The 144,179-nt window shown below is 38.7% G+C and overlaps 1 protein-coding gene across 1 annotated transcript; it reads left to right on the top strand.

The window, feature by feature from the left end:
• The first annotated feature begins 44,853 nt into the window (after positions 1-44,853).
• On the top strand, positions 44,854-124,802 carry Gap43 (growth associated protein 43). Its single transcript, XM_051191495.1, has 3 exons — positions 44,854-45,022; positions 88,854-89,418; positions 124,128-124,802. Exons 1-3 carry the CDS (start codon positions 44,993-44,995, stop codon positions 124,211-124,213), a joined length of 681 nt encoding a protein of 226 aa, XP_051047452.1. The 5' UTR covers positions 44,854-44,992; the 3' UTR covers positions 124,214-124,802.
• Positions 124,803-144,179: the final 19,377 nt, after the last annotated feature.

Below are 144,179 nucleotides of genomic sequence, written 5' to 3'. Positions count from 1 at the left end.
ATCCAAAGAAATCTAAGAGCTGTCTAGTTATATTTTTATCCTTCATAATGTCTCAAATATTGTATGGTTTCCTTAACAGGTAATAGATAAGCATGAAAACAGATAGATCATTAACTTATTCAAAGTCACAGAGATCAAGGCCTTACTGAGAAATATATTTCTCAACTTACAACCATCTCTGGAGTCCTCCACTGTATTACAGACACTTCCCTTACTGTTGAAAAAGGCATCTTCCTAGCCAAACAACCTCATCATTCTTAAGTTCTTACTTATTTTGTTGTTGTTATTTTTGCTTTGTTCCACTTTTAATGATTCCATTTAATGGAGCCAGAATAATATTTTATCCCAAACTCACCTTTGCCATCTCAGATGTTTTTCTCAAACTGTACTTTATTTGTCCATGCATTTGAAATTACCATTATCTTTCTTCTAAATGCAGCAGTAACAAAAATTCTAGGTGAAATAATAGAAAGCTTCTCTGGCTTCAGCAGCTCTTGCTGCAGCCTGAAGTGGTACCTGGACACTGGAAGGGGGTACTCTTCTCCAGTACTGCAGGGATGGACAACCTACAGTGTGATTTCACCCACATGACTAGAAATTCATTTTCTTCACTTTTTATGCTACTCCTCCAACCTGGACAACACATGCAGAAAACACATCTCCTACCCACCTCTTACTCAGACCATTGCAAGACAATGGCCACACTGACCCCAGGCCCGTCAAGGGAAGATTATAGAGAAGATTGTTAGGAGTAGGTTTTGGTTTTTCCGCCTGATGCTGGCCTTGTCCCGCTGCCACGCCAGCCCCAATTAACACACAGAGACCCTGTATTAAATATAATTCTGTTGGCCAGTTACTTGTTTCTTATCAGCTAGCTCTGTCTTAAGTATAAACCCATTTCTATAAATGTAAGTACTTCCAAGTGTCTCATCTTACCGGAGCGGGCCCGGACCTCTGTTCTCCCCAGTCTCCCCATGCTGACTCCTCCTTGTCTCCTAGTCCCTCCTATCTTCCTTTCCTATTGGCCAACAGTGCTTTATTCATTAGCCAGTATGAAAAACATATTTACAGAATGACATCTCCCATCTGTAGATTGTCCTGGACCCACGGTGACTAGGAGATATGTCAGAGACTCACAGGAGACCTTGGGCTCCATCCCTGACCAGGTCTCATCTGGCCCTCACTACCATGATCACTGAGGTCAGCCCTTGGTGTGCTTGACACTATGAGTCAGGACACAGACTAACCTCTGACTAGTCATGTTCACATCCTGGAACCACAGTTGTCCTTGTTTCATCTTAGCATCTCTTCTGTCTATCTTAGTGTCATGCTGATAGGAGAACAAAAGGTACTGCGGTGTGTTTAAATTATATGATATAATTCATAGCATATCTACAAAATACAGCTGCGTTGAGTGAATAAATTTGAAGGAAAACAGGGCTTCCCAAGATACCCAGCAGCTAGACTGTCAAAACCAGTGGTATTCTTTCAGGCAAGAATATGTATAGAGTTCCCCTCTTCAGTCCCCTCCATTCCTCCCACCAGAGTCTCATTATTTTGCTTGCTTATTGATAATTTGTTGATTTATTTTGCTTCATTTTTTTGTTTTGTTTTGTTTTTGGGTCACTCTTGCTACACATGTCATGCTGACCTCAAATTCACTATGTAATCATAATGTTTGAAAGGTCAACTTCTCATAAAGTATAATCACCCTAGGAGATCATTTCAAGTGAATGATTACCTTTATGAGGTTGGTCAGTGAACTTCTCAGTGGATAATTGCCCTGACTGTTAATTGATATAGGAAGACTCATCACATTGTAGGTGACACCGTTCCCTAAACAGAATGTTCTGAACTATAGAGGAGAGAAGAAAGGTAAATGGAAGTGAGCAAGTAGTGTAGATGTATTCATTTCTTTTTCTTTTCTTTTTTTTTTTCTTTTGCATTGAAGTAAGTACAGATTTATTTTTTCTTCAAAAATGCCTCTTCAAAATGAAAAGATGTGGATTCCTTCCAGACTAATGTGGTTTGATCACGCCAGACTGCCTGAAACATAGTACAAGCTGATCCTACATTCAAAACAGCTGGACAAAACAGCCCTACAGACTACAGCCAGGATATCTGAATCTTCTTCGAATCCCCCATGACAGCGCCCCTTACCAGCAGGAAGTAGTTTGGAAAGAACAACGCCCAAATTCCCAAATATTGTGTATAAATGTTTGTTTTCATTTAATTGGACTTTGTTATATAAAATTAAATAAAATAATAAAAAAAAAGAAATCCCTGATCAAACACAGGGAGTGGGAGCTAAGATAATTTATCATAGTTTATGTAACTAAAGAAATTAAGATAAATATTTTGTTCAAGAGATTGGAGAGAAATGAATTAACCTTATGAAAATAAAATGTGTCCTGTTTAAAAGTAAAAAAAAAAAAAATGCCTCTTCAAAACTTATGGCCCTCTACATCAGTCATACACATGTGTGCTAATGTTCACTTTTGAGAGACAATTTGAAAGCTCAAGTGGATCAATGAATTTTATTTGTTCAAAGTTGCCTTTTGTATATATAATTTATTTTTTTTATTTTTATTTTACATATCGATACCAGTTCCCTCTCCCTCCCTCTCTCCTTCTTTCCCTCTCTCCCACCCTCTCATGCCCCACCACCACCTTCCGCTCCAACAAACCCCCCACTCCACATGTAGGCTGATGCCCTCCAGGAGGGGTCATCTAAATCTATAAAGTCATTTGGAATAGGGACTACGCCTTTTCTCCTGTCTCTAGGTTAAGGGAGTATTCCTCCATGGGGGATGTGCCCCCAAAGTCCTTGTGTGTACCAGGAATACATTCTGGTTCCACTGTTCAAGGTCCCTTAGAGTGCCCAGGCCTTCTAGCTGAGACCCATGTTCAGGGGGTCCGAGTCAATCCCATGCTGGATTCATTTTTTATAGATGTGATACTTTAAGACTCTGCCTTTGACTTCTCAATAATAATACACAGGAATTATAATCTAAAGTATACCTTCCTTCCTATGTGGAGTAGATGAAGTCCTGAGTGAATGTGTATTTTGACATAAGCATGGCCCTATCACACCCCTCCTCAATACCTCAGACCCATGGAATAGCAAAGCTTTTCCTGAGCCAGGCTTAGAAAATGGATGTTGACAGTATGTGCAATAAGTATCAACAACAACTTCCTCCTCCAGAATGACTGCAGCCTGAGACTGCTTCAAATACTTCTCCCTTGGGGGCTAGCTAACCTGTTTCCCTTTTTAGCTCTATATAATAAACAAGCCGAGTTTCCTGGTCACTTGCATCTCCGTCCTGGTGCAAGGGCCACATGATTCCAGCTTTACCTTACTTATATCTACTATTTCTTCATTCCCCAATGCCCTAGTCAAGTCAAGTACAAAGTTGTTCAGATTGTTGCACCTCCTCTAAATTGCTTTTGGTCTGGATATTTTATCATAGCAATAGAAATGAAATTAGGACAGAAAACTAGGCTAACTTTGAACTCATAAACTTCCTGCCTCTGCCTCCCAAGTGCTGAAATTACACTGAGATTGGACCTTGTTTTCTGATATGCTTAGAAAGGAGTTTACTTTTTTTTTCTAAAAATTCTGATACCAATAAAACTACAAATGTTCTTGAAACTACTAATTAATTAATAAATAAGAGTAATAATAATTTAACATTTACTATAAACTTCTATGGGCCCATGTCATACTAATTATTTAATGTGACTTTTCTTATTTGTTCATTTTTAAACTTCTTTGAAAGAGGCACCAATATTAACTTTATTTGATAGCTAAAGAAACTGAAGTTAAGAAAGTTCACACCTACTAAAGTCTATGGATCTAGCTTTCACTTGGTATGCTGTAGCAAAAATTTTCCATTTCTTCTCACAGGGAAAAAAGAAAAGCCAGCATCTGTGTATCCTCCAGAATTGAGAGGATGCTTGAATCAGACCCAAAGTGTTATTAACAAGTAAGTGTTTGCAGCACTCAGAGAAATAGGTGAAGTAGGAGTTCAGGACAATATGTTGTGCTCTTCAGGATTCTATTGTAAACCAGTCTCAAAAGTTGAGTTTATATTAACTGGGATATCTATGGGTAATTTTTTTCTGACGGCCTCTCTCCAAAGTTAGAATGCCTACCCTGGGTTTGACTTGTCTGTCTTTAAAACATTTTTCATGCTGTGGAATAAAGAAAGCAACTAAGACCTTAATGGTTTCCACTTGAAAAATGTTTTCATATAAAGATCAATATTGAAAATTGTAGAGATATGTGGCTGAAAGAAAAGGATTGATGATGAATGCACTTTCTTTTAGGATTTTTGAAATGTGTGTCTAGTATATGTAACACCTAAGGTCTTTGTTTTTGTTTTTTATATTTTCAAGTAGCCCTCTCAACACCAGCCTAATTTAGATGCCAACAGAAACATATAAGCTTCCTTTCTATGGGAGATGAATGGATTTAGATAACCACAGCTGGTTAAGAAGGACAATTGTCACTTTAAGTAGACAGATAAAATTTCATCTTGAGTATTTTTCAAAGAGGAAATAAGAACAGGAAGAATGTTTAAGGTTAAGACTCCAGAGAATATATGACCCCAAATTTCTGTGGATTCAGTCTGAAAAGTAAGTAAAGAAACTCCTCCATCTCCCATCTTCTGCTGTACCATCAACATATTCCAGCAACCCCCATGATTCCCCATGTTAGCACTATCTGGAAATGTAGAAGTTTCAGATTCTCAAGCCCTGCCCATAGGTTGATAAACTTCCATCATTCACATGCTTCAAACTCTTGTGTCATTGGGTAATCAGTGCACACAGAGACCTGAAGACTAGAAAAAAAATCTTGATTTGAAATATTATGAAGGTGATAGGTCTACCTGTCCTTGTTTCCTACTTGTTTCACATACACAGACACACACACACACACACACACACACACACACACACACACACACACACCTACCTTGCAGATAAAATGATAGTTTTTTTGTTTATTTAGTTTATTTTTATGAGAAAGAAGTTTATTTTAGCTCAATATCAGGTTATATTCCATTGTTTTGGGAAAGCCAAGGCTGAAGTTTCCAACATCTAGTCATATCATATCCACAGTCAACAACAGAGAAAGTAGTACATAGTTTCTCACTGCACTGATTGTATTCAGATCAATTCCTTTTCTCTGATGAAGTCCAGGAGCCCCTTTCACTTAGGGAATGGAGCCACCCACAGTGGGATGGGTTTTTCCACATACCCTATATAAAAATCAGCAGACCAACCCAATGTACACAGTCCATCAATGAACAAGTTATAGTTCTTAACTTCTTTATTACTAAAACACATACAAATGTGACAAAAGCTAGGGAAAGAAAAGCATATAAGGTGAAGCAAGCTGGGCAATACAGATTGAACATAGTCCCCACATATTCTTTAGAATTATCAAACATCTAGAATATCAAGCATCTCTGGTTTGCCAACTGGTTTCCAGTGTTGTGTAACAAATAGGGTTCATGATATAAACATAAAGAATCCATTTCTAAAAGTATCCATATAGTCTTTTACCTTAATTTTGAGTGCTTATCAAAAATAAGAGTCTCAGGGTGTATTCTATACAACAGAACTGTAACCCCTTAGTTAGAATACATTTGTATCTGGCTTTTAATAAGCTCCCTGGGTGATTTTTATGCACAATGAAATTTAAGATCTATTGCTCTGGACTGTAAGCTTTGCAAGAGAGGAATGGAAATATATTTGTCACTATAGCCCTGCCCATTTTAAGTACAATAGTGGCCATATGATAGCGGTTGAGTAAACAAAGGCATAAAGAGAAATTATTCTGCTTTAATCCCCTTTGCAGCATCTCTTCATAATCAAGGCCTTGGTGGCCTGTGTGCAGAATGAGTGAAGCCAGCCTTAAGCTATGCCTCCTGATGGGAAGGGAGCTTTTCTGTATCAGAAATGCCCCTTTCAAAATGATCCAGAAGGACTTTTAAGAAAAGCCCCTTGGGAGCTAATTAAGAAGCCAGAGGCAGACAGTTGGCTGAATTAGATCATTGGTAAATGACTGAATTCAAGGACAAATATCGCAGACCTGAACTAGCCATGAAAAACCCAAGGCCTTTGGCATTCTGATAGCAGAAATCAGATAAGAGATCATAGCCAGGAAACAAGCAACTAGAAGGGCTAAGGCAGCCATGTGTCTAGTGTATAGGAAGCATTAAGCTTCTAGAGGCAAATAGGAATATGAGTCTTTTGAAGCATGCTTGGCGGGATTGGAGGATAGGGGAGTAGTAGGGGGACATCAATGGAGCAGAACTGCATGAGCATTAAAGTGTAAAACTAAACCTAGTTGGTGACCTGGTTTTAAAAAGATTTTTACTGTTTGTGGGTTTCATCCATTGAAACAAACACCTGAGGCTTCCTCAGGGCAAGATGGAAATAGTCCTCCCTGAAGAGGTAATTGTCAGAAATTGTTTCTTATGATGATCATATAATTACGTTTTTGTTCTAATGTTCTTTGTTTAAGTCACATTGGAGTATAGCCCCTAGTGAATGTTGTTCTGGGCTGTTTTCCTACATCTTCCTCCATGTTTTAATAGACTAACTTTTAGACTAACCAGTTTAGCAAAAAACAAAAACAAAACAAGCAAACAAAAAAACCCACAACAAAACATGAGAGATGCTCTCAAGAATTAGTCGTGTGACTGCAGAAACTTTACAGGAGATGAGTTGTGCAGATGGCAGGGGACCTGTGACTGGGATGTGGCACCTATTGCTTCATCCACAGCCACACATGCCATTCTGGGATGCCAGCCAGAATGAGTGATGTAATTACTCTGAAATAAATGAGGAGGTCCCAGTCCCAGATCCACTGTCCTTCCCTTGAAAACTCAGGGATCATCCTTGACCTCAGTCCTCTTAAAACCCTCGATAGCATGAAAGAAACCCTAGAAAGTGACAGGGAATCCCCAGAACTCCTTTAAGAGGCAAACCCTCTGGCCCAGCCTTGTAGAAACCATAAAGATGACAGCCAAAGCCTGCCAAACAAAGCAGCAAATCCCTCTTAGAAGAAAGGCCAGTTAAAGAATTAAAAGGGAAATGGGGAAGCTTTGATCATGGAAAATACAGGCTATCTTCTGCTTTCTTTAATATGTTAATTATCTGTGTTGTTTTGTCTCAGCTTAAGTGCCCTCAGGAGTAGAAATACTAAGATGAGAGTGAGTCATTGGGAACCTATGTAACCCAGTGAAGATAACACTGCTGGATTTGTGCTCATTTCTCCCTTTCTGTTTATCCAGTGCTCAAAATGTTGGCTCCATCTTCTGAGGCAGGGGCTCTTAGGATCCACAGCTTTCCTAGAGCTGTGAGTTTGGGAGATAGGGATCAGAAGATGAGTTTGGAGAGCTTGCCACCAGCATCATCAGGGCCCTTGACCACCTAGGTCAGCTTCCTAATTCTCACTACTGTTTTAGATTACTTTACAAAGATTTCCTGCCAAATCATATACACTTTGTACATAGGAGAAAAGTGTGGGAGTGTTATGTGAGAGATGTTCAAAGGAAAATATCCATTTGTGACAACTTTTCTTTATCTTATGCTATTGATTATCAGTCATTGTTCTATCTGTTTTCCAAGAATTCTCTTATCCCATCTTCATAATGACCTTTTGTTGTAGGTCTTCCTTTGGGGCGTTACCTTTCTTTCGCATATGAGAAGATGACTAGTAATTAGTCAATTAAACTCCTAAGAGTGTAAACCCAGAAAGTTTCAGGGGCAGGACTTGCCCTAGGTTGTTAGAGACAGAGCTGGATATCCTAATGAATTAAAACACTTTACTATCTTTAAAATGTTACTTGTGAGTCATACAAAGATAAAATGCCCTTGTGTTTTGTATCATTAGATTTTCTGACTTAGAGAAATATCTTATACCTACTAAAATTTAGACACTTGAGAAAACATAAGAAAAGTCAGTATGCTCCTAATACTAACAGGTCCTTTTCAAGCTACACCACTTAGGGGTAGAAGATTCAGTGGTGATTTCTTTTCATCTATCATGTATCTATAAAGATTAAAATAATGGTTAGGATAAAATCATCCTTCAATTTCCATGATTAAAATAACTCCTGTGGTAGATTACTTACCTGGCATGAATAGGTTTAGTCTCTAATACTGCAAAATAGGAATTGAAAATAAAATATAGACTTTGATTCAATCTGTCTCCTCCTAAACTTTTATTACAGCCTAGTGAAAATGAAAGAATATATTGTCTAGATAGCAAAAGAATAAGTATATCAAATTTGTTCATAATATTATTCAACATTTTCCTTAAGTCATTTGAATGATTCTACATGAAGTCATAATGATATGAGCTTTGGGGCAAATTGCTTATTTTCTTGATTTTCAAAAAGAATATTTTTACATTTTGATGATTTTCTAAACTAGTGTCTGCCTTATAATCACTGTGAGCAATTAATGTAGAATTCTTTACTTTCCTTCCGCTTTACAGGAAGCTACCATTAAAAGTTTGGTGCATGTTAGATATAACTGGAGAAATGTTGCTGCATTTTATATTTGTGTTAAGATTTGGAATGTAATGTCTTCCCTCTGAACATTAGATTTGCCCAGCCTAGCCCTTAGACATATCAGAAGAAATACTGAGAAGCTCTTAAAAATTGTGTCTTAAACTATAATTGTAAGGTGTATTTTAAGTACCGTTCCTCATAGGAAAGGACTGAGACTTATTCTAGAGCTAATGCAGAGAAAACACAAGGTGAGTTTAGAACATACTGCTATAAGAGAAAACACAAGGTGAGTTTAGAACATACTGCTATGATTCAAAGTAAGGATGTAGCTGACAAAATGATTGAGACCACAGGACACAAAAGGGCTCGCTTGCCAACCATGTAACAACTTATGGTGAAAGTATTGTAGTGCTTTATTATAATTTGTTGAGTAAGGAGCCAACAGGTTCATTATTAATAATAAGGAAATATAAGAAAGGACATAAAATAGTAGAATCTTGCCCCCAAAGTGTATTGTATGAAAAAAAAAAAAAAAAAAAAAAAAAAAAAAAGGCCGAATTTAGAAATCATTGTTAAATGGTCATAATGATTGGGTAAGAATCATTATGCGATACTTTCATGGTTGATAGAAGTTTGGTGAGAAAATTTCTCTTGTTAATATGGAGGGAAAAACAGTAATCTCACAATGGATCAACTATGTAATCAGACATTTCCTGTCCTGACTGCCCAGTCCCAAATAACCATACTGTAGCTTGTGTTCATTGCAAATGCTCCACCAATGTCTCAGGCTTATTACAAACTAGCCCTTCCATTTTAAGTTAATACATATTCATAATTTACACTTTGCCATGTGGTGGTAAAGTACCTTTACTAAGTTGGTATGCTCATCTCCTATTCCCTCTGCATCTGCTGGCAATTCCTCTGACTCTGCCCTTTGTCCTCCCATCATTCTCTGTTTGGTTTTCCTGCCTAACTGTATCCTGTTCAACTATTGGCCAGTCAGCTTGTTTATTAAACCAATCACAGTAGCATATAGTCACACAGTGTAAAGGAATATCCCACAGCACAACTACATATATAGTGCTTCAACCAAGTGGCCAGAATTAATCACACCAATAATGCCACAGCCTGTCATTTGGTGTCTCCTGATAGAACCCATGTGGAAAGATCCATTTCTTCTCTACTATACCTAACAGGATTTTGTCAACTTCTGGGGATCCTGGATGAACATCAGGCTAACTCCTAACACTTTCTCTACACTGAAAATATCACCTTCAAGGAAGACAATCAATACTGTTCCAAGTTAAAGGACAAAAGAATGGTTTTGTAACTTAATGGAATATGTTATTCTGGATTGTGTCCCAATAGGAATGGGTAGAGGGTGCCACAATGGACATTAATGAGATAACTGGTAATGTTTGCTAATAAATCTTATAAAAGATAACAATACTGAATAATTTCATATTTAATTAAATAATAGCCTGATGTTTATGCATGAGTGTATTCTTGTTCTCAGGAAATATTGAAGCACTGGAAAGGAAGAGGCATGAATTTCACAAGCCATTTGTAAATGGCTTGGGATAGTTGTATGTCATATGGAGAAGCAGATAGGTATGTAAAATGTTAGTTGGCAATTTTGTATTTGGGAAGCACAGGATTTGTTTGTATTATTATTAGTCATGTTTTATAAATTTGAAATTGTATTAACATACATCTAAAATTTTATGTATCTATTGCTATTCTCACTGAAGGGGTGTGTGTGTGTCCCCATGTACACTTGTGTATGCCTGCTCCAATAGAAGTCAGAGGTTGACAGTAGGGGTGTTCCTTTAATATTCCCCCACTGCAGTTATTGAGACAGTGAGCCACTTTGCTGACTAGGAAGTTCCTGGAATCTACCTGTCTATTTACCCAGTGCAGAGATTACAAGCATGTATCTTAGCATATTGCGTTTTTTATTCTATATATGTGCTGTGGATCAAACAGCCATTTCCTCAGCCTTGAATATGTTTTATGTTTGGTTGTTTGGTTTGGTTTTTGGTTTTTCAAGACACTGTTTTTTCTGTGTAGTCCTGGCTGTCCTGAACTCACTCTGTAGACCAGGCTCGCCTTGAACTCTGCCTGTCTCTGCCGTCCAGGTGCTGGGATTAAAAGTGTGTACCATCAAACCTGATGCTGAATGTGTTTTTACTTGTTTGTTTCTTTGAGGTGCTAAAAATTGGCTTTGAAGATTGAGTCCATGGACCAAGTGATTTTTAGAGATCTCTTTACTGCCGAACTACATTCCCATCCCTTTTGATTGTAGTCTTTTTAAAACTTTATTCTTTATATGTATATACTATACAGAGATGTGTGCAACTGTGTGCACATGGAAGCCATGGAGTGTCAGTGTGCTACCAAGACTCATTCCCTTGAGACAAGTTCTTTCACTGGACTAGAGATAGGATGGCAGCCATCAGGCCTCAACCACCCTCTTGTATCTATCTTTCTACCATAGCACTAGGGCTACAGATGCACTTGGCCATGCCTGGATCTTTATTAGTGTTACAGTTCCTATACTCACACTTGTGCAGCAAGTATCCTTACCAACTGAGCAATCTCCTTGATCACTGAAAGTGTTTTTAAAAGCTATTTTTAGTGGGTCTTTTGTCAATACATCGTTAATAGAAGGCAAGTTGGGAATAGATCATTAATAAACACACTTAATTTATGAATTGATATTCAGCCCTGCCTTTCAGAAGACATTGTTTTTCTGAAATAGCATCTCAAGTAAGTTCAACTGACCTCAATTTCAGACCTGCTATAGAGACAAGGATGACCTTGACCTTCTGATTATCCCAGTTGTTGGCATTACAAGGTTACTAGGGCTTTGTGCATGCTAAGCAAGCCCTCTAGCAACTAAAGTATATTCTACCCCTCTTACAGAACATTGCTGTGTAAAGGAATCACTAGATGAAAAAAGAAAAACCATTTAGAAGGATTCTTTCACAGAGGACTTTGGAATCTTGCATGCTTGTTTTAATACCATGTTGTAGAATTAGAAGCCAAAATATCATCATTTGGAAATTCAAAGAATTTAAAGAGTAAACAGAACAGCTGAGTAGAATATGGTGTGGATGCTAGGGAAGATGGAGTGAGCTCCCTGCAGAGGCCTTTGATGACAAGCCAATTCGCTGAAAAGAAGAAACTGTGTGTGGATCTTGGAATGTTTTGTCTAAGGAAAGTTTCTAGATGGATTAAATTAAACATGCATCTACAGCAGTTAAGAGATCTATATTGGTTACAAGCAGAGGACAAGAGTTACAGGGACATGAGGAACTAGGGGACAGGAATAGAAGCTCAAAACATACTTTGATAAGAACGTCTTATCAAAGATAAAGTCTGCACATTATCTGCAGACTGGAAAAATATGTAAAAAGAATTACATATTTGTATTTTATTATAGCACATATTTATACTTCTTTGTCAATTACTTGTTTATATTCTTCCAAGTAGCCTACCTAGTTTGTATACTTCCTCCTAATGAATGAACCACTTAACTTTGCTTTCATGGTACAGTTCAGCATGGGCTTGTAGGTTCTCAGTTCAAGATCACTCTAATCATGATCCATGAAGTCATATAGAGACATTACCATTAGCTAAGAGAAAATTAGCACATTAATATGCAAATTTCAAATGGTATTCATTGGAATCCAATTTCATAAAAGATAGTTGCAGCTAATGTAATTGCCTTTCCCTATCAAGTTATTCTGTGGCTCTGAGATGTCAAATATATGTGACATGTCAACTCAAGATCATTTATTAGGATGTCTTAAAGGTATTGCAGAGGATTTCAAGGCATCATGGCAGTGTATGGTAACTAGCCCAAGTGGAGAGTGACAATGTTTGTGCTCTTTCAAAACATAGACTCTCATGGACCAGGTCATTAGCAGCTACTGCTGATGGACAAGATCCTCCATGCTCTGTTAGTGAACATCTCAAGGACACACTCTCTGTCAGTCTTGTAAGGCAAATGCTAACTTAGGAAGATTTCTTTTTCCACTCTCACTAGCCAGTGATTATTACTGGTATTCATAGAGACTATGAAGAAGCTAACTTTTTTGTTTTCAACAAGTGATTAAGTTGTAGAAATGTATTCACTTTCTACTGTCTTGGTAAAGTCAAACTTAAAATGTCTTGAGATAAGAATGCCAAGATAGACCTGGCAAGATGACTCTGTTGGTAAGAGTGCTTGGCCTACAAACCCACATTCGAAGAAGATAATCAACTCCTGACTCCCAAAATTTATCCACTGACCTCCTCATGTATGATATGACATGCATACACCCACACTCACACGTAACAAATGTGTGCGCACACCCACCAATGACATTTAAAATTCTTTTTATTAATTCTTTGTTAATTTCAGTGTATTTTGATCATGTTCACTCTCAACTTCTCTCCTTAACCCCTCTCAGGCATATCCCTCTCACTTCATGTCCTCTTTTCTTTTCCTTTTTGTTTTTTTTTTTTTTTTTTTTTTTTTTTTTTTTTTTTTTTTTTGTAATCCATTGATTCCAGTTTATGCTGCTGATATATTCCTGGGTTCAGGGACATTCACTGGAATATGGTCAGCCTAACATGATCCACACCCTGAAAGGAAACTGACTCTATATAAAATTGACTAATTATAATTAAAGGAGTCTCATCTCACCAGAAACATAACTGTGCATATATCCTCATGAACCTTCCCACTCATGCTAGAATACTGAGTGGTTTATGCTTGTGCACTTATTGAACAGTGCAGAGTTCCTAAAGACACTGTTTTGTTCCAGTCCTCCAGGCCTCTGACCATTACAATCTTCTATTTCATCTTTGTTGGTGGACCATAAACTTGGGGGAGTGGGTGATAAAGATATTCCAATTTTGACTTAGCATTTCACCAATGCTTAGTCTTCTCAGTGCCTTGGCCAGTTGTGAAATTCTTTATGAAACATTGCCCATTGCACCAAAATTATAACAACAGCAACAAACTTCTCAGATGGGATGTGAGAATGACACTATTCTGTGGTTATAGAGACTGAAATTTAGAAGGCAGTTATTTTGATACTATGTTTAGTTAGCCAATCAATAATAGTACATTGATCCCTGTAGCTTGTGAGTTCCATTGTTACATACTTTTTGGGCAGTTCCAAGAACATGTGTCCTTAAATCCAATAAAAAATTGGTTAGTTCAATACACTATTGTACCTATAGGCTTATCTGGCATTGTGATTGCAGTTCACAGAATTTGAAGCCAGGTAAGACTGATGGTAGCTTTTAAGCAGCCTAGATAGCACCCTCTGAAAGCTAGCTAGCAGAGATAAAGCTTTTTGGTCAGTACCATCTTGATTGTGCAATGTCCTGTGACCAATGTCTATTGTGTTTTCAGCAATCGGGTCTTGCCACCAAGTCCATGTAGGCAAACAATAGCAATAGTGATAAATTGTGTTGTTTTTAAGATCTTTAAGATATCTCTGACCAACAACTTGAGGGTCAATTAACCCATATCTGGTACTGGGATTTTTATTTGGCAACCCATGACTTCTGGGAAGATCATAATCCCATTTGTAAGGTGACTCCAGTTCAACTCTTTCATATGAATATATATGTAAATACATCTATGAATATGCATTATAAAATTGGTTTCCAAGTAGCTTTTTCAAATATTTTTGGTGTTTGTCATCAACCAACTGCCTCCTCTTCCCTACCCTCCCATCTCTTTCCCCATTAAACCCTGCTTTCCTCCTCCATGATAAGGAAATATAAAGAAGAATACCAAGATAATTGGTAGAATAATGAGGCTGACCTTGGCAGACAAACTCATTAGACCTGAATGAGAAAGCCCCAAACTATCAGCCCATATTAAATCCTAAGTGTATAGACATCATGTACTATCTCTTCCAGGAAAAACACAACTGAATAAAATTTTTCTCTTGTTCTCCTGTGGTCAACTGCACCTGAAAAGGGAATGTGTTCAGAGAAGCAGCTATCACACAGTCTGTATATGGTAGAGGGAGAGCGAGAAGTGAAGGCCAGGGAGCCATCTCTTCCTGCTGTGTGGCTCTAAACCTAACCCCTTTGTTAAGGGAATGCCGAAGACCTGGACAACACGCTTCCCCAAACACAGACACAAGAACTCACATTCCGCTCCATCTCAGGTTTCCTCTTTCTGGTGTCAGTAGGAAATCTCTCCTGGTCTGAGCTCTCAATGCAAAAGTGGAGTAGAAACAGTTCAGGACAAGCTTGGCCAATGAGGTCTCATTAATTATAGCTATGACACTTCATCCTTTACTAACTGAATTTCCTAAATGTAAAATTGAGGAAATCACTACATGCTTTGTATCTTATACCTGATGGGCTGGTTAGGAGACTCGTGATTAAGCACCATAAAATTATAGAAGGTTATTAATTGTGACTCACATTCATTAAGTACTTACGTGCCAGGTACTGTGCTGACAATTTACGTTCACTTAGCTCTGTTAACCAACCCTTCTGCAACCCTTACAGGTAGATACACAGGGTTATCCACATTTAAGTGAGAATGAAACTGAGATTTATAGCGATTATCTGCCTCAGTATTATTCCCAAGAGAGATTTCAGTCTGGATCAATCTTGTTGACCTACAGTTCCTGTCTGCTCAGTCTTCACCAGCTCTGCTATTGTAGGAGATGCTGAATAGGTGAGTGGCCTGATTCTACAGATGGGCTGCAAATCTAGATAATCTTCCCAGTGGTGCCTGCATGCAGTGAGTATGCATGTGGTTTAAACCAAGTGCTTTGCTAATAAAAGAGGAAATGCAGAGTCTTGGAGGGGAAAAAAGCATTTCTAAGGAGACTCAAAGGTCCCTCTGCCTCATGTATGCACAGGCACGTACACTTCAGCCTTGGGTGTTTAACCAAAGTAATTTGAAACTGATATTCACAGCTTGCTACAATGGCACTAATTAATCTGTTAGCTGACCAGGTAACAAGCTGAGGAACTGTTAGTTCAATTGCTCTCTTCCTGCCCAGGAGTCCATTGAGTCTGCCTTGCTTTGAATTCACTCACAAGGGTTTGCTGGAGCATCCAAGTCAAGAAACCAAGCTACTGTAGGACAAAAATTTGAGGCGGGACCAAAAGAAGTGGGGAGATGTCAACTGATGTTGGGAAGTGTGTGTGCATGTGAGGGTACGTGTTCATTTGCTACTATAACTACATAACTTCCTGGTAAAAACTTCATACTGAGAGGAAGGGGCACAATGACATTTACAAATAGAATCTGACCCCTAACCTCCACTGTGACAGGGCATGACCAAGCAGAAGCAAGGAGAAAAAGAGAGAAGATAATAGCTGGGGAGAAGCTTATTATTTGCTATTGGAGTAGACCTGTGTCAGCTTTGAAGGACTCTGGATGACACTAAGCTTTACACACACAGTGTTTCCTCCTTGTCACCTGTGACTTTGATTCCCCCTGAAAGATTCATCAAGAACTAGAAACCTGCTAAATTGTGTTCTGGACATTGAAGCTAGGTGGTCTCATCACTGTGCAAAGCTTGAGATACTCTGGGTTCTCTCCAACATCCCGGAATCCTCCTGATCATAGTCTGGAGCCCAGTGCCCAAACTATGCCAGTCACTCAACACCCAGCATCTTATTTATTCCTCAGAACACTCTTACATATGAAATATATGGTATTGCCCAGTTTTTAGAGAAATTTCAGAAGTTGCAGTGGGTCTTACACACCCATAGAAATGATGCTGAATCCGGACTCCACTGGTCCAGTGCCTGAAATGGGCACCTATTTTTAGTGCTGACAACTGGACTTCTACATATTGGGTCTGTCCCAAGGCTAGCAAAGGGGAGCTTTGGCTTTGTCTGCTTGAAGATGGGAGCTTCTCTGTATCTCTTGTGTGCTACACATGTGAAGAATGGTCATCACTACTTTCTTTCAGTTCCTTGGCCTTAGTCATCACCTCTCTGCATACCTTGCTTACCTTTCACTTTCCCTCTCAGTTGTTTGATTCTCTTGTCACCTGGCTAAGAAATTACTCCCCACATGTGTTAGGAACTTGGTCATCTAACTCTTCCCTGAAGATTTGTGTATTAAGAGAAAGTGGAATGAGATGCTGATAAAAATATGCCAATCCACTAAGAAGAACTATATTGCGGTAAATAAGGATCAGGATAAACAAATAGGCCGAATAGATGTTTATTCAGGGAGAAATAACTTACAACCTAGACAGATGAACACCAGGAAATTCAACCCGATCCTCTCCTGTCCGAGTCACGCCAGCAAGAGAGAGCGCCTTCCTCGCCCCCTCCGACCTCCTTCCTCAGGTCACCTCCGCCCATCGCTCCACCCCCCAATGGGCGTGGTCAGTGCTACAGAAGGACTACCTCACTACAGAACTAGATCACTGTGTTGTCTAAAGGGGGAGAAAATGACGTTTCAGGGGCCATAGGACCAGACCCTGTCACAGGCCAGTAAATGTAAGAATTCAAAAACATTCACACTAAGTTCAGAGGAAGAGGTGTGGAATTCTGGTTCTGTAGGAGACTGGCCCAAATATCTCTACATGGGGTCTAAAAAAAAAAAAAAAGGAATCCTCCTGAATCTGGAGAAACAAGCAACTTCTTGTATCACTGAGACTCAGGCCAGGTATGCTTTGTCCCAGGAAAGGTAGCAAATCAGAGACAGGGACTTGTGGGCAATGTTATCTCATGCTCAGGTATAACCTCTGTCTGGCACATGTCATCCAGTTCATGGTTGCTTCCAGAGATTCACAAGCTTGGGATCTGTGTAGTTTTCAAACAAACAGAACCTGTATTGTGAGCATCATAGTGATAAGGAAACATCCGTTTTTGCCTCCCATTTTGAGTGTAGAATTGCAGACTGCAACAGATCTGCAGAGAGGAGGGGGTGAACTAGAGAACATCACCATGGTAACGTCTTTTCCCAGCATCATTTTTTATTCCTCTGGACCAAGCCCATCTCTAAAGCAATCCTTTCTAGAGCTGTAGCCCTATGAAGAAAGGGCCATGCATTTGCAACCCCCTCATGTATCACACTCAAGTGATCTCTCCTCCCTCCTTCCTTTATGAGTTGCCATGGTCATGTGTCTCTTCACAGCAATAGAAACCCTATGACAAACAGCAATGTGGAAGTGTAAGCCAAATAAAATCATTCCTCCTCAACTTCTTTTTTGGTTGTAGTGTTTGACCTAGCAATAGAAACCCTAACAAAAACAGCAACTGAATTCCTATTCCTTGAATATACATTGGATTATAACTGCAGCTTATTCCTTACTAAAGTCAATGAAAAGGACAGAGTTACCCTACCTAGGGAGTCAACTTTCTCATCCTCAAACTTTTCTTATTTGTTTGCTTTTTGAGACAGGCTTTCTCTGTGTGGTCCTGCCTATTCCAGAACTTGCTTTGTAGGCCAGGCTGGTCTTGACCTCATAAAGATTTGCCTGCCTCTGCCTCCTAAGTGCTTGGATTAAAGATGTGAAGAGAACCACTAGTGCTCAGCTCATCCTACCCAGATCTTGTGTACTATATTTTCATGGTTAAGGTACTCAGCTTCTCAGCAACTGGACTCAACTAAGAAAACACCTCTGGGCAGGTCTGTGAGGATATTTCCTGGATGGATTGACTGAGCAGGGAAGATTCTTCCCCAGACTGAGCAACACCTATTGGTGGACATATAGAAAGACATCTGAGGAGAAAAACAGTTGCTTTTGCCTGTCCATCTTTTGGGGTTTGTTTTTGGGTTTTTCAAGAAAAGATCTCACTGTGTAGCTCTTCTAGATACTGTGTCAACCAGGCTGGCCTTGAAACCACAGAAATCTGCCTGCCTCTGCCTTGTTGCTCTTTGCTGATTAGTGCATGTACTCTGTTGCTGCTACTTCTGCTACAATTAGCATTAATGTTACCTGGATCTCACAACCCATTCTTTTTTCTTTAAAAATGATGTTGCTATTTTCTTTTTAATCATGTGCACATATGTGTCTGAGTATGGGTTTGTGCGCATAAGCACACTGCCTACAGAGTCCAGAAGAGGCCTTTAGGTCCCCTGGAGAGGAAGTTAGAGCTGGCTGTGAGCTGCCTAACATGGGTATTGGGAACTTTGAAAGGGTAGTAGATGCTCTTAACCCCTGGTCTGCCAACCCAGCCCCATGTCTTTCCTTTCAACAGGGTGGTTCTTGAACTTACACAGGGAAGCTAACGCAGTCACTTGTTTAAGTTGCAACAATCCTAAAATGGTGAGATTTGGATAAAAAATCATATGCAAGTTTTCTCTACTAGTCAAATACCTTTTCTGTAAGTTTTAAACTCTAAATTAAAAAAAAAAAAAGGAAAATATGCAGGTTTCTGTGTTCAGATCCCCAAAACACTGGAGCAGATAGTCTTAGGGAAGTGTTTCATGTACCTTTCATATATGTTATAACTGGATATAGTTTTCAAAAGCTTGTAGAAGACTTCAAAGCCATTGTCATAAAAGTGAAACTAGGATACAGAGATGCATAGTAAGGAGAAGGTGCAGTGGATGTCATGTGGCATAAGGTCTGTGTCTTAGTTAGGATTTCTATTGCTGTAAAGAGACATCATGTCCCTAGCAACTCTTACAAAGGAAAATGCTTAATTGTGTTGGGTCATTTACAGTTCCGAGGTTCAGTCCATTATCATCATGGAGGGACGTGGCAGCATGCAGACAGACATGGTGCTAGAGAAGGAGCTGAGAGTTTTTACATCTTAACTCACAGGTAACAGGAAGTAGCCTAAGACACTGGGTATGATTTGAGCATGTACGAGACCTCATAGCCCACCTCCACAGTGATACACTTCCTCCAACAAGGTTCTACTTACTCCAAAAAAAGCCACACCTCCTAATAGTGCCACTCCCTTTGGGATCCATTTTCTTTCAAACCACCACATTGTGTGGGGTGGGGGGTGGAAGCTAACTCACAGCCATCTAAGGTGGATAGTATGACAGGTGGATAAAACTCTGCTAAAGCTTCTCAATGAACTACCTCTCAGCTTGGCTTTTTCTACAGACTTGGAAAGGCCAATGCCATCTGGAAATAGTAAAACCTGGAGCTGTCAGGTGGAACTCTGAATATTTCTTCTTTTTACTTCAGGGATTCTCATTCATACAGATGACCTTAATTGTTGAAATCTTTGCCACAGCGTTAGGCCTGTGCTACTTTTTCCTGCAATCAGGTAGCTATTCACAAATAACTGATTTCACAAAATTATCAGAACAGGGAATAAGCAAAGCAGACTGTCATAAGCAGCCCATGTTTCGTGTGGGTAATTACTGAGGACTTCCTCTTCTCAGAATGTCAGTGTCACCAGAAGATTCTCCCTAGGAAAAAGGAACGGGAACAATGAAGATAATGAACAAGGAAATTAAAGTAGAAGGAAATCTCATAGACCCCAGGAGTTAGCTGCAGAAGGCCTGTCTACCAGTGCTAGGCACTTCAATTAAACAGAAGCTTACTGGTAGCACAAATGCCATTAAGTCCTGAACTAAGATATGTTTCCACAGATGGGTGTGTCTGTGCTGTCAAATGGCCAGTTGTAAACAAAACCAAGAAATAAATCATGATTATTCTGCTTATATCTTTCTTTTCCTTTGGGTCTTTGTTTTTTTGTTTTGTTTTGTTTTTGTTTGTTTGTTTGTTTTTCTCTATCTTATACTATGTATACATTTATTTATTTGTTTGTTTGCTTGTTTGTTTATTTATTGCCATATTCCATAGGCTAGCCCTCAAAGTAAAAAGACTTAAACTGTCATGGTGATAATTATGCAAGACTGGTGGACCATAAGGAGCCCACTTTCACATATTCAGCCCTTGAACAGTCCCTTCACATACAAATAGGAATGGACTAATGAAGGGTTAGCAAGCATGGCATGCTATCTGTTCACTGGGCTCATCTTGCTGAAGTTTTGCATTGGGAGTCTGTGACCATTCATATAAGATGATGGAATAATGAGAAGCTAGCAAGAGAACGACCTTTAGGACCCATCTTGGATGCCCAGATCTAGATAAGCTCCTAGCAGACTACCGCCAGTTTATAACCTCAGAAGTATATGCTCAGTAGAGCCAGAAAGTCCCCTCTAATAATCAAAAGCAAACAGACATGTAGTCCAATGGAATAGAATCAAAGACCCTGATATTAACCCATACACACATATGAACATCTGATTTTTTTTTTTTTACAAAGAAGTTAAAAATTATAAAATGGGAAAAAGAAAGCATCTTCAACTAATTGTGCTGGTATAACTAGATGTCAACATGTGGAAGAATGCAAAATGGTACCTAGAAATATGATGTTACTAAAACAAAAACCTATACTACGTGACATTAGATTAGGATACCACAGACACCTAAGGATGATTTTCTACTTAGGTTTCTTTGTGTATGTGTTGCTGGGAATGCAAGTCATCTGCTCACTGGGCAGGCACTGAACCACTGAGCTACATCTCCAAGCTCTTTAGCAATGGCGGAAATGGCATACTACCAAAGTCACCTGGGGAGACACAGAAGTTTGTTAGGGCAAGTGAGAGCCTTCCTGTGGTTTCCATGTGATAGACAGAGTGGGTCAGGTTAACCAGGACAGTGTCATCTAGGATTGGCCGGTATCAGTAGGATCAGAAACTGCTTACAAGTATCTAATACCTGCCCCTGGTGTGATTAGGGTGGTGAACACAGGTGAGAACTGCTGGCAAAAGTTTGTTGTGTAGAAGATAAGTGAAACCAGCATTTAGAGAGAAATATCACTTGTTACTAGGGCTGAGTGAGTGTTACAACAAAAGGGAAATATGGGAAGAAGAAAGCAAGGACAGAAGAGAAGGGCAATGGCTAGAGATGGGTATGAGGTGTCAGGAAGAGATTTGCTGGGAAGAATAGAATGAGGGAGTGAGAAGCAACTACTAGGTCTTCTGTGGAGTGGGTATGTGGTCACAGTGATCGAACTGTGTCATTTCTGGTAAGTAGCTGTGTTGTCCTGTTTTTCTCTTGCATATGATCAGGGTTGATATGCTGCAGTCAATGAAGGGAACAGTGCCACTTCATAAAACATTCATTCCCTCATGTCTGAGCCTCAGAACTCTGCCGGTGGTGTTGTTTTTAAGTGTGCAGTGTGTTTCATTAAAATGATTCTAAACTACCTTTAGCTAGTAACAGTCACATGGAATTTTTGGTCAGAGATGTAAGCAGAAACCACTGGTGGGAATTTTATGGAACGTCTTTTAAAAGGAGGACAGGCAGGTGGCTTTTCACTTGCTCTTGTCATTTCACATGTTCTCCTGTCTGGAACATGAATGTGATTTGTGTAATTACGGTGGTCATCCTGCAACAGCAAGGATGGAAGCTGTGTGCTGAGGGTGAGGGACAAAGCTAAAGCAAATGTAGGTTCGTATGAGAGCTTTCGGATGGTCATGTCAGCCTCTGGGGAGCTGCATATATCAAGAAAAACGAATCCTTTCTATATTTATACCATAATTTTGTGAGCATATTTACATCTAAATGGATCACAGCTATTACATCCATATTTTATTATTGTGCATGTAATATTTGTCTTTTCAGAGTGTCTCAGAAGTCAATGAGGTAGGAACTTAAAAGGGCTAGTCACAATCAAATGCAGCAAGAGAATTAATACATGCATGCCTATTCCTGCTCAGTATACTTCCTACACTTTTACAGTCTAGGATCCCCTGTTGGGGCAATGGCATCACCCATAATGGGAGGCCCTTTACACCTCAGCTAATGGAGTCAAGGCAGACCCCCACCATCATGCCCACATACAGTCCTGATCTAGACCAATTCTTCACTGAGACTCTCTTATTAGGTGACTCCAGACTATGTCAAAAGTTGACAACTCAAGCTAAGCATCACACAATCTCTGCATTGATAATTGAGAAGGGATAAATGCATTCTTCTGATATTTTGACTTTCAGGGAGTGAAATATATTAATTAAACTTAATTACTAGAAAATTATAATAGATTGCTTAAACTAATGCATCTTAAATTGCCCCTAAATTACACATTCCTTATAATCTACTTGGGGTATTGGAAGATGATTCATTTTGGAGTGCAGAAATAACGATGGTATGGCACAATGAAATCAAGAATCCTGTAGCAATTCTGTCTTTACAAAAAGCTATAAATTGACTGAGTGCTGTAAGTGCTTTCAAGCTAATTTTTCCCTCTAGACAGTGGTTCTCAACCTTCCTAATTTTGTGACCCTTTAATACAATTTCTCATGTTGTAGTGACCCTGAACCATAAAATTATTTCATCGCTACTCTATAACTGTAATTTTCCTACTGTTATGAGTTGTAATGTAAAAATCTGATATGCAGGATATCTGATAAGCAACCCCACCAAAGGGATTTGTGACCCACAGGTTGAGAACCATTACTTTAGGATGTTTTCTCTAAAGCCAACCAATCTATAATTCTCTAACAGCAGCTTGCCACTGAATAGTTAAGTCAATTCCAATGTAGCTTGCCCCAAACTCATAGGCTAGAGGCTTTGCTCCACCCTCCTTAAGATGCCAGTCCCAAGACTCCATCCAGGACCACCTGCTCTTTTGGCTTGCTATAAATTGTAAGTTACCATAACTCCCTCGTACAGCTGGACAATTTGCTAGAATGACTCAGCGAAATTAAGAAAAATATGTTCCTTGTGTTTATTTGTTATTATTAAAGACACAACCAAGGAGCTTGGATAAGGTATGGGGAAACAGAGGGTTGGCTACATTGTGCCCTCTCTGACCATGATAAATGGCCAGCAAGCGGATGTGTTTACCAACTTTCATGTTTTCCACATCCCCTTGTTCCTGAACTATTGCAGCCAACCTCCTCTCCCCCTTTCATAGTTCAGGAGGTTTGGCAGAGAGTTCCCAGTCTCCACTTGTATGCTTCATGTTATTGATGAAGAGCTCTCATCAGTAGACTCCCTAAGAGCTACAGCCTATGTTATCTCATTCTAGTAAACTCAGCTGTGCTCAGAGAGGCCCTGTAGGCATCACAAAAACCACTCCCACAAGACAGGAAATCCCAAGGGTTTTAGGGTTTTTTTTTTTTTTTTTTTCCCAGAGACAGGGGATGAATTCTAGACATAGTACTTTTTAAAAAATAATTTTAATTTGTTCTTGCCTTATATGGACATGCACAGTATTTGACTGTGTGCACCTCCTCTAATCCTCTCTCCTCCATAGAAATAAACTCATGTCTGGCATGTAAATATAACCAAGAATCTGTGAATAGGGAACTTAGAAGCCATGAAATATTACCAATGTTTTGCTAAGTAGAAATGTAGCAATTAGCTTTCTAACTACGCATCTCTCTACCCACATATTAATGCCATTCTTGGTCCTCATCATCTTTGGGCCTAGATGGTGGTTAAAACAGACTCAAAACTGGCCAAAGAGCAGAGAACAGTTGTGTATAGGACAGACTCTAGGGGCCAGAGGACAGAGAGGATTGCGGCAAATATCATTCTCACAATACCTTATTCCCCATTTCCTTTTCTCCCTCTAGAGAGCATTAAAAAAAAATAGATACATAAAGTCCACAATTCTGAAAATGGGAATAAACCTGAAAAAGGAAAAAGTAGTAACCAGTTTTAAACTATGGAGATAACTATTGAGTATAGGTGTTCTATTCTGGATGGCATTTTCATCACACATTCTCTATAAAATTAAAGGTTTTCTTAGGCAGATGGGAAACATTACACATGAAGGAAAGTAGAAAGACATTTTAACCTGGATGGACCACCCTCGGAGAAGTGGGTTCCTTCAGAAATGGAGGCATTGCAATGAGATAATCTGTTTATGAAGTTCTTATCAACCTTGCTATTTTTTGGCACCTTTGATCACATGTTGGTAGAAATGGCAGCCTTTCAGCCTCTTCTTCCTGAGAAGGACATTGATAGTCCTAGATGATGGAGATGACTCTCCAAGTTAGATGATAAGAATCAGAGGAAGTTTTCACATGAGACAAAGTCTGACTGAACTAGGCTAGCCATTCTACTATTTATAAAAGATAAGCCAGAATCAGATGGGGCCTTTGAAAATGGAAGGTTTTCAGAGAATGACATTTGTTAGGTCTACTTCCATAGAGCTGTCCTGATAAGGGCTAAGTTCTTCCTGATATTGTTCCTTACATGCATGGAGCTACCCATCCACCCTTTGGAGCATTTTGCCTGGAAATTTAACTTTCTTACTTCAAACACCCAAATAGCAGCTGTTTGACTTAACCTTTAACACACATTCCTATGTTCATCATTAATCCTTATAATCAGTCCCCTGATCCAATTGGTTGCCCATGACCTCATGTGACCTTATCTACCATCGAGTCATGTGGCCCAGCATAGGGCAAATGCATGCTCTACTGGTAGCCCAGCTATTGCAGGGAGGGTCCTAGTGCTACTCTGCAAAATGCTACTGCCAGAAAAACAAATGCATCGGAGCACATTGGTACACACATACACAGAAGCAAGGTGACAAGCATTGGTGGGTTTTTACAAAAGTTAATTTATGGAAAAACATGATTCTGACCCTTTTCCTTTATAAATAAAATTATGTTTTTAATATGAAACATTCTCTTCAACTGTAAGTTTTTAGTTTTTAGCAAGATATTTTAGAAATTATTACCCAGTACCTGTATGTCCTAAGCCACTTAGTCTGTTCTAATAATTTCATTAAAGAAGTCATCAAAGGAAATCATTTCTCCCCCAAACACACAGGAAAAACAACAACAACAACTAAGCATTTATCAAAACAGTAACTTCTAGCTACAAGGTGTTATGTAAAATAAAACACAAAGCACTGGCCAGGCACTAGAATGGAACTATTCTAAAAAGGAAAAGTTAAGTGATTTTAAGTAGGGAAAAATAGATCCATTTGCAAGAGATGGACATGACCTGTCCAGAATAAATGGTCTTAATATTTGCATGTGGATTATAGTCAATCCAAAAATATATAGGCATGTGCATGCCTATGTTAAGCATATACTTACATAAATGTGAAAATGCCATCTGCATTTATTATACCTTTGCTTATATGTAAAATTATTTACACTAGCATTTGCTTTTGAGGAAAAGTAAGGCAAATTGGAAGGCTCACATAAATGTGACAGAGAAAACCATAATACAGAAGAAAATATGCTTTCTAATTTTGAAACATACTTATTACATCTCTAAAATGAACACTGAGTCCAAAATGAAGACTAATAGCCTTACAGATCTGTTGCTAATAATCTAAATTAAGAAAAGCAAAGTGGTTAGAAGCTAACACCGATGAGCAATCCTAGAGATGCAACAAGAAAACTGAGTATTTCTAGGCAATCAGAACAGGAAAAAAACAACTGAATCATAAAATGGTAGAAACTGAAACCAGTGTCTGTTTGGCAATTGTATGGGGGGTTGATTCACCGAATTGATCAAAACATTACCAATTTGTTTGAGTTTGTTTCCTGCCATCATAATGGATGCTTACTGGGCAGTTGATTGTATCATTGTTCAGATGGCTGAATTTGGTCATTAAGATGGATGAAATGATTGGATCAAGTATCCCATGGTCCAATGATCTTGCTCACCTCGATAACATTAATATTGATTACAGAGAGATCTGACCACCATTAATTCCCTTCCTTTTCAGTTGATATACTATTAAACAATCTATGCATTGTACTAGTGGGTAATTGCATGTTATCCCTGATCACAAAATAGTCTCAGAGAAATAGGTTGTGGCTAAAGAAAACCTAAACTTAACACAGATCAACAACATGCCTATAATAATAACACAAATCTGTAAATATACTGTAAGTTATAAGTTCATTAACACCACATACCACTGAGATGTTGTTTTTGAAAGGCTATAAGATAAACTTTTTCTATGGGATTATCAAATTAAGTTTGCGATTCCTGGCAGAATTCCTTCTGAAATGCACCTCCAGCATAATTTCAGGTCAAATTTTAAACACAAATTGGATTCTAGCAACTACACAGTATAGTACTCTATCTCCACATTGCATTCATAGGACTACAAACCACCAACCTTATCCCCATTTCCTACCATGGAAGAATGCTCAATTAGGATGGAAAATAAATCTGGAACCCTTGACCTGAAGCCTCAAAGTTTATCTACAGATAATGAACTTTTTTTTTTTTTTAAATGTTTTTGGCTATCTTTTGCTGCTCTTCAGAACCAAATGCTGAAATTCCAGGGTGAGCCCTGGATGCCTGTAGCACCCACGCCATAGTTCTGTCCTGATCTTGGCCCTATCTGTGTTTCCATTTGCCTAACTTCTTCTGTCTTGATTATAACCAATCATTCTGAGATAGGTCTCCCTCTATATAGCCAGAGGGCTAGGCTCTATTGCAGTTCATTTGGCCAGCCCCTGAGCCCCACCTGGCACCTGTCATTCCACCCCAGGAACCAGAGCCTTGCCCAAACTCAGCCTTCTGTCAGGGATTCTGTAGCATATGGGCACATCCCCTAAAATCATGACTGCCACCTGCCTTGCTCCCAAGGGCTCACCCACTGCTGTGCCCTGTCCTTCCACATTGGACCTAATGCTCAAGATTGCTTGAACCATGCTTGTGTTTTCTCTGTGTCTTTGACCTTCCCTGAACTATCTCTCCACTTCCATCTCCATGGCTCTTGTCCAACTAGTCCAATATATACAATACTAATGTTTCTTGTGCAAAACAAACTTAGTCCTTGATCTAGAAGACGAAACACCGTTGTAGGATTAAGGAAACTAGACTTTTTATTTTTTTCTTTTTTTAGCATTGTCTCAATGGTGAATTCAATAATGCCGTGACCCTAAAGGCTTAGTCCTATAATCCTAACTAGTCATTTTGACTTTCCATATCTGTTATCTGAACTGTAAAACAAAGGGCGTTAAAGCATGATGCTCAAAACTCCCTTCAGTTATGATTTCCTTTGACTGCACAAAAAGCCTGAGGCTTTGACTTAGAGATGTGAAGATATAGTAAACTGAGTATGCAAACAGTTGGTTAGAAATGTCTGTACGAGGGTGACTCAAAAGTCAACATTCTACCTTCCAATTTGGTTCAACTGAGTTTTACATTCATGATCTGGGAAAGGAAATAGGCAGTATGCTGGTGGTATACATCTATATTAAAATTTGTAATCACAGCTATATTAAACCTTTAGTTGTTTAAGGCAGAGTCATACACATAGAGCTAAAAAGATAACTATAAAAAAGTTAAAACTTTGGTTACAAAAATAACAATGAAAGTATCAGGAGAAGAAAAATTATTCAAAGCGGGTGTTTCTTGGGCCTGGGAAAGAATTTAGAATCCATGTCCAAGCTATCCAGGGACAGCTATAGTAAAATTTCAATTAAGGAAGCAATGGAGTCATATAAATTAATGGTCAACACTGTTTAGAATATATAGAGCAGTGATTTGGTGGAGAAATGATCTAGTTCTATCAGGAAGATGGGAGCCCCTTTTGAAATCTCCTTCACTCCTTACACACACACACACACACACACACACACACACACACACACGAGAGAGAGAGGTGGTGGGGGAGTGATCTCTTCAATCTCCTGTTGTCTACTTTGGTTGCTGGGCTCAACTCAGTTCTGTGAGTTCTGATAGGATTTTGTGAAAGCTGTTAGTTTCATACAAAGAACCAAATGTTGCCCCATCCCCTTGTGGCTACCTAGGAAGCATTTGTAGCACCTAAAAATACCTGGAGCCACAGCAGTTTTTTGTTTTGTTTTGTTTTTTTCCAGAGGCAACACACAGGTCGAACTGGGTTGAAAGGAGAAACAACGACGACGACTCCACAAATAAAAACATTTAGGAAGACCAAGTAGATGAGAAGAAAAGAGTCTGGGTCTCTAGCGATGCTGACCATGAAATGGCTAAATGGAACGGTACTCATTCTCATAGTTTCATTATAGAATAAGGTTTAGCTTATCTACTAAGACACCATCAGTTGGGCATACCACATTTGGCCCTGATTTTGTACACATATGCACATTAAAATTATTTTACTCACCAATGACAAGTCTTATGTAATTGAGAGAGTATTTATATTTATAGAAACTGAGGAGCTAAATTTAATTTCTATTTTCAAGAATTAAAGTGAAAGGTGTGAGAAAATAGCTCACTAAATAAAGGTGCTTGCTGCACAAGCACAACTACCAGATTTTAATGCCTATTCAAGTAAAACACTAGTTTCAACAGCACCATTCATAATCCCAGCACCCTTATATGGAACTGGGAGGCAAAGACAGAAAAATGGATAAGAAGCAGCTCAGGAAGCCACCCAAAACAGTAAGGCAGAGAGACCTGCTCCAACAATATGGAAGGTGAGAATTGAGTCCTCAGAATTATACCCCAGTTTCTTTCTCTCTCTCATCTCTCTCTCTCTTTCTCGCCCCAGTCTCTCTCCATAAATGCACAAGTATGCACACACAGAGAGAGAGAGAGAGAGAGCGAGAGAGAGAGAAAATACATGAACAAACATTATTTAGACATGAAATACAAGAAATCGAGAGTCGTCCATGTAGTAAAGGTTTATTAAATCATGTGAATATGCCCCAATCCCTGTTCTGGGAAACTGGAGCTATGAAGATATGTTAAACTGAATTCCTTACCTTAAAAAACTTGATGGCTTCTTAGTTTTTGTACTGAGAAATGGTGGACATTGTTGGGTGAACAAATGCTGTGAAGCATGTGGTAAGTGCCTATGTGAGAAAGAACAGTAACACATATGATCAGGTGACCTAAGGAGAGTGGTCACTGTGAAGTCTATTTCTTCTGTTATTTGGAAGAGTAAGAATTCAATCACTAAACAATGAGGGAATCGCCTGGTGAATTGAAGTCACTGTACACACAGGTATAGAGATAATGAAAGTGTATACATCTGAGAAGAATGTAGCAAATTAGGTGTGTAGGACTGGCTGGGACTGGAGTGAGAGATGGGCAAGTAGTATAGGGATGAGATATTTGGGTGATTTGCTGCAGTAAAACAAATTGCTGTGGGGCTTGAAGTAGAGAATGATCATGATCACGAAGGTCTGCTCAAAAAGATGGTTCTGTCTACTTAGAAGACCGAAGTGAGAAACTATACCAGGGGAAGTAAACAGAAAAGCGTCATTTAAAAACGTGCTGTGCAGTAAGAACTGCAAGTTTTGACACTTAAAGGATTCCATGACTTATTGAATAGAGGTAGAGAAAAATAAAGAGACTTTGGGGATGTTTCTGGCCTGGGCAAGTGGGCAGGTGGTGGACCTATATACCAGAATAGGAATTACAGGGAGAGGTACGTAATGTGTGAGAGGATTCAGGGGAAAGATAAGATGTTCATTTTGGGAGAATGATTCATGAATATGGAGAACTGCATTTGAAGCAGGATTCCAATAATGTCTGGGCTGAAAATAGAGGTTTCAGAGTCATACACAAAGCTGTGGTGGTGGTGGAATCTGTGGGCACTGCCGAGAGTACCCAAGCAAGTGGTGGCAGAAAGGGAAACCTGACGAGAAGGAGAAGGCATTCAGAGATAGAAATCAAAATTTGAAAGAAGCTAGATGTCACTGAAACAAAGACAAAAGGAAACTAAAGGAAAATGAAATCAAACAAGACTAGTGAGTTTAAAAGCTGAAGAGAACCCTTGAAAGGTAAGAAATTAAAAGTGTGTGTGTGTGTGTGTGTGTGTGTGTGTGTGTGTGTGTGTATGAAATTCCCAGTGACTTAATTACACTCATTGATGCAATGAATGAGAAAAGTGAATTGCTGTGAGCTGAGGTTAAAGAAGAGGAAGTAAACATGGCAGGCAGATGGGCATGATGAGATAGATAATTGGGGTTGAAGGAGAATATTTTTTTAAATAAAGAGATAGAAGAGGCTCTAGTGTTCTTAGAAAATGAGGCTAAAAATTCAGGTTTGAGGAAAAGGTGTTGATGTGAGAGGAAATAAAAGAACCAGGTCTCTGTGGAATGAAAGGATGCTTTTCCAATCATGGAGGAGAATCTTTTGCCTCCAGTTGGCCAGGTCCTGATGCTGCTAAACAAGAAGGTGACAAATGAGCAAGTGGCTGAAGTCTCTGGCTGAATAAATTTACTTTGCAAGTTGGAACAAGGTCATGGTGTTAGTCATCTATGAAGAAGTAAAAGAGGGTAAATTTCCCTCTAATAAGGTTAAGGAGCAGAGAAAACTTGAAATGTGAACCCTTTATAGAAAAGCAGAGGTGTCAGGCACTGCTGTGATGCTGTGTTTCTAAGGAAAATCTGGGGGGGGGGGATAGGCAAAGAGGTTAATAGACAAAGAAGAGAGACAGTTGGTGGATCCTGGGAAAAGGGACTGGATTTTCTGAAGGGCATTATAATCCCCTTCTTTGGCATGAGTAGTAGTGACAGTTTCTAGACTTAGTCTCACACTTTCTTAATGAAATCTCCAGAGTATCAAGGACAAGGTAGAGACACTTGGAATGGATACTGAGTTAATTGAACAGACTAATACTTTGCTGGTGATGAATGTTCTGGCCCTTGTATAGAGAGAGTATGCTATTTTCATGGCCATCAATACTGTCCTTGGCTATGTCTTAACCGATTTTTTTATTAGAATAAAAAATGCTTCCTTCATCAGATGTGGGGATAACCTAAAGCTAGAAGGGACAGAAATGGCAGAGTATGTGATGACAGAATTGGGAATCTAAGGAGCTATCGACAAGGTGAAGTAATCAATTGAATGTACAAGATGTAAATAGAACACAATGAATATATAGTATTTTACTCAAGTGAAAGAAAAAAATCAAACAGATCTTAACAGTAGGACCAGGGAAGTTCAGAGTTGTAGAAAGGGCACTTAGTTTTGCAGTGTGTCATGTCAAAATACAGAGTGGAGCACACTGGTGCTGTCCTAGATATGACTGTATGAAGTCTGTGAGCCAACTTTTAAGTTTTCAGTAATTGGAAGGCCTATGTTAAATGCAGTCATTATTAAAAACTGAATTATAAAAAGTGAAAATTAACATTATATTAGATTGAGTACTAAATACATCCATTTCTAATTGTCTATGCCCTTTTGGTGAAACAGGCTCTCATTGTACTTGTGAAATGGGGAAATGCTACAAATTTATATCTCCCATCCCTGAGAGCCAGTTGTTAAATATTTACTACTACATCACTGAATAATTTTACAAGTGTTGTGTTGATGGGATACATACAGAAGGCTCTCCTCCTACACATACATACATACACACACACACACACACACACACACACACACACACACACACACACCACAAACACATCATGTTCTTACAGTTCACAGATATATGCATTGAAATGTAATGCTTAAAAGCAAAGTCTTTCTCACTTCAAATAATATATATAGATACTACATTTAAAAAGTCAGAAATAGGGGCTAGACCAAGTAGCTCAGTGATTATGGGCACTTACTGTTCTTGCAGAGGGCCCAATTTTGGTTTCCTGCATCCATGTTAAGCAGCCCACAACAACCAGGGACTCCAGCTTCAGGGTTATCTGGTACCTCTGACCTCTGAGGGAACCTGCACTCATGTGAACATCCCCACACTCAGAAACAGACATGTATGCACGCAATTAACAATAAAGAAGAGTAATCAGTAAGTAGTATAGTATCTTAGAAGGCAATAAAAAAGAATTGATCTCAGAGTCACATCCAGTGATCTCTAAAAGGGCATGGCATGAAAAAGACTCAGGGCACTTTGTATCAAAACGCTTGTTGAAATAATATGTGGAATAGATTTATTCTTGGTGGTCAAAAGTCCTGCAAACAGGACTCACGAGATAATCACATAGATAGGCAAATATTTCAACAGTCATCCAATGTTAGAGGTGAAAACATTTGGAAATCACATGTTTTCTTTAGTACAAGACATTTTAATCTTTAATAGCATCCAGTAAGGAGATGTACCCAGCATCTTACAGGTGTTGTTTGACCTGGAATCTTTGAAGTTCAGCAGCATGTAAGGTAGGCCTAAAGGCATACAGCAGGGATCAATTTCTGTGAAGCTAATTATTTCATGGCTGATGAAAAGGGAGCCCATGTCCTCATTGTCATTCAGACCATTAAACACATCCACTTTGACTGAAGCCTAGAAGATGACAATTTACAAACGTTAGGCAAGGAGACTCCTAATATAACCAATATCAGGAATGAGATAAAAATTTAATGAAAGCTCCCTAAATTTCAAAAAAGAAAAAAAAACTAAGAATAAAACTTCAGAGAGATTAGTTGGTATTAGGGAGATAAACAAGGTGACATTTGTGAACTTTAGTTAGAATATTCTAGTCTTCCAATGCTTCAAATAAGCTAAAGAAAATGAATTTTAACAGTGTGAGCTAAAGCCAATACACCACTTTCAATAACTTGTCATTTTTATGTGCATTTGAAAGATTATGTTGTGGGTGGATATATAGAGTAGCTGCAGACAGCTTTCAAGAATTTATACTTGGTGATTTTTGTCTTAGAAATGTAGAGGGGTATCTTTGTCGACACATAGGTTTAAGATGCCTGAATGGTTGACATATTTTGATGGAACTTTAAGGACTTTTGGGATTTTGAGATAAAAGGGGAACAAAGATTTGCCTTTAAAGATCTTGGATACATAGAACTAAAAATCAACCAAAGAATCAGTTTAAAGGATAACCAAGTTAGCAGTAATAGGAACATTTACCTCAGTGCATTAAACCAAAAGGATGGAAAAGATTGTTTGAGGAAATGCTGTGGCCAGAGCCTATTGACTACTTGGGGTGTGCTTCTTATGCTTTCTGGGAGGATCTTATCAAAAAGGGAAGGGGAGGCTTAGCATTGAAGCATGAAAGGGTGGAGGCTGCTACCACATGACCTGATAGGATAGTGTTAAGTTGGGACAAAGGTAGAAGCAGAAAAATAAGCTGAAAGACCACAGAAGTCCCTCTTGATGGGACTGAAGTCTGGTGAAGCTTTAAGTCAAGACATACAATGTGAAGTCATGAAAGTGAAAGTTCTTATATCATACAACTAAAAGCTGTATGCTATATATACTACCCCTTAAACTGTTCCAGTAATAGAAAATTTTAGAAAGAGGTATCAAAGTAAATGAGGCATCATCGGGTTGGATGTCTTGGGGCTAGAGAGCAGATAAAGGTGATGGGTTTAGGGATATGGTCTCTTAACAAAAACACTCTTTTACATGGGATAGCAGCTGACACTTAATAGAACAGGAATAGGGAGCTTTATATTTGGAGCCCAACAAGAAGCTATAGATGATTATTTCTCCAACAGTGAGAGATGTACATGGTTGTGTTGGAGAAAAAAAAAAAGACTATTGTCGATTAAACACCTGGGTGCCCTGAAAATGGGCATTTGAAATTTAGATCAACCACTCTGTCTTTCCTTTTTCTTATTCATTGTTTCCTTTTCTGAATTCTCTCTCTCCTTCCCTTCCCCTCTTTCCTCATCTCTCCCTCCCCTCTTCACTCTTTGGCTCAGCAGAGGACTCATTCAATATAAGCTTTGCTGTGAAAACCTGAGGTCTGGAATTAGGATCCCCAGAACACATTCATGAAGGAAGAGGGATCATCATGTATTGTATCTTTCTGTAATCCCAGAGACAAGCACTTCAGGCCTGTAATTGATGAAGACACCCAATGTCAACTTTGGGCCTCTTCATGTATGTATGCACATGTATACCCATACATATGCTAACATGTATATAAACCTTTGTGCATAACACACACACATGCATGCACACACGCACACACACATTTATTAATGATTTAATGGCTTTACACTCTATCCAGAAGACAGCAGTACATCAAATTTATTAGGTATCACAGTTTGAACTTTAGGGTTCTTCACTTGAGTGGGACATGGTTCACACTGTTGTGTGTTTGCATAAAACTTGAAATAGTGAAATACTTTAAGAGCAATTCATTAAAATTTCTGTTTGTTCCCATTCATTTTTTCCTTTGTGACATTTTCATTTATGTCAGTTTTGCATTGAATGACTGTAGAAAATTTTGAGAACTAGATAAATAAGGTGTCACAATGTTACACATAGATTTGGTTTAATGGGATACATTAATGTTGTTTCTGGGGACTTCTATGTACCTTTAAGCTATTGCCATTTAAAACAGAATTTCTCATGATTCATGTGCTTTGGTACAACTACTAGTGCCCTACACAGAAAAATATATCACTGTGGGCCAGTGAGATGGCTCAGGGGGTAAAGGTGCTTGCTGCCAAACCTGACAATCTGGGTTTCATTCCCCAGATGCATGTGGAGGAAGAATAGAACAAGACTGTCAAAAGTTATCCTCTAGCCCATGAATGTTCTCTCTCTCTCTCTCTCTCTCTCTCTCTCTCTCTCTCTCTCTCTCTCTCTCACACACACACACACACACACACACACACCAATGTAAAATAGTAAATGTGGTAAGTCTACATGGACTCTCACGTGTTAAGCATTCTTCATCTTTGTAATAAAATAAAATAAAAATAAATCAACTGTGTGGAAGCAATACATACTTATACTGAGCTACATTACAATCCTTATTTAATTTTTACTTGTGTGTGTGTGTGTGTATCTTCCTGTGTGTATTCTACATATGAACACATGTACATATACATGTGGAGGTCAGCAAACAACTTTGGGTGCTGATCTTCAAGAGCTGTCCACCTTGTTTGGAGGCAGGGTCTCTTATCTTCCTAAGATGCATGGCTGGAATGCCTTGCAAATGACAGGAATTTTCCTGTTTCTGCCTCCCCAGCACTGGCTACTCCAGGTTTTTTATGTGAGTTCTTGGTATCAAACTCAAATCTTTGTGGTGATATTTTGCTTGTACAAAGAAAGCCTGTCTGAGATTCAGAGAATAGATCTTGCCACTAGTTAACCATAGAAGTCTGAAGGTCTGTACAGACAGAGATAGCTGGGAAGAAACAGGATATAAGCAGGGAGGAACCGGAAATTGCTTTCTAGTCTATAAGAAGACAAGGTATGGCAGTGGTTTGCTCTTTCTCTCTAATCTCTCAACATTTCCCTCTATATCTGACTCTAGGTTCTTATTACTTAGACCAATTAATCACTCCCATTTCCTAATCTTTTTGCATGACAAGCATATCACTTGCCAACTGATCTTTTTTTTTCTAGCCCTGTATTATTATTGTTATTAATTTTAAAAGGCTGACAAAATTGCAAAAGCTTGAAGTGCCATGAAATACCAATAACAAACCTGAAACCCAAGGCATTGTGCTTGATATCTGGGAATGTGCCTTCTAGGCAAGACATGATAAGGTAAACAACCCTTTACTTTACAGAATAGGTAATAGAAAGAGGCCTAGGGAGATGCTCAATGGTTAGCTCAGTGATGAGACAAGGAAAGCTGGTTTCCGCCTCTAGGGGTTTGCCAACAATGCAGGCTGGTGTCATCTCTGGGAACCTTTCCACTTGGGTTGCTTGATACACTCATAGGCCACTGAGTTACATCTATTCACTCAGGTAATCACCAGAGTGGCAAGTTAAACATACATTTATAGGCTATGTGCCTTCCCTTTCCTTTCCTTTCCAGGGCTATATGGCTTCCTGTCTAAGATCTCCTTTAGAAGGTGGCGGGGGTGGGGGGTGGCGGGGGGGGGTGGGGGGGTGGGGGGGATATTGGCTGATCAGTGATTCAGATGGCCTTTCAGGTTGTATTGCAATGGGGAGGGGGGAGGGAAGACATCTTAAGATGTAAGGTACATCTGGAATGGTAGAGAAGCATTAGAGTGTCTTAAAAATCATACAATTTCTGGCTTCAGAAATCTTGTCTGACTACAAACAGCACAACAAATACTGGCAGTGGGACCATACTGAGATGCTATCAGCCTAATTAATAGGGTGACATCATATCACAGAGGCAAGCCTCACCCTGAACAGATGTAGCCATGTCTTCCTGGAAGCCTTTGGCAGGTTCTGTCCAGCCGCAGTATGCTAGACCAGGTCTAGCATATTATATGCCAGCCACTGGGCCAGGTCCTAGAAATACAAAGACGAATAAGGAAAGATCCTGGCAAACAAAAAATAAAGTTTATATTTGAATGTGGAAAGCAGAAGATAAATCTTGAAATGTTAATGATCAAATGCTCAGCAGTGGGGTGCGGAGCAAGCAGAGGGAGACTTTGGTATGAGTTCAAGAAACCTACCAAATTTAAATAAAATCACTTGGTCAATGAACTTACTTTCCTTTCTGTTTTAAAGTACAGGATGGCAAAATAAAAGACATGGCTGGAACAGTGAAAGAATTTGAGTTTGGCTTTTGTTTCTCAGACTATTCTTCAAGAGTAATCCAAAGATGTCTGTGTGGAAATTACCTCACTGTACTGTAACACTGAAGATTTGAAAGTTTACCGTATGCTTATGAAGGCCAACTATTTGTTAAAGATGTCCAAAGAATTCATGTTCCAAGAAATTCCTCAGAAAATTCAGGTTGACGGTGACTCACATGGACATCCACAAAGGGATTTTAAGAAGACTATCACAGGATTGTCACTTTTTTTGGGGGGTGGGGCGGCGGTTTTCCAGACAGGGTTTCTCTGTGTAGCTTTGGAGCCTGTCCTGGCACTCACTCTGTAGCCTAGGCTGGCCTCAAACTCAAAAAGATCTACCTGCCTCTGCCTCCCGAGACGATTGTCACTTTTTAAATTTATTTATTTTTAATATTTAGTTTTTAATTTTATTATTTGTGTATGTATTTGTGTGTATGTGTATTTAAATGTATGCCACATGTATACAATCAGAAGAGCGTGTTAGATCCCAAGGAGCTTAAGTCATAGGTAGTTATGTACTGCCCAACACGGTTCTGGGAACCAAACTTGGGTCCTCTGGAAGAGTAAGAAGCATTCTTAACAGCTGTACCATCTCTCTAGCCTCCATGATCATCATTTTAGATAGAAACGTGTGTGTGATCTGAAAGGAGGAGATAAGAGGTAGGTATAGATGTTTGTGGACTGGGCCAGAGGAATTGGGTAAGAAAAAGAAAGGGAATATTTGGGAAACACTTTCAGAGATAAAGATGAAGACAAGCATACTGTGGACATACCATCTCACATAGCAGCCAGAATGAAGGATCTTGTACACAGTGGGTTTTCTGCAGGGGGGTGGGGGAAGGGTTCTGATTCCTGCCATTGATGGATGTGATCCTCTTTCCTAATGATCATTAGAAAGCAGTGAAGTGCCAAACAGAAGAGTAACAGAGGCAGTGAGCCTGGAAACAGGAAATAGGAGAAAAGGAAAGGAAGCCTGAAGCTGGAAGATGTCCAAAGCAACCACATCCAATTCTGCTAGAGACTAAAGTCGAGAAAAGAGGAAAGGAAGTTTGGGAGAGCTGCCATCCTCCCACCTACTCTTGCATAGAAGGACTTCCTTGTAAAGAAGTTTTCCTTATGAAGAGGTTCAAGACCTTGACTGCAGTGTTTCAAAGTTGCTATTCCTCCAGAGTCCATGAGGAGCTGGATAGAACAAGATCTCCAACATGACACAGCAACTTCTCCTTTGTCAACATGGGTTGACAGGGCATAAGAACATGCAAAGGTATAGTTAGTTTTCAGGCGGCACATGGGCTGGGAAAGCACCCACTAGACCTACACTGTAAGTGAAGAAGATTAGCAAGATTTTTATGAGTAATGGAAGAGAGAAGTCTTGGAATGCAATAAAAAATTGGATTCAAGTTCATTAACTGAAATCCATAGGTCATGTCCTACTAGTGTGGTCCTGCTGAGCAACAGCCAGTGCAAGAAAGGTGATGCAGAGTTGAAAGATGAAACCAAGAAGAATATGAAGGCTATGGCAAGGTGGGGAAATGTGTGATATTTGAGATTCCTGGAGTCCAGGATGGTGAAGTGATATGTACACATTTGGAATTTAGTAGAGTTGAGTTAGCAATTAAAGCTGTTGTTGATCTAAATGGAAGATATTTTGGTGACAGAGTGGTGAAAACATATTTCTACATTGGGTCTTAGATCTGGTAGAACAAGTTTCATTTAAGAGCTAGAGTCATCTCCTTGATCTTTATATGAGCTGCAGATGTGCAATTAAACACATCAACCTCAACAGCTTTTCAACACTAAGACTCTTAGATAAATTTGGATAATACATATTGATGGATCCCTTTATGATTTTGTGGATTGTTAATATTATATAAAATTCTTAAAGTAAAAGAGGTTCTATCATTCCATAGAGCCATAAATACTCACTTATAAAATCTCACCTAAGTATTTAAATAATAATAAGTCTGTTGAATTTATTAATTGAATTTATTAATAAAATTTGAGAAGATAAAGTCAAGAAAACTTTCTTAAGCATTTTTGAGGATGTTGTTAGCTCCTGCTTTGCCACTGCACCCTGCATCCTGTACTTCTTTTTCTTGATTCTGTCTTCAAGTTCTTGAACCTTGAACAATTTCCAAACTTGGCCCTCTGGTTTCTATAGCAGATTGTAGCTCAGGATTTGATCCAATAACCATTCATAGAAGACTGTTCTGAGTCTGGCTTGTTGTAATTTAATTCCACGTGACACAGTCATCATTTCGGTGCCACCATAAGATGCACACTTTCAAACTCCTCCAGCACTTTTCTAACTAAGTTACCTCCCTGTGTCAATTCACATCTATTCACATGTGTTCTTTTTTGTCTAGCTTCCCTAGATCCAAATGAAAATAAAATTTCATTTATTTCTTTTGCTTTTCTTTTCCCCTTAGTCTCCTGTGAGATCAATTTTGAATTGTGTATAAATTATGAAATGTGTAACAACTGGGACTCTAGGCATTTAACAGTAACAGTTCATTTTTTTTCCTACCATCATTCCTCCCAGATCCACACTCTTCTCATTGAGCCTCAATGTATATTTCTCTCTATTCTGTGTTACACACTATCTCCACAAGCATTCCCCAAGATGCTACCATTCCCAGCCTTAGTTCTAATTCTTTGTGATAAGACTTGTCTGTATCTCTCAAAAAGTTATGTCCAATTTCTATTTTTTTTTTTTTGAGGGATGCCTTTGTCAATGTAATTGAAGCTCTAAAGAGAAGATCATCCTTGATTTAGGATGAACCCTAAATCCAGAACTAAGTTTATTGTAAGAGAAAACTGAGACATGCAGAAGGAAGGCTATATAAGGATGAAAGATGAAGGGATGCAGCTTCAGACCAAGCAACACCACAGGTTGACCCCATCCATCAAAAGCTTGGAAGAGGGTCTAGAATAGATTATTCTTCAATGCCTCCAAAGGGATCATGCCCTCATGTACTTTGATTTGTGATTTCTGAGCTAAAGAAATGTGAGAGAATAAATTTGTAGAAATTTGTTGTGGCAGGCTTAGGAAACTAATGTATCCTCTTTGATATTTTTAAAATAAATTTTATTTTTTAACTGATATATAAAAGGAAATGATCTATTTCTCATTCCTTCATTGTAAAAAAAATTGTCATAATTTCTTCTGGCTTTTTGAAGTGTACAAAATAGTATTAGTTTATTTAGTCACTTTATTGTAGATATATTGCTCCAGCATCAGAACCCATTGATTTAATTTTCTGTAACTTCTGCCCCAGTCTCTGGTAATGAGCATTGTATTCTCAGTTTCTATGAGACCAATATTTATCAGATTTATCAGGTCGCACATATGAGTGAACATATGTACTAGTTGTCTTTCTGTGCCTGACCTGAATTATTTTAATGAGCTCTACCTCCATCTACATTGTTGTAAATGGAGGCATTCTTTTGTTTTAGTCAAATATTTTAAAAAAATATATTTATTTATTTATTTATTTGTGTATGTGTGTGAATGTGTGTGTGTGTGTTATGTGTGATACTGTATTTTACCTTTTCTAATAGCATCTTTTACCTCTAACTTAGATAGGGTTTCTCTTGCTGTAACCAAACACAATGATCAAAAGATAGTTAGGGAAGAAGGAGTTTATTTGGCTTATACTTCCACATAGTAGCATAGTCCATCATTGAAAGAGGTCATGAACTCAAATAGGACAGGAACCTGAAGGGCAGGAGCAGAGGCCATAGAGGAGTGCTGCTTAATAGCTTGCTCATCATGGCTTGCTCAGCAAACCTTCTTATAGAACCCCTGACAACCAGCCCAGGGATAGCACTATCCACAATGGGCTGGACCCTCCCTTATCAATCACTAATTAAGAAAAGGCCCTACAACTGGATTTTACAGAGCATTTTCTCTCAGTTGAGTTTCTCTCCTTTCAGATGACTCTAGGTTGTGTTGACATAAAACTAGCAAGAAAAACCTTTCTTAAATTCTCTCATTGTTCAAATTCTAGAAAAGCCAATCCTATCCCACACTGCTACTTTCTATTCTGATTGTTTAGAGCACAAGTTTGACATTTAACCAAGTCTTGTTTCGATAACATTTGTTTTTCCTTTTCCATTTGTGTGAATCTCCTTGAGGGCAGTGTGTTTTTTACAACTTCTAAAATGTAGATGACATGGATGAAGTCAGCTAGCCCTGACATAGCACACAGGTGTTATGTCTAAATTGTACTGTGCACCTTACCATTCATATGTTAAAACTGAACCCATAGCACTTTGGAATGACTCTATTCTGGTAGGGGATCTTGAAAATGATAATGAATTTAAAGGGAGGTCATGGGGAGTCCCTAAATCAATCTGATTAGCATCCTTATAAAAGAGCCTTGAACCACAAAGAAGCAGCAAGAGGGTAGCCATATGCAAATCTAGGGAACCATTGGGCTTCTAGAGAAAACTTTGACCTTGGATTTCCAATCTCTAGAACTGTGTGAAGACTATGCTTTTTAAAGCTATCTCAGTAGTTTGTTATAAATGTTCTAGTAAGCTAATACAGAAAGTAAAAGGCTATAAGACTAACAGTTTAGAAACAATGGAGGAACAAGACCCATGTGTTTTCCATGACTACCCTCTCTTCTCTTAAATACAAGCCTATTTCTAAATTATTTGGCAGGATCCTTTTCTTACCCTCCCTTTCCCAGGCTTCCAGTACCAGCATTGTATTCTCAGTTTCTCTGAGGCCAGTATTTATCAGGTCCCCCATACAAGTGAGCATATGTATTATTTGTCTTTCTGGGCCTGATTTATTTTAATATTTCTAGTTTCATCCACAGTGTTGCAAATGACAGCATTTCATTCTTTTGGTTTAGTCAAATCTTAAAAAAAAAAAAAAAACAAACAATTTAATAATTGTGTGTGTGTGTGTGTGTGTGTGCCAAGGAACTACATGGTTTATTATAAAAACAGAATAATTTTAATCCAAAGATCAAAGAAATCTGAGAGTGGAGCTGGAATCCCCCTCTTCTTCCAGAGCCCAGGAAGTGACTGGCCATTGTGTGAATTAATTTGCTAGCTTAAAACTTATAATTATCAGCCATGAGGTTTGAAGCTATACATAGGCTGAAGTTGGTGATAAGGGAATAAAAACCAGGGTAAGTCACCTAGAAACGGGTGAGAATAACCACCCTGGCTGTTTTGTTTTGTTTTGTTTTTCTTGTTATGTGTGCTCACAGATGTTTTTTAGTTGTTGTTGTTTGTTTTGGTTACTATTTTGGTTTTGGTTTAAAGTCAGACCAAGGTGTGTGGGTTTTTGTGTTTTGCTGTGTTTCTTTTCTTCCCCATTCTCTTGTCAGCCCACAAACTTGCATGGCTTTAGATGGGAGTTGGAAGGGTGGGATGTCTTGGAACTGGTACCATAATTTTCAAACTCAGCTTCTAATCCTGAAATAACTTTTAGGGGCTTCTTGGCCATGTGTAATATTCCTATCCAGTGAAAAGCATTAAAAATAATGGGGGTTCTCCACACTGAAGCAAAAGAGTGATTAAAGAGCTGTCACTTGGCTAGAAATGTACCAAGGACTATCTGAGTGAACATAACATGACTTTAGATGTAACAGTTGGACCTAATAGGTGGACCTTGACTAATGCTCATTTCAACACAGTCTCTACTATGAACCAGAAACAATGATGCACCCCCAACCCCCATTGCATGGTGATGGAGTCTTAGGTTTATCTCTTATTAGCTGGATGAGCTAGTCAAAGACCTTAATTTCTCTCAGTCTTTGAATCTCAATCAACTAAGATCCAGGCTGACTCCACACCACTGGAATCAGACAAACTAAGTCACAGAAGCTGATAAGGAAGCCAATGATACAATTTTGGTGTGACATACTGAGTAACAGAGTTCATCCATACCCATGTCTGATTTTGATTCTTCCTTTTAATAACTACATTATGCTACATTATTGCTCCAGTTCCTTCCCATAAATAAAGCAGGAAAGAAAACACAAAGGGCTGAAGTGGTGGAGTACATGCAAAGGGAAAGAAATGGTCATTTTGCTTGATAAGGTGGTAGCACACTTACCACCTGTGTTAAGTGGTTAAAAAGAAGGGGCTGCTTCTCCTGTACTCCAAGTCCTGCTGGTGCTGCTTCCTCCCTTAGGTCCTTTCCCCACTAAAAGGGTAATCCACAACTTTAATGCCTACACCGAAAGTCATTTCTCATTCATTCGCTGACATCCATGAAAGCTGGTTTCAAAGACTCAGCTCTGATAAGGATTATCGAAAAGTCAAAAGAATATTAAACCTGTAATGTGTCTTTTGTTAAGATGAAAATCACAAAATATGAAAACAGAGAAACAAACTGGGGGGTTAAAAAAAAAAAAAAAAAGCCTAAGTGGCTTGGATTTAAAGCAGGTCATTCTCAGAAAGAACCTCTAGGGGTAATTTCTAACTTTAGGTGCTGGTATCCTGGTATCCTCATCACCTCTGGTCATCTTTCTGAGATGGTCCATTTTAAGAGGTATGTCCTTTGGTACACTAAATATGTATGGGGCTCAGCAGTCCTGAAATATACATGACAATAATAAGCTGTCTGTTAAACAAGTTTGTGTCTAGAAGGGATGAGGGACAATATGAGCTATTTAATTAGAGGTACTTGTCATCACTAATGAACAACAAGGAATAATTTGGGAGGTTCTTTGACATACATCTCTTAGACATATCATCAACTAAACTAATATGCCCTGAAAGTGGCTCTGGTGTGCCTTGCGCATGTTACATTTCATTCTATAACATGTTGGCAAGACTACCATTAGTATTCCCATTTTACAGATGGAAAGGGCTCTCCAGTCCATACAACACTAAATATCTAAAATGTGTATGCTGTAAACTTACAAGTCACATATTTCCCCCTAAATTAGGGAAGGCACCAGAACAAACTGATGTAGACTCCAGGGTGTTCTTCTTCCCTCAAGACAGAGATTTCTTGTATTCATTGTGCTCAAATTATAAAACATCACTGTCAATGTTATGCAGACCTGTCATTCATGTATACTCAGCTTTTTTGGTTAAATTAGAAATTGTCAAACAAGCTTGTGTGCATAAGCAAAAAAAAAAAAAAATCTCACTATGTGGTTTTAGATATAGATGCTAATTCCTAGACAATAGTTATTTCCACATTCAAATGCTTAGAGTGCTTAAGTGCTATATGTGTGAGTGTGTTCAGATTGTGTATTGAAGCATAGATGACGTATGCTTGTGCATATCTAAGCTTATTATGTGTATGCATTTAGGTTACATAAATAAAAACAGCATTTTTGAGGAAATTGAACCTCCACGATTACCAACTGCACATAAAATCTAAATGGCAGCTATAACTTACATATTTCTAGCTCCTCCTTGCATGTTTGTTCCTGTGGTACTGGGAAAGACTTAGGAAAGAGGCACCCGCATTCCTCAGGCCCCACTTCCCTAAAACATGTTCCATCCAGTCTCTCCAACTGTCTGGACTATCCTCTGCCCCCACCCCATAGCCTTCCCAAGGCAATGCTCCCAAGGCTGTGCGAAAGTCGGTGGGTAATTGGGTCCAGATTGGAGGTGTTTAAATATTCATGAGGCTGGCAGGGGACTGGGAGGGGGCGACTGTCTAGAATGGGGGTAGGGGCTCCGGGAAGTGATTAGTCACTGAAAGCTAGTGAACATTTCTGAGAAAGGGACCCAGAGAGAAGGAAGGAAAAGATAGATTGGGTGGGGAGTGGAGGAAAGAGAAGAGAGAAAAAAGGAGAGAGGAGGAAGGGAGGGAGGGAAGTAGGGAGGGAGGGAAGGAGAGAGAGAGAGAGAGAGAGAGAGAGAGAGAGAGAGAGAGAGAGAGAGAGAGAGAGAGAGAGAGAGAGAGAGAGAGTAGAGCATGTGCGGTGAGCAATAGCTGTGGACTTACAGCTAACTGCCCTGGTGTGTGTGAGGGAGAGAGAGGGAGAGAGAGTGAGAGGGAGGGAGGGAGGGAGGAAGGGAGGGAGAGCGCGCTAGCGCGAGAGAGCGAGTGAGCAAGCGAGCAGAAAAGAGGTGGAGAGGGGGGGAATAAGGAAGAGAGGAGGAGAGGAGAGAAGGCAGGAAGAAAGCAGGGAAGACACCACCATGCTGTGCTGTATGAGAAGAACCAAACAGGTAGAGCTAAAGATTTTTTACTTCTTTCTGTTGTGAAATTACCAGAGTACAGTATTTCCTTGTAAAAGGCAGAATTTTTTTTTTTTTTTAATTGCTTCTGCCCTGGCATGGTGCTCTGGTTTCCTTAGCATATGGTAGCTGATGGTTGCATCCCAGCTTTATTCTTTTCTGTCTTTCATGCTCTGGTTTCGGAATGCTGATACTAATTAGGGTGAGGGTAGAGAAAAATGCCGGCTTGGCTAGAAATACGATTCCCTATTAGTAAACGCACAGGGGCTAGGTCTCTGGTTTTGAGGGTGTGGATGTAGAAAGGGGTGTGGGGACAATGTGGGCTCTATGTTCGATATAAGAAAGCTATCCTTTATATTATGTGTGAGAAGCGTGGTTTGAGGGGATTATAATCACAGTTGAGCACTGCCTGTTCTGTGATTCAATTTTTCCCACATGTGCTTGCGGAAGATACCTGATTTTGAGCTCGCAGGAGCTTTAAGGGGGAACAGGTATATGTGGGAAAACATGTGAAGGTTTTATTTCTTTATTTGATGAATGAATTAAACTAATTTGGGAGATTTTTATTTTAAAGAAAGCCTTAAGGGGTTGAGGGGTGGGGAGGGGGACTGGCTGTGTCGAGGGGAAAGCCCCCTACCTAAGATCAGAGGCGGATTGTGCGCCAGCTGGTCTGGGAAGAGGGTGGACCACGCCCCTAGGAGCTTTGAGCTTAGATGGGATGGGAAAGGCAAGCCGGTATTACCTGTTGGAAACCGGGGCTTTTCTCTTTCCCCCTTCCCGCGAGTCTTCCCTTACAATCACAGTGACCAGAGGTGTGTTAATATCCCGGAGGATAAGCATGGTGACTCACGTTTATCAGAATGAAGGACGAGTCTAAGACCAGCTAGAATCCCAATCTCCCCTCCCCTCCCCCACTGCCGAGATATTTTTCAAACCCCCCCTTTCATTTCAAATTGCTCACTTATTTCTTGAAAGACGTTTTAGAAACTTAATTGGGGTGAGGATGAAGAGAAGTGAGAAGATTGGTATTCCGCAGTAACCCACAGCGCAGCCACAGTCTCCAAACGCAGCCTTCAGACATCCCTAAGGGCACGTTTGAGTGATTTTTGGAGAAGGTTAAGAAGAAAAATGGGTGTGGGGTCTGAGTTCCAGCGTGTGCTTGTGTGTTTGTGTGCCCATGGTGGGGTGGGGTGGCATGGCAGTCGTGGTTGAAGCCCCTCTGCAAAATGATTGCCTTAGGGTCGGGGTGCAAGAGAGGAGGATTTGGTATTATTCTTGTGCAGGTATTGGAAACCGGGCAATTTGTGAAGCACTTTCTGAATCCAAAGGGGGTGGAGGAGAGTGCAGAGGAACCAGCCATTCAGCCTGGCCACATGTAGCCAGCGCCCTGGAAGGAGGGGTGGGGAGTGGTGATGAAAAAGGTAGAGGAAAAGAGGTATAAGCAGAATGTCCAAATAGTTAGAGGAAAAGCAAGCCACAAACAAACAAACAAACGTACAAACAGATAAACAAATAAATGTAGATACTTGGTTGTGAAGGGATGCATGGAGAAAAGTCCATCAAGGCTCAAGGCGGGGCAGGGGTCCTGCTGGCTGTATTCCTCTAACTGCTCTTGGTTCCAGAAACTGACACTTCCATCGGAACATTTGTAAAACATGTATTCCCATGTTTCCCTTCATTTTACTATATAAATGTAACAGATACAGGTGTGAGGGTTAAACACACTCTCAAAAGGCTGGGGGTGGGGGTTGGGAGGATGGTGTCTAAGATGACTGCACTGGCCAGCTGGTGAAATAAAATTTAGGAAGGAAGAGCCTTAGGGAGACCAAGTCTATTCATCTTAAAGGCTTAAATTTGGGGGGGGGGGGAAGTGTGCTGGCTGGCAGCTTGTTCCCACCCTATTTTTAGGCATGGGAATATGGGAGTGTCCACACATCTCCTTCAGTAAAGGGACCTAGCGTGGTTTTTAGACAGGGAATTGGGGCTAAAGGAATTCCCTCCCCAAATGAGAACAGCTGCTTTCTCTGGCTCCATCTCACTGACAGCCTGGAGCACTCACTCTGATGTGCAGAATGATGAAGATGAAATTGTGTGTTTAGGGACTTGTAGGAATTTGCATGTAAATATGTATAGTACGTGCATACTTCCCATGCAACGATCACACATGTGCTCTGTATGGATTCCACATGCCTGCCTGTGTTTTAGTATCACTGATGCAAAGGAGGAAACGGTCCTTTTTGCCCACACATTTTATATATAGGTTCTAGGGTATGAAATGGTTATTTGCCCCATGTAATAACGTTATGTGTCATTTGCATATGCCAGTATTTAAGATATTAAACCAGACACAAGGCAATGGTATCTTTAGGGCGTGGGCTCATACTACATGACTGACATATAGTATGAATACTTAAGTGTCATGTAGGTTCTCCTCTTGTGGGTGAAGTGATCCTCTCTCATTCCAGGAAGAATCTAAGGTTTTTATTTCTTCTTCTGGAGGGTGTTTATCATTGTAGTTCTTAGCAGGGACTAAAACCTGGATACAAACCTGCAAAGGTCTAACTCTGCCACACCCATGAAATCTAGCAGCAATGTGGGAGGGGGACTGGAGGGCTTGCACTTCCTTCCTCTTCCACTTGAGCAGCACGAGAGCAAGAGAAGCAGCCTTAGATATTTCTAAGTTGTAATACATTGTCAGTGGGTGAGAAGAACACATAAACGGTCTCTATTAGCCATTACTTACCACAGTAGATTTAAAAGAGAACGAGAGACAGAGAGAGAGAGAGAGAAAGAGAGAAAGAGAGAGCGAGATGACTACAAGGGAATAGGCAAAGGAGGATTAAAATAAAAGAATCCTGGAGATTTTATTGGCTCATGATTTTTAAACATCTTGGGGCTTACTTTAAATAGCTCAATTACCATGCATATTGCTACGATTAAAAACTTGCAAGGTGTGATACTCTACAGAGCAAGAAAACTATGAAATGTTTCCTTTGTTTAAAAATAATGACTTTATTTTGTAGCTGAAGTGTAACAATTACCCTGCAAGCAAGCAGATGAGGGTCTCCGACCTTACCCTGCTAGCATCTGCCTCCCCCCCCCCATATGAGGGCAAATAAGTCTTATCTTTGGAATACTGATGCATGCTTTAGAATTTCAGCCTTGCTGTTTCCTCCCTCTTAGAGCATTAGGAGGTGTGGAAGGGTATAGTTCTGCTGCTGGGTGGGGGAGCATTCTTTCTAGTAAGACATTGGATTCCTGTTCAGTCTCTCTGAGCCACACCCAGTGTCATCCAGGGACTTAGTCAATTGGTTCAATTGAGGCCTTCTACTTAATATAATTGAAGCTGTTCAATTTTTTAAAAATCATGGCATTTTCCACCTATTTCCAAAATTAAATAGAGGAAATTATTTAGAAGGCTTTAGTTTTTGTTTTTTCCTTCCAACTCATGTGGACTTGCAGAGAACCTTCCACAGTTTGTAGTGAATTTAGAAATGTTCATTTCCGATTATTAAAGTTATATTAAGGTACACGCACAATGACTCCCGATCCTTCATGCTAAGAGAGTCCTCTGAATGTCACCCCAGTCCAGCCCACTCTACTCCTGTGAGCTCTGCTGAGGCAATTGGAATAAGAAAACACAGGGTTAATTCTCCTTCTTGCTGAGCTGGTAAAACTGCAGAAACCTCCTTTGATGTGGCAATGTAAAGGGCAAAGCTCCTGCTCACCAAAAGGAAGGGTGGCCCAGGGTCTTCTGCTTCTGTCATAGTGAAATTGCTAGTGACAGGCCTGGGGCAGAATTAATCCACAGACTTCAGAGTTTTACTTGGTCCCATAGGGAAGGGGTGGAGGGCTATCAGGCAATAATGGAGTTCTGTGTTAACTCATTATATTCTCACTCCACCCCATCCCTCCCCACACTGGTCATACTGGCTTTGAGACACATCTAAAATCTTCCTCTATAAATAGCTTAAGAAATAAATGCATTTTAAGAGGAGCCTCTCAAAGTTTCATCAAGGGAAGGTACAGCATTTAACCCTTTCATGTCTCTGATGATTCAAAAAAAAAAAAAAAAAAGTGGGTGATTACACCAGAGTCTCTCACCTCTTGAAGTTTGAAGTGTAAACAGGTTGACTTTGTGCCACTAACTTGAAATCTTCATAGAAGCCTCTGGAGAGTACTGTGCTGGAAGTCCCTAGCTTCTGCCACTTATAGACTCAATCACCTAGGCTTTTAGTTTCTTCCTGTCATGGGGATGGAAGAACAAGCTGTCCAACTAAAGAACTCAACAAACAGCCCCACCCCATTTAGCTCTGGACAGGGCAGCCACGCCACCACCGCCACCACCACCACACACAATTGTCGGGATATTGCTTTGTTTTTTTTTTTTTTTTTTTGTTTGTTTGTTTTGTTTTCATTAGAGATGTTACTTTTGGACACACTGAGTGCTCTCCCTGGATTCTTGATCTCTCTTCTGTGTTTTCCCAGATCCGTTCTCTTGAGATTTCCTCAGATTTTGTTGCTTCGGCTGGCTTTCCAGTGGTCTGTGGCTGTGCCTTGTCTCCTGTTTGCAGTCTCCTGACTTTGCATCTCTACAGTGCTCTATCGCACTCTTCTTTTAGAATAACGTTTCTGAGAGTATTCCATACCCATGCCCTTCTCTGCCACTCCTCATTCTCTAGTCTCCTGCTTTAAAGAGGCCTCTGTTCCCATGATTCCAGCTGACACGAGGTACTACTGTCTCAGGTGAGCCAGCAGTCCACATCTTACATGTTTTCCATTGTGCTGCCTTCTCACGGTCTTTCCTTGATAATCCTCCCAATCCTCCTTCTCAAGCAGGACCTTTAAACTCTTGATGGCTGTTTTTACTCACCTAGTCCCCCAAGGCCAATAACTTCCCATCTGTAATCTTGGTTCTTTTCTCCTGTCATCCCCTTCATTAATTCCAGATAAACACACCCACATTCAGAACTTCAGTCCCATCATGCAATTTCCAGATGTCCATCTTAACCTCCTGATCTATTCAGAGAGACCCCAGCTTCTCCTGTTTGTTTTGTGCCAGGTGGCCTCTGTTTGGGGCCACCCTTGGACTTCCTACTCCATTGCTCTAGCACACTGTCCATCCAGCTTCAGAGCTCTAGAAACTTAGGGTGTGTCCCAAAAGTGCTCCTTTATCGTCTCAACTCCCACAATCAGTTACAGAATCTTTCTATTGTAGCTAAGAAGATTTTGAATATATTCTTTCCTTTTCAACACTTACCTGCTTGTGTACATAACCCAGCCCAGTCTTTTCATTTTATCTGGCCAAGGGCAATGGTGCCTATATGAACCCTTAGTTACACATGCTTTGTCTTTTCATCCTCCCTGCAAACAACAGCAAAACTACCTTTAACCAATGTAAATCTGGTCACGCTGATTTCCTCATTAAAATTCTATAATGTCTCCCCACTGTCTACAAACTATTAAACAATCTTTCGGGATGAATGGCATGGTCTAGAATTGCCTGTCTTCATGGGGACATCCTTAAATACTTCCTCCTTCTCATACTCTTTTGCTCACTTTGCAATTTTCCTTAGCCTGGAAATTTTCCATTTCCTTCACAAGAGTTAGCTCTTTAAATCTGTTTTTCCATCATTCAGTTTTGTTCTACTATTGTTATAACCATATTGGATTTTGAACTATACCCATTACCATATATATGTATATACACTGTGTGAGCGTCTTGTGAAAAAATGATGAAATTTTATCCTCTCTGTATCCTTACTAATTATCATACTGTCTAGTTCTTAGGTGAATACTTGAATTATGAATGATCTGCTTGCCAAATACATATGGAACCAGATGTTCAGTCTTGTCACAAGTTGTGGCATATTTTAAATGAATAGAATCACTAGTAGATTTTAAAGAAGCTATTTAAAGTGGAATTCATCCTCATTGACTATTGCTACAAACTTATAGATATGGTAACTGTCTGGATTTTTCTCCCATGCAAACAGGCACAAAAGTTAGCCCATTTGTACACCGCATTTCTCCAAACTGCTATAGTTGGAACTATCTAGAGACTTCCTTTCCATTTCCACCATCCCTAGAAACACACACACCAATGCCATCCTCAGACCTGAGGAATCCCAGTCTAGATTTGGCTACTAAATTCATGTGACCTTTCTTTGGATCCTGGTATACTCATGATCTTTGCTTTGTCCTACAACTATCACTAAAGGCTTCATGTCCATCTTTTGCTCATCACTGCTGATTTATTCCCTTAGTGTGTAGTGTTAGCCTATGTGGAAAAGTATATAATCAATAAGTAATTTATTTATATTTTAACTTTTTCTTTCTCCATGAAGTACCTGAAAAATAATATCTATCAACACACATCTTGTATAGAGCTGGAGGGAGAGTGAATAGTAAGTTATCTTTTAAACTTGTGTTAAATATACAGAAATCAGATCATTGAGTCTTTGCCAATTTTGACAGACTTCAAGGTCTGGGGTCTTGGTGCAGTCCTATTGGCATCCAGTGTGGAGAAGATTGCAAACACATACTTCTGTGACTTCAAGTGCAGTAAACCCATTAATTTACTTGGGATGTTTTTGAGAGAAAAAGCAATATAAAAATATTTATAGGTGAAATATGTGCTTCATTGTGAAAGTTAGATGGTATTTCTCAATCCTGACACCCTAGTCCTATATCATCTCTGGTTTAGGGTTTTCTTATCCTTTTTCTCCTTCCCTCCAAAGCAAGTGAAGCTTTTCAGATTATTAGTACACAGGTTTTTACTAGTGCTTGGTGCTTGAGGCAATGGGAAGAAAACATTAAGAAAAGGTGTATCTTGCCCAACTTTCCAATACATGTTATAGGCAAATCAGGCCTATACAGGTATGTCTAGCATAGAGTTGACTAACAATACATATTTACTAGAGGGGACGTATGTAGACATGGAGGACTCATCAAGATGGGACCCGAGAAAGGTTTAAAACCAAGACTGTCCTTGTGTACCTATTCAGAGCTGACTGGGTGTTCCGCTCAATGCTATTGGTCTTTCCAATAGGGTCGCTATGGTTGAAGTTACAATTATCTGTCTTATTTGCTTAGAGTGGCATACTGATAAGTCATTTTGGGTTCAGTGTGGGATTGTGAATTTCCATATTTCCAATCCTTAATTATTTACAGATATTGTTTTCTTAGATATTGTTTGTTTAATGTCCTGTTCCATGTCTTTGTAGTGGAATAAACCCCTCCCCTGGGTTCTAGAACTGGCTCTGCCAATTGCTTGTCCTGTGATCTTAGGTAAGTAACTTAATTTCTCTGAGCCTCAGTTTATTCATCTGTATTATGGGCATAATAAAGGCCTACAAATCCTGACTCACTTTCTTTACCAGGTTGGTATGAGGCTCAAATAAAGTGATGAAAAATAAAAATATTTTGTGAACAATGCCTTTTTGATCCTCCACAAAGTGTTCATGGTGCTACTCAAACAAGAAGTACCATTGCTGTCTGCACTGAAACTATATATTCTCCATATTCCCCTCCTATTCTCTACTAAGTAAGCATTAGCCACACTGATGGATGAGAGCATAGCATATCTTTATCATTCCCTTTGAAAACTTGAGTGACAGAATTCAGATAAACACACGCTTAAATTGTCTTTAGCTCCAAAATGTCAGGAACATGAGAAATCGCCACTGTGTTCCTGTATATCTTTTTTTTTTTTTCTGTCTTCACATTCCAATTTCATCTCTGTTTGTTAAGTCTGCTGCCTGCCTCCACACCCTCACCTCACTCTTCACTCCAAAGAGGCTTGTGAATATTATCAGACATGATGTGCTCACATCTATCATATGATGGCTCAGTCGGGCAGAATAGGGTAAAGGGAAGGTAGAGCCACTCTGGAGCCTGAAAATGGAGCTGCAGCCTGGTTGGAAACCCAGCACACTATCACCTGGCACCGTCCACAGCAGTTTCAGGGCTCATCAGTGCATGAATCCTGAAACTTTTAAAACTCAACTGTGAATGCCATAAGTAATCTTCCAAGTCTGCAGATCTTTGCAAAGGACATTGCCCCTCCCTTGGATCCTTGATTAGCTCTGGAATAAATTACCTATTTAGCATAACTAAATTTGTCAACTTTTCACACAAAGCAAAGGAATTCTGCAATACCCACCCCACAAGAAAGTGAACTTTATATGCATAGAAAGTATTTGGAATTATTTTAAAATACAATAATCAGATCATGTTAGTGAAAGATTTTTGTCTTTCTTAGGAGCCAAACACCTAACATAAGAAAATCAGTATCACACATTTTTAAAAAAACTAGTATTAAATAAATGATCCCATAATGGCTTGTAATAGAAAGTATGTGAATGATATGTGCAAGCTGCTTTTCAGAGAATAATATTTTATACAATTATATCTATAGTTTGCTACTGATCAATATAATTTTTAATCTCTCATCTCTGTAGATATTTATGAGTTTCTTTATTAGGTATAAGTATCAAAATCTTACTTAAGTGCCCATGAAAATAATTCAATGGAAGGAATCTAGAAATCCTATGAATTAAAAAAAAAAAATACAAGGTTAGCTGATTAGCTCAGTTGGTTAGAACATGATGCTGATAACACCAAGGTTGTGGGTTTGCTTAATGCAAAAAAAAAAAAAAAAAAAGAAAGAAAGAAAGAAAATCCAAGCCTAAAGTAACCAAGGCCTAAAGCAACCAGGGCAGATGTGGGAACTTTAACAGTAGAAACTCACTTATGAGCCCTCTCTCTCAGGGTTTTAATTAAAACAGTCCAGTTACCAGCACCCCAGCTTCTCTTCCTTTTTATAAACGGATGAGGAGAAAAGAAATTAAAGAAGAGGGAGGGAGGGAGAGTATATTTTACTGGTCTTGCTTGGATCACTTCCTGCCATTTTAACAATTCCTCTCTGATTGTAAGAAAACCTAAGTCACGTAGCCTCTGGAAGCCCATGTCTGTACATCTAAGGAGAAAGTCGATACTGAGAAAGGCTCGGCATATATCTCCACATAACTGTCATAGGGCAGCTACCCCGCAAGAATTTGACTCAATGTTGCAGGATCACTTTGTTTTTCTGTCAAAGAGCATCCAGTTTCCTTTGGCTTATGGTTTCAGAGAAATAGAGTACATAAAGATGGAGGAAAAGTATGGTGACAGGAGCAGAAGGCTAGCTGATCACATTTGCATCCACACAAGCAACCAAGAGAGAAGTGGGAAGGCTATAAACCCTGAAATTCCCTGTGATGTCCTTCCTCGAGCAAGGACACACTTTCTAAAGATTGTGCGACTTCCTTAAACAACACTGACTAGGAACCAAGCCATATTTCTCATTCACATCACCTCAACACCCTTAGTGTTAGTAGAATTCTAAAACAAAGTAGTTATTATTGCTCTTATACATCTGATAAAAATTAGAGCCAATCTCTATACCTAAATACTAGATTTCCACTGCCTTCTAGAAGCCTACATATAACAGGCACCTAGGTTCTAAGAGGAATCCTAGTTGCTGTATATTCCTGATAACTTGCCATGATGTCTTTGTTCTAACTCTTTTAGTTCATAGATCAGTTTCTGCCCAAAGATTGGGCAATAATGGGCAAGAAACAGATCTACACAGTTTATACCAGAGCAGCACTATTCCTTGATATTAGTCTTCTCATTTTGAGTGTTCTTAAATTAATTCCAGCCATCATCACCATATTTATCTATTTTTAGCAAATTGGCACTTTCTAAAATATTGAGCTGTTGTTTCCATATGCACTAGTTTGCTATAAATGCAGAATGTTGGTAATTATTCTCACATCCATTATTTGTAATTTCTGTCCCAATAACTATTCAAAATGTTTTTTAATGGAAATTGGAAAAACCCTAATATCTTCCCACTAATGACTATCTAAAAGAGCTAGATGAGGCAAAGACAAAAATAAATGGCACAAACTTCAAAGGTTAAGCATACTCAGGAATCAGCTGCTTTTAAAGGAGACTTTAAGAACATCTTAGTATAACTGGCCTAGGAACTAAGCTCTTTTACTCATCTTGGAGGTGAGAGAGAGAGAAAGAGAGAGAGAGAAGTACATAGTACATATACCTATAAATACATCTAAACCAATACAAGGCAAATCAGTACAAATAAAAAATCAAATTTCCTTCATGCGAGTTTTTGAGATACTATAAGTGTTTTTCTTTTTTGTCAGAATATACCATTCAACATTATATTTTTCCTATATTAGGTCTTTGACTCTTCTACTCTTGGCAGTATGTTTTTAGATATAACAGCACTTTTCTGGTTTCTCAGATCTTAACACAGAAATGACTGCTTATTTTCCTTACTTTATGAAGCCATAACATCCTTTGCTAAATGCTATTTGTAGTGTCTTCCACACCTGGTCATTGAATCTTCTGAAAATCTTTCTCAGTAGTGTCCAGAAGGGGGCCAGGTCATGGATTTCCAAGGCCCTGATGCCCACAACAGCCTATAATGAATTAGTGTCTTCTCAGTGTACTAAGATGAGTAACAGCTATATACCATCCTCAGAAGAGAAGAAAACATTTTTTTGTGTTACGTGGTTCTAATAAGAAACAAGTGATGAAACTCATAGTCACCCAGATCCCTTGCTTTCATTACAGTCTGTTTTTTTCTGGCTGCTATGTAGTTTTGTTATGTAGTTTTATATTTAATTTACCTTTCTCCAAGATTTCCAGTGGTTTTCTTTTATTTAGAGAGTTAACTATAATTTAATTATTTGTGAGGTTTTTTCAAGGATCCCCAGAATGTGATACCTATCCAGTAGTCATGCCTTCTCCTCTACTGAGGCTTGCTTTAACCTGGCTTGTGAATTTAAAGAAAATTAGTCTACATGGTTATCCCCTTTCAAGTAAAAGGAAAAATTTGAACAAAGCTGTTTCTAAGGCTTCTCTAATTATAAAATATATATTCTGTAGAAAAAAAAAATCCTAACCTTTTCTTGGACATTCTGTCTCATTGCACTTGGTATAAATTTACCAAGTTGTCCCTTGCTTCTGCTCATTGTCTCTAGCACCGCTTTGGAAAGCTTTTTTTCATAGTTTACTGTCTCCCAACCCTCCTATCCCAATGGAAAGTTTTCTCACTTGCAATAGTTTTACCTGCTCTTATGGTTGTCCATGACCACACCCCCTCCTCAGAATTTCCTGTAGTGTGGGTGAAATCACCCTTGCCATTCCCCAAGCAGAGCCTTGCCTAATTACCACATGTGTTTATTTGTACATGATTCTCATGCCTAGTTCACAAACTTTTTGAAGTTAAGATATCCAGGTCATCGTTTGGCTCAAGAAACATCAATTGGAAATATTGATTGATATATACTCAGTGATGAACTCTGAAGTAGACTTAAAGATATTGCACAAGAAAAGCAGAAGTTCCAATAGAGCCTCAGAAAGACATACAGGACTAACTTGCCTGACCTCTTTAGGATATTCAAAATTATGAACAATGCCTCCCTTCCCAAATCTACTTGTTTGGCTTCCATAATATACATTTCTGCTGGAATTTTCCTCTGTTGTTTTTGTTTGCATACCACCTATCTAGCTTTGCATTGGCACCTCTCCTCCTTCTCTTGCTTCTCTTCTAAAGACTTGGTGTTACTAAGGCTTTTGCCATTATTATGACTTGATGCAGGACACATGAATGATCTCATTGACTGCACCCCTGCCCCTCCCTTGCCCTTCTCTCTCCTTCCTTCCCCTCCCCTCCCCCTCATTTCCCTTCCCTTCCTGTAGAATTCCAGGCTCTCCAGCCAAGCTCACTTTCTAGAAGTTTGCATATAAGTCCCTTGGAATAAGTCTTGATCTCTTAATTAAACCTCTTTCTTATCTAGTTACATAACTCATAAATTGAACACTTGAGTCTTCCCCATTATCATTCGTTCATCATTAAATGTTTGTGGTTACCCCTAGTTCCTATGAAAACAACAACAAATAAATAATAACTAAAAAAAAATCTGCTATCCTTGACTTCATTTCCTACCCCTAACATCTCTTCCTTATGTCTGTCTTTCTTCTTTGGCCACCTCTAATGCAATCATCTGTGGCAGAAACCAAAAGTAGGCTGCTTTTTAGTTTCCCCTTTTCTACACTCAGTATATCAAAAAGCATTCTTCTGGAAGCCAGTTACCTCTCTGAAAGTGTCCCCAAAATGTGTGTCTCTGGGAGGTTTCTTGTCTACTTATAATCAAAACCAAATGTGCAATTGCTAAGGCCTTTGAACTGCTGCATATCCAGGCCTTGTCTTCTTCTCCAGCTTATCAGATTTATTCTCATCTTGGTTTATAAAACATATCAAGTGTGGCTTCTCTCCAAGTTGTTTGCATGTGTCATTTTCTGAGCCAAGACTCCTCTTTCCACTCTTTACTGAAAGGGTTATTTTCATCTAAGCAGTGTCTGAGTTACTGTTGACACACTATTATTTCTTCTGTTTTGAAAGTTGTTCACAATATGAATCAGAAGGAATATTTGTTAACTTACTTACTTGCCCCCAATTATCTCTTCAGACTTCCAAGCCATCCAATTTTCATCCCAGACTTTATTGCAATTATGTGGTCTCAAAGAATAAATTACGTCATACATCATTTCACCATTTTCTTCTCCCTTCCTAAACACTCTTTTTTTTTTTTTTTTTTTTTTTTTTTTTCTGCATAACACAGTTTTGGCTACTCAACTGTGATTATTCTCTCTCTGTTTCTTGTATGCTACTTTAACTTCCAACCCACATTATTATATGAATACTCACCACCATCTCTGAACTATGAGTTGCTTTATGGTAAGAGTTGTGCTTCATTTTCTAGCCATGATTGGTAGTCTGCCATTAAATAGGAATTGAGTAAATAGCCCATACAAATGAACAAATATCAGTGTTTAATGATGTGATGGCAAAATTTGGTTAGAACTAAGACGAAGGTTGCCAAACTCCCACTGATCAATCATAGACACTGCCCAATTCCAGCACAGTCTATAATAGGGCATCTAATAGATATCTCACACAGAGGTAAGACCACATAGTCCTGGATTTCATCCAAGTAGTGCCAGCTGGCTGCTTCAGCAGCTAATTGTCACCATTTTGTAGAGAGATTATTTATTGTGATAAAAAAAATACAGCCATACTGACAATATCAACCACTATCTTGCTACAGATGCGTAGTTACTTTGAAATGCACAGCTTTGCTTACTCAGCCAACAGTTCCATCTCCTAACCAAGTCCTGAACATCTGCCCATTCATAAGACATCTAAAACTGTTGTTTGGCATTGCTCCTGCAGGATTCCTAGTTCAACTTCCTATGTATTATATGACCTATTGTTGCATATGTACATATTTATCATATATATGTACTCCTTAGAAAAATTATGCACAATTCTTAGTTACTATTGTATTTACTGGCCTTCATCTACTGTAAAGGCACCTCTCTGATACTGCTGTAATCATCCCAGATTCATGAACACAGGTGAAGGTACTAATAGATTTCACAGGGGTAGGTAAGGATGGGCACACCAATGTCCAGGAAATGGATGACTTTAACATCCAATCTCTCTTACACACAGTGATAATATTTCTGGGAAGGGGGATCAAGCTTCTTCATGGAATTCTGGTGAAAAGGAACATTCTCTTTTCTTTGTAAAAATCAGTTCTGAGAATCACAAAAGGGGATGAATGGCCCATAACCACTATGAAACTATGTCATTTTTTAAACTGATGTAGGGAACAAATCTTTTATCTGCATGGGAAACTAATACTTGTTAAGAATTATCCCATCAGGAAACAATATTGGAATTTTTAAACCAATAACTATAAAATTAGCAAGCTCCAAGCCAAACACTTTTGGAATATATAGCACATGGAACTCAAATTTGGCAAGAACCAAAAGAATATGATTTTTATGCTCAGAGTGCAAATGCTTATAAGAAAAGCAATATAAAACCAATTTAAGCTGAAAAAAACTGAGTCACCTTCCTCAGTTGTGTATTTTTATTTTTGAAATTGTGTGGGAGGTCAAAAAGATGCTTGAGTAGTTTTGGGTTGCTGAGAAAGTAGAATAGAGAGGCATTCAACACTAGCAGATTTTTTTTTATCTGTGAGTTATGGTAAAATCTGAGACAAATCAGTCAGGGATAAAACCACAAAGAGCTGTTTACAGAAGAAAGTTCATTTTTTTCCCCATCCCAGTGATCAACCCTGCATGCCTCCACTTCCAATCTTCACAGATAAACCCTTTAGGTAATTTTCACAACAAACTCTTTGATGGAATATAAAACTATACTACCAAATAAAGGCTCTGGACTCCTCAATTGATATTTGCCTTAATTGGCATACCACAGGGTCAGGCAGTAGTAGATGCTCCTTTTGTTACACCCAATGGTCATGTAATGCCCCCAGAATAGCCAACGAATCAGTTATTTCAGATAAATCACACTTAAGCTGAATATTCTGTGGAACTCAGAAGAGAGTTTTCCAGAGTCCCAGTGGTGTTTTAACAGGTCTGTGTTGTTAGAAGAAAGTCAGAGGTCAGACAAGGGAATGGCAATTAGTTCTAGGCACCTTTCTTACAAATGAAACTGTTACTACCTCAAAATCTTGAAGCTGATGAAATTTCCTGAACTGAAATCCTCTTTTTCCACTCTGTGTAACATGGTTCTACATCCAAACATTCGATTGAAATATCACATGTTTTACTAAACAACTTCTACACTCACTGTTTGCTGCTCCATGCAAATTCTCCACTGCAATTTTCTAATGATGCTTTGTTTCTTTCTCCACAAAATACATGGAACATGCATGTGTATCTATGTCTATATAAAAAGTATTTATTCTTTATATATGTGTGCTTGTGTGTGTACACGTTTGTACACACATCTCTGTATACTTGTGCCCATATATGTGGATGGTAGTGGTCAAAGTTTGGTGTCTTTTTTAGATTACGTTCCACTTAAATTTTTAAGTTATCATTAGATTTTGTATTCTTTAACAATTTTCTGTATGTATGTAAAGGATGAATTCTGGTCATTTTCAACCTCCATTACCTCCCTTCCCCCATCTCTCCTACAAAAATCCTTCTTACTTTCTTACAAGTCCCATAGGGTTCTTCACTATACTCAAAACTCTCCAATAAGCAAGAGGCTGGCCAGTGAGTCCCATGAATTCTGTCTCTCTTCATACACTGGGCTTACAAGTACATCCATTATCACACCCAGTCTTGACATGGATGCTAGGGATCTGAACTCAACTCTCAAGTTTGTATAGCAAGCACTTCACTTGCTGAGTCATTTTCCCAGCCCTTTAACATTTATAGTTTCATGTGTAACATAATTATTGTTTCTTTAGAAATATCTCGAGCTCCATTTTCATCCTTTAGACTATAAAGATCACTGAACAATGTTTGTACATACTAGGTCTACACTTAAAGCCTCATATTAAATTTTTATTAAATCTTTTAAAGATTGGCATCCTCATTTTCTGTATAACTAACAGTAATTACTGACATTGATCAATAGAACACAAAAAAGCTTGTGGATTTGTAGTTATTTAAAATGATTTTTAGCCAAATATACTTTTTGATTTAGGAGAAATATTGCTCAGACTCAAAACACATTATAGGGTTAAGATATGCTACTTTGGATAAAACAAAGTTTTGTGGTTCAGTAATCTATTTAAGGAACCCCCATCCCATCTCTTTTGAGCCCCTCTGATGAAGCTTAGAGAATGGAGGTTTTTGAAACACTGATGTATGAGCAATCTTCCATGTAGCTGATGTTGGGATGTTCAGTGCTCAAGGTCCTTCATCTTGGAGAGGACCAAACTTAATTTTTTCCTGTATCAGTCTCAGTCCTTTGAAAGAGAGAGAATAAGATCATGCAACAGAATTTTGGATACCCTTATCTTTGCACTTTTAAAAAATAAGTCAGTCTTTATGTGGCCCATTAATGAATGTGATTCCTTTGCAAATGATGGCCACATGTTATTTTGCTGCTTTTTGCCCTAGTCTTTTTTTTTTTTTATAAGACTTTATTTTCTGAAGACAGTATTTTCCTCAAATATCATAAAAGTACATTTTGTTCACTTAATGTGAATTTACTAATCATCTACCCCTAAGTCCAGGATTACACCAAGTACTTAAAATACAGAAATAATATTCATTTAAAAAGAAAATAGCCTTTGTATGTGTGTCAACTTGAAAGCCTGTGTCCAGTACTATCTTCTGATTGTTTTATTCATGCAAGCAACTATATCCATGATTGTCCAAGGATATTTTCTAGTGTAGAAATAATAGACTTGTGTTTCTTCTTGTAAAATTGGATTGTCCAAGCAGCTTTGGAGATTTGAAGGGTGAATTTTCTAAACAAAATGACGTCCATAGGTCTAAAGATGTAAATAGTACAGTATGCAAAAATTTCAATGATTAAATAACTGTACACACACACACACAAACCTTAAAACTGTCATGTAGTAAACACTTAATTTTAGTTATTGCTTATTCTTGTTGATGCTTCTACTGACAGATTCACATTAAAAAAAATTACCTATCTAGGTACCTTTTTATGAGGATTCTCAGAAGACTAGTTTCTGGATTTAGAGCTGTAAATGCATGCATTGTATGGAGATCAGTGGACACACAATTGATTAACAAAGGAAAGAGAAATTAATGCTATTGAACTACATTTTATACATTCTGGGTTAGCAATACACTTTGGGACAAAATGTTTTGGTTGTGGAGATTGAAAATCAGGGGTATAATTCAAATAACATGTAGGTATGGCCAAAGTGAAAGAAGAGAGACTGAGCCTTTTTTTTTTTTTTTTTTCTCTTTTTTTATTTTACATATCGATCCCAGTTCCCTTTCTGTCCCATCCTCCCATACCCACCCCCAATCCTATTCCTCTTCTACTCCCCAGGGATGATGAGACCTTCGAGGAGGGATCATCAAAATCTGTCAAAGTCATTTGGGGTGGGACCTAGGCCCTCCCTCGTGTCTCTAGGCTAAGGGAGTGTCCTTCCATGGGGAATGTGCTGCTGAAGTCCTTTCATGCACCATGGATACATCCTGATTCCACTGTCAGAGGTGAGCCTTCTTCAGCTCAGGCTGGAGAGGCTAGCCAATTCTAGGGTGCTGGGCTTAGGCAAGATTAGATTTATCTACTTTTACCCATATTGAACCTGAAGCCAATTATGCAGAGATGCAACGACAATTACACATTATCACATAGGCACTGTGTCTATATTTCTGATGGGCCCATGGCCTATCCAATTGGCCTTTTCATTTTGTTCCCCTAGATCACTTTTTTCTTGGTTCCTGCCTATGTTTTGAACCATTTCACTGGTCTTCCCATGAATAGCATGAACTCAAGTATTATCCTAATCCAAGCCAGGTTATATAGCCTGCACAAGAATCTCACAGATACAACTTTGTGTCCAGAAATCAGTTCTGATGTTATAGTATTTTTTTAGCTGGTTGATTTTGATTGTGTTGGGGATTTGATTCTGGATCCTGCATCTATTTGAAAGGTTCGTTTATGACATAGATTCAGGATTGGCTTCCCTGCTTCCTTGAACATCTCAGATGTCCAATCTCATCAAAGAAACTTTTTCTCATTACCTTATATAAAACAGCACATGACATGCAAACCTCACCTGTTGCCTTTCATACACTTTCATCTATACCTCTAGCCATGGCTTCAACCCCGGGTGCTAATTTATTATAATCTGCACACCCAGTGGGATGTGAATTGCTTGCATGTTCTGTGATTCTGCTGGTAAGTTATATTAGCTATAACCTACTAAAGACCCTGACATATAGGAATAACTTAAGAATGGAGGGATGCCCTGCTTAGCCTTGATACAACAGGGAGGGGATTGGTCCTGCCTCAACTTGGTATGCCAGACTTTGTTGACTTCCCAAGGAAGGTCTTACTCCCTCTGAGGGATGGATGGGGGATGGTAAGGGGAAGGTAGGGAGTAGAAAAAGTAGAGGGAGTAGGAAAAGGAGTTAGTATATAAAATGAAAAATAATTTTTTTAAATAAGAAAAAAAGAAATGTGTATTTAATGTTGAAATACGGGCATTTAAATTCTTCTGAGACATAATAGTAATAAGCTAAGAAATGCAATCACTAGAGAATCCATTCCCCTCTCCCCATGTCATTCCTGGTTCTTGTCCCTTCATCTTGCCCAACAGCATCTCAGAAGTTTCAGTCTAGCTGTCAGTGTAAGATATACGATCAAGTGCATCTCCAAAGAGGATTGAAGGAAAACTTTGGTTCTGCCTACCACTATAAAATGTCTATTTATTTCTTCTTCTACATCTTAATTGTTTAAATATTTGGGGAGCGTTTTCCTGCTGTGATAAATTTATACTCATTAAATTGTCAAATGTGACTGTATTATTTATTTATTTATTGCAGGCACTGTTGGGGAACTGCTTGCTTTTGCCACTGGCACCATCTGGCTTTGACTGATTATTGCATTTTGCTTGATAGTCTCAGGGCACAACTATCAGGGTGATGAATGGGTAAAAGTAGGAGGAGATCAGAGGTGGTTGAGGAAGGTTAACGAACCTGGAGCAGTGATTCTGACTGACACCATGAGGCATCCTAATCACTAAGATTAAGTATCCACCCATGTCCCATTTGCATTCTGGGTTAATCTTCAAAGAGTGAACATGGCAGCACATGCTCAAGATAAAACTAGCAAGATCTTCTAGAACAGATTTAACTCTCAAAGCAAAGAGACAAATCCTTGAAGTTAATGACTATGCTGTGATTGTAATTGTGATTTCCCCTAGAATTTCATATACTTCTTAATGCCCATGACTTATAAGTGGGATTATTTTTTAAGTGACCCTTCTAAGACATTTTAAAACATTCTGAGAGATGTAGAAGAACTAGAGCAGAAAGTCAGAACTGGAACAATGTTGGGCACAGTTCCATAGCTGTGACAATGTGACCCCACACCACTGCATGCCTTTTATTTGAGGTGAAAGTTAGGGGATGGCTCTGTTAATGTGGGGTGTCTTCAGCATGTCTGGGTCCATCTAACAGTCTTGTTGTGGCAGGAAAGCTACAGAATCTACTTAATCTTTCATCTTTCTTCAGAGAGAGAAATACCTTTAAAATATATGTATAGTTAGCCACAGCATATCCCAATGTATGAATACTTCCATTGTTCTCTAAGTTAGAAGAGATTTTAGAAGCTGTGTTATCTGCAAATCATTCATTTATTCATTAGGAAATGTTCATTAAGTCCCAGTATAAAGGATAGCAACTAATCTCATTCTATTGAAATAGTTACATACAGGGATCAGAACAGTGTTTGAATGCAAGTGCTAAAGAGTTAATTATTGTTGTTATTATTATTATTATTAAGTAGTGGCAGTAGTTTTGCTTTTTTGAGACAAGGTATGCCAAGTAACTAAGGTGGGCCTTAAAAGCACAAATTCTCCTATCTCTCCCAGTGCTGGGATTACAAACTCTTGTCTTTATTTCTCAAATTTCCCTCTCTTTCTGGCTGTTCTCTGAGCTCATGCAGAGATGGACAATGCAAGGTTTTATATTTACAATATACATGTAGTATAATTAATGCCACAAATAACATCTCACAGAGCTTCTCTGTGCATCTCAGAACACTTGTCTCTGGTATTAAATGAAGCCTAAAGAACTTCATTTAGTTTTATTTGTTTGGTAAAATCCAAGCTTTAAAGTAAATCTGAAGTGCTAAGATGAATTTTTTCATGTGGACAATGCTTATAAATTTCTCAAGGAAGACATCATTGGAAGCTTTTCAGCATTGACCTTAGAAAGTCTTGTACAATAGAAAATATAATGATCACAAAAAATGAAAACACCAATTTAGAGACTTGAGAGATTTATATCTTAGGTGTACAGTACAGATTTATATCTTAGGTATTCATTAATCAGAAGTTTTATTTTAATAATAATTGGTAAAAATATTAGACAAATTTTCAAACTTTTAAATACACTACTACGAAAGCCTATCAGATTATGCCTTCTTATAGGATTATTCTTAAATCATGACCTAAGCGTGTTCTGTTATTCTCTCACTGTCAGGATCCAGAAACTTGATGCCAAGGGTAAGTCAGCCTTGGATAAACAGATTGTCTGGCTTGGGCCACCAATCTGTCCAACGTTTGTGACCTATAAAGATTTTTCCTGCAGGCAGCCCTGCTTGTGTCAACTATGTGTGCATAGTGGAAACTTCCCAAGCTGTCACTTCCCAGGTTTGTTTTGCTTATACAACTAGTTAATACTGCCCTCTCCTCCTCTTCCCTCTCTTCCTCCCCCTCCTCCTCTTTCTCCTCCTTGCTGTTTTTCTTTGATGCAATAAAGGCTTAATGAAGGTGTGCCATTTGGTCAAGGGTTACACTATAAAGACTTCTAGATTACAGCACTTAAGCTTCAAAATGTGTTTGTTGTGTAGGACCGACTGGGGTGGTTGTTACAGGTAGCCAAAGGAAAGGAAGCCTTCCAGTATTCTATATTTAATTTAAGGTTCAGAAATAATTGCAAGGCCCTAAGTTAGTAAGCATCCGTCTCTTAAGACACAATAGTGTTAGGATTAAACCCCAAAGAGACCTCTCAGATGAGACTTATTTGTAGGTTGCAGCAATCTTAGCCAAGGTACTTTAGCCAGTGTGTGGTGTGATGCAGTTTATGGGGCAGTGGATTCAGAACCAAGGCTCCAGTGAAGTCATGGGATGCAACATTGGTGAGAAACTGCTAGAAACACCTTGAATTCATTACACATTCAATTTTGAACTAATTACTAACTTGGGGTTGTTGAATATTCAGAAACCCTTTACTATTACTGTTTTGTTTGTTTGTATTTTTTTAAATTCCCACTTTACAACAGTAGGATCCAACCCATAGCTTAAGAAGTTAAACTTTTAAGAAGAGGGGCATTATGAGAACCCAAATGAGGACTGCCTGGAGGGGGCAAGGGAGCCTGAAAGCTCTAAAGATAAGAAAACTAGGAGGGTTCTCCATAAGCAGATGGTGGTGTGAGATGATAAGAAGTACTCTTACAGGGCCAAGAGTGTTAGTGAGGACAAGTCCATAGAAACAAGTGTGTGGGGTGTGACCTAACAAAAACCAATTTGTGTTATATAGTCAGAGAGAGATGTGTGTTTTCAGCTAAAGGGCTGACATAGAAGTACTTGTGGTAGCTTGTGCATGCCAGATTGCACAGGATTACAGGAAGACATATCCAGGATTTATTTTAAAAACACATACAGAGGAGGAAATTACACCTTCAACTAGAATTTTCAAAGTTGAAATCTAAATGTAAAGCTGGTTGGAGAACCTTGCAGGAAAAATGAGCCACTTTCAGTGCTCACATAGAGAAAAGTCTCTGCTAATATACATAATCTATGACTTTCTGAACTGGCTGGCCAGTTGATAGGTGTACAGGAGCTCTTCTTACTTTAAGCAATTATCATGGGGCCTTCTGAAGATTTCATTTTCAGTTTGTCTCATTTTTATTAGATTGAGACTCTGATACGACATATTCTGATCACATTAACATAGTAACCTCATCCTCCAACTCTGCCCAGATCGGCCCTCACATCCCTACCTACTCAACTTTATAACTTTTTAGAAACCTATCAAATTTAGTTTGTGCTGCCAATACCCTGTTGGTGGGTGGCCAACTGCTAGAGTGTGGTAGACTTATCAGAGGCTGTACCCTTAAAGAAAACTAAGTTATTTTTCCTCACTCAGTAGCCATCAGTTTCCCATAGTTCCTTAGGCAGGGGTAGGACTATATGCCTACTTCCTCCCTTCATGCTTACATTTTGTCTGGGTTGAGTTTGCATAGTCTTTTTGCTATCACAGCCACTGGAAGTTCATGTATGCAACTTCCCTGTTGTATCCAGAAGTCAATGTTTTCTTGAGATTGTCCTTCACATAATGGTGGACAAAGAGGACTAAACTCACACAAACCTTTCTTTTCACGAATAATAATATTATTTGTGAAGGCTATGATGATCCCCTAATGGTTCCATCCATTAATATTATAAAGGAGGTTTAATCTCAACATGAGTTTTGGGAAGACATAAGTATCCCAACCACAGCAATGTTAAGTAGAGGAAGAGTAGTGAAGCAACGGTCAGACTTTTGCTCCAAACCCACCTTTTCTGACCACATAATAACCTGCCCTTGTTTCCAAGAGACTCCCATAAGAGGCAAATAGATCCAGAACTGCACAGAGTGTAATTTGTTGGAGACTTACAGATAGAAACATGGTCTTGGGAGACAGCAAGAAAAGGTAAATGCTCATGATTTGTGTTGGAAAAAAAAAAAAAAACTTGTATAGTCAAGACAAAAGTGGAATAAACAGGAAAATACATCTCCTGTATCTCCAGCTACAGAGATTTTCCTCTTCACAACCCTCACAGTATTCCCTTCACTGGGTATATTGCCAAGGAAAAGACTAGGACTTCTCCGAATATGTGTTAGGATGGTTCTAGATTAGCTCCATTATATCTGAGAGATCACTAATGTTCATCTGTAACCAAAACAAGAACCTCAATATTGGTTGAGCACATATATGCAGTCTATGATTTAATGGGTGTGTTTATCTACTGAATTACCTTTCTACTACCTTTCTACTAAGAGCTGACAACAGGTAGATATCTGAAGTCCCACTTTTTTTTCTTTAGCCTTTCTGGAATTTATTCTCTTTCTTCAAACACCATCTTTTCCTTTGAACCCATTTATTTCATTTTCCTAGCCTCCATGATGATTCTATGAAATTTCTAAATCACATATTTATATTAACCATGCCTCATACTTAATTCTGAGTGACTGCTGCCTTGTGTTACTCACTTCTTTTATTTTATTTGTATCATAACTAAATGATATCTATTTTGAAGAATCTCTACATCTTTGTCTTCCCAACTCCTATCTACTTTTCAAGAAATGAATTTTTTAAAAAGATTATTTCGACTAAGTTGCACTATGATCTCTCTCCTGGTAAATTTTAGAAACACTGACAAATCGTGAAAAAGTTAATAGATACAAATATTTAATATTGGTTTGAACTACCATCTTGAGACCAAATGGCAGCTAGTAAGTTGATAGGGGCAATTCTTTAATTACTGTGGATAGAAATCCCTATGTAACTTTATACACCTTTGCTCTGTTTGGCTCTTCAATATCTCACAAGAAGACAGTTACCAGCCAAAAAAGTTATGAAGTAAATTGAAGGATCTCTTCAGATTAGATTAGGTAGAACTCCAGTGTAAAGCAGGGTAAGCTAAAACCTCGAGACTAGATTTCTCACCTTTCCTGGGAGAACAATGAGCACCAGATAACATTCTTTTTCTTATATTTGTTTTTGTTTGTTCCTTTTATTTATTCTTTGTGTCTTTCACATCATACATCATGATCCTACCCATCTCCCATCTCCTCTCATCTGCCCCTGCAACACTCCCAAAAACCAAAATAAAATCTAAGATTTAAAAAAAGGGAAGAATAAAAGAAAGAAAAGCTAAACAAAACAAATATAAGAAATTGGATGCTCCCTGATGTTCATTGTCAGAAGTCCAGTCTCAAGATTTCAGCCCAGCCTGGGGGTTACTGCATGACTCACTGTGTCACACTACAGCTTCCATACAGAGGTATTTGTTTTGTTTTGTTTTGTTTTTTTAACAAAATGTGGAGCAGCTTTTCAGCCTCAAAGAATGGAAAGGTTGAGGACTTCCATTCCTACATCGTGTTTCATATCATTGATTCACTAACTATGAATGATAAAAATGTTTTCTAAAATATGTGAACCACCATTAGAAAGGAAATAATGGAATCTTCTGTCCCAGTCTATTCTTCTCATACCATACCTACCATGTATAGGCACTTCAGCATGACTTTAGTGCTACATCTTTCTGTGAAGAGTAGAAAACTCAATGTGACAGCTTCTCATAGGTCAGAAGTTTTCTGCCTTGGTGTATAATCTTACATATTTTACCCATCCATTGTGTTCATTTTAACTTACTAATTGGCCTCTATTTGGATGAAGCAGAATTCATTGGTGATTAGTAAAGTATTAAGTAATTCAAGAATTGAACTAATGTGTTCACTTTCAGTATGGCCTTTGAGCAAGTCTCTCTCTCCCTCCCCCTCCTCCCCACATGCCTGCAGGAGATAAAACAGCAAAGTACATGAGTTTAACTGAAAAGTTCTTCTTCAGAGAAAGACACTTAAGCAATATAAACTATCTTTAGCAAATTGCCTAGCTCTTCCTGGAAGATCCTAGGAAATGATGAGCAGGCCCAACACTACTGCAGTGTTCCTCCTCTCTTACAGACTAGCCTTTAAAAGCTTGAACACTGTGTTCCTGAGTCAAAAGAGTGCTTCAGCAAAATCTGCTTTCCTGGGGGTAAAACTAATCTTACCCAGAAAGGGTTTCAGAAAGGGAGATACTGCTGAACAATGACAAAAGATATTTTTTCCCTCCAGCAGAAATTGCTCAAATTGCCTGAGAAAGAAACACAATATGATGTTTATCCATGTTTACAGATGTTTAAGCAATGCCCCCTTCACAGGGTCATGTGACTGCAAACAGCATCATGGTAATTATATCTGCTGCTGCAAAGAACAGATGTGTAAATTGGTGGTTTCTTGAGGGAAAATAATGCCAAGTCCACTTTCCAGAAATGGACACAGTGCAGTGCTGTGCAGCTGTGACATGCTGTGTGCAGTTTTCTTCGGTGCTGGAATGTGCCTACATTTGGAGAGTATGAAAACTCAGTGGGATGTTTAGCAGGAAAATCTGGGGAGAACTACAAAATGACTCTCATGATTTGATGAATTTAAATTTTTTTCTGCTGATGTTGGACAAATCTCAACATTCAAAGGGAGAGACAACCATCTTTGTTTCTAGTTGCTCAGGCAAGAAGTCCAATGTGCACTGCTTAGAGACTGGAATTGGGAGCCTCTCAAGCTACTTGGATCTTTCAGTGAGTGCATTTTAAATGGAAACAAGACCTCAATGTGATATAATTGTATCAGAATAATCAAACTTCTGGCCTGTGAATGCCAGATTATTCTTAAATTTATCACTGACAGGTCTGGCAGGGACTTGAAAACTGGAATCAGTTGGATGGATGGCTCACTCCTTATTTCTTTCATACACCTCTATCACCTTAGAGAAAACAGATGAGGTGACAGTGTTTCTACTATTGAATTTATTGTCTCATAGTCACTTGTTTTCCCCAGATGCATGTTGGTGTGAACATACAGTAGTCAAGATATCCTGAAAAATCAAATCAAAGGAGCATCACCCAGCTTGTTGCATTAGAATAATTTACTAAAAAGATCTGTTACCACAGGTTATATCACCATCATCCTCATCACTTTCACTCCATATAAATTTTGCTCCTAAAGGATGACAAGCAGTGTGTGCAGAATGTTGCACTATGATCTAGCATGTGTCTGAAGGATAGGCGTTATCTGTATTTTCCTGGGTATTGAAACTTTGTAGAAGACTAATAGGTAGCCTATAACTTAATAGATGTGATAAAAAAAAAATAGTCAAAGTTAATTTGCATTTATATTGGACATTATATTCAAGAAAATTATTCAACAGGAGCCTTGCTCCTGGGGCAGGAAAGCATAATCTACTCTTTTCAGGCCATCCTCTTCAGCTTTTTTGAGTCTATACTTACTACACAGAAGCACCAAACAATGTCTCTCTGATTGAAATGTAGCAGAGGAAGGTGCTTGTCTGCTAATCTGTATCTTTCAGGCACAGAATGGAAGGCTAATAAATTGAGACTTGCCAAATGCCTGAGGCTAAAGCATGCCTTTGACACTAATGATCTAATTCAGTTATCTACTTTGTCCCAAATTTAGCTTTCTCAGTCTCTGTAGCCCTGGGAACTCAAAGGGGAATAGGAGGATACTGGAGGTGAAGAGGGCTAACTATCCTCAGCTTTATCACTGGGTGACTTAGCCTGTAAGCTTGTTTCCAAGACTGTGACAACATGGGTTTTTTTTTTTTGTTGTTGTTGTTTGTTTGTTTGTTTTTGTTTTATTGGAATTTAGAATAGGGATTATTGGTCATTTTGTGGAAATAGCTACTAATGCTGGGTATCCATTGGAAGGAATGGGGCAAAGTAGAAAATTCTGACTTCATCAATATAACCATTTTCAATAAATTCATAGAAAGTATTTTCAAACAGAAGTGTGGCTCAGGTGACAGCCAGCCCCCAGTGCAATCTATGGATCACTCACTGAAGCTCACTAAGATGCCTATCAACAGCACATGGGTACTTCTCAGCATATTTCTCCTCCAGTATCCTTAGAGGTAGAGTGAATCTGTTTTTATAATTGGTAGATACATATATTGAAAGTTGCAAACCCCTGGTCTAGATGGCAGAACACTTTTCCTGATAATCTGAAGTCTGGCTGGGAGAAAATCATGTAGTCATCCTAAGCTCCAACATTGTGATGACATAATCTTCCATTTTCCAGAAAGCACAGGTATCTTTTAAAACAAAAATTCTAATTAATTGATCTTTTACATTCCAATCTCAGTTCCCCCTCCCTCTACTCCCACCCGCCTCACTTCTCCCCACCACCTCCTATCTGCTCCTCAGAGAGGGTAAGGCCTCCTATAGGAAGTCTACTAGTCTGTCCCATCATCTAGTTGAGGCAGGACCAAGGCACCTCTCCACCCCCACACCCCTGTGACTCGGCTGAGCAAGTTATCTCTCCATATAGAATGGGCTCCTCTAAGTCAGTTTGTGCATTAGTGTTAGATCTTGGACCCACTGCCAATGGCCTCATATACTGCCCCAGTCACACCACTGTCACCTATATTAAGGAATTCTAGTTCAGTCTTATACAGCTTCTCCATTTGTCAGATCTGAGTCAGTAATCTCTTACTAGCTTGGGTCAGCTGATTCTGTGGGTTTCCCCATCATGGTTTTCTCCTTTGTTCATATTATTGCTCCTTCCTCACTTCTATTTTACTCCAGGAGGTTGGCCCATTGGTTAGTTGTGGAGCCAAACAAAGGTATCTTAGTGGAACAGCCTCTTAGAGACCAGGCACTTAGAACAGAAGCCATTTCCAAAGACTATCTCTGTAGATCAGACTGGCCTCAAACTCACAAAGATTCTCCTGCTTCTGCCTCCCAGGTGCTGGGATTAAAGGTATGTGCCCAAACCACAGACTATATCTCAAAAATAACAATTTTAAAACTTGAAATTTAAAACACCTTTCCCACCACCGCCTTAATAATACAAAAACGGTGTTAAAATCTCTAGTTTGTCTATAAAACATCACGTTGTTCCAAAATGGAGCTGGAAAGCTGTACATCTCTTGTGGGAACAAGAGAATATAACATTGCTGGGTTATGAAAATAAAGTCATTTTAAAAATACTTTAATTCAATTTACTTAGCACAGATGAATTATACACAATAATGGCTTTCATTATTATGACATTTCATACATGTACATAATGTATTTTGACTATACTCACCACTTCCTTTCCCTCATCCCCTTTTTATCCCTCTCTCCTTCCTGATAATCTACTTTCTCCTCCTAACTAGCTCCCCTTCTGATTTCATGCCCATGAGTGGTGTGTGTGTGTGTGTGTGTGTGTGTGTGTGTGTGTGTGTGTGTGTGTACCAAGTATATATACTAATTAGTTTCATTAGGGTTGTTTACATGATCATGGATACCTTACCAATGGCCACATCACTACAGAAAATTCTCTCTCTCTCTCTCTCTCTCTCTCATAAACCCTTAACTTTATATAAACCATCAGTTAGAGGTGTAGGTCCATGAGTGCTTCCCCTAACCAAGACAAGGGTCTTCATGTGTCTAATCTTGTACAGGTAATCATAGCTACTGAGCATTCAGGAGTGCAAAAGCCATGTCCTGCTGGAAGACAGAATCAAGTATTTATACCTGATTTCCTTGGGGGAAAGGATATATGCATAAAACCACATACTCACCTCTCCTTCTTGATCTAGGTGTTACACTAGCCTGCTCAACATCAGGAATCTTCATGTCAAAATGAGATTCTCAAGAGCAATGGACTGGGAAACAGGGGGCTAAAAAGGAAATTCAAAGGAACCTTCTTGCTGCCTGGTTAAATAGTAGAAGAAACTATTGGGTGAGGAGGGAGAATGAAGAGAAAAGATATATTTATAGTGAGTACTTGAGAAAGTGATGTACTAAAGTGTAAGTATAGGAGAGGAGCGCTGGTCAGTCCTACAGAGTAAAAGCTGTTATATGGCCATCCTCAGGCAGAAGAAAGGAACTTTATTTAGGTAAGGGATTTTTCAATTACCCATAATTACTACTGAATGATGACATTGATCTAGAACAGCTAGGGTATTGGCCAATTCATTGTGAGGAAGACAGAGGGATCCAAATTACTTAATGGTTCATTCATTACTCCACAAGTGTTTATAGAGTATCCCCTAAGGCCACAAACCATACAAGGAACCTACATTAAAATGAAAAATGGGTCAAGTTCCTGCCTTCAATCAACTTGACAACCAAGAAAGAGATGGCCTCCTGGGTACTAATATGCTAATTGATGGGGGTGAGTGAATGGTCTGTGTGAAGTTCAGGTTTAGTTCCCTTTTGTCTGTCTCAAGGTCGTCCCCAGGGAAAACTGAAAGGCCAACAGTTCCCTTTCTCCAACACTCTGCTGGCACTTTGGGTGGTGTACCTCAGGGAAATCCTGGCTTTGAGAACCCATTGCTTAGTCTCCCACCATCTGGTCTCCTCAAAAGAAATGTGACTGCCTTGAGTGCTGTTCCTTACAAAGTTTATCATATTTAAGAGAATAGTGTCAAGTCTTATTAACCAAAAAAAAAAAAAAAAAAAAAAAAAAAAAAAGAAAAAAATAAAAGAAAAAGAAAAAAAATGTTATTACCAAATTCTTCACTCCTATCACTTACAGTTTAGGTGCTTCTTATGTTTAATCTTTTTCTTTTCCATAATTTGGCGTAATAGCAGTGAACATTTTCAGGAGGTAGAGAAGTAATGGGCAATACCAACCTTAGAAGAGCTCAGACAAGCAATCTACTAACACTGCATACTGTTTTGGATTCAGGAACACCCTGCAGTTCATCCTCTCACCGCTAATATCCAAAACAAAGTAAGGAACTGCTTCTGTTTCCAACAGGTACTAGATGAGGGCTCCATGATGGTGGATAAGTTAGTTGTTGATCTCACTGGATGGCATTGCCCTACATGTGGAATTGGGGTGGGGGATGGGAGGGGAGGGTGGTCAGGGTGCATGTGAAGGGGCAGAGAGGGTAAGAGGGAGGGAGGGAGAGGGAACTGGGATCGACATGTGAAATAAAATAAAATAAAGTAAGGAACTGACAAAATCGTGCACTTTAGGGAGCAGAGGAAGGGGGCTGACAGCAGCTCGCTTTTTCCCTAAGCAATGCTGGTTTTGACTAGCCTCTCTGCAATTTCCGCTCTCCCTTGGACACACTGATTTTTTGGCTTCCTTTCCGTGCTTTGGTTTCTCTGCCCTGCTCCCCACATTTGACATCTGTTTCCTTTGGTCATCCTTACTTTGCGCTTCATTTTCTGTTTTCCGCGATGGTCCTGGCTCCTTCCGGGTGATCTCATCGCTTTGTTTCTCCGCGCTCATCTCTCAGGGCCCCCACCTCTCAGCTTCCCGGGCGAGGGAGGAGCTGAGGGCGTGGCATGTTTCTTCTGGTTCCTATGGACCCCAAGGCGTGGTACAGACTGCTCACTGCTTGCAGGCCCCACCTGCACACCCCTACTGTCACCCTGAGGTGTGGGCTCACTCGATGAGATGCCTGCAACCAGCGGAGCCCCTCCTCTAACTATGCAAGCATCTGGGAGGCTTAATTCTCTCAGAAGGCTAGGTAATTCCTATTTAGGAGGTAATTGTTTCTTCTCTAGGCTTGCCTGGGAGAACAAAAGCTTAAGCCTATGACCCCAGGCCTCTTAGACTCAGTGAGGATCAATGAGCAGGGTATCTCCTTAACCTGCATTAGTCAGTCTGAATACACACCCTGCTTATGCAGAGACCTGGGTAGTGTCAAGGTTACACAGCCTGTGTAAAAAGAATGGCAAGAACCAGCTGGGTCAATTGGAAGCCTGTCTCTCTATTTTTTTTTTTTTTTTTTTTTCCTGCCTTGGAAGCTGTAAAGTGTCCATTAGAGTCCCCCAGGCTCTGTTCACCTTTTCCTTCAGCAGGGCAAGGGCTGGATGTTTTCTTTACATCAGCAGGATCAACCTTTGCAAACCAAGTAGGGATCCCTTGTCATGGAGGATGTCACAGGAGAGAAAGCCAGCCAAGGCAAATCCAGAGACCCCATTTGAAAACAATGGCCCTTGGTAATTATTAGTACTCTTTCAAGTTTTTTAGGTTTCTGGATCAACCGCTTTCTTTATCAACATCTTTTCTTCCCTTTTTAAACTTGTGAGGACAGTAAATGAAGAGGGTGAAAAGAAGTGAAATTATTATACATAGTGCCAAATTCAGACATTGTGAGATATTCTCTTAGCCTGGAATCTCCTGGCACCAACATTGTTCATTCATTTAGTTACACGAATGAATGTCCGACACTGACAATGGAATGGGCTTTGTCAAGGGCTCTGTACAGGACTCACAAATGGAAAAAGAGTGAAAAGCCAGGCAGCTAGCTGCCACACAGTGTCCACCTAGGACGCGGTGGCCGTGAAAGGACTTAGACCATGCAGAAGCTACAGTGCACAAAGATGGCACTGCAATGGCCAGCAGGGTGCTGATCAGAGCTACAGTTTTCTCTTCCTGTCTTCTGACCTCTTTTTCTTGCTAAATGGGGGGAGATCAATGGATGGTGGCAGAGAGTAACAGTGGTTTGCATATCTTCTTTATTTTTAGCCACCTGCTTCACTTCCCCCCAACCAGCTTGCACTCATTCTTCATACACACCCTCAATGTGGCTTTCTGAATGACATCTAAGGCATTCCTTTAGAATCTTTGCCTCCTGAATCATAGAGGCTTTGCGGAAGTTATAGCTTTCTGCTGGCTAATGAATGGTGTATCACAAGCCTTTGAAAAGAGCAGGTACCAAGGTGTTATCAGCTGGTACTTACAGGATGATAGTGTCTTTATTTTACAGAGCCGACACATTCACCACCTCATAGATACTATAGTAAAGGAACCCTGCACTGTAGAGGGTCAGGTATTGGGCCACAACTGCCGCAGAAAGTTTTTCCCTTTTTAGCTTGGTGATCTGTTGGGAATGACATATTTTCTGTTTATATAACTACATAAAAACAACATACAAATGTGTAATTGTATATATGAACATCTATACATATAATAATGGTACGATGAAGTCAGTGACAGTAGAGAACAGGGAGAAGACCCAGTCTCAGGTTGGGAGGGTCAAGTAGACAGCTCTAGACTTCTGTTTAATGCCTCTGTTCTTTTACAACCATCCTCCTCTTCCTCCTTCTTTCCTTCCTTCCACCTCCTCATTTCTCTGAATCCAATACATAGACTACCCCTGAAAACGTCTTTTCATTTAGGCTACTATTCAGGAGGAACTGTGAATTTCCCAGAACAGGTATGTTGGGTGTGTGGCCAGTACTGATCATATTAATGTGCCTAGGTGTGTTAAGATGTAGATTCTAATGCAATAAACCTGGGCCAGGTTAGAGTCTGCACTGAGAGCTGCTAGTGCCACCTGGCCTCAGTATTGTAGATCTCAGTATTGTAGGTCTTTGTGATCAGCAGCACCTATCCGTAGCCTGCCTTTGATTTTCCTCTTTGCTTTTTCTTTGCACGGACGCAGCAGCCCTGGGGATTTAAGGAGCCTTTTATGTTCCTGTTGCCAGGTCACTGCCTGTTCTACTAATGTGGATGCTTTTCACTGCCTGTCCTCACCAGGCTGGAGATTGTTAGAAATTATCTCCAGAGGCAGGTGTCTTGAGCTAAAGGGTGTGATCTTTTGTCTAGTGACTTAGCACCATTTAACTTGGTTCCACAAACCTTTCACACATAAGCAATTTGTTCAACTCAGATGGCAAAAGGGATGTCTTGTTCTATGGCACAAGCGTCCTCTGGCTGTCACTCATTTCTTTCCTTCTGTGCGAGCAGCGGTATGCTGCTGGTTCACAGTCCTGGTCCTTCCACTGGAGCTCAGCATGTGTTTCTGTGCATTTCTCCACCTGTCATTCCTTTCTGTACTTCCTTGTGTTACATTGCACTAGCTACTACACATCCAGGTGTATGATGTAAGAAGTAACTGGGCAAAGGCTCTCCTAAGGCAGGCAGACTTCAGTGTTGCCCATTTCTCAGTTCTCTGAAGCTTGCTTACCTCCAAAGTGCCTTTGCCATAGCCCTGTAGATTTCCTGTAGGTTCATTTTCAGTCTTTCTTATTATAATGCACTGTCAGGATAAAAATCAAGAGGTACCCCACATCATAACATATATTTCCATATATTATTAAGACTCGAGTATGTGAAACAGAGAACTCCAGAGTCAGGCAGCTAAGGCAGCTAAATCCTAGCTCTTCTACTCATTAAATAAAGAGCCCCATAAGCATTAATTTTCTCATTGAAAAATAGTATTAATTGACTCACATATTATAATTATAATAATGCCTACTTTATACATATAAGAATTTCCATGTAAAACCGTAGCTCAGTGTCTGACAAAGTGATTAATGATTACTCACCCTTATTATTAACATTATTATTATGACAGTTTTCCTTCTCTCCAGTAATTTATAGAATAGTAGAATGTTGGGAAGGAAAGTACATGAGTAACTTTAACTTTAAAACAAAACAAATACAGCAGGAGATGCAATGGGGATTTAACATAAAGTTAATAGTCTATTCCAGAAGCTGACAAACTGGTGGGCAAAATGAGAATAGCTTTTAAATTTTTAAGTAGTTGAAAGAAACCGAAATCAATAAAAATATGTTGTGTCTCCTTGGCTTTATCTAAAATGAAATCTTTTCCAATTCATAAATAATTTTATTAGGATACAAAAATGCTCATTTATTAGGCAATACCCATGGGCCATTTCACACTATTGTGACAAAGTTGAGTAGCAGAGATAGAGACCATATGGGTCAGAGTTTTGTTTTGATTTAATTTGTGATTTGACCCTTTGCAGAATCAAGATGTCAACTGCTTATCACACAACTGAGGCAAAGGAAGAACATTCTCCAGCCACGGAGCTGGGGGCTGGGATGTGTCTTTGGGGATGTGAAGGTCTTCAGCAGACATGCAAGACAGAGACCCTGAGGACAGCCACATTGGTAGTGAGCACACAGACCTTGGCTAGAGAGGGGCATGTGAAGAGTGAGGATTTCTTTGGCTGAAGTTCAGTTCACACTTAGGAGACTAGGTTGACTCCAAATTCCAAAGCAACACATATCTTCCTAGCTTGATAAGCAATGCACATGCTTAATCTTTTTTTTTAAGGGTGGGAGGAGAAACATACTATGACAAAGACACCATTCTATTTTTCACTTAGTATGTTTAGTGGACAGACTATGTAAAAGAGCTTCTTAGATTGGGTATTATAGTGGCAACACCCAGTGTAAAGCTTAAAATATGAAAATAATGTGCTCAGTTGTATTTGCTAATGGAAAAAAAAATTTATCCAGATTTCCCCTGCACTTCCCCTCCAGCTAGCCCTATTAGTTCCCCGATTCAACACAATTGATTAAAAACATTGTGCTCTATATTTCTGGGCTACTTCCATATCAGCTCACTATAACTCTATTGACACTATTTATTGCAGGCTGAAGAACTATCAGGTGGCTTTGGTTCACTCATTTCTGTGTCTGTGAGTTTGGTTTAGGTAAAATGTAAAGAATTACTTCAGCTAGGAGCCATCATACTGCCTCAGTCTTGGGGCAAGTCCTGGGGGGAGTCTTCTCAGTCTCTCTGGTCTCAATCTGTGATGCACAAACAGGAGGAATAATTAGTTGATGATGAATAAATCAGAATTTGGGGAAGAGTGGTAGCATCCTCTCTCCTCAACTAAGAAGCTAAGACACCTCCAGGCTTTCCATGTGCATCAGTGTGTACAGCTCCTCCATCATCTCCCCATGTTTCACTTGGTGATACACCAGATTGAAAGACAAGTAGCTTTCGTTAACATTAAGTCTGCCAGAATCAGACAATATCTCCCTGTTATACCTGGCTTAGTTAAACTGTTTTGCTCAAAAAAAAAAAAAAAAAAAAAAAAAAAAAAAATGAGTTATAAAAATCCTTAGGAAATCCACAAGAATTTACTCAGACAAAAAGGGATGTCCTCTTTGTAGGTAGATCATTTTAAAGCATGTAGTATTTTCTTCTTGTAGGATCACAAAGTGGGAGGGGCTATAGTGGTTTCTACCACAATAACAGCCATTAAAACAGGTAAAGCATTTCTTCAAGGTGCTAGATGACATAGTGTGATAACTAGTGCTGGGAAGGTAACCAATCAGAGCTGCTTCTACGCATATTTCCCTATCTGTGAGAAAAGAGAGATGGTGCACGTAAACGGCAACATTTAATGCAGAAACTGGAACTAGAATTGCATCATGAGACTCGGGAACCTATCTTTTGCTACCTTTCTTTCTGTAAGGATTCACAGAGCTAACTCTAGTTCATCCACTCACTTTTCTCATTAATTAAATAGCTATAATTCCTGGTCTGAGTCCCCACCCTCTTCTCTGTTCTCTCAGAATTGCTTCCCCTGCGTGCTCATAATTCCTCTGTCCTGTTTTCAGAATGAATGGGAAAGCTGACCTCAAAACTGTTGTCAGCATTTCAAGTGTGAATCCTTCCCATCAAAATCTTCCCAAGGGAAACGAGTCACTTCCTCTGTGGAGTGACAAGGTCATGATGCCACTGCTCCTGCTTTGAAAGTTCATTTCTATTTCCTTTCTGTCGGAGAGGGATATTTTGAAAAGGGGAGATGAAACTAGGGTGATGGCTGTGATGATTCGGCTGGAAACTGGCCAGCATTGCCAGACTCTGGCTGTGACAAAGCCCTATTCTCAACTATACTTCTGTCTACTCTGTTTTTCACTCTGTCTGGGAAGTTTGAGGGGGACCTCTGCAGAGACAAGAGATGCCCAGTGCATTCTCACTTTGGCTTCTCATCTTCTTGACTTCCTGGAGATATTCCGCCTCCAGGTATTGTTCAAGTATTTCCTTTAAAATCCGAGCTCTGTTACTCGCTAGAGTGTGATTCTGAGCAAGTTAGTTAGTCCCTTCTGTTCTAAAACAATATTATCTACTACAGCACTGGTGCTAGAGCTACATATTTACCAAACATATTTGGCACATATATATGAATAAATATATATAAATAAAATAAATAAATACATAAAATAAATAAAAACATAGTAAAATGTTTAGGATAATGCTTAAGATATAAAACTATTCATTTTTTGATTTGTGGTTAGCATTGCACATATAATCATTACCCTCAATATTAGCTTTTGATAGGGGCACATGCTGTTTTTAAGAGTGCATAGCCTCAAGACTTCTTATTCATTGTGCTGTGAAGGAATGAAAATCATAAAATTTTTATCAGAGAATTCACCCATTTTCTGGTGTCTGCGAAATAACAAATTTCACTTTGTATTGTCCTGTCCCATGTCTTTTATAGGTTATATATATTTCCAGACTTGCAGGTGATATTAGGATTGCAACAGACTCAATGATAATTTGTCTATTATTAAATAGCTGGCATGACTTTGATAGGTGTGAAAAGTGTATGAGATTATAAGTGTTTATATAAGATACATCCTACTAGCTGTGGAGTTGTTTATTTCACCTATTTATGTCCTTATGTTGGAAAGGTGATAGCAGATTTACTTACTCTATTTCATTGGGATTCTTTGAGAAACAATGTTATTAAGTGCAAAATATTCCACGATGAGTCATACACCAATTCAAAACACTCTCCACCTCATACACACACCAACGGTATTTTAAATTTCTTTCTTATCACCTACCAAATGGATTTTATAATAGCATGTACTCTGGTGATAGATAACATGTACCCTTTCTAGATTGTATATATGACATTCAGGTATTATTATTAATTTGCCCATGGGGGCTTGTTGAATGAAGTTGAATAATCTGAAATTAAAATGATTCTTTCTCATAGGAACAAACATTCTCATACTAATCCCCCACAAAAATCTGTGACATTTGCATTTATAAGTTTCAATCAGCTATGGTTATTACCAGTCATACATGCACAGAACCAGTTCTCAGAACCAGTCCAGGCAGCTATTCAGATGTAAAAGGGATATAAGAGGATCAGTTGGACACAATAAAAAACTGGTAGCAGAATGGGAATATTTTGTGAGGTGTCAGACAAAGGTTATATATTTTGAAAATGACTAGATTTCATTATTTCTTCAGGACATGTAGAGATTTCGAGGATAAGCAAAGTTAGAGACGAAGAAGAAGGCAGTTAGTGTGTCAGGTAGGAAATAAATGGGATTCTTATTTAACCTTGACAGTGTATACACAACTCTCTCTTCTCAGGGAAAGGAAAGAAATGAACCTCTTCATTTTGTGACACTTTTAGACAGTGTACTGCTTATACCTTTGAATATAGATAGCTAAGCAGTACAGGTGAGTTAAGGAGTGTCCCCATCCCACACCCATTTCACTGGATGGGCATGCCAGAAGCCAGGTAATAAATAAGGTCTAATGGCCAAACCATCTTTGATATTTATCTTATTGACAGATCTTAACTTAAGTCTCTTGACTTAGTCCAGGATGACCTTCAACTCAATATAAGGTTGAGGTTGGCCTAGAACTCCTGATTTCCCTGCCTCTGAAATGCTGAGATTACAGGCATGTGCCTGGCATATGAGAATGATTTTCTACAAGGGGAAATTTAGCAGTTACCCATTCTGAGCATATACAATGTGTCAGGGACTGTGTTCAATGGTTTACATACATGAACTCATTCAGGTGTCACAACACAATGGGATAGTACTATCACTCTTCCTCATGTGTGTAATAAACCTGAGACTGACCTGCCCAAGTTGGTGAGCCAGTAGGTCTGCAGGAGAACAGGACTTCAGATCTACATTTGTAACTCATAGCTCATGCTCTAAATAATCCAGAAATAGTGACTTTCTGCATTTTATTTTAAAAAGTATTGAACCAAGTGGGACCAAGAACGGGCTGTGTCATTTAGAATCTGGGCCACACAGATTCCTTTTGTTTTCTAAATGCCTGAGTTTTGAATCAGGCAGCATGATATGCTCCTCACATGGTCATGATAAAGACTGAACTGAAATATTGCATGTATATAATGTCCTCTCATTACACATGAAAAAGGGTATATGAAAAGGACTGTTAGAGAGTGACTTGGTGAGAATAGCCAAGCAGCTAGCTAAGTGCTGAACGTATCTATAATCTGTGCAATACAAAGCGATATGTGTTACTTAAAAACCATCAGTAAGTATTTTCTAAGGATCAGTGATGTGTGGACACTATTTTAACTACTATGGTACTGAGGGTGTGCAAAGCTGAGAAAGTTCTGTTCTCAGGGTTTATGGTTCACAAAGTTTAGTTAGTAGTGGAATGATGGCACATGTCAGTTGAGAAGGAAAGGAAATATAAATAAATTAGTATTATTTTGTGTAGTAGAAGAAAGTAGTGATCTACATAAATGTATATTTCATTGTATCTTATATCCAATTAAGGGATATTTGCAGTGTCTGGCAGGGAAGAAGTTTGCTTGATGTTAAGTTCTACAAGCCTGGGGATTCCTTCCTGCTGGGCAGATCTGACCATCTTCTCCAGAAAACATGGTTGTTGTTCATTCTTGGGTCTTTTCTTTGGGAAGCATGTGCCTCTGGGGTGGCCCAAGGGGATGTCTGGGCTTTTCATTTCATTTCTTATATGTATTGGCTGACTTCTCTTTTCCCTACACCTCAGTTGTCACCAGATATATTAGTTACTTTTCTGTTGCTGTGATAGAAATACCACGACCAAAGTGACCTACAAAAGAATTTACATAAATTGATGGCCCCAGTGGGATAAGGATCTATCTTGGTAGGGCTACGTGAAAGTGGGCATCAGACATGGCAGCAGGAACTGGAAGCTGAGAGACCACACCTTCACCAGGAAGCATAAAACAAGAAGCAAATCAGAAGCCACAAGATGCTATAACCTTTCAGTGATGGGCTTCCTACAACAAGGCTCCACACCTAACCCTCCCCAAATAGTGCCGCCAACTACAGACCAAGTAGAAGCCTCATAGTCTCCCTGTGGTTGGTCTGTCATTTTTTTTTTTTTTTTTTTTTTTTTTTTTTTGAGTGATAGGGAGTTTCTCTCTCTTCCATCACACTGACCTCTAAGGAATAGTGACCTCTGAGAGTGCGAGCCTAAATGTGCCTGTCAGTAGTTTGGATTCTTGGATTCAATCAGGCAATGTATCCCCCTTTCTGCCACACCCAAAATGTTTTCTATAAGTGTTTAGGTCAATGTTTGTCTAACATGTGACCTATGAAATGACTAGCAGAAATACATGGCTTTTCTTAAGTCTAGAATCTTCCCAACTCCAGTTTAAAGGAGGGCATCATCCAACTTCAGGTCTTGAGCAATGCACAGACTAGGTATCAATTGAGGGAGAGAGATTCTGTTATAATCTTCTCCAAATATCTTCAGAAATTTCATGGATGTAGAAGATGTAGATACTGAAACATTTTATTGCTAAGACTTACTAACCCATGGATGACATGAATATGTCTCTTGTCTAGACCTGGTTAGCCATGGTTTTACTAACTCTCAGTGCTGGCTTCTTATGTTAGCATCAGTAATGGCACTTGTAACTTCTCCTTATTCAACTCCTAACTTTCATCTCGATGCTGAGAGATGCTCATTGTCATTGGGAAGAGAGGACTTCTCACAGAGTTGGCAAATGGAAACCCTGACATCTTTGCCTATCATCTTTCTGAAATGACATTATTTGGAATGTTAAATGCTTGTTTTCTTTTCAAAATTATACTGTATTTTTAGTGTGTGTGTGTGTGTGTGTGTGTGTGTGTGTGTGTGTCTGTGTGTGTGTAGTCAGTTTTCACCTGCTGTGTGAATTCCCTGGAAATCAAGCTAAGGATATGAGTCTCTGTGTCGAGTGCCTTTACTTGTTGAGACTAAGTCAACACCTAGCACAAGATGTTGGAATTTTTAGTTCTTTCAACAAATATTAATTCATCCCCTGCCATGTATTGATTCCTACATCAGTCTTAAAGCTTGGAATCAGCAGCAGATATACTGAACTTCTGTTAGAAAACATAACTATTTAATATTATTTAAAACCATTTAAAGCATTCCTCTTAATATTATTAAGGAAGTAGGTGAAATGTACATGCTAAATAATAGGTAAAATATACCATAGACCTATTTCTTTTATCACTAGGTATTATCTGAGAATTTAACAGTAGTGCTAGATAGAATCTCCCATATTTCGTTCCTATTCTGACAACTGAAGGTCATGTTTTGTTTTCTTGTTGATGCTGCAGCAGTGACAGCAGCAATATGCTGCATCTTCCTTTAAAGATAAACAGAAATTCTCTCACTAGAACTCTGCCAGGATTTCCAGAATCCCTCTTTGTTCACACATTCCCTTGGGGAATTACTTGGTCATGAAAGTATCTCACTTGGCCTGTGACTAAGAAAGGATTTTTATCAAGCACTGAGTCATAGTGAATCAAGTTATGACAATTGCTGGAAAAGGCTTAAACCTTTCATTGCTTCTTCCTACATTCTCTTTCCTTTTACCTTGGGGGGAAAAATCTTCAAACCAAGTAAGCATAGTGAGGAAGGAACCTTGTGCACCTCAGTCATGATTATTCCCATCTACTTATGTCCAGAAAAATGCAAAAACGTTTCATCTAAGGAACTAAAGGAGGCTCTCCCCTCCCCCTTCCATTTAGAAGGGGACATTTCGATGTATTTCTGGATCTTTAACTCCATTTAAAGCAAGTGTAGAGGCATTAGTGTAAACTGGTTTGATACTTGAATAGTGTTTCTAACATATGTTAACCAAGTATCAATTATGATCACAAGTAGAATAAAACTTCACTAAAATAAGTTATTAATAAGAATAGGGTGGCTCATAGCTAGATATTTGCTAAATTTCATATTTGTGTAATAATATTTTACTCTAGTTTTTTTATAGGCCACGCCAGATTTTCTTTCATATGTACAAAAACTCTATTGTGTTAGAGGAAACATACATTGTTTAGTACATCTTTCGCCTCTTGGTTGTACTTCTCAAAAATAACTTCTGTCCAACTAAAATGCTCATATTTTAGTTTACAAAGATGTTCTCAGCTTCTTGGATTCTTTTCCTTTGCTGTGATAAAATGTCCTCACAAAAGCAACTTAAGTTAAAGGGGGTTTATTTTCCTTCACAGTACAAAGGTACAGTCTATAATGGCAGGGAGATTAAGGCATAAGAGCTTGAAGCAGCTGGTTGCATCACACCCACAAATAGGAGGAAGAGAAATAAAGCTCATTTGATCCTTTATGGTCAGGCAAGGATCTGACCCACTTGTAGACTAGATCTACTCATTATCTTCATAGAATAATCCCCACAGACATGCTCAATGGCTAAATAATCACTCAGGGGTGTTGTGAGGGGTTGATATCTTATATTCCAGATACTGTCAAGTAGACAGTTAACACTCTGTACATTGCGAAAGTGTTGGAATGTTGGCCTCAAGAAACTTCAGGCAATCCTAGGTTTGTAATACAATAAACTTGGTCTTGAGAGATGGGCACATTTGGTAAAAGAAACTTAGTCCAAACATAGACTGGACCACTGATGCAATCATTCTATGGATGAGGCAAGTCAATTTTTCTGAGTAGTTGTTTTTCAGATTGATCTCTGGTTCCTCAGGAGCCAAGTGTTTTTAGTTCTGGTTGGAAACTAAAGACAATGGAAATAGCCTGTGATTTTGGGGGAGTTTGGGTATGGGTCAAGGGTGAGGTTCTCTGGGGTATCTCTGATTAATAGCTCATAGTGAAAGATTTCATTCCTGGCACAGAGATTTTAATAGCCTGTGTCTTACATGGAAGCATTTTTCACCCATGTAGTAGTTCAAATACCATTTTTAAAAATTGTATATTTTTGATTAAGTTTCAAAGCAGTGGGCTCCCATATTGGTTTTTCATACATTCTTAGTTTTATTTTACTCAACTCCTTCTGTTTCCCATTTTTTTAAAATATGTGTTCCTAACAGGACACAGAACATTTCTTGAGTCACTGGAGGTCTTCTTCTGCAAGTTGGCCTATATGAAATAACTTGTTTATTTATCCACAGAAGGAGTAATATTTATATTGAAGAACCACTTGGCATCAGTGCCTACATGCAGATGTCCCATCATATATGCTAGTACCTCATTCAGAAAATCCACAATAGTGTACCATAAATAACATCTTGGCTTCACTCTGTGCTCCATTCACAACTGTTAATTTTACAGGGTTATGATTTCATCTCTGAGCAGAGGGCTCCTGGCAGGGACAGATGCTCTGGTGCCCCAGATTGTGCTGTGTGTGTCCCAGTAGGAGCCATCAAGAGCAGCAGGATGGCAGGAGGGAGGTGGTGCATCCAAAAGAGAAGCAGTTGCAGCATGGCCCTGGGAGGTAGAAGGAAAGAGGAGGACGAGCCTTGTCAAAGTGCTGTCACTTCCCTTTCCTTCTGTATAGAATCATATGCGTGACTAACTGAGGGAAAAGAAAAGGTTGCCTTGAATTTTATCAAGGATATTGTTGATCTTGATTTTAGACCCACATGTATCTTATTTTAAAAGACATCCTTGTGTGTTTGCCAGGATGATGATGGACCCAAGCAATGACAGGTCTGTATGTTTGTCCAAAGAATGTCAAACAGGACCATATCATGGTTAGCTAGATCTGGGTCACTGGGGTTGGGCTGTTATGACAGGGGGAAAAGCATACTGAATGTTGACTACTGTGGCTTACTTCCTAAACTAAAGGGCAAACTCAAACCCAAAGACAGATTAGTATCAAGCATAGAACATAGAACACAATAAACACTTTTATTAATTTTTTTTTTGAGAACAAGTTGCTGTATTGCTATAACTCACAGCACCTAGAACAGGACTCACAAATGTGAGCAAAAGCTTGATGCTCAAAATTTAGCCATTGTATTCACGACCTCTCTTCAACACAGGATATGCACATGACTGGGTCCCTCAACATTTCATCACCAGTGAGGAGGGCCTGTGAGATTACTCCTTCCTGAGGGTCTGTGAGCTGTTAACAGATGCTGGGAGAAGGTGTGGGTATTATTTTCTTCAGTGGTGTGGCCTCTGATAGGTTGCCTGTGCTCTTTCAAACAATTTCCCATCCATGTTCATGCAAGCAACTCTAAACTCAGTGGGTCACACACACAAAAAAATGGAGGATGTGAAATCAGGAGGGTGGCTTCTTGGGAAGAAGTGTTTTGGCAAGAGAAGAGGAGACAGATGATAGAGGTTAGTGGAGAGTGGGTGAAAACAAGTAAAATTCATTATAGAAATGAATGAAACTATATATACATATATATACATGTATGTATAAATATATATACATGTACATACATACATACATGCCAAAAGAAGAAATAGAGATTACTAATAGCCATCCAGGGCACCATGGCATCACTATGATGCAGAATTTTGTGTACTTGCCTATTCATTTCTTAACATGAATATAGATAGCTTTTGTTCCTACCTTTTGATTGAATTTCCAAATAGAAAAAGGTCATTTGTAGCACATGGAAGACTGTAAATGTTATTGCCAAAAGGTAAAATGATTTATATTCTAATTTCATCCCTGCATTACCAGGATGTTTTATTTATGATAATAAAAACTAATTTTAAGTTTAAATTACTTTGGGGCTATGATAGTGACTTAGTAAATTTGGACCATTTTTTTATACAATCAAAATAATTTTTCCCGCCTTTTAAAGCTCAATAATAATGGCTACTTTCTATATTCTAATTTTGAAGGCCTGGTATATTTATTGAGGGTGTTGGACCAAACATCAAGATAGCTAAACAGTTGCTCACCAACATCTTGATTCCTCACTTCCTAAATTCCTCGAAGCCCTGGAATTCATTTGTATTTTTCATAAGACCCTGATGTGATTTACTGTTGAAATATTTAGCATGCTTCTTTCCTTGAGTATATTAATTTTCTGCTCATGCTTGGAAGCTTAAGGGAGAGAGGCTGTTACATAATATTTCTTAAATGGTCAAATTTTAGAGTCCTCAGAAATCCTGAGGACCCAATATCTTTGAGAGTCCTGTTATGAAAATTTAAGACAAATGTGATTTGATTTGCCAAGTTACATCTAAAACAAGGCTTATTTCAATTGCTTTGTAGAATAACACTGACTTACTTGAGAAAGGAAGTACATACAGGCTAATATCAGTGATTGTTGTTTGTTTTGTTTGGTTACTTTTTGTTTCTTGAAGTAGGGGTATGGGTCTCACATTGTAGTCTAGATTAGCCTGGAATTCACTATGTAGTCCAGGCTGCCCTTGAATTTGCATAATCTTCTTACTTCAGCTTCCTGAGTTCTGGAAATACAGGGCTGCTCCAGCACACCCTTCTAATGCCTGATTCTTGGAGGTCAGAAGGATGGTAATATTTGGTTGGTAATCCAAGTCTGCAAATCCCTGAACAGGGAGGCTGAGAAGGAAGGAGCTCATGCTCCAAGTCAGACAGGATTACATGACAAAACCTTTCCTTTTTTTGTCCCTGTTTTGTCCCCAAAGGTTGAAAAGAATGATGAGGACCAAAAGATTGAACAAGATGGTGTCAAACCGGAAGATAAGGCTCATAAGGCTGCCACCAAAATTCAGGCTAGCTTCCGTGGACACATAACAAGGAAAAAGCTCAAAGGCGAGAAGAAGGGCGATGCACCAGCTGCTGAGGCCGAGGCAAACGAGAAGAAGGATGATGCTCCCATTGCTGATGGTGTGGAGAAGAAGGAGGGAGATGGCCCTGCTACTACCGATGCAGTCCCAGCCACCAGCCCCAAGGCTGAGGAGCCCAGCAAGGCAGGAGATGCGCCTTCTGAGGAGAAGAAAGGAGAGGGGGATGCAGCCCCCTCAGAGGAGAAGGCCGGCTCAGCTGAGACAGAAAGTGCCCCTAAAGCTACCACTGATAACTCGCTGTCCTCCAAGGCCGAAGATGGCCCTGCCAAGGAGGAGCCTAAACAAGCCGATGTGCCTGTCACTGATGCTGCTGCCACCTCCCCTGCTGCAGAGGACGCTGCCACCAAGGCAGCCCAGCCTCCAACGGAGACTGCAGAAAGCAGCCAAGCTGAGGAAGAGAAAGGTGAGTACTATGGCAAGGGTGGGGCCATGGGCAGGATGCAACAGGGATGTTAAACCCCGAGCCAGACCACCTGCATCGTCCAGGGGGAACTGTCTAGACAACTGTCTGGAAATCACAAAAGTTATGCTGAATTCCCCCAAATCTACATGCCCGAGAGAAAACTGAGAAAGAATTACATGGCAGCAAGTACTGGAGAGTCAGACAATTATCTTAATTGGATTGATATAAACAGTCAAGCTTGATAATCCCAGTTAAAAGAAAATGTGCTGTATGCTGATAGACTTAGTTTAATAAGTAATTACTGAGACTACATTTATTTCATGGGTGGGAATTAGCTAATATGATTATTTGGCTCTAGGAAGAGCCTCCTATAAATACAGCCAACTCTTTATTGATTATCTAGGGTATGAATTGCCAGCAACAAAAATATAATCTTAGTTTTCCTTTCCCTATCTCACAAAGTGTTTCTGGGCATTCCACCCACCACGAATTGGTGAGTAGTGTGTGTTTATATGTGTATGCTCTGGAGAATGTTAGCTATGACACTAATTGGGGTCAGACACAATTAGGAAAATAAGTCTATTGATGTTGCCAAAATCAAAGGAAAAAAATCCCCAATACATAAATTATCATTTTATTACCAAACACACTTCTTTCATATGCATAGCTAATTGAGAGTTGACTGTGACTAGGAAAAAGGTACTGGATTCTCTTCAGTTTGGAGCTATAACATGGAAGTTGGAGTGTTTTTATTATGATGGCCCAAAGAGCCTGCACAGAATTGGAAAAGAACATCCTGAACGTAAGATAAATCTAATAGACTTTTCCCTGGAAGCTGGTTCTGTCCCTCACTCCAACATATCCACAATGGTGATGTCTCCAAGGGTTTTCACTTTTTAATATTGCTTTCATCCCTGTGCTTATTATACAAGAAAAGCAATTTAAGGGGAAAAAGATTTATTTTGCCACATAGCTTCAGATGTTTTATTCTATGATGGGCTTGCTCTGTTGCGTTGGGCCTATAATAAAGCAGAATATTATGGCACCAAGAGTGTGTGGCAGAATAAAGTTGTACACTTTGTAGTAGCTAGGAAAAAGATGGGGGATATAGATAGATAGGTAGATAGATAATAGATAGATGGATAGATGAGGAATACTCTTCAAAGGCATATACATATTTTCTTAACTACACCCCTCCTTCCTTGACCTCATCAGCAGTTAAAGTCTATTCTGAGTCAATCAGTGGAATAAACTATTGATTAGACAAAGACTTCTGAGTCTGACCATCCCTGTAATCCCTCTCATGGACACACTCTGAGGTGTGTTTTACTGATCTCCTAGGTGACTCTCATCAAATTGACAATCAAGATTAACAATTGTACCTTTCAACTCCAAAGGTCTTTAAAGATAAAGTTACTTCTGGGCCAGTTTAAATGGCTTGGCTTGCCCTTTTAGAACTGTGTAGATTTATCCCATAGACTAGGCTCTAAGTTTGGGCCAGACCACTGTCTTGGGAAAGTTCATGAGACTAGATTATGAGACAAATCCAGGAATGTTAAAATATCTGGCATTTAGATTGAGAAAACAATCATTGAACATTTTCCTAGATACTAAGACGTTGCAGATAATTATTCTGTACTATCTCAGGTCTATTTCTTTCATCTTAGCCCCCATATTCTGTAAACCTCTAGAATACAATAATTACCACAGCCCTCAGCATACTCTCCCATTCCAACTCCAAATAAATCTTGATTATTTATACCAGTTACTTATTTCCTCAATAATAACAAGGAATGTGGCTAGAGCATTGGTTTCAGTTTATTCAACAAAACTGTTTTGTTTCCTTTTCTTTCAGCTGAGAATTTAGGCCTCAGTCTGGGAATCACTTTGCAGATATCTAGAGTGTCATTCTGTCACTCTTGGAAGCCAATCATGCTTTTAAATGTATGACATGTTTGACATTCCCTAGATCATAATTTTTTTTAAACTGAGATTTTTAAAGTTTGGGGAGTAGACACAAAGACACAATGTAATTACACACACACACATCATTTGGTTTGGTTTGGTGGAAAGAATTTGGTGAGCCAGTAAAAAATCTAATATATTTTATAAGTATAGGCAAGAAACTCCATTTCATTATTTTTAAGCTTAGATCATTCTAAAAATTGACTATAATATTTTAGTATTCCATAAATGTTAAATATTAGAAGACTAGAAATTAACCAGATTTAATTTATATGTAATAATTTTACTTGCCTATATATTCCTCTTATAACTGTGAATGCTAATCATTTATTTAATTTAAAATGTGTCTAGTCACTGAATATAGATAGATGGCATACTTGGTCTTAAGCTCTTTGAGTTCAAGATGAAAACTGAGTGAAGGAGACTGTATAATGTGCAGTAAAAGGTAATTGGGTATGTAGGTAAAATTCAACATGAGGGTAATCCAGAAAGCAACAGATGATGTATTTGGATCCTTCAGGTCATATTTTAAACTGAGATTTCTGAAGTTTGGAGAATAGACATAAAACCATGGTATGACTTTAAGTCTATTGCACCTTAGCTTTGGATTGATTCTTTTATCTCAGTTAGATTCCGGAATTCATCTTGTAGCTTTTCTGGACTGAATTTTATCAACCTGACTTAGTGTGACAAGCACAAATTATTCAGTCATGGTAAATTTTATGGAATCACAGAAACTGAAGGTGACAATGAGAGCTATCATATGATACCAGTCCCAAATTCCCAGAGGCTCTGCCTCATGTTTCCTGTGCCCTCACCGAGTTTCATTCTAACCCCAGTTAAAATAACAGAGTGTTTTCAATCTGACTGCACTACTTGGAAATGGACAACTACCAGAGGTGGTTTAAGATTCCATGGCTGCCAAAAGGGGCATAAAGAGATAAGCTAGCCATGTAGAGTAGAGGCAGGGGTCAAATAAATCCTAGGAGACAATCTAAGAAAATAAGATTAAGAACTTTCAAATCAACTCTGACCATGCCTTTAATACATATGGAAATTATTTGTAAACTATGACTATACATATTTGCCCATGCCTTTTGCTATTTAAGGCTTTGTTATTGGTAAGTACCACTTGCAGTGATATTAATTTCTTTTGTTTTTCTTAGCTCCCCACTATATATCCCTCCTTCTGTTTGCACACACTCAATAATACTCAGTATACCTTTGACCACTTTGTAGGAAGACGAATTCTTTATAGGAAATAGGATGTTGGAATACCTGTAGGATACTTCCTTCTTCATCGATGAGGGGGAACCTTAAAGTCTTCTTCAATCATATTGTCCTTGGAGTTCTGTTTTTGAGTAAACAGTGTACACATTGGCTTTCAATGATGGAGTCCTCTGCTTCTGTCCTTCACCTTCACTGCTGCCAATGGATTTTTCTCAAAGAGGACTCCAACAATTCTGCTGATACAGTATTAGCAATGTTACCCATGTAAGGGGCTATTAGCCAATGATATTGACTGGGTGGTTGACACAAAGCATGTGACAGATGCAATAGGAAATATAATTTTGGGTCACCTTAGTATTCTGGATGTTGATTTGGTTAAATTTCACTTATTTATTTTCATTTAAAAAATTTTCCACTTTTTGTTAAGTGAGTGTTGGGCATTACCCCATGCACATGGAAGTCAAAGGATGACTTGAGGAAGCCAGTTCTCTCCTTCCACTATGTGGGGCCTAGGGATCAAATTCAGGTCAGCAGGCTTGGGGGCAGGTGACTTTATCCTCTGAGCAATCTCACTTTATTGTAATCTCATTACATCTTTCAAAGTGTGGTTATCAGCACTGGTCAGGGAAACAGGGAAGTTTACATTTGCAATTCTCTGCTGAAGAGAAAAAATTAACTTACTGTCTTTGGCCTTTCCTTCTCGATTATCTTTCCTTTCTCTTTTCCCCTCTTATTCTCATTCTTACCGCCTTTATTTCCTTCCATTTAGAATAGCTTCTGCTGTGTAAGAATCCATGTCACAAAGATTCATAATATGTGCTTCTTTAATACCAGGCTGTTTTTATTGGTTATGGATAGTGTGATGAAATCCAGTGAGTGGCATTTAAAATAATCTCAACTGAATCATGAATAGGTATGGAAAACTTCTATTTGCAATGACTTTAGGACAAAAGCAAACAAACAAAAAATAGTACTTCAGTGACCCAGATGCAATTTAAGCTATGCTTCTAAAAAGCTTTATATCATACATATACCAGTAGCTATATTATGAGAAAGCATAACAGATGAATTTGATAATTTCTAAGGTAATTATGTATAAGAAAATGAAACACCCAGCCCATATTTTTAGATTTAGAAAAGTCTGTATGTTTCTGGGAGCCATATTTTTTTTTTCTTTCTTTAGTCCCATCTTACTCTTTAGCTCTCTAAAGGGCAAACCAGTTTCACCAGGCTGTGTGTTAGGAGTGGGATTTCCCCTGGGTATTCATGCTTCTTTGGCAGAGTGCCTCAGAAGAGGTTTAGATTTGAATGTGGTTTCAACCACTTCCCAGATTTATATACAACTCATAAAGACTGAAATTTTGAATTGTGAAAGTTCATAAATGTTGTTTATAAAACATGGGCACCCTGTCAGCTTACTCAGTGGTACACAGCTTAAATACTGTTGATTATTAAGCTTTTATGGAACACTTTTATATTGCTAGAGCAATCATTTTTATTGACTTTCCTTGACAACATTCCACTTGCAATTGTTAGTATTTTCTTCTCTATTTTTTTACAGTACGAAGGCAAAGTAAAAATGTATTAAGCCCACAGAGTCACTGACAAAGGAGGGACAAACTAATATATTTCTCAATCTATCTTTGCCTAGCCATGTACTTTTTAAAGTTAAAATGTTAATCTCTTTTAAAAAATTAATAATTGTGTTAATCTCTATTTGTTCTCCAGAACATTTCTGGGGCATTCTCTGTTCTATATGCCTGTAAGGTAGGCAGGGGAAAGTATGCTGAAACAAAGTGATGGAAGATCTGGTCTCAATAGTACATACCATTGAATAAACAATTGATTAAGATCCAATCCCTATGATAAAAGCCACATGGTAAGTATTCCATTGAATCACTGTAGCCACTCTGTGATATAAGTTAACATCATTTCCTTATCCACTTTACATGAGAGAAATGTAAGGTTCAGAGATTGAGTGAGGTACTTAAAGATTTTGTTATTGTTTTTCTTTCATTTGTTCTTCTCTCATGCAACACATCTCTACCACAGCCTCCGGTCTCTCCACTCTTCCAAGCTCCCCTTAAGGCAGCCTTCTCCCCTAGATCCACTTCCCCTGTTTCTCTTTAGAAAAGAGCAGGTATCTAGCAAGCATTAAACCAGAAACCCTGACCCTTAACACTGACATCTGTGCCGCTTTATTTAATGTGTGTGTGTGTGTGTGTAGAGAGAGAGAGAGAGAGAGAGAGAGAGAGAGAGAGAGAGAGAGAGAGAGAATCTAAATATATAGAATCTAAAAGTATGTAGAATCTAAATTTGGCTTAGGCTAATAGAAACTTCCTAGGAAGTCTTGACACATAATTTGCATCACATGTCTCAAAAGACAATAGGTATCTAATTAAAAATAAGGATAGTGGTTTTTTGTTGTTGTTGTTGTTTTGTTTTTTAGTAATACCTGAGAAGTCCTATTTTTTATTCAAATTATTTAAAGATGCAAATATTTACATTCAAGTCATAATTTGGCTTCAGTGGGAAAGTTGCTTATGGAGTTTGCATCCTTACTAGTGGTTTGCATGAAGCAGGCAGACAATGCAGATGTGGTAGATGAATTAGAATGGATGATTAACACTATGTAGTGGGGGAGTACTAACTGGAGTACTATGGGTACTGGTTTGTACCTTCCAAATTTGGCACAGGCCAATTCTTAGGTTCCTTGGGTGTGAGTTTATCTTTGCATAAAGTAAAAAGGTTAGGTAGAGGATCACAAAGTTACTAGTGAAAGGTCTTAGTGATGGCCATGTTATGATGTGTTCCTGTTTTATATATACATTTTAAATAACAAAGGGTTATTGACTCTGGTTTATACAAAATATTTACAGTACCATGGGTTTCTCTGCTAATTTGGAATCAGAATAAAGAAGCTCCCTGGAAATGTTGCTGATATTTAGGGCCATAAGTCCTCTCGGTGGTGGCCAGAATTTAAACCATTTAGGGCTTCTTAGACCAAGGGAGGCATTTTGCATTATGTTTAGAAACATATTGAGGCCTGGAGGAAAAACAGGGCTGCTCCAGTTTGAGGCAGGTGATTAATTTCATGCCAGCCCCATGAGTGACCTGTGGATGACTCTTCCCAGCATGTGTCAGGAACACCCAGAGAAGGAATAACTTGCCAGGTTCCTTGGCTCAATTCCATCTTCTGACATGTCTCAGTAATCTTCACAAGGTGTGTGAGAGTCTACTGACGCTTCTGCTGCCCTGCCATAGGATGAATGGTTTATCCCTTCCCAAACCAAGAGTGCTGGGAAAGAGAGGGGAAAACAGGCTCCCCCACCCCTGCTGTATATTCCCCTTTCCCACAGCCCTACAGACAGAATCTGTGCACAGCCCTGTGAACTCCTTCAGACAATAAAACAAAAGAGAGTGCAATCTCTTGTGCAATGCCCCTGTCCTCAGATATTTCTAGATATATTCCAACTTGCAATAGAATGGTATAAACAAAAAATTATTTCAGACATTATCCGATTCAAGAAATTTATCTGACTTTGAAATATCAACAAAAATTGGATTTGCAGGAATTGAAAGCTGTGAATGTTTTAAACATTAAAAAAAATCCATAACCTTTGTTCTACTGTTCAGCCCAACAGATGATAGCTGTTGCATGCCTGCCTAAAAAGATGCACCAAAGGGAAACATTTGTGGAATATGGCGCCAATTCCCATTGAACTCCGGGCATTGACATCCTAAGTATCATATTAGTGAGTCACATTACAGCTTGACAAATCCCAGCCTGGTAGCTCCAATAATTACAGGCTTTAGCTCTGAGGTGCTTTAGCTTCTGATAATTGCTTTCTTAACTTTCATTTTTATTACACTCTTAATTTATTTGTTTGTGTATACATGTGTATGTGTTGCAGGAGATGGAGGGGTACATTCATGGAGATCAGAAGAACTCCTTCCACCATTTGGGTCTTAGGAACCGAACCTAGGTCCTCAGACATGGTAGCAAGTACCTTTAACCCCTTGAGCCACCTTGCTGGCCCAAGTTTTTAAAATTTCCAGTAGATTGTTCTGAAGACCATTCACCCAAAGCTCCATATTTATACTTGTCTAAATCCAAACCCTACAGAAAGTCTTCCAATGCCTATCTTGTCCTTGGATGAATTTGAAATTATTATTTTTGCATACAGGACCTCCTGTGGGCTAACTTCTGCTTATCTCTCTGATTTTACATCCTTTGACACCCCCCCCCTTCTTCATTCTCCTCTAGCCACACTCTCATTCTCAAAACTCTAATGGGTTCAATTTATTTCCGTTGATGACTTTTGCACTTGCTTTCTCTTGGTTGAGTTGGCTCTTATTTAAGTCTCCATTTGAATGTCACTTACTGTGAGAAGACTTCCCTGACCTCTGGTCTGAATAAGAGCACACCTTCCAGTCTCATAATTATACCACATCAACCTGTTTAGTTTGTCTGTAACATCCTTGTCTGGAGCAACCTTGTACCTAACAGGATATACCTCTTTGATATCTTAGTTTTCTTTCTCATCACTAGACTTTTCAATCCTTTAATTCAGTGACAACATCCTTTCTCACAATAATTACTATCCGAGTGCTGAGAGCTTAACAAATAGGAGGCTCTCAATAGACATCTAGTGATTGATTAATATCCTACATGGAGAGATTTCATAAATAGCTTGCAAAGGAAAGGACTATATCAGTTTTCAAATTTGAAGGCCTTCCCACTTTAAAAAAAAAAAAAAAAAAAACTACAATGGTCCAGTTCAAGTATCTGTATTGCTTGTAGCCCCAGTCCTTTAAGTATTACAAATCATCTAGTTCCCCCATATGTTCAATTTTTGAATACCCCCAAAAGGCACGCGTGCACACACACACACACACACACACACACACAAACACACACACACACTATTGTCTGAATTCTTTAGCATCCAATTCCAGCTAACCCCACCTCACCCAACCAGGACTCACCACCTACTTGCTTCCAGGCAGGAAGAGAAGAAATGAGGTGAGTTTCAATATCCGCTGAGTTTAAACATTAGACTTAACGCATAGGAAATTACATGTCAAGTTTTACCTAGGACACCTCATGAAGGAATAAATAGTCTTAGAACTTGACAGGTAGGCCTGGGTTCTATTCCAGGTGTCTCTGCACAGCTTTAATGATTTGTTCAACCCCAGAGTCTTCATTTATAGCATGGAAATATAAACACTACCCCTATACAGTTATTGGTTTTAATAAGTTACCACATCTAAAGAACTGCGTGTTAAGTAGACCATAACTCACCCCTTTCTTTTGATAATATATGAAATAATTATCCTCATCATATCCTTCTCTTGTCATATTGAGAAGGTCCTCTAAGCATATCTTTATATTAGAGAAAAAAAACCAAAGATTGCCATCTTTTTATAGAGAAATAAGAAAACATTTGCTTGTTTGGGGGATAAGTGTGACTAGATTGCATTAAATACACATATTAAATTGTTATAGAACATTTACTTTTGAGAAAAGATTAGTAGAAGATGCTATTTTATGCAGTAAATAGTAGATGGCATTTACAAAGCAATGTATTGTAAATAATGTAGAGGACTCATTTTATAAAAGAAAAATAGGTTATGCAACAGTTGTTACATCAGTAGACAGAGCATTGCAACAGCTGCAAGTTTAGGTAAAGCTCACCTTTGGCTGTGACAAAGGAATAAGATCATGGGTCTTGAAATTGAACCTGAAGCACAGACATGGTCCCCAAGGAGCTCTGTCAATAGCTTAGTATGGGTTTCATCATTGTGGAATGGTCTCATTAATAAACCCAGTTGGCATTAAGTGGATTGCATGTAAAGAACATACAATGTGTTTTATTAAACACATATCAAGTGTTTAAAACATTGACTTCTCTTTGTCCTGTCTGTTTTTGTTTTTCATCTGAAGTTATTGGGAAACTTACTTTTTCTTCCTTGGCACCAAAGCCCTCATTTTATAAAGGAAATTAATGTACAATTATAACTTAATTTATTATGGTCAGCTAGAGAGACAATGATATACCATGTCTTCTGGGATTCAGAGGCTATTCTATTTGGCTTACTTTGTAGTTCAGCAACATTACCAAGTACTTACATTATCAGTAATGATTAAGCTTGGAAGTTAGCCAAGGCCACCAGGTAGTGATGGTAGGATTAATTTAGGTTTTCTGTAATTGGTCCCTCAGAAACTGCAATCTAGGGATTTGATAGGAAGAGTCAGGAACTCTTAAGAGAAATAGGTTATGCTCTTTCTAGGTAGATAGCATTATAATGGTTTCATCTTGGATTTTAATCTTATTTGCTTACACATAGCAGACAAGTTAGACATCTCCTTAACCTAGGAGTGGAGATATTCAGGAGAATACTTTATCTCCTGAAATTGTTTGTAACATGTTTGACTGTGTGTACATATGGATGATATTCTTGCCTTTCATTAGTCACTAGGTTGGGACCAGTTCTCAAAAATGTTTAACTCACTGTGCTTGAATGGGACAGGCTGTGCGTTCATATTCTAATGAAACGTGATGTGTCTTGTAGAATGCACCTTGAATAGGCATGTAGTGAGTTAGGATCAGAGTAGCGGAGACAATCTATCCAAGGAGTGTGTTTCAATGTCATTCAGATGATTTTCATTTACTAGTGGGTTTAATTTACTTAGAGCTGTAGGTTTGATGAAGGACACGGGTGTATAAAAGTAGATAAAAAATATTGTCATTCAAGGTACAGACTGGTCAGAAACTAAGTATGGCCCTTTAAAAGAAGCTAGAAACTGCAACAAGTAAAACTAATTCAGGGCTGTTCAGAAACAATGTGAAAGTACGTGCTTGGCTAGAAACTACAGTGTAGCTATAAAGGAGAAGTTCTCATGCCATGAAGGTGGGTGGTATCTGTGTGAAAGAAATGAACGTAATTAGGGAACATTAGCGTAGCATCAGGGAGGGGAAAGTGAGCATGTTGGAAGGCAAAATGTTCAGACCTGAAGTGATTGGGGGTTTAAAATAAAGAATGGTAGATGTTTTTACCTACCTGTAACTACCTGAGGGCATACTATTTTATAGAGTTAAAAGCCTTAGGTATAACACCTTATCCCTTAGAAATAAGGTTGATAATCCACTCTTGCAATGCATTTCACAATTTAATATTCATTTTAGTCCATCCACTCCCATGACTTCAGTAAACAATATTTCTAGATAGTTTTTGATAACTTTATAAAGGGCTGAAAAATAAAACTAGAAGTGGGCCCTTGTTACAGTAAATCATTTCTGCCCTGTCTGGGACTACATGCTTTGCTTGCAGTCTCTGCTGATTTCCAGCTTCATGGTTGGGAACAGTATTACGATGTTGCCCTCTGCTGGGATGATGTGGGAAATTCACCAGGAAACAATGGTGCCCATGCCTTTTCAATTCAAGGACTGTTGGTGATACGGAGTCCACAGCATCCTGAATTCATTTAGTGCTGTTTACAGGCCTCCCAGTCAGGTGCACTTTGGCATCATGCCTGTATTCATTAATTAAAAGGAGTAATTGGATTTTTACTGCAAGTATGTTGTCAGCTAATTTTAAAAGTAGATCAGAAATTGGTCCCGTTTTATCTTTGGCTTGAGCGCCGGGTACTCTTTTCACGGGGGCACAGTACTTGATTCATCGTGGGTGGCAACCATCTTGCCACCAGAATAAACTAAGGCGGGGCTCCAAAGTCATTTCTAAATTCTGTTCGATTATTATATTTTTAATGGCGAGGAAAGCTCATTGATATTAATGACTGATTTTCCTGTCTCAAATAATCGAATTGATGCCTTGGTGTTAAATTAGATTTAGATTGTCGTCTTTGGTGTTCCTTTAGTTCCTTGCTCAGCTGATTTTTTTTTCTTTAGAGGTGACAAATCATTCACTGTAATTAAGAGAGGGGTGGAGTGAGTGCCGCAAAAGAAAGCAAGAGAGGAGCTGTGAATTGTCATGTGTGCAAATTGGTTGACAAACTTCTAAAAGAAAACGATGGGAGCTGAGTGAGGTGCAGGGAGGATGAATTGGAATGGTGCATTCTAAGGCTCCATTTTTATCTTTTATTTTAAAGGATCAATAATATGTACATGATGGTCTGCCTCCGGTTTCCATAACAACCTGTCTCATTGAAAGACTGCAGGCCCCGCAAATCTCCAATTATCAGCCTTCCAGGGCTTATTAATGGAGCCGAGCATCCCAGTGAGGCAGGCAGCTCATTGCTGGCACGTGCCTGGTGGGCTGGCAAGAGGGTGGGAGCATAGGGAAGTGGAGCTGTGTGGCAAGACAGCAGCCATTTGTCCCCTGTCGCTTCTGGGGGGGGGTGCAGCCACTCAGAAGTCTTCCCCAGTGTCTTCTGAGGCCCTGAGGGGCTGTGCTGAAGTTGCAGGCAGCTCAGAAATAGAGGGCAGAGACACCCTTTTCGGCTCCACTGCAACAGTCATCTTCGTGAAGTAAATCTACACGAATATAACACCCCCCCTACGTCTATTGAACTGAAATTAATGGAAGATTCCTCACAAAAATAGTGACTCTGTTTCCAATACAATACTGGCCCCAAGCCTTAATTAAAATGTGAAACCAACCTAATGCATGTCTCACAGCTTCAAGCTTCTCAGTCTTTGGTCTGGCATTCACATATTAGGTCCTTACATCAGGTCATTGAAAGAGGAAATATAAACCAAGCTTGTTGGCACACACCTTTAATCCCAGCACTCGGGAGGCAGAGGCATGTGGGTCTCTGAGTTCAAGACCAGCCAGGTCTACAGAGCGAGTTAAAGGACAACCAGAGCTACACAGAGAAACCCTGTTTCAAAAACAAAACAGAATAGAAAAAGTAGAGAAAATAGAGGGAGCAAATATAATGCCAATGAAAAATAGACATTGTATATGCATTTGTTCTAGACTAACTGCTAAAATCTGTATATGCAGTATCTTGTTGAAGCCTCAGCAACTCTGTGATGAGGGATGATGTTGTTCCTTTTCATAGATACAGAAGTGAGCAAAAGTAAACATGGATTGTGAGTGTGAATTCATAAGGGTCTCAGGCTACTATATAATACTCATGTTAATACTTTTATTTTCCTTTATTTAACTCAGATTAAAATAAAAAGGACCAGCATAGCTGTGTAATCCAATGTGCTTAAAGAATGGTTATTCTAATGTTTGACTAATAATTGCTATGTATGTCATTATTGGATTTCCAATTGAGGGAGGTTTGGACATAACAAAAACACATACAATGTTAGAAATAGAGTAATCACAGTCATAAAATGCTTCAGGAGTGTTACACAAATGTCAATTTTTATTGTAAAGCTGCAGTGATAGTTGATAAAGACTTCTGCTTGACAGAATGCCAGATGAGCTGAATTTGGAGCATGGAAATGTCTGCCTTAACATATTTGGATAGTCCTTCACATAAACCACCACTAAAATTCAACATGATCAGGACAGAAATCTTTTGCGGTCTTTGAAAAAAGAAAGAAATTAAGGGAAGAACTCTCAAACCCATTACTATCCAGAATCACTAGATTGCTCTATAAAAACCTGAGCATTACATTAAGTGGAAGATGGGAATGTATCATGCCCTTGCTGCCACTCAACCCGTAGCTGTTATAAAGCACAAGAAAAACAGACCAGCCTTGCCAGTATTTTCACCAGAGTTTCTCAAGTAATGTTTATTATTTTGGACTCTAGGACTCAGAATAGAACTTGATAGCAGAGTTATCTTTTCAATGATGAAGTGACAGTCTCATTTATTCCTTAGCTGTTTATATGCCACACACGCCATAACAACTCTCTATGGTAGGGTTTATAACTGAGGTATAGACAGGTTGCATGGGGTGCTTAAGACAACACATTTAGAAAGTGACAGATTCCAGATTCACACATGCAGTCTTTATGTTCTCACAAGGGTTGTCTACATTCAAACTCCAGGTTACTTTGTTATGTTTTCTCTTGATTTCTAATGACCACACCCATCTTTCCAGCTTCCACTAGAAAAACCTTGTCCCAAATCACAAATGTCTACCCTACTTGGAAATCCAACAGTTAATTGTAAGTTCTCACCTTTCTTGGTCCAGTATTTGATAGTTAACTGGTCAATTCCTACACTTTGAAATAGTTTTATTAGTCTTCTTCCATTATAGTTTAGTTTTCTATCTGTTGCAGTGATAAAATTGAGCAAAGACATGTTGGAGAAGGAGAGGGTTTAGTTCACCTTATAAATCATAGTTCATCATTGAAGGATGACAGAATGGGATCTCAAGCAAGGACCTGGATGCAGGAAGTAAAGCAGACACCTTAAAGGAGCATTGTTTTCTGGGTTTCTTTAAGCTCACATCCAGGACTACCTTTCTCAGGTCTTCCTTATACCTGCCCAGGGATGGCACTAGCTATGTTGGATCAATCAACACTCAAGAAAACGCTACATAGATTTTCCAACAGGTCAGTCTGACACAAATACTTCCTCAAATAAGGTTCACCCTCTTAGATGTTGATGTCTGTGGTTTGTGTCAGTTAATAAAATCCAACCAGCACATGGTATTTTACCTAGTCTTGCCCACCCATACCATGCAGCTTATCTCGTTTTCCTTTTGTCTGAATTCTAAATGTTGGGTCTCCTCAGAGCTTATCTCTCCAATCTCTTATTTTTGTCTAATGTATGCCTTTGATGATCAACTGTGTTAGCTACTCTAACATCTAATAAAACCAAAACATCTAATAAAACCATCTCAGGAGAGAAAAGATTGTGGTTTCATGGGTTTCAATCTATAACTCCTTGGCCCCATTGACCCAGGCAAAACATTATGGTAATGGTAACATGTGATAGGGGAGATTCTTCATGGTATACAGACATCAGAGAGTCCTAAGGAGAGGTGGTAGTGCAAGATACAGCTGTCAAGGACATGGACTTGTGGGCACGTCCTCTATCCATGATGGAAGTTGAATCACCCATTCATGCCCATATATCTATTGCTACTATGTATTCATGACTGCAGTGACTGTGTTTTATAGCAACATTTCATGACACTCTTATATTACAGTTTTTACATGCTTTGCACCCCTTTATCCACAATATTTTCTGGGCTCATGGAATGATAGGTGTCCTTTACAGGGTTGAACTGCACGTAAAGCTATATAATTGCTACACTATTAATTAATTATTTGTTTGCAATATAAGATCCATGAAGACAAGATATTCTGTGTTCTAGTATAATTTGTACACTGTTGTATCCCTAGCAAGTAACAGTATAGAAGGAATTTTTTTATTCTTTTCCTAAAGAAGTCACTTACATAGACAATATGGCAGATATTTCCTTGGATATGGTCATTTAAAGGAAAGCCAAGTACACAGACCAGTTCTGGATATTTGGGTGGCAAAGAAAACATGCTCACTTTTAGTAAGTTTCCCTTTATTATCACTAAGGTACTTCTTCTCTTTATCTGGACAGAGTCCTCCCCCCCCCCCAATTTTCCTTTGCTTCTGCAGACTCTTTGATAATTCATATCATTGTACATGTAATATCCTCCTAGTGACTGGCAACCCTCAGCAGAGTATGGCTGCAAGGCACTTGATCCTTTGACCTTGTTTCATAGTCCTCTGTGTGGAAGAGTAGCCATGGGTGGGGCACATAGTCTTATGCTCCTAAGGGCAGAGAACTATCTTAGTTTTAGTTTAAAAGTACAATGTCCCCACTAGCTCATGTGTTTGAACATTTGGTCCCAAGCTGGTGGAATCTCTAAAAATTTCTAGAAGTGGGTCACAGGGATGGGACTTGCGATTTTATAGACCACCACAAGTTCCTAGTCACTTTGTGCTTCCTGATTATGGACACAAGGTGACCAGGTCCCCTCCCATTCTTGCCACCATGCCTTCTTCACTATGTCATTTCAAACTGTGAGCTAGACCAAATTCCTTCCCCTCCAAGTTGCTTCTTGTTAGGTATGTAGTCACAACAACAAGAAAAGTAAATAACACACGGGCATGTTTTTATCCCAACCACTGAGAATTCTACTCTGACTTAAAATAGATGGAAAAGCTCACATTTGCATGGGAGTGAGCTGTCTTTTTTGTTGAATCAGCAAATCAAAGTCATGGAAGATTTCATGCCTACAAAGTCTCAGTGAATTAAAATTATCTATGTCATAAGTTATGATTAACTCAAGTGTTTACCCAACAGTGGTTCTGTTTTAGTATGTTGAGTTATAATTAACTCAAGCATTTACCCAACAGTGGTTCTGTTTTAGTATGTTGGATCTTCTTACATGCTGATTATAGCTTAAAAATGATTTAAATATTCCTTCAATACTTCCACTTCATGAAACTCTATGGAATATATATAATTGAATTAAAATAGTATGCAATCATACATATAGCAATTTGTAACAATCACACCTACATGGTTGCACACACATACACAGATATGCATTCAGGCCACTCTTTTAGTTTTGAGTGATGCCTTAGATACTGTTAAGAATGTTTGGGTTCACAATTCAGACAGTTTCAGTCCATAATGGCACAAAAAGTATGACAAGGCAGCCCCATTCATGGCAACAGGAGCATATGACCTAGGCTATTCATATCACATGGAGTAAGCAGAGAAAGCAGAAGAGGTTCAATAGGCCAGCCCTCCTCTAACAGTTAAAATGAGGCCCAACCTCCTAGAGATTCTGTAGCCTCCTAAAAATAGTATTGCCATCTGGGAAACAACTATTCAAGACATGAGCCTATGAGGGGTGTTTCAGATTTAAAATATAAGAACTGGTCATAATCTAAGGATTAAGTTTCATGTCATCTATCAGCACTGTCCATTTAGAAAATGGTTGTGACCTAAAGAATGTCAGTAAATCAGTGACTCTTCCTATGCATTTTGATTATGGTTTGGAAAGGTACCTGTAAAATGGCTGAATAACAAGACCAGCAATAAACCTAGTCTGAATGAGTGTGGGTGAACTTTGATGAGAAAGGTCTGTGGGAAACATTTATGTGTGGTTGCATTTAGAAAGTGAAGTGGCGAGATGTAGCTAGGGAGCAACTTGGGAACAGAGTGAGTGATGGGAGAGGTAAGGGGTGAGAGAGTCAGTGCAACCTGAAAATTCAATCCAAAAGGAAGTTGTGGTCAGAAAGGACCAGGATTCCAGGAATAGACCATAAATATCCAGAATTGGACTGAGAATTCCAATGATGGAAGACTGTATGTGAAAAAGAGAACAAAATACAGTTGGGTGCTGAATGATTTTGACCTAAACTGGTAAAATATTATTCTTTATTCAAGTCTCAGCATGGCCACCACCACTCTCTTTTCCTGAAACTGCTGACCAATCCTTGTGTGTAAAATGGCTAAGTGGGCAGAACACAAAATTGAGGAAAGGGATATGAGGGCTGTTACTAACATTTACTGGTGAGTACTTGGAAATGTGGTGGCCATTCTTTGGGAGTTCCTACTCCCAAGACTTGGGTTGCTGATTCTCCATTGAGTCTGTTTACTGTGAAGCAAGCATTGATTCACTGAATAAGCATGTTGGCAGTGGCAGGAGGTTGATAGGAATATAATCATTCTGGCTCAGCTATTCATCCCTAGCAACCTGTGTCCTGACACCTGCTGGGTACAGTGGATTTATAGCTTGTCACCATGAGTAAGGTGTTTGAGAGAAACTATAACGGGGTTAATTCTTCCCTTTCACAAAACACATTTGTTTTGCCTTTTTGTGCCCCATGTTGTTCTAACACCCTCTCTGCCATCTATCCCAACCTTTCTCTGTCTCTCCCCACCACCAAGCTCCCACAAGATCTCCAGAGAATCATTGCTACTCAGCCCATCAGCCAAAGTTAGTGGGTTCCCATGGCAACCAGGCAGCTGGTGTCTAGACACTAAGAGAGAAGCTTTGCAATTGAACTGCAAATCTAGATTCTAACATACCCCCTCCTCTCTTCCCTCCTCCTCTTTCCTCCCCATTTCCCTTTTATTTACAACAGGCATTAGTGCCATCGCTGGATGAAGTTTCCTTTTGACAGACCATTAAGGGAAGGAGGGGGAAGAGAAAGTGGGTGGGAAACCCAAACGTTCTGTCTTGTCATATCAGTTCAGTAAGAGGACAACTGAGTTGACAGACTCTGATCGTGCCTGCTCTTTTTTACTCACGAAGGATTTTATTTAATTAAAATATTTTAAATTAGAAAACAGCACCACTAGTCCACAAGGAGTCATAAGCATCTTTAAAAGCCAATAAAAGCATTTTGAGGGTGAGGCTTCAGCTAATACACTGGGGTAAAGCAGAATTTTTCACTGGCCCTAGGCGATCAATATGATTTCTTTTTCTATGTGACTCAGGGGAACTGCATGTCTTTGGCATTATAGGAAAATACAAGAAAGGGCTTGAAGTGACACCTCATATCTATAAAAAATGGAAAAGAAAAGCTGTTCTTAACAACCAGGGTTTAGTCTGGTTCTTATAGGTCTTTTTTTGGAGTTCTCCTGTGTATATAAACATTTTACAGAGCACAAAAATTAGGCAAAGGCACTTTATATAAGATAGCTACAATAATATCAGAACATAGACTAAGTACAAACACTGTCCAAACTACAAAATGGCCAGCTATATTCTTAGTCTGACTGTATAAACAATTAAGATTTTCTAGATGATATTTGTTGAGGTGTTCTGTCATAGAATTACCCATCCATGACATTATCCCAATGCACAATGTGTTCTGTTTCCCAATTCATCTCCAGTTCACCAAACACAATTTACTTAGGTAAATCATTTCTGATTCTTCTGAGGTATCTCATGGTTCCCTATGGTGCATGTTTTCATGGTTACAGCCTGTCAATAAACCCAGTTACATGTAGCTACACGTCAGCTCCTGGCAGTCTTTCGATAGAAAGTGTTGATGTTCTATAGACTTTCTTTGTCCCCTTAAATAAAACATAGTTTTTCTCATACATTTGATTATTTTTATTTGATATGTGATTTTTAATTTATTTTTTTATTGTACCTCACTGAATTCAGAGATTACCTTAAAAAAATCTTACAAAAACCTACCCCCCCACAAAACAAACAACACACACACACACACACACACACACACACACACACAGAATTAAGGCTGGGAAAATGACTCTGTTGGTAAAGAGAAATTGAAGGTCAGATTTCCAGAATCAAGCCAGATATAGATGTGTGTGCCTGTAATATCTGAGCTCCTATGGTAGATGAGATTCATAATCAACAGACTACCTAGTAAGTACAGTATAGTTGGTCTGGTGTATGCAATGGCAAATGAGGAGAGGCCTAGTCTCAAACCAACTAGAAGGCAATAACTGATGCCCGAGGATTTTCTCTGACTTCTCCCTCTGTTTGTCTCTGTCTCTGCCTCTGTCTCTCTCTCTCTCTCTCTCTCAATCTCTCTCTCTCTCTCTCTCTCTCACACACACACACACACAGACACATACACACAAATAGATTAAAAGCAAGCACAATTCACAAAATTGATTTCTCCTTTATAACTTTTCCTCTTTTACCTCAACAAGTAGAGACAACAACTCAGGGCAGTGTGAGTGCCTCTCCCTGTACTCTTTAGGTGGGAGCTGGCTGTTGGCAGTGACACTTAGGCTGTGTGGATCAGAACAGATGGACAGCTGAATCTGAACCTGTTATAGAAAAATTATCATTTTCACACTCAAAACATTTTCATTTAGCTCCAAAGGCAAATTATTTCCTCAGTTTCAGATTCTAAAGTTTCAAAAGGATGAGATTATTTGAAGTATCAGTCATCTCTTTTCTCTTTTATATTATCATCTATCAGCTTTAAGTGAGTGTTTTAGCTACTTAGGAGCAGGAAGGCATATTACAATGTAATTACATTAGTTCAGATGTTAGTGTCTTCACCACATTCTGCAGTGACAGCTGGATGAATTATCATGTGTCTCTGTAAGTCTCACCAATGAAGTTAGCATGGTTTTTCATGGGTGCTCTTCTTGGATTTGGAATGTCCTTACTCTCAGGTTAAGGTAGCTGAAAGAGCCCTTCTCACAATTATCTCAATATTAAATAAACTTGTGCCAACCTATAGTTTGGAAACTATTCTACTAAGTAGACTTTTGGTTAGTTTGCATTACTTTAGGCCCTATATCATTTATCTCTTTTTAAAATCCCAGCTGATTTGAGACTCAAACCCAGACTTACTGTCATCCATGCTCACAAAGCCAGAGACACTACTGTTCTTAAGCACGTGACTGGAGAGGCTCTGTGTTTACTGACAGATTTCCATAATTTACCTCTGATCTATCTGAACTGGCATCCTCTTAATTACTGTGTTCCAGCAATATCCACTACTTATTTACTGACTGCGGGACTATTCCTGTAACCATGTACTTCAGATGTCTTCCACCCATCACCTGGGTCATGCCCAAAAAGTAGTTATGTGGTCAGTCTCTTTTCCTTTTGAATGGGATATAGTTTTGCATCAATAGTATCAGTATAATTCTACCTTTTAATTTCATGATTTTGGCCTCAGTTATGGAGGTATGCCAGAAAAAGAAAAAGGGAGAGATGTAGATACATATAGGAAAAGAGATTTTAATGTAGATCACCAAGAAATGATAAGGCCAGTTTGTATTTATAGAGACAACGGCCAGGTGATCTTCACTATAGTTTGAAATACAGGACTGAAGTTAGCAGGAAAGTTAAGTATATGAAAACATATTTGACAACAGAATGTGGAATTTGGAAAACGTAATAACAATAAAGTTTTGTGATAAAGTAAACAATTTCCTTACAAAATTGTTTAAAAATTAAGAATATGATGGTTGGGCCCATGAGATGGCCTAGCAGATGAAGGCCTTTGCCACCAAACCTGACCTAAATTAGCTCCCCAAAACTCACACAGGGGCATGTGAGCACATATGCCTGTACACATCCACAGTAAGTAAATAACTATAATTAAAAGTATTATAGAAGTGATGCCATGTATGTAATGGTTCACATCAAAGTCATTAGAGAAAGGAGTCTTTGAAACAGCCTGAAAAGATGACATGGAGTTGAATCTTGGGTTATAGGCCTATTAGGGGGCAAGGAAAGGAAGTCTGGCTCAGGGGTGGGGCAGAAATAAACTCATAGCCTATTTTTAGCTAAAGATATAAGATATATAAGAAAACTAACGTAAGGAATCAAAACCAAAATGTGCCAATAACCTATGAGATGGTTTTTTGTAGGTTGGAATCCCACCACCAGAACTAAAGTATCTTGGTTTTCTCTAAGAGTGCTATAGGTAGAAACAGACTGGTCATCGGTGAGGTGATTTACAGTTGGGGCTGCGTTAAAGGAAGAAGTGTTCCGTTCAATTGAGCAGGATTTGTTATTCATGTGTCCAGCTTATTTCAAAGGGACAAACAATACCTATTATCAGCTAAACATTTTACAGACAAAGAACACTGATTTAGTGGTTCCATATCTGGTCCTGTCTTGTCAATAGTTTGGGCACTGACAAGCTTGGCATTGTTACAGGTAAACAAGAGTGACATCCTGGAGTTTTATTGGGATCCTGGTAGTGAGAATAGCAAATTATATGAAGAGGTCTTTGTGGTAAGCCACTTCCTGGAGTACCAAAGAATGGGGCTGCTTAGGAAGTAAAATAATGGGAAAGTTTTTTAACTATTGCTGTTTTCTCCATCATAGATCTCAGATAAAGGTTAACATTCAAAAGAAAGGACAAGAAGTCAAAGAAGTGTCTGGAACAATGGTAGACTGATAATAAGGGTGACTGAGGTAAAAACTGAGGTTTATGGTTTATACTTCTTTGTTTTGGAGAATTCAAGTTGTGCACAAATAGGAAAATAAGGAAGGTGGGGTGAAGAAAAGATATGCAGTTAATAGTTTTTCCTTACATGCACTTTATTGTTTGGAGACAAAAGGAATAAATAGATTAATGCACATCACCAAGACCGAAGTTACTCTGGACTTTATGAAAAGCATCAGCTAGAAGAGAGATACCAAGTTATTCCAGCAGGCAGGCTGCCTAAAGGTTACAGTGGTAGATTTCTAACTATCAGAATACTTTACACTCAAAGTTCTGGAAGTAGAGATTGTCCATCTCTAGGGGTGTCATGTGGATACCTGCAACAGATTGGGGTTGTGGCAGAGTCTCCAAGGCCACTTTTAACACTAAGGTGTTGTTGGCACAAATCCTGATCAATTCCAAATAATTTTGAAAGAAGGATTTGAAAAAAGGGAAGATCTAGGAGATAGTTTCTATATGCAATTTTTAATAGAGAATGGCTTTATTGGAGAGTAAACATTGGTTAGAGAAGCAGGGGGGAGTGACTTTCTTCTCTTTTGTTTTCTTTTTCTTTCTTCTTTTAACAGAGTCTCACACTGTAGCCCAAGCTGGTCTCCAACTCATGGTAGTCCTCCTCCATTAGCTTCTCTAGCTCTGGGTTTATGGTATGAGTCACCAGGCCCAGCTCAAAGGATGAATTTTAAAATTTCACTTTATTTTTTTTTAATTATAACAACATTTATTGAGTACATATTTCATGTCTGGCACAATATGCAAAATTGGAATGGAATAGTAAACAACACAGACATAATTGTTTCCCCTTGTGCAAGACCTATACAACTGCTAAAAAAAAATTGCAATTGGTGGGACAGAAAAAATGAACAAAGGGATGAGTCAGAGGGCCAATGGATGATGCAGGATTCTGGATTTTGTAGTCAGAGAAAGCCTTTTCAAGTGAGAAACATGAGGGAAAAGTCAAATCATCCTGCAATAGAGAGATGCCCCAATAAGGTTCCAGAAGAGATAAAAGCTTGAGTTTGAAGGAGTCTTACCAAGTAATTCTTTATAAGGGAGTGTATGAAATGTAGTGAGGATGGAAAAGTAGACAGTGTTCATACTATTGGATGGACAAAGAAGTTTAGATTTAGATTCTAGACTTAACTTAGGGTTTTAAGCAAGACTATATCAAGATACAAGGTATATTTGAGGGTAATGCTAGGTAGGGATATTGTTTACAAGTAACGAGGATTGTGAAAACTATCCAGTTGATTTTCATTGAGTTACATTGAACCTCCTATTTCCATCCACAATGGTCACTAATACTGGATGAGCAGATCCCATGTCTTTCTCATGGGAAAACGGGGAAGGCAGTTAGTTGGTGGCATTCAGACACTTCCAGCTTTCACATGAAACAGTTGGGTTAGGCCACCAACACTCAGTGACTTTGCTTTCAAATTGCACTTTAAATAATGTATCTGTGATTCTAGCCTAGACAGGATTCAGACCGCAGGGATCTTTATTCTTTTGCTGATTATTCTCCTAATGTTCCCAAATAGCCAAAGCCATAATATTCTGTCTCTTCGTATAAGAGAAAAGCTTGGAGATTGTGATCAAAAAGAGAGAAAAAATCTGTACAAACACTAATATTACTTTTCCAATACAGTTTTGATTGTATTTCGGTGAATGCCATTGATTCCTAAAGCAATCCTTTTACTCAAAGGCAGCACCATAATTTGAGAAGCCCCAGGAAACCGAGGCATACAATGAGTACAAAATGAATTGTCACAGTAAGAGATGGGATTGCATCTATTTACCCACGTGTAAACTTATAATACAAATACCTTTTGTGGGGTTTGCTTGTTATAATAATGTTTTGTAAATTAACTTCAAAATTGGGTTAAACCTTCACAGTTCTTTTTTTAATGTTCTGCTATCACTGGAATCTGGAGGGGGTGATTGATAGAGGAATTTTATCCACTTTTATTTCCTCCTATGCAGGACATAAAAATGATTTCTTATGGGTACATAGATATGACAGCATCTATAATAATTTTAGCCACTTCTAGTCTTTGACTATTCAGAAACTCATTATTTAATTTACAAAATGTACCATAATCAGTCATTACTATTCAGCCTAATGAACGCATTTAGAGGTCCCCTTTGTTGTTTTACTCTCCACTTCACCTTCTACAATCTGAACATAACATTGAAACTTTATAAAGCAGTAATTCTCAGTTCTGGTTCTGTGAGCCTCCAGAGAGTCTAAGATTACTTCTGATTGCTCTTATTAAACTATATTGAATTGCCTCACCTGTCACAAAGGAAAATAGGAACAGAGGAAGAGAAAGATGGAGGAAATAGAGATATACAGCACATTTAGGACTGCCAGGAGAGGTATGAAATAAAATCGGGTTTAGAATATGCTCTCCCTTAATGAAGGTGAAAAGCACTATCGTCCCCTGGAAGGATCCCCAAATCCTTGAAAGCAAAGCACAGAACCTCTGTCTTCCATCATTCTCTTAGGGAAGGAGGGACTGAGATGAGATCATCTAAGGGGCTCCCCTAGCTTTCACTAATTGCATGAACAATTTACTGTAATTTTATGAATCATCACAAGCCAAGTCTGTGATAATATATACAGACTTAGGATTTTTTGTCCTGAATTATGTAGTTCAGCCATTTGCATTGATAAAATTAGCAAGACAACTGCCAAATTTCTAGTTTGCTTTGTGCTGTGTAGACACAGCCATAAGGGAAAATTACACAACAAGGATAAATAATTGTCTGCCTAATCTCAAGTTCTACCCAAACACATCACAGCAAGTCATGGCAAGAAACTAACTGAGTGCGATCCATCAGTGTAGTGCCCTGATATCATAGGCTTACATCTCACCTAGACAATGGGTGTTCACATGCCCAAAAGGCTTATGTCACTCTCCTAGAATTGGAGTCATGCCCAGCTTTAATTTCTGAATGACAGCCCTGCAATCAGATAACCAGATCACATAATCTGATATCAGAATGTAAGATTTAGAAAACCCTGAGGTGTTTTTTTCTTTTTCTTTTTCTTTTTTGTTTTTTGTTTTTTTTTCTTTTTCTTTCTTTCTTTCTTTCCTTTTTTTTTTTTTTTTTGCTTTTAAAGATGAATGTTGGAACTATCTACTTTGTTGTAAGCCATGTTAATTCACTATGTTTGAAAACATTATTGTGGATTAATGTAGGCTCTTTTTAACAAATATCATTACAACCTGGAAGATAGCTCATTAATTTTCTCTAAGTCAGACTCAAGTCATACATCACAGGAGGAGACTTTCAGGTTAGTTCCAGCTCAAGGGCCTCTATGAATTGCCTTTGAAGTGCATGGTGTCTTCAGGAAAAGGGCATGGTGTCTTCAGGAATGGGGACTAATCTCCCATCTCTGCGAGTAAACTAAGGCCAACTAAGCCTGTCATGTTTTAGGCATCTCTTGGGTAACCATTCAAAAGGAGTTTCCTATGCTTGGTATTGTGGGTTTGGTTAGACTAGATGACCTTTTAAGGGATATTAACCAGGATAAGAATATTTTATTTGAACTATTTATGTGTATTTATACACAGACTTACTTATATTTTAGGGTTTTTCTCTTTTAGGTGGGTAGTTAATAGCAAGTCCTTATAACTTTTCAGACATCATTACTCTTTCAAAAAATAAAGGAAACAAACAAACAAAGACACAAATCATTAGATAAGGTCTGGACTGGCTCTTTGAAATGTCATACAAAGCTTATATATAATTCAAAAAAAGAAAAATTGTGATAAAGGCAAATCAAGAGATAAAAATGACCAATAAGATTGGTTACCCTATTAAATTTCTCCTACGTATTAAACCTAATAAATAATACCAAATACATCACGTCTGGGTGGTTTTGTGTGGAATTTTTGTTTTGTTGCTGTTTTTGGAAAGAAGGTAGGCTTGACTTGGCTCACAGTTTGAGAAAACAATCTGTCATGACAGGCAGGGCATATTTCTGTTTTTTTTTTTTTTTTTTTTTTTTTTTTTTTTTCTGGTTACAACTTTCTCCAAAGTGCATCAGACAGAATTGGAGAAAACATTTTTCAGGTTGAGGAGGACAATGACGTGCCAATTTCTGTCATGTTTGATAAAAGTTCCTAAGGAAGTATGACTTTTGGGCCTGGGAAGTCATTTGGGAAGACAGCCACTTCCTTCCCTGACCTGACAGTTTATGTGCAGACTCTGTCAAGATTTCTCACTTGGGAAGGTAAAGAAATAATGGAGTATGATGCGTATGTGAAGAGAATGGGCACATCAGGGAAGTCCTCTCTGAAGATTTCTTCCTCAGCTCATTCCCCTTAACAGATGACCACAAGACTTACCAGAAATTAAAAATCTGTCTCATAATAGGACTGGAAAATCTCAGTCTATATGGTTATTTTTCAAGCTTAAATAATGAATTACTAAAGTATAGAATTCATGTTTTTTACTCTATTTTTATAATTTTCAGTATTTTGTGAGCATAGATATTAAGCATGATGCTAGGACTTGGAGACAATACAGATACATTCTATTTTTAAGGCATGTTTTAAGCATGCTAATCAAATAAAAAATAAATTTGTGTAAATACACCCCTTAAAATATATTTGTTTATGATCAACTGAAGACTAAAAAAGACATCAAATGCAAGGACTGCAATTTCCACTTGAAAGAAAGAGTGATTCATTCTCTCTAGAGTAGTTTAGAAGGTGGAAACATGGTTGAGCTGGGTCAGGAACTGATAAGCATAAATTCAAATGAGCCAACTTTTTTTATACATTGAATAAAGTACCAGCTACTCTACCTTCCAATCACACCCATTCTTGGTGAAAAGGATATCTTTGGACCAGAGCCTGGGAACAGAACTCTTGTGTAATTAAAGTACTTGTGGCACCTTTTAAGGAAATAATATCGGAAGAAAATAGGGCAGAAGAAGATGGACAAAGATGAGAGATGAGAAGCATGATCTTGTGTCATCCCTCAAAGAACTCTGAATCAGAATTTGCACCACCACACAAAAGTAGGAAATTCAAAGAGACACCACCCCACCCTTCTGGTCCTGAGATAGAGTGGCCCCAGGTTGGTTTATAGGTCAAGAAGGCAGGTGTGGGTTGTTGCTAGCCAAACCACCTGCAGCAACTGGGAGATGGGAGTCAGGACCTGGGGAGTTAGGTTTGCATAGGTAACAAATAGCAACAGTTACAATGTACAGAAGCCTTCAGACATTCACTGGTAAGGATGCAGAGTTGTAGAGCACATTTGAACTGCAAATGAGGGATAAGGTAACACTGAGAAAGGACAATGATCACGTGCAGTCTAATTACAGCAAACTGAAAGGATCTGCAATGTTTAGATGACAAAGATGGAATTTACTTAGCCTTTTAGAAGTCTCTGATGAAGCTTGGACATATTCACCTGCCTTGTCAGATGGGAGGTTTAACTTTTAGAACCATAGATAAGTCTACAGTGGAAAAAAGAGAAGTGAACCAAATTCCTGAGGCTGAAGTGTATGATTGCCAGGGACTGATACTGTCACAACTAACTTCCTTTCTATTCCTGATGTCACATTTCACAATATTTTTGTGCTACTAGAACCACAAACGCTTATCTGTATGCTAACTCCACATTCTTCCTGTCCTATTGTATGATGCCTTAAAACTAGTGTCAACTGCCAGATTACTCTGGTATATTAGAGAGTCAACACCTCCATAGAGCTATACATGACTGCTAATTCAGTGTGTAATTGATAGATGCAGGAATAAGTTGCCTTGTGGCTACACTATTGGGAAAATACTATCAAGTTTGGAGTTTGTATTTTTATTCTTTGAAGTTTTTTTTTTCCATTTTAATCACAGTAAGAAATGAAGTAACCAGACTAGGAATGTAGCTCAACAGGAGAGAGCTTGCCTGGTCCTGGGTTTCAGTCCCTAGCACCACACACACAAATACACACACACACACACACACACACACACACACACACACACACTACAGTTAAAATCATTTAATTTCATGTATCTATTGCACCTTATGCCAGAAATTATTGACAGCTACTGGACAAGTCATGCGAGTTTTAATTGTTGCTCTCTTTGTATGTCATAATGGGAGGAGATGGGATATTAATTTTGTTGATTGTGTAGGCTAACTGCATAGGTAAAGTTTAAGAAGTTCCTAAATAAAATTGATCAGTCCTTCTTTGATACTTGCCTTTAGTTTTTGGATCTATTTTACATTCAAATAAAAATACCAGCTTTTCTTTTACTGACTAGAAAGCCTATATTCCCTACTCGCTTCTATAGCAATGACTTCCCCTGGTTAATAATCCTCCTTTTATGAGTATCTGCTTTTGTGTGTAGAGCGCTTTACAAGACACATACCCTTTTCATCCAGAGATATAAAAGTATTATGTGGGGTCTCATTTAAAAATGTAAAGAGAAAATAACATTTTTATTTCTTTGGATTTTTTTGTCTTATAATGAGAATTACAAAATCCATAAGTTAGACTAAAGTAAAAACATTCTGAAACTCCTTGTTTGTTAAATATTCAACAGACTATACATAGTCCCATTTATATTTTGTGAAGTACATTAAGATAATTTTTTGCAACTTCCACATATCCTTCAGTGAGGCAAGGCAGGTGTTATTGTACATATTATCATTTCTAGATTAGAAAACTGAAGAAAGAAAGGAAATCTAATTTGTCTGACTTGTATGACTAGTTGATGAAATAATCAGGGCAAATGGCAGAGTGGCTTAGTTCTGAGACTTACAGGGTAGTAAAGAACATGTGGATGGTATATTTTGGGTATCACCAAGACCCCCGTGCAGCTGCCTTTGACATTCTTCTTAATTAAGTTCTAGTTGTTACTCTTTGAAAAATGTAAGTGCATAATGGATTATTTTCTCTTTCAAAGGCTCAGAAAACAAGGGTGAAGGTGTAATTTAGATCATTATCCTGACATCAAAATTATGTGTAAAGGCTCAGCACTTTAATATAATTTAAAATATGAAATAGTGATGACAAAGGAAAACCTGGGTCCCAGTGACAACCAAAATCAGTCTAGGTTCCAGATTGACATCTGGTGTACAGCTCAAGAAAAAGACCATGTGAGTCAAAAGGGCCATATGTGAGTAAGCTGCTAAGTATTCCTTATTGCTTTCCTTTGAGCTTTGGAGGCAACGATGATGCTTAGCATTCAAGAAAAATGAAAATAAAAAGGGAAAGGGAAGTACACCCCAGCCCAGTGGTGATTGGTAGAGTAATTGTGGGCATGGCCCCAGGATGATAGCAGATTCTATTTAATCAATGTTGACAAGGCTGGGGAGAGCTGGGCAGGTCCCAAGAGGTAATGCTTTACTCGGAAATCCACTCAACCTAATTTCAGTAATGTAGGGCTGTGGAGGGACCTGGAGAAGAGCCAAGAAATGGGGCCATTAGAGCTCCATGTGGGCGACGGCAGCTGGGAACACCGCCATCCCTCCAGCAGCACTGCAACCAGACTGCCTGGATGGGCACGCAAGCAGCCGCTGCTGCATATGCTTCTGGTGTTTGCTCATCAACAGAAGGAAGGCACAGACATACTATTCTCACCCTTTCGAGGAAATGAATGAAACCCATCAAAGGCAAAAACTGCTTCCAGAATCTTTCAGCAAGGATGGGAGAGTTGGGTTAGCGTAGAACTTAAATGACCATGATGAAACTGTTCACTCAAATCTCTTTTTGTAGTTCTGTCATTTATGACTACCATTGTGTTGTGTAAATTGATACATATTTTTACATATTTATTGTTCTTTTCATGTGACTTTGATTTTTTATAAATAATGGTAGTCATGGAATTAAGGGTGTAGCTCACTGACAGAGCATTTGCTTAGTATGCCTATCATGTATAAGGCTTTGGAATCAATAACCAGCACAGAAAAAAAAGAGTGATGTGGGGAAAGAATGGTAGTCGTGAGTCACATCATGTAGCAGAGACTAGGTAGGTCTTCCATTTTTCTAAATGTATAGGGTTTTTAAGAACATTCAACTTTGCAAGTTCAAGAGAAGTAACTCAAGAGAAATGATGGTGAACTATCAAGTCATTCTTTTCTTTGCCACTCTTTTTCCAATGAGCAATACCTCTAGAAACCACTAGCATATACAATCCCAAAAGATAGACACTCTTGATTTGTGTTTCATTGTAATCACTGTCTCCTTCTAATTCATAGACCCGCACTTAGCTCAGTTCCTTTCATCAGATACATTAGTGAGAGGATGGACACATTTTCTTTACTTTTGAAATCTCTTTCAACTTTGATGCATGAATAACATATGACTTCATTGTCTATGATGTTGACTTTCTCTTTTTAAGTTAACATATAAATAAAAGATAAAATTAAAAGAGGCTTCCTGCAAGCCTGATGCTTTCTAAGGGGTCTTTGGGCTTAGAAAAGCAAGTTTTTGCAAAGGCTAAAATGCTGCTAAACCAACTTGCAACTATTTGTTACATATTAAAATCATCTGTCTAAGTTATCTCCATATTTGTTTTATAATTAGGTGGCAGTCATATGACTTAGATTATGGCATAAAGAAACTGAATTAAACATTTTTAGGTTCCTACTTTAAGCTTCTCCTGTGGATATAATTGTTTGCTCTTGAACATATGACCATGTTTTATTAGAATGGTCTCTCAATCTCATACCTTGTGGCACATAAATATTTTTTTCTTCTTAATGCAAGCTGCTAAAACACATCTCCAGTACTCATAAGGGAACAAGATTTGGGGAGCTAATTTTGGTGTGATGAAGACCAATTTGGGGACACAACATCTGGCCATATGATACCCCCCACCCCAACACACATATGTGTGTATATGTTACCAAAGTATTTTAGCTTGCCAGATTTAAAAATACTGAAATTGGGTGGCTTTTAAAAACCAGAAATTTACTTCTCACTGTTTTGGCAGCTGGAAAATCCAAAATCAAGCCTATAACTAATTCACTTTGTCAAGTGCGGACCTGATATTTTAAAGAGCTAACATCCCCACTGTGTCTTCTCATGGCAGAAAGAATTAGTGGGTGCTCAATGGTCCACTGTTTAATAAACTTCTGCCAAATCACGTGTGCTCCACCCTCATGGTGTAATCATTGGCTAAAGACTCCACACCCCTTAATATTAACACCAAGGATCAAGATTTTCTCATACAAATTTGCAGGAATACAACAATTCAGATTCTTTGACTTGTAATATCTTAACCAAAATATGAATATGAATAAACCAAAATATGAATATGAATATTTATTTTTTTGCTCAATGTGATTAAAGGCAACATCTGGAGCTAAATGACTAAGAAAAACTGTGCCCAATCTTTGCCTTACAGGATAGCTGCTTTGGTTCAGCAGCCCATGTGTCAGACTCACTTGCTAGTTCTGAGCCCTGTTACCTCTGCTCCCTTATTCGATGTCACTTGGCACCGAAAATGTAACATCAGCCCTTTAGCTTCTCCAGCCTCCTAAGTAACGACTGTCACTGAGGGAGCATGATGCTCTGCATGAGGAATGTAGTTATTTATGCTAATTGGACTGTGGTAATTAGAGTGACCAGCTGGCCTCAGCCATTCATGTCTTTCACATTCACCACCATGATCAAAGATTTTTTTTTTGTTCAAAATACCAAAGATTACATATTAACTCATCTCTAGCATTTTCAAATTACATAATTAGCACCAGAATGTGCCAAGGCCGACTTTCATATTACCAAACACTAATGAGGGTCCTTCCCACCATTTTGAGCCATTTTTTGTAAATCCAACTTCTAGATTTCATTGACACTGACTGAGACTGTAACTATGGACTTGTGTCATTGTTCCCAGTGAGTCCATTCATCTTGGTTGGGCTAAGGGGAGAGCAGAGGATGTAGTATCAAGCTGAAGGCTTAAGTAGGCTCTATGACAGGCTGAGGTAAGCTGCCACTTACCACCCAGATGTACAACTTTATATAAATTATTTAATCTTTTGCTTCAGATCCCCCAGATGTAACATAACATGGTTGGAGTAGCTTCAAGGGTGAAAATGAAACAATACAAAAGTACTTTCAACTGTTCTGAGCGTTGACAACACCTTATAAGTATCAGTTTAAGCAAAATACCTTACACAAAGGGCCAGGACTCTCATAATTTACAGTAAACCAACTTCCAGGCACGGAGGCTGAAGAAAACACAAAATCATAGATCTACAGTTGTATGGCCAGTGTGATTTATTATCTGTAAGACTTGTTTATGGTTGGCATCAATGGGGATGAAAACACATCAATCACACAGAACATTCTTTCCTGCATGCAGGTTCAAATGTACTGACTCTAAATCACACATATCCTAACAAATTCCTTTCCATTTGGTCTTAAAATCCTTCACAGGCTGCATTTGGTATCCATAAAAGTGTCTGCTTTTAAAGCAGGTGTAACCCCACATCTGACTGTGAGTTCTTTCATTTGTATGTAGGGTTTTCTTTAGTAGTATTATGGCTTCTTCATTTTAGCTGACCTCACTTTCTAATTGTGAGAGATGGCGAAACTGGTACTTTCTAGTGTTTCTTCCCTCCAAGCCTTCTCATTCATCTATCTATTTATTTTGCATACTTTCTTGGGGGCTTGTCAAAACTTCACTGAACACCCTGACTTGATACATACTGCTTTTATGAAGTAGTCAGCTTGTCATCTCAAACAAAAATGACCTTACTTCTCAATGGTCTAATTAGAAGAGTTACTCATGTTTCAAGCCAAACAAGGTATACACGGAACTAATTAATTAATTAACAATTAAGATTCAGTTAAATGACTGACAATTCAGGTGAATCTCATCAGTTGTCATTTTCTTGGTGTTTACATTCAGGAGCCTTAGAAAATATAGTTTTATAGTGAACCGAAAACTTCTAGACTCTAGCTAATGGTTTTGTGGTGCTCAGTTGGTAAAACAGGCATTCTCCTTACTTCTGCTGCTCAAGTTTCTTCCCCTGATAAAACACAAGTAGAAGATCTGATCTCTAGTTCTGGCTTGGCTCCCAACAAACCATATGTGTTAAGAAACATTTCTTTCTGTACTTCAGTTCTCTCATTTATGAAATGAAACTACTTGTTTATTGTTTCACTCAAAACTCACTGAGTGCTTTCCCTGTATGATGTCTGTGCTGACCACTAGGGATTCAAAATGAAACAAGAGTAGATATTGTTGCCCCTAAGGAGTCTGTATCTAGGTTGTTATGTTAAAGATTGAGTTCATTGTAACCAAAAACTTGGATTAAGACAATGTTCTTCAAAAGTTAATAGTTTTCATTTGGAAAGCTTTTTGGTTGAAGGCTCTTTCTGAGTAACCATTGTGTTGCAGAAGTAAGTCACACTGAACTGTGCATCCTGCAAAGCCAGTTAAGACTTTAAAACATCAAACACACACACACACACACACACACACACACACACACACACACACACGCACGCACGCACGCACGCACGCACGCACACACACACACACACCCCATTATAACGTGAAATTATTACTTATCAGATGAGAATGTCTGGATTATAGAAATTGCGTACATTTTCAAGGGCATTTTTAGATATAGTTACAAAGAAGGGATTTCACAGGTATGCTTGATAGTGGTGGTCTTATTTAAGTGAATGCCAGTGTAAGTGTAAGTGACTTGAAAGACAAATAAATTTTTATAATTCTTCTAATGGCCTGCTAAGTGGGCTCTATTTTCACTAACTTCAGCATCTCCTTTCGATAGCAATCCATTTTATTTAATCTCCTTGAGGCATATCTGTTACACTTTCTTTTTTTTTTTTTTTTTTTTTTTTTTTTTTTTTTTTTGCTTTAGTGTTTTCAGAGCCTACCCATTGCCTTCTAATTAAATGCAAATCTGCCAGACTAATAAGATCCCACTGGCTTCAGTTTATCTGTCTAAGGAAAACTGGTAGCTAGTAGATATTCAGAGAGAAAAACAATAATGAAAGCTACATTTTAAAGGGTATCGATATCGTTAACACTGGAATGTGTGAAGAAAACAAATGCTAGCACAGTAGGCTTGGGGCTTCTGTCCTTAGGGTAACTTAGAAAACTGACTCATGATCAGCACCTGTGAACTGGGACTTTGATGAGTTCTCTCAGTCCCCGGTTTGATAAGAGTGATTCCTAAGCCTAAAATCTGTGTAAACAGGGCACTTTATGTTGAACATGTGTTTTCATTCTGGGAGCCTGGCTTCAGTTCATGCTAGGCAGTGAGCACCTTTGTGACCAGCTCCCAGTGCATATCTGAACTTGAAGGCTTGAGCAAGTATCCCTAATAGATGCTGACTTACATGTGTTCTCACTTTCATGGCTGGAAGGATTAAGTGAATCCTTAAAACTCCATGGGGAAGAAGACTCACAGTTCCTTGTGTTTGTTCTCCCAATTTTGCCCCATGCATTCTCTACCTCCTCTACTTATTTTGTGTCATTCCACTATCATAAATTATAACCATGGATAGGGCTTTTTGCTGAGTCTATAAGGCCTCTCTGAAAATTCACTTGATTTAAGGGTGATCTTGCTATGGGGCATAAAATATGCCATTAGTTGTCACCAAGTAATTTTAGGGACAATGGATTCTATTTAGACAGGCTGGCCTATTAGTAAAATGTCTTGTAGCATGTAATCAGTTGACAGTTAGGCAGGGAAAGCTTTGGAGTTGAGGAAATTAACCTTCATAAAGATAAAAATCTACCTTGTTGAGCAGAGCAATCCTCAATGAGAAGGATGATGGAAAGGTGTTCAAGTGTGGTACACTACATGCAATGATGAATTTTCTTTCTGTCTCACCATATTGAGTATGTGTCTTTGTGGTCCTAAGATAGACATTACAGTTTCAGGTATTCTTTGATGCTCCCTGTATTGGGAAGAGGGAGCCACAAAGGACAAAACCAACTCTACCCTCCCAAAGAAACTTCTTTACTCCCAACCAAACTATAGTCTTTGGTGGCCTCCCCTGGCTCCAACAGGTGATTACATTTCTGAAGTTCAAATGGCTAGAAATAGCTGTAACATAAATTGGAATGGATGCTCAATGAGCCACATGGATTATTTGCCAGAATTATTCTGACACTAAGCAAGAGAAAAACAAGGTTATTGTTGTCTTGCTTTCGGAAAGGTTAAAAACCAGTGATGTGCTGGAGTTAGGGGTGTGCGTCAGCTGGTGAAGGTGCTCATCACTAAGCTGGACAATCAGAGTTTGATCCCAAGGATCCACAAGGTGGGAGAAGAAACTGACTCCTTCCTGCAAGTAGTCATCTGACCTCAACAACACACACACACACACACACACACACACACACACACACACACACACACACACACACAGAGAGAGAGAGAGAGAGAGGGAGAGAGAGAGACAGAGACAGAGACAAAGAGAAAGAGAATGTAGAGAGAATGTAATAATTTAATATCTACCAAGTGAGAACTTGTCCTTCACTTTCTTATGTGTTACTGAGCAATGTCCTAGAATAAAAGCTTCTGGTAGATTGGATTGCTGGGATGTTAATCATCACATTATCTCAATCTGTTATGCAATGACTTGAAAAGAAGACATGCATTGTACTGTTGAACAGATTCATGAGACAAAATACTAACCCTCCTCTCCCTCCCCCCACCCTGTTTTCTTCCTCAGAAGCTGTAGATGAAGCCAAACCTAAGGAAAGTGCCCGACAGGATGAGGGTAAAGAAGACCCCGAGGCTGACCAAGAACATGCCTGAACTTTAAGAAATGGCTTTCCATGTTGCTCCCACCTGAACCCTGTCTCTCCCGCCCTTTCTCTGCTCCACTCTGAAGTTTCCTCTCCTGTCCCACTCACGTGTGTGAGCCTGTCCTCTCCTACCTACTAGCCCCCTTTCTCTGTGTGGCAAACATTTAAAAAAAAAAAAAAGCAGGAAAGATCCCAAGTCCAACAGTGTGGCTTAAACATTTTGTTTCTTGGTGTTGTTATGGCGAGTTTTGGTAATGATGATGCAGTCATCTTGGGAAATTCTTGCACTGTACCCCAGTTTTTTGATCTGGTGCGTGTGGCCCTGTGGGAGTCCACTTTCCTCTCTATTCTCTCTGTTCCAAGTGTGTGTGTGTGTGCAATGTTCCGTTCTGAGGAGTCAAAAATATCAAGTGAATTCAAAACCACTTCTGTTTCCTTATTTTCAATGTGATGGAATGAACAAAAAAGGATAAAAAATTAAAAAAAACCCGGTTTGTTTTAAAAAATAAATAAATAAAACAAATGTGCCAATTAGTGTAACTTGAGGCTGTAAGGCTCCTTTTTCAATCTGAATATTAATAAATCATGACAGTAATCAAGTTTGGTGTCCCTGTGTTTATTTTTCACATCCCTTTGGTTGCTTTGTTCAATATATTGGAGTCTTACAGTTCATCTTTTCTCTGAGCTCTTACACTGCCACCAACAGCCCTGAAGAAAGAAACACAGGCCCTAGCCAGAACCTAAGGCTGCAACCTCAATGAGATAATTGGGTACCAGGAAAGCTTGCAAGGGATGCTGTGACAAAGAACCACAGCTGGTGTGACTTAAGAAACAGACATTCATCATCTCTCCGTAATGAAAACTAGAAGTCTGAAATCAAGATGTTGGCAGCGTTGATTCTTTCTGAGGCCAGTTAAAGTGGTGTTTTACAGTCTTCTCACCATGGCTTATTCTAGATGGCTGTCTTTTCCTTTTATCTCTTCATAGCTTCCCTCTATGCACATCTTGCTGTACATTTTTCCCCTTCTTTTTTAGGATACTTGTCATATTGGATTGGGCTTACCATAAGGACCTCATTCTGACTTTATTGTGAAGATTCTATTGTCAAATTACATATTTTTCTCAAAGAGTAGTGGTTAGGGCTGCAACATAGGAATTTGTGGGAGAGGCACATAGTGCATTCCAGATAAGTGCTAAGGATTGCTCTTACAAAAGTAACTTCAAGTGTGCTCATGATTCAGAACTTTGGTTTATTGGATGTGAAGTGCTCTAGGTTTCACGAGGCTAACTATCATAGAGATGTCCATATTTCAGAAACTGCAATTCTTTTGTAGATGATTTATTTTAACACTAATATTGAGACAGCCTAGTCAATCTTTTCCCTCTCAGATTATGAAGGTACATTCCCACAAAAGGCAGGTAAATCGTTTTAGCTATTGCTAAACTGATATGTAAGGAAAGGTTCATTTTACCAGGCGAGGTGGGTGCTTGAGGGAGTTCAGTTGGTAAAGTCGCTACAAGGCACAAGGACCCATGTTTGAGCCCCAAACACATTTTAAGGCAACCCAAGCAAGGTGGGGCTTGTTTGTAATTTCAATTCTAGGAAGGCAAAGGGAAATGAATCTCTGAGAAAGGAAGGAAGGAAGTAAGGAAAGAAAGAGTGTGTAACCGTTATTAGAGTCATACCAATCATTTTTAATTTTTTTCTAGTTTAAATTTTCTTTCTTTCTTTCCTTTTTTTTTTTTTTTTTTTTTTTTTTTTTGATATAAAGCCGTAGGCCAGTTACTTGTTTCTTATCGGCTACTCTGTCTTAATTATTAACCCATTTCTATTAATCTAAGTATTTCCACATGGTCTTATCTTACCGGAGAAAGGGGCTGGCATTCTTCTCTCTATCCCCCATCTAGGATCTCTTCCCTCCTCTCTCCTCCTAGTCTCCAAGTCCCGCCTATCTTACTTTGCTATTGGCCAACAGTGCTTTATTGATTAACTAATAAGAGAAACTTATTTACAGAATGACATCTCCCATCATCTTTTCTGTCTAAAATAAAAAGAAGGGTTTTAACCTTACCATAGCAAAATGTATAACAAAACAGTTATCAAATAAGAACCATAGTTAACAATATTTAGTCCATTAACATTTAGCAAGATTTAAAGAAAATATTTCATCATCTATCCTATCTTTGTGAGTCTGAAGTCCTATAATATGTAACTAATCTTTAATTCTAACTAAAGAAAAATATAACCATAACTATCTGTCTTCAACTCCTTCAAAGACCACAGAAGGATATTATATAAACTCTAGAAATGACAGAGACAACTCACCTGGTCAGTCACCTAAAGTTTTTCTGTAATATTCCATCTTCAGCCCATACGGCATAGTGTGTTTGTCAGACTCCTCAGCAAAGCAGGAAACTTTAAACTGTCTACCTGTATTGGCAGTTTGTCAGTCAATTTTCTCTGTGTCCTACAGACTGTCTGGCAGACTCTTCCATGAAGCAGGAACCCTATAGCAATGTCTATCTTGTATCAGCAGTCACTTTCCTGTGGGTCCTGCATGTCCAGTTTATATATAGCATAAAGTCAAACAGTCCAGACCAGAGCAGTATCTGTCCAAATGGCTAGTCTTGCCATATTGGAAGCAAAATCCATAACACATTTATTCAAGGTCCACATTCCTCTCTGATGCAGGTGGTATTGCCAGGAGCAGTTGTGCCTCACTGTTAAGAAAAACCCTAAACCATTTTAAATGTCGTATTCTGTAGGTCTTTGAAAGGGTTGAAGAATGCCTATCCATCTCAAATACATCTCTGTGTATCTTGAAAACCTAACTAACTTAACTCTAAGCTTTGTCTATCATAGGTAACTATCTATAATATGTATTAAATTATACATTACATTTTTAAATGAGCTATATAAGCACAATACCTAAACAAGAGGAGAAATATGCACATCATGAAATTGACCTTAAATTGTATCAATAAATGAAATTCCATTTTAAAACAAAGTATTCATCTCTATCCACAATCTCCTTTTTACCTTTAAAAGAATTGATTCTGATCATTAACCATTTATAACCAAGCCCATTTAAATGACAACAAACATTTATAAACACTATTAGGGATTTTGGGCGTTGTTCTTTCCAAACTGCTTCCTGCTGGTAGGGGGCACTGTCATGGGGGATCCGAAGGAGATGCAGAAATCCTGGCTGTAATCTGTAAGGTTGCCTTGTCCCAACTGTTTTGAATGTTGGATCACCTGGGACTCTGTTTCAGGGGGTCTTGCTTGATCAAACCACATTAGTCTAGAAGGAATCCTCAGCTTTTCATTTTCTGTAGAAACAAAATTAGAAATCCTTTTACCAAGTAACTTGTCCTTAGACTTAAAATTGGAAGTCAAAGCATTTTTTTTTCCAAGATAATAAATTTTATTTTCTCAGGGGATACTTATATAGGACCATGGGCAGGATGTGAGCAGGGCTTGACCATAGCCAGGGCATGGGCACTGGCATATAGGCAGAGTGACAAGGTCAGTAGAAGGAATGCCCTGAATTGTTTAGCTAACCTCTAATTGGCTGTAAATTGCAGCAGGAGAGATAGCCCTGAGCTGGTTAGCTACTCTTTAACTGGCTGTTAAACTGCAGTAGGAGAGAGAGCCCTGAGCTATTCTCTAACTGGCTGTGAGACCACAAACCTGTACCTTAGAATGTTCTGCTGAACATTCTGTTTATTTCTTTAAGAGGCAGTAATTTTCTGCCTGAGAGACCTGAGGTTGTGAGGTTGGTGATGGTCCCCAATAGTACTAGGCATAGCATGACTCTGTGACACTGGTGTCCACTTGCTGTGGGTGAAACTATTCTTCCCAGGCTGCGCTATATGAGATACTGACTTCTAAAGACCTTTAGACTAATATTCAAATATTCTCTACCTGTAATTGCATTGATTTTTATCTATGTCTATTCTACCTTACCCCTAAAAAGACTATTGTACTTTAATAGATTAGCATGAAAAGGAAGCTTATTATTTTGAAGAGATTTTGGTATTTTAAGCCATGGATGCTGACATGTGGAATAACATATTTAATTAGTAAAGAAACGGTGTGCTTAAGGAAATTCAGGCATCTGGGAAATATATTTGGTATTTCAGTGCTTTACTGATTTGTATGTGAGCCTCATTTATTTCTCTGGCTTAATTTGTTGATTTGTAAAGTGAACTATTTTATCATAAAATTTGAAATATGTCAGGGTATCTGTCTGAACATGATGTAGTAAAACTTAAATTCAACAGAAAGCAAATCTATAGTGATTAAACCGGTCTGAACCTGATTGAACTGGTCTGAACCAATATGAACCAGATCCAACCGTTCTCAACTGGATCAAATAGGTCTAAACTGGTCTGAACCTGATAGAACCGGTCTGAACCAGATAGAACAGGATAAAACAGGTCTGTACCGGTCTGAACCGGCTAGACCCAGTTTGATCCGGTCTAAACCGGTCTGAATTGGATAGAACTGGTCTGAATTGGATCGGGCTGGAAAAAACAGGTCTAAAAGCCAGTCTGAGCCGGTCTGAACCGCATAGAACTGGTCTGAGCTGGTTTAAACCATTCTGAACCAGATAGAACCAGTCTGAACCGGTCTAAACCGGTCTGAGCTGTAGATAACCGGTCTGAAGAGGTCTGAACCGGATTGAACTGGATTGAGCTGGATAAAACAGATCTGTGCTGGATGGAACCGGTCTGAACCGGTCCAAACAGGATCAATCCAGTATGAACCGGATGGAACCGGTCTGAACCTACAATGCTTCTGTTCCCTGATACAAATTCATGGTTATCTACTTACATTTTCCTCATAAAGCCTTGACTTCTTAACAGAAGTCTAATAGTAATTTTAGAGTCATATGACAGAAGATAAGTCTTCACTTTGATACAAAATCATCCACTTACACTTGAAGTCAGTGTGATGAAGTCATGGACCACTGAAGACACAGAAATATACATTCTGAGTTCTAAAACAACATTAGTTGTTTACACTACAATATCTATTTTACATTACTTTGAAAAGTAAAAACTAGATTGAAGAAAAGTCTAAAACCCCTCAGCAAGGGCAGGTGATTCCTTCTAAGGGTAAGACAATTATAGAACACCAGATCCAGTGTCCCTTTCCTAGCACAATCATGGCTTGCTTTCTCTTCAGGGAAATTTTCTTTTTTGACCAAGCTGATTATTTGGGTCTACAGTGTTGCCCAATTGTGTACCTGAGCTTCTCTGATTATAAAGGATTTTCGAATATGGAGCTGGTCAGCCCCATAGCACACTCCCAATTAGCTGGGTTTCAATATGTTCAACATTCTAAATCTGGTGGCTTAGTTCAGAAGTCTAGATCCTATTTTTTTTTTTTTTTACATAACATTTAATTTCCATGGTGGCCTGTGGAAAGGATGAGTGTACAATTTGCATGTGCTGTCCTTACTAACCCTCCATTTTCCTTGGCCAGTTGAACCAATCTAGGCAGAATTCTACAGCTACCTGTTCCTCTGTCCAAGTCATTAAACAAATGGGAACAGTACAATGCAACTCCTCTATAAATATCCGACCTTATAGGTACTTGGATGTCTTAAAAACAAAAAAAAGAATCACTGTTCTCAACAACCACCAGTTCTGAGAAATCCTGTGCAATAGAAATAAAAAGCTGCATGAATGATTTCCACACATCATTATTAAGCACACCACCAGTTCCATTAACCTTTTAAAAATCTTGTTATGTATCATTTGTTGTCATGGAAACATAGCTTCTATTCACCTGCCTATAAAAATAACTTAATTGGTGACCTTTATAGTGAAATGCCAGCTAATGAGGATAGTATTATAAATGTGGGCTTCTTTAATTTCAAATGGGACTCTTGCTTAACTTTATTCCCTACAGGGTTAAAGGTACTTACCAAGTCCATTACTTTCATGTATCTGTCCCTATAGAAGTGTAACATTGTCCTAGTAAAAACAAATCACAGTCACCAGGAATGTGGACTAGCTATGAGAATGGCAAGTATTAAGGCATCCAAAACATTTTTTTATTTTATTATTATTACTTTTTATTTTACATGTCAATCCCAGTTCCCTCTCCCTCCCTCCTTCTTACCATCTCTCCCCCCTCAAATGCACCCTGACCACCCTCCCCTCCCATCCCTCCACACCCATTCCACATGTAGGGCTATGCCATCCAGGTGGGGTCATGTAAATCTGTCAAGTCATTTGAAGTAGAGGCTAGGATTTCTCTCCAGTCTTTAGGTCAAGGGAGCGTCCCTCCATGGGGTATGTGTCCACAAGGTCTTTTTGTGCACCATGAATACATCGTGGTTCCACTGTCTGAGGTCCCTTACACTGCTCAGCCCTTCTACCTGAGACTCATATTCAGGGGGTCTGAGTCAGTCCCATGCTGGATTCCCAGCTATCAGTCTGGGGGGGCCCTTTAGCTCCTCCTTGTTCAGGTCAGCTGTCTCTATGTATTTCTGCAACCTGGTCTTGTCCTTTCCCTCTGCATCTGGATTCTAGTTCGACTCAGTGTTTAGTTATGGGTGTGTGCTTCTGTTTCAAACATCATGAGGGCTCCATGATGGTGGAGTTAGTTGTTGATCTCACTATCCGGGAAGGACATTTATGGTAGCCTTTCCACTGTTGCTCAAATTGTTAGTTGGAGTCAGTCTTGTAGTTCTCTAAACCTTTCTTTAGGTTCAGTTTTCTCTTCAAACCAATAATGGCACCCTCTTTTATGATCTCTCTCTCTCTTCCTCTCTCTCTCTCTCTCTCTCTCTCTCTCTCTCTCTCTCTCTCTCTCTCTGTCTTCTGTCTTCTATTCCTACCCTGGACATTTTTAATGTATGTTTTCAAGTAGGTTGGTAATGACAGCAAGTTTATGTCCCAGATAGCACCATTCTACAAACATTTCAGGGGACTGCAGTATCACTAGCTGGGAAGACATGCTGTTGGTGATTAATGGCATGGTGCAGAAAACTAAGATGTAGAACCACACAGTATTCTTCTAAGATAGTTTCCTTTTTGGCATATGGTCTCCTGTAAAACAGACTGGCTTTGAACTTGCTAATTAGCCAAGGATGACCTTGAATTATGTCCTCTGGCCTCTGCTTCCCAAATGTGCTTTGTATATTCCAGGAAAGCACTGGCTCAAGTGAGCTACATTTTTGTCTTTCTCCTAAGGATTTTAAAACAGTTCTGTTGTTTAGTTACTCAAACAATGCTTTTAGTTGAAGGAAGATAGAAAATATTTAACAAAACCGAATATAAATAATTCACAGTTTATTATCCCAAATTGAGTGATATTTACGTTTAGAGATCTAACCATAATACAGTGGGTCTGCTTAGCTGCCTTTGCCAGTTGCCATGGTGTGTGTGTGTGTGTGTGTGTGTGTGTGTGTGTGTGTATGTTGAGGAATATTATTTTAAGCTGTGTGACTTTTGTTTATACTGCATTTGTTTAACTCTGTGAAACACCTAGTGGTCCTAATAAGGAGCTGAATGGCCAATAGTGAGGCAGGAGCATGGATGGTTGGGTCTTGCAGGCAGAGAGTATAAATAGAAGAGGAAATAAGGAAGAAGAGAAGCAGCAAGAGGACATCAGCGGCAAGCCACCTAGCCACCCAGCCATCTAGCTATCCATCCAACTATACAGCAATCCAACAACCCACAAAGAGTAAGATTATAGACTAAGAGAATAGGGAAAGGCCAGAGACAAAGGGTAGTAGGATAAATTAAGAAAAAATGGCAAAAAAAAAAAAAAAACCATGCTAAGTTAAGGCTGGGCATTCATAAGTAATAATAAGACTCTGTGTGTGATTTATTTGGTTGTTGGATGGCGCCCCACCAAAAGAGCCAAAGAGTAAGAGACAACTAACAATATGTATGTTTGTATGTGAATATGTGTGTACATGTATGTGTGTGCGTATGTGTGGTGTATGTGTAAATATATATGTTACTGTTTTCTTTTTACTGTAATAGAAACAGAAGCAAGTTAAGTGCAGAGGGAAGGGTTTTTTCTTTGCTTTATTTTTTGTTTGTTTGTTTTGTCTTTTTTGGGGGGAAGCTCACAGTTTAGAGCAGTGGTTCCCAACTTCCTAAAGCTGTTGTGACCCTTTTAATACAGTTCCTCATGTTGTGGTGACTCCCCAACCATAACATTATTTTTGTTGCTACTTCATAACTACAATTTTGCTACTGTTATGAATCACAATGTAAATATCTGTGTTTTCCAATAGTCTTAGGTAACCCCCATGAAATGGTTTTTTGACCCCCAAAGGGGTCAAGACTCATATGTTTAGAGGGTACAGTGTATCTTACAGGGAAGGCATGGAGGCTAGAGTGGGATGCTTCATGGAGACTTGAGTTTGTGGTGCAACCTACCTTCTCACACATTGGCAGATCAGGAACCAACCAGAGAGCTTGGTCAAGAAGCACAGCTAACCTCTAAATCCTTAAAGCCAACCACAAGTGACCCACATCTGACAGCTAGGTACCAAGTTCCTAAAGTTCCCAATGCTTCCTAAACAATGCCATCAGCTGGGAACCAAAGGTTCAAACTCATAACCCTGTGGAGACATCTAAACTTAAGGCCTAATACCATATAGCTTTGATGTTTATTGATATGGATTATTTATTTCTCTGTATGCAGAGACATCTTATACAACTATAACAACAATGATCGCAGACTGTACATTTATTCTGTAAACTGATTTAGGTATTCCACAGGAAATTGTAGGAATCTTTCATGTAGGCAAATGCACATTTACAACAATGTAATTTGTTATTGCACTATTTTTATGATGTTTAATAAGAGAGTTTGCTTGATCTGATCTATAAAAATAAATAAAAATTGAGTCACAGGACATGAATTTTTATGGGCTTCTGATGTAGCTTGACATATTAAAGTAAGAGGACTTTAAATTTGTAGGCACTGTTCTGACTTCTTTGTGTCTGTGGAGCTCTACTGAAGGCTGAGCCAATAGGGCATGTCCAGCCCAACACATAATTACCAGAGAACTACCCCTTAGCTTTAACTGAGTGGAGAAGTTATAAAAGCTCCACTATCAGAGCTCAGTCAGTTACTCAGTCTGTTGACCTATTGTCTGCTTGCTTGTATATATGTGGATGAATTACATTGCCAGACTGAAAAGGGAATTAAATGGGTAGAGGTGTGGCTGACCCAACTGTATAGTAATGCAGAATCAAAACAGCAAACAGCGTCCTATATTTGTTTTTTAAAGTTTCTTTTTATTTAATGGACAGTTTTATGCTATTTTCATGAAAATATGGCATTCAAATAATTTTGTTTACTAATTTTTATGACAAAGCCATGAATTTTGGGCTTGATGCAAATACCCAATTTGATCCATCATTTTCTTAGTTTTGTGTTGTTTTTAAGATTTACTTATTTATTATGTATACAGTGTTCTGCTTGCATGCCAGAAGAGGGGACCAGATCTCATTATAGATGGTTGTGAGTCACCATGTGGTTTCTGGGAATTGAACTCAGGACCTCTGAAAGAGCAGCCTTGTGCTCTTAACCTCTGAGCTCTCTCTCCAGCCCTAGTTTTTAATTGTGTGTATATGCATGGAGCCATGAATGTAACTACAAGTGCCTAATGGAGGCTAGAGTTATCATGTTTCTCTGAAGCTAGGGCTTTAGGTTGTTGTGAACTCTCTGGCATGGGTCCTGGGGACTGATCTCAGATTCCCTGCAAGAACAGTGTGTGCTCTTAAGTACTGAGCCATCTCTTCAGTCCCTCCCCTTCCAACTTGTTTTAGCTTAACCATAATCCTCTTCCTCCAAAAATGATAGAATTATGGGTTTTCTTATAATATGGTTTGGATAGAGTTTGAGTGCCCCAAAGGATATATTGTATGTGGAAATGTGGCTTCCATATTGGTACTGTTTGGAGGTGAGGGAGTCTCTAAAAAGTAGGGCCTAATCAATGTCTACAAGGTCATTGCAGACTTAAGTTAGTTCCTTTGGCAAGACTGTTGATAGTTCTCATATACTTTGTATTCTGGCCAGTGGGTCATGAATTGAACAAGCATGGCATACCCCACTCTAGGTTCCAAATGTAATAACTTGCTTGTTACTACCCAGGTTCCTACCGTAGCTGGTAGCTGTGTGACTCATGATGTGATGTAGTGAAGGGACCCTCCCTATAGAGCCATTTAGGCTTTCTGCCTCCAAAACTGTGAAATAAATAAATCTCCCTTCATAATAACTTTTCTCAGTTATTTTGTGATGGGGATGAAAATATGACTAACATGAAAGACAACCATTTTCTTCCAGCTATTAGGTAGCTGTGATTATGTGACATAATAGTAGTACCCAGCACTTATAAGGCTTTAGAGGTGGTGAGACTATCAGGACATTGGAATTAATGACCATTTTTTCTAGAGATTTAACAGGATAACTTTAAGAAGTTTCCCTTATTTCCAGGAAGCTATTGCTATGGGATAGAGGTTTGAATGCCCTCATAATTCATATGCTGAAATGTAATGATCAATGTGATATTGTTTGAAGAAGGGGCATTTAGGAGGTAAATAGATCATGGGGATAGAGCCTTCCTGTTAGGATTAGTACCATTGTTAAACCATTGTTAAAAAGTTAAAGAGGATTTCTCTCTCTCTCTCTCTCTCTCTCTCTCTCTCTCTGTCTTTCTCTCTCTGTCTCTCTCTCTGCTTAAGCTTACGTGGATTGTCTGTCTATCACATACTACTTAAAATATCCTTGACTGTATAAGGCTATTCTTGCTTGTCCCAACCTCCGTACTTTCGTGGCTCTGCTTAATAAATTCTGATCTTTTGGCCTCTAATCATGTTCATTTTATGGAATAAATATGAATTGTTTTCTAAGACATGTCCTTACCTCCCCCATACAGGTCAATAGTTATTTTAAATATTTAATCTACAAACTGACATCAGACACACAAGGAAGGAATACTTGACAGTAACAGCTAAGGTTGCAGGTGAACAGTTACCAGTAACCCATTTTTCATCCCCAGACAACTAGTGAAAATCACAAAATGTATTTTAAGCATAGATAAACAGGATAGGGAATATGATCTATTTTTGAAATCATAGGTGTCTCCTTCAAACGCCTAACATGAATTTACATCAGAACAGCATATGGTTTGAAAGTAATTATACATTTTAACGAACATGAATCCATGCCTATTAGCAAACTTATGTTGAACAAATATTTTTAAATATTTGCTGTAGATGTGTACTGCTGTGACACAATAGAGTGGGTGTTTAACAAATTAAAATTAGTATAGTTTTATTTCCTACAGAAGGATTATTTTACCTATACATATATACATATATATAGATGCATTGATATGTTGTTTGTATATATAACTGTACAAATATAGTATATATGCATGCTATATATGTACATAAGAATTTCATATGGTGAAGAAATACAAGTTAATAAAAGTAAAATAAAAAACAGAGTTAAAAGATAGCATTGATGCCTAAATTAATAGGTAACACATAGTCAATTGTTACCTGTATCTATCACAGACACAAGTTATGGAGCCAAAATCCATATTTTTATCAGGATGGCTCTTAAAGTAGGCATCAATGGGCACCATCAAGACTTTCTTTGGAAAAAGCTTTCATCATATTTCCAAATAGCAACCAAACAAACAAAACCCATATTGTGTTTTCTCTACTTGGCTTGCATTTTCACCAGTAGTCTTCGGAACTCTATGCTGGAATGTCATGCTATGAAATCTAAGTTACTACCTACTACTCCAAAACCATGATCAAGGCCACTCATGAGAGTTCACCTCTTATTTTTGAAGATATTACTATGGGATAGATATTTGCATCCTTTCATAATACATATGCTGAAGCCTAATGCCCAATGTGATAGTTTTTGGGGGAAAGGTAGATTATTTTTTAAGATTTATGTTACATCTGCCTGTATCTGTATATGGGTATCTGGATATGAGTGCAGGTGCCCCAAGAAGACAGAGTCATTGGATACCCCTGGAGTTTGCTCTGGGTGGCTATGAGCTGCCTTGGGTAGGTGCTTGGAACCAAATTGGGGTCCTCTGGAAGAGCAGTATTTACCCTTAACCAGTGAGCCATCTCTTCATACTCTGGATGGTCAATTTTTATTTGATGATTACTCTGTGGGATACTAGAGGCTGATACAGGTTCAATAAGAAATTACCTGATTCCACAAGAATGTGTTGAACAGTCCTAGACATGGGAGATAACAAGATAAATAAGGTGTGAAAAATGGTCAGTGAAAGGTTATTATGGCTCCTGCATGGGAAATAAAGAGAGGCAGGGTCAAGGGACTATGCAGCTTGTAAGATCAACCCCTGGGGGAGGGAAAGTCAGAAGAATTTGCCAGGTGAAGGAGGAAAATGATGCTTCATCCCTAGAGGCCTAAAGATATAAAAGAGCCTGCTTTGTCTAGAAATGGTAGGGGATGGGGGATAATGTCTAGAAACAAGCCAAAAGAAATATGTGGCTTTTTTTCCCAGAGGAGGCTATGTCCTATTCCAAAATTTTTTTGGATCTTCTAAATTTTTTACAGATAACTCCAACATTTTTTTCTAGCATCCTCTGGAAAAAAAGGCACATATCATTTGTGTTTGTCCACAGCAAAGATTTATCTAGGGGGAATATTGAAGGGGGAAATAGGGAAAAGATATAGGGAATCATTATTTTATATTTACCAAAATTCACGTGTAACACATATGTGTGTATACACATATATATACATTTAAATATAAGTTAAATAACTTGGAGTGATGCTAATTCATCCAAAACCCTTAGATTTTCTAACAAAAATCCTAGTACCAGTCATGAGAAACTTCCTTTCAAGTTGTTGATAAGGCAAATCAAGAGGTTGATGAAGTAATATAGATTGTTGTTATTGCCCTTAGTTGGCTGCCAGAAGCTGAAAGTAAGTCCTTACTGCTGAAGACACCATGCATCCTGGACATAGGATGCACAGGGTTTGAGCTGGAACTGACCAAAAGCCTCTTCACCAAGGACTAGCTTTTGCAGCACCAAAAGTTGATATGCGGGCTTCTAATGGGGAAAACAATCAAGAGGGCTATTCATTTGTGATGATATCTTTGTCATTGTTCTATTGCTTTGAAAAGACACCATGACCAAGGCAACTCTTACAAGAGAAAGCATTTTATTGGAGACTTGTTTAAAATTTCAGAACTTAATACATTATCATCATGGCAGGGAACATGGCAGCACACAGGCAGAGGTGATACTGAAGAGATAGCTGAAAATTCTACATCTTGATTCATAGGCAGAGAAAAAGAAAGATTTTAGGCCTGGCATGGACTTTTGAAACACTAAAGCCCACCCCTAGTGGACATGTCCTCAAATAAGGCTATACCTCTCAATCCTTGTAATCTTTTCAAATGGTTCCACTCCCTGGCTACTAAGAATTAAAATATATGAGCCTATGGGTGTCATTCTTGTACAAACCGCCACAGATACCAACCACAGCAATGATCAGCCCAGCAAGATATCTCTAAAAAGTATTGCTTATATCTTGGGAGTAGCCTACAGCTATTTAACTGGACTAACAGCTTATTTAAGAGGAAGCAATGGTTAGTACTATAAACGTAGCCTACTACACTTGACTAGACAGATCGAGGATCTTAGACCTATTACTACCACCTTCCTAAAACAATATAATTTTTAACTGCATTTCAAGTATTTACCCACAGGTATATATAGCTCTCACCTCTGATCAAAGAAGCTTCTTTCTGCAGAGGTAGGGGAACACGACAAAAAGCCACAGCTTGAACTTGCCAAAATGCAGAGAACAACTGACCATTGGCTGCCCAGCCCAACTGATCCATCTACAACACAATTCCTGCACCTAAGACTCCTGGAGTATCAGAGATAGAGGATCAGAAGGGGTGTAAGAACTAGAAGGTCAGGGGGCTCGAGAGATGGCTCAGTGGTTAAGAGCACTGGCTGCTCTTCCAGAGGACCTCAGTTCAATTCCCAGCACACAGATGGTTGGCTCACAACCATCTGTAATGAGATCTGGTGCCCTCTTCTGGCCTGCAAGCAGACATGCAGGCAGAACAATGTATATAATAATAAATAAATAAATAAATAAATCTTAAAAAAAAAAAAAAGTACCAGAAGGTCAGGAAGCTAGTGCCTTCTAGCTATGATTGAGAAGTAACATCCATGAAACTTCTTCAGCATGAAACTTCTTCAGCATGAAACTTCTTCAGCATGAAACTTCTTCAGCATGAAACTTCTTCAGCATGAAACTTCTTCAGCATGAAACTTCAGCATGAAACTTCAGCATGAAACTTCAGCATGAAACTTCAGCATGAAACTTCAGCATGAAACTTCAGCATGAAACTTCAGCATGAAACTTCAGCATGAAACAACTTCAGCATGAAACAACTTCAGCATGAAACAACTTCAGCATGAAACAACTTCAGCATGAAACAACTTCAGCATGAAACAACTTCAGCATGAAACTTCAGCATGAAACTTCAGCATGAAACTTCAGCATGAAACTTCAGCATGAAACTTCAGCATGAAACTTCAGCATGAAACAACTTCAGCACCGTGCTTATGAACAAAGACCTCTTGAGTAATCCCGATACTAGTTGACACCCAAGCTAGTTGGCACCCAAGATGGATGAAACAGTATGGAGTCATTCCTCTAGATGAAGAGCTGCAAACAACAGTTGCAAACAACAGTAATGAAAGAGGGAAAGCTAGTCTTCCAGGGATGAGGCTATGATTGCTTATCATGCCCATACTAGTGGGCAGCCATAGATACATACAACATGCAGGTCACATTGAGAGGATTCAGGATATTTTCTTTATATATTTATGTGTGCATATACATATGTAATTATATATTATATAATATTTTATATATTGTGTAATATATTATTTATACAAGTGTAAATAAGCAACTATGACTAAAGAAAAGGAAGCCATGAATTTGGAAAGGAGTGTTAGTGTGGAGTGGGGTGGATCTAGGAAGGGTAAGAAGAAGGTGATGGATTAGGGCAATGATATAATCATATTTTAATTAAATTTAAAATGTAAAAAAAATAAGATTAGAAGTTGGGGACACATGGGGAAGTGGGGGAGGTAGTTGGATCTAGGATGAGCTAGGGGAAAGATAGGGAATGAATATGACCAAAATACATTGTATGAAATTCACAAGGAATTAATAAAAATATTATATTAAAAAGATTTATCTAGGATAGATTTCAAAGGACTCATAAACTTGGATTTTTATGTGGAATTTATCATTTCCTTTGCAGGTAAAACTAAAAATCAGTAGTGCCAGCAATCTTGGTGACTGTCATCAAAAGTAATCAAGTATTGTCATTTCATATTATGGTTGCAGATACCTTGGCATGATATGTATGCTGTTTAAAATTACAATAGTTACAAGATGTATTGCTTTATCTTGTTATTTGATGGGTTAAAAGAGAAGCACATTGATAATATTTCATCGTGATATTCATTAGAAAGCAAAGTCCTTGTGTTGTATGTGTGTGTCACCTTCTATTTTAAAATAATGTTCTGAGAATAATGCATATGCTTTCTCAACTGTAAAAGAGTCTACACTTTCAAAGGTTGAGAGCCCTTGTTAGAGCTATTTCAGAGACTGTATTTGTAGTTGTGGGAGAACACTGGCACGATGCTGAGTGTAAAGAATCTGTGATAATGGATAATTTAGTTAGGAGGCTAAATGGATTTAGACGAGAGGCATTGTGGAGTGAACAGAAGCACTGAAAATGAGAGTTGAGAGGAAAGCTGTGCAGAGAAATGGGGAAGATGGGGAAAGAGTGTGGAAACCAGGAGGCTCAAAGTCCTGAAGGGGACATGTGTGGTTCAGGAAAAATAAAAATAAACATAAATAAATAAATAAAAAGCTGGGCTGTGGGACTGGGAGCTGGTAAGTATGGGGTGGATTAGGGCAGGATGGAACTGAAAGGGAAGGAAGGGCCAAGTACCCTGGTCATCATAGTCTTCATAAGGACACTGTCTTTCCCTAGAGAAGAAGAAGCCACTTCAGAACTCCAAGCATGGAGGCAGAATGGTTTGACTCATATTATATAGAAGAACTCATTGCATAGAGCTTAAAGAGGGACAAATGACATAGAAGTCTGGGGCCAACCACACGACGATGGTGGAGGCTCTCACAAGAGATGGTGGTAAGGAAGAAATTAAATAGATTGTGATGGCTGACTTTCTGTAACAGGTACAGTGCACAGTAATTGCTCATTATTTTTCTGGGTGCTTCTCTTGGAGTGCTTCAGATGAGATTACTATTCAAATCAGTGGATTTTAGTGAAACAGATTGTTCCCTGCCACACACTGGATGGGTTTTGTCTCCCAATGTCTTGACAAGTTAGTCTTCAGTGTAGCAATTTAGAAGCATTGAGACCTTAAGTAATGGATCCAGGGTTAGGGAGATGGCTCAATAGGTTAAGTGCTCGCCATTTGGTCATGAGGACTTAAGTTCAGAAATAAGCCAAGCACTTCAGTGCACACCTATAAACCCTGCACTATGAAAAAGAAAAAAAATGGAAATAAGCTGTCATCTAAGGCTTCCTAGAGAGCCAGTGTATTTGAATTTGTAAGATCCAGGTTTAGAGAGATACTCTGTCTGAAAATAGTAAGATGGAAAGTAATTGAAGAAGACAATATGAACCTCAGCTTCCACAGGCACATGCATACTTCCTGGATGAGCTGACATAATTAATGGGCTCTTCTTTTTCCCCCTCGGACTTCCTTTCTTGCCCAGTGTGATCTCTTGCCATGGGTGAATTTTCACATGAGTTCTTACCATGATACCATCTACCATGGGGTCCTGCTTTCTTGGCCCCACCATTGTTTTTGGTTTTTGTGTTTTCTCTGAACATGTGTTTTTGCCTTTTGAAACCTGGATAGGCTAAGGGGTTTCCTTATCTTTAGGTTTTGCTTCTCTTTTAATTCTAAATACTGTCTTTTAGCTCTGTGTCTTCTTGCATTTTCTAAGCAGTCAACAGCAGCCAAGGATACTCTTTACTACAAAGAAATAGGCTACAAATATAATTTAAGCTCTTTTGTCACTTTATGACAAATATTGTCCTCTTTCCAGTTTCTGTAGCATATTCTGATTTCTACCTGAGATTTCATCAGACTGGATTTAACATTTTTATTTTTAACTTTGGATCTGTGTTTTGGGTATGTCCATAAGTATGCTTGTGCCTACAGAGGCCAGGAGAAGGTGCCAGATTCTGCAGTGCTGGAGTTAATAGGTGGTTGTGAACCTTCTGAAGCAATTGGCTTATTTCTGAACTTAAGTCCTCATGACCAAATGGAATCAGACTTGAGATGTCTGTAAGAGCAGCACATGCTTTAAACTGCTGAGCCACCTCTCCAGGTCCCACATGGTTTTTAGTGTTTGTCCTCCTACAATATTCTGACCATGACAATTTTGGCAATCTCTAAGAATACCAAGACTTTCTTTCAGCTCTTTTCTTCTGAGTTCTTACCAGAGCTGCCCCTTATTATCCATGCTTTAACTAGCACGTAGTTGGAAGTTCTTCCAGAGTCTACCCACTCTGGAACACCAAATCTACCTTACAGTTTACATATCTTCTATAATAGCACTTGATTTCTGGTGCCAATTTCTGTTTTGTTCATTTGGGTTGCTGTAGCAAAATCTTTTAGACTTGATAATTTGTAACCAGCATAAATTTATTACAGTTCAGAGATCAGGAAAATTCAGAAGTAGTAATCATAAAAACGAAAACAACAGAAAATGTATTTTTATTTTTTTTATTTCTTCTTTGAAAGGAACATTTAATAGGGAAATAGTGATCATTTCACTAAAACTATAACCTACTTTCTAGACATATAGTATACATGCAGTTAACTGCTTTGTCCTGTTCAATAAGCTTTGCCAAATGTATTTACCTTCACAGCCATTACCACAGTTATTCATAGCAGATTTCTTTTTACCACCAAAAAGGTCCATTTAGTTTTTGGTCCCATCCCAACCTACCCCTCTCTGATTCCGAGACAACTAGGAAGAGACTCCATTTCTCGCTAAATAATAGTTATTTCTTACAGATAATTATTATTTGAATGGAGACATGTAATATGTTTTCTTTTGAAATCTGGCTTCTTTTAAGCACTAGGGTTTTGATATTCATGTTACTCAACATACTGGTTAGTTCTCATCATTATGTTGCTCTTGTTTTTATCTTATTCTTTCATATGGGGTTCGCCAAAATATTTGCAGCCATTTACTTGCTGTGAGATTGGGATTATTTCCAGGCTGAGAAGATTTGAATTAAATTCTTACCAATATTTGTGCTCAAATCTCTGTGTTGGCATATGAATCATGTTTATGTTTTCCGTGAGGAAGAATGAAGTTCCTGGATCACGGAGTTAAGAAAATGTTTAATATTAAAGACAGTGTCAAACTGTTTCCCAAAGAGGGTATACTCTTTCATATCAACAACAGAGACGAATTTTGCTTGTTCCAGACTCTCCCTTCTCAGCTTCTTGATGTATGTCTTCATAACTTCATATATTTTAGTGGATATAGGGTTGTTTATTGATTTTATTTTAATCTGCTTGTTACTGGTGAGTAATAATTAAAAAAACAAAACTCCAGAAATACAGAAATATATTTCCAGAGAAGCAGACCAGTTGAATTTAAAGCTTCTTTGGAATACAAAGAATCTAAAACATATGGAATATTTTCGGGAAAGGGCAGAATTTATTATCTCAGTTTAGAAATTTTACAAGACTAGAGTAATTAAGTCAGAGTGATGTTGTGGTATATCAATGAGCCAAAACAGTGTGTTTAGAGGCAGACTCACATGCCCAGTTGGTTTTTGCTGAGGGGTAAATAAAATTAAGTCAATGGGAAAAGCATAATTGTTTCAATAACTGTTGCTAATATCAGTCATAAGAAAAAAATAAATTTTAATACTTTTATCATACTATATACAAAATTTAGTTCCAATTGAATCATATTAAATGAAATAACAAAACTAAAGAACCTCTAAAAGTTAGGAGAATTTTTTTTGCACACTTGAGAGAGATTTTTTTTTTGCACAGAACATAAAATTATGACTTACAGAAGAAAAATTGATAAAATTCATTTCATCACAAGCAAACTTAAAGCTAACAGAGAGCTTGCCTAGGTTGTCCAGGACATTTGACATAGAAAAAAAATCAAAGAGGAATCTCATTTTAGAATTGTTAACATATGAACAGTTGCCATTTATAAATTTAAGAGATATGGTATACATTTATATTATATGTGCTCTACATAATAAGCAGAAAGAGAAAAGCATAATTGTTTCAATAAACATTGCTAACATAGACAGAAATAAGAAAAAATATACTTTAACACATCATTCTATATACAAAATTTAATTCCAATTCAATCATATTAAATGGAAACAATAGGTGATATAAGTAGATAGATGATAAGTATATAGATGGATAGATAGATAATAGATAGATAACAAATGAGTAGATAGGCTGGAGCTCATCTCCCTGTCCTCCAGATCTTCACTGTTCTGATCCATAGTTGGCCCACAAATCTATCTCATATACTTTAGAGTGCACCTGCCTTTGGTCATTTTCTTTATGGACTCAGAATTGTCATCGGTCCTCCTTGCTCAAGATTCTGAACTCTTATGTTAGCTTTGCATCAATTAGACAGTTACCTGAGATAAACAACCTAAAAGGAGGCAGGCTCCTATTGGCTCCTTGTTTCAAGATTTTCAGTCTATGCTCAGTTGGCTCCATTTCTTTGGGGCCTGTGTTGAGGCAGAAGAGCATCATGGTACATGGTACCATGGTACATGTTTCAGCAAAATCATTTGCTTTACCACAGGCAGAAGGCAAAAAGAGAATAGGGAATAAAGTTCAGGCTCCCTAAG

The sequence above is a fragment of the Phodopus roborovskii genome, unplaced genomic scaffold (assembly GCF_943737965.1).
Source record: "Phodopus roborovskii unplaced genomic scaffold, PHOROB, whole genome shotgun sequence".
Lineage (NCBI taxonomy): Eukaryota > Metazoa > Chordata > Mammalia > Rodentia > Cricetidae > Phodopus > Phodopus roborovskii.
Note: the sequence above shows the minus strand (reverse complement) of the source record. Positions and strands in the feature narration are given on the sequence as shown.

What these genes read in the sequence shown, in the direction of transcription:
- Gap43 (XM_051191495.1), top strand. Translation starts at nt 44,993, where the DNA reads ATGCTGTGCTGTATGAGAAGAACCAAACAG. An exon ending in GTATGAGAAGAACCAAACAG is followed by an intron (nt 45,023 to 88,853) that starts GTAGAGCTAAAG and finishes TTGTCCCCAAAG; the next exon opens with GTTGAAAAGAATGATGAGGA. An exon ending in CCAAGCTGAGGAAGAGAAAG is followed by an intron (nt 89,419 to 124,127) that starts GTGAGTACTATG and finishes TTTCTTCCTCAG; the next exon opens with AAGCTGTAGATGAAGCCAAA.